At 40.1% G+C, this 121,896-nt stretch overlaps 2 protein-coding genes across 5 annotated transcripts; both read right to left on the bottom strand.

The window, feature by feature from the left end:
• Positions 1 to 53,051: 53,051 nt before the first annotated feature.
• On the bottom strand, positions 53,052 to 60,402 carry PSMG1 (proteasome assembly chaperone 1). Of its 3 annotated transcripts, none has more exons than XM_074903875.1 (7): positions 60,229 to 60,402; positions 59,928 to 60,037; positions 58,419 to 58,570; positions 57,980 to 58,027; positions 55,311 to 55,509; positions 54,265 to 54,401; positions 53,052 to 53,240 (listed from the first exon to the last, which is right to left on the bottom strand). In XM_074903875.1, exons 1-7 carry the CDS (start codon positions 60,348 to 60,350, stop codon positions 53,166 to 53,168), a joined length of 843 nt encoding a protein of 280 aa, XP_074759976.1. In that variant the 5' UTR covers positions 60,351 to 60,402; the 3' UTR covers positions 53,052 to 53,165. The 3 variants fall into 3 exon arrangements, with proteins under 3 accessions (XP_074759976.1, XP_074759969.1, XP_074759983.1); XM_074903868.1 differs by having other exon boundaries at positions 57,980 to 58,042; positions 60,229 to 60,398; XM_074903882.1 differs by lacking the exon at positions 57,980 to 58,027 and having other exon boundaries at positions 60,229 to 60,399.
• A 464-nt stretch (positions 60,403 to 60,866) lies between these two features.
• Positions 60,867 to 121,618, bottom strand: BRWD1 (bromodomain and WD repeat domain containing 1). Of its 2 annotated transcripts, none has more exons than XM_074903902.1 (41): positions 121,403 to 121,618; positions 121,163 to 121,221; positions 120,922 to 120,951; positions 120,682 to 120,741; positions 117,391 to 117,541; positions 116,066 to 116,164; positions 115,352 to 115,512; positions 114,541 to 114,762; positions 113,735 to 113,835; positions 112,149 to 112,219; positions 110,911 to 111,011; positions 109,553 to 109,593; positions 107,905 to 108,003; positions 106,274 to 106,424; positions 105,539 to 105,673; positions 104,041 to 104,169; positions 102,532 to 102,757; positions 101,912 to 102,097; positions 100,965 to 101,148; positions 100,048 to 100,138; positions 98,972 to 99,085; positions 96,828 to 96,913; positions 95,715 to 95,910; positions 94,626 to 94,742; positions 94,419 to 94,526; positions 93,917 to 94,041; positions 93,698 to 93,780; positions 93,192 to 93,303; positions 87,318 to 87,379; positions 83,206 to 83,361; positions 82,807 to 82,927; positions 81,157 to 81,282; positions 80,432 to 80,507; positions 79,151 to 79,195; positions 78,384 to 78,530; positions 77,099 to 77,251; positions 76,674 to 76,843; positions 74,857 to 75,092; positions 73,533 to 73,718; positions 72,069 to 73,043; positions 60,867 to 64,781 (listed from the first exon to the last, which is right to left on the bottom strand). In XM_074903902.1, the coding sequence occupies exons 1-41, from the start codon at positions 121,467 to 121,469 to the stop codon at positions 63,631 to 63,633; spliced, it is 6,909 nt and encodes a 2,302-aa protein (XP_074760003.1). In that variant the 5' UTR covers positions 121,470 to 121,618; the 3' UTR covers positions 60,867 to 63,630. The 2 variants fall into 2 exon arrangements, with proteins under 2 accessions (XP_074760003.1, XP_074759996.1); XM_074903895.1 differs by having other exon boundaries at positions 98,972 to 99,112.
• Between the last annotated feature and the right edge of the window lie 278 nt (positions 121,619 to 121,896).

A 121,896-nucleotide genomic window follows, 5' to 3' on the forward strand; every position in this document is an offset into this window, starting at 1 on the left:
GGCTTGGGAAACTAGCAGAACAAAGCTCAAAAGAAAGTCAGCGGCTGCCTGTAAGTGTGCTGGGCACAAATACTTGGGAAGTAGACCTGTTTACACATCAGGACAATTTCATCATAAGTACATATGGATACACACTAGCCATCATATTTAGACATAATAATGTAAATTAGATTAAATGTTTAAATCATTGGGATAACCAGATTCTGGGAAAGGCTTTCTATTGGATCATGGGGTCAAATAATCTACCTACTCTTAATGTAGAGTTTGACGAGTTAGAAAAGGGAGCATATACTTGAATCAGGTGACTCGGTAAGTCCTTTCTAATCACTTGTCCTATCCTAGTACACTTTCTCAGTGCTATCCATCAATAACATAAGTGGTAAAACATAGAAACGTATGGGTAGCTTTGAAGCTCCAACTTTTTCTCAGGTTTCAAAAGATAACTGAAGGCGACCCTGCATTCTACTCTCTGCCTGCAACGGATTCCAGTCAGAGAGTGTGGATTCAGGTTTCTAAGTATAAAATAGCACACAGAATATGAAAGTGAGATTTCAAAGATGCATCCAAACCACTTATTCTGCAGAAAAAAGAAAAATCTGACTACATCAAGGTCTTTTAAAAACCCAATTGAAAGAACTGGAAGTTCTATTTTGCATGCTTTATCTTTTTCCACAGTAAATTTTGAGCACAACAGATTTTACCTGTTTCCTATTCCCCAATAAGACATCTGCAAGAGGCTCAGAAAAGACAGACATTGCCCATCTGTCCGGTCACTGCGATTCCACTGAGCCCTACGGGTGTACAGTGGTCATAATAAATATATAAACCGTTTGATTTATATAAACCAGTTCAAACCCACCTGGACTGACAAAAGCTGAGGTTCTTGGGCTGGCAGGCTTGGTGGAGAAGAGATTTTTTCCTTGTGCAGCATTCTTTTCTTGATGCCTACAGCACCATACAACATGAGGGAACTGCACAGTTTTTCAAGCCACATGTCTTTCACAGCATTCTATTTAAAACATAATCACAAAACACATGAATTATTATCATTTAACAACTGTGACTTCCTGCCCTAAAAGCTCTTTGTTTATAAGTCATCACCCATCTATTAGTGAATTTTCCAGTAACCCAATGTATTTGAGGACTACCTGGAAGGGCATGACTAATGCCTCCCTGCTCATATTTTTCCACTTTCCTAGTAAATCAGGAATGAGAAGTAACCAGAGCATCTCCATCTGAGCACTGCCCACCTCATGGGCTCCTCTTTTCTACAATATTTTCTGCATACAGTTCTGCTTCTCCACGTCATGGCACACTCTGCCTCTCTGAAGCCTTGCAAAAGTTAAACGGCGAGAGGCCAGCTGGTAGGTTTTGCACTGCCTCTAGCCAAGAGCTGTTTCTGCATGACCAGCTCAGCCACATGACTCTTGTATCCACTTAAGTCCCATTCACATACCTACCCTGGAAATATGCCTCCTGTTACCTACATACTACTCCCATGCAAGCTGTTTCGCCTTCCAGTCATCTCTAGTCATAGGTCTCATTTTTCTCTCCCTCCCCCAAGACATCCTCTCTTTCACCCCAGGCTGAGTCCAGTTCTAACACGTCATCTCAGAATACTTCCCTACACCCATACCGTAGCCTCCAGGCCCACTCTCCTTGGGCTAGCAGCTTGCCAAACTTTTGGCACTCCAGAGCTGCAGCTTTTGAATGGATACGTCAGTGACTTCTTGAAACACATTCTTACTCATGCTCTTCACTCAGCTCTCTTGGAAGCAAGCCCTTCCTTATCTCCACAGATCTTGTTGCTCCAGATCATAGCTGAGAACAATAAACAATTAACAAACTCCGGGGAATACCTTAGGTGTATTTTTGCATTGTGCCTTACATCACATCCCAGCATGCCCACACATATTCGTGTCTCCAAGTTCCAAGCTCAAACCCACACTTTCCCAAAAGATTTAGTTCAAATCCTTTTATTAAAAATTTTTTTGTCTGTGCTCCATCAACATTGCATGCAACCACCACTTTGCCGATCCTGTTGATTTTACACAAAAAACTTTTCTATGTTATGATGAGAGACAGAGCTTATGTGGACAGACAGACAAAGGGATCCATCCCTTTCCAGTTTTTAAACCAGTTTTCCCTGCTTGCTCCAGTGCTTCACAAAGCAGTAACTATGTCCTTGCTGCTTTTCTCCCTCTGAAACACACCTCTGTGTTTCTGCCACTGAAATGAAGAGAAATTTGCCCCAGGTGAGACTAGCTAGGAAGCAAGAGTGAACTGCAGTGATAGTGCCAATAGGAATATTGCCAGAGGTGTAAAGTTGTCTCATCCTTTGTGATCCTCTGCACAGATGGCTTTTGTGCCAGGGACACAACACCTCACCTTTTGCTGAAATACCATGGTGTAGGAAGGGTGGAGAGCAGATTTTTCTTGAACAGTTCTTTAGCTGGCCTGTGAAGGAGACCTGTCTTATTAATACTTTCCTTAAATACTATGCAGTGGCACTGAGAAAACACCTTTTATTCCACACATAGCTTCCTTCAAAGAAAGATGGTTTGTGGAAAGAGGAAATGGCTTTTCTTAGGCTTCCTAACATAGCTGGAAAACACAGGTGAGGTTTTGGGCACGCATCCCTTTTTAAGGCTTCTTTCTCATATAATTGCTTTAGGATGTGTAACGGATGTACAGCACACATAAGGAAAAAAAAAATCGCTTCAACAATATTAGCATGAATGCAGGTTTTCCAGCAGGACCATCCTTTTCACTTCTGTGGCACCCTTGTGTTGAAATTAGGAACTGCTTAATTATAGCCTGCTTGAATGGTGTCATTTGAACTGTGCCAAGGAGAGAGGAGGCAGGCCGTCTGCCCCAGCATGGCCTATGGAGCAAAGGCTAATAGGCATAAAGGGATGGTTTTCCCCATCCGACCGCCTCAACCTCTTTATAGACTTGCTAGATTGAAATAATTAACAAATCATTTTCCGACATGTCTTACTATGCAAACAAAGGAGACTAGAAAGCTTCCAGAGGTGGTTTCTAATGCAAGCAGCAACACAGAATTCATATCTTAGCTTTCTCCTTGAGCATTTCCATCTGAAATATTCTGAAAACAAGTAAATCTACTGAATTAAGTGAAGGAAAGAAACACACTAAAGCCCTTCAAAAAGACTCTGGGAAAACAATGGCACTTGCAGTGACTTTCTTCCAGCACATCAAGGAGGAGAGAACAAAGGTCTGATTTATCAGACGTGTGAAGATCATGCAAACATTTAGGTTGGAAAAGAACTTTAAGATCATCTAGTCAGACCATAAATCTTAATTTGGTGTTATTGTTCATTTATTTCCTACACATACCCACCCAAATAGAAATGAGCCCTTCCTCCAAACAATACTAGGCTGCAGACACTCTGTGGATGTCTCAGCTGATATGTCTCTGCCACGGCAGGCAGGAACATAAAGTACTTTACCGGATTGCTCAACAAGCACTGAGTAACCAGCTATAACCCGTGGCAAATACGTAGGGCTCCTTTTTTAAGCCCCATTTGCATATAGGTGTGAAGAAGTGGCTCTAACTTGTCTCCACGTTTGAAATCTCATTAATTTTTCTGTTGATTCATTCATTCAGTTACCTAGTTAGCATGTAACATACTGCATGCTGAAACTTGACCTCCAAGCATGTTGTGAGCCCAGAGAAGTATTGGTTTGATTAGCATCTCCATAAACGAATTTCCTGTAAGAAGAAAGATTTCTGCAAGATGATTGTAGCGGGAGCTGTTACGTCTGTCACAGCAGTGACGACTGTACAAACTTCGCTATAAATTACCACCCAGCAAAGGCTCCTTTCCAGGTCAGGGCTTCATGTCTGGCCCCGATGGTGCCCGACACAGTAGTATCCTAACCTAAGCTTACTTGATGGGAAACTACAGCCGCAGCACAAGTAAGCATGGATACAACCCTCATTTCATTGTACTACAGCTATGACATTCAGCCTGATGTTTAAAACTAGTGGAAAAGTAAAAGCAACTGAAAACATTAAAAAAATATAGCTACCTCTTAAGTAAATTCCTTGACTTTCTTTTGTGGTTTTGTGATTTACTGTGAAAGTCTTTCCACCAAAATACTTGAATAGTTTTTTTGCAGAAAAATCAGATTAATAGGAAAAAGCATGGCATTGTTTTCCTCACAGCTGGCCTTTGGTTTCTGAGCCACTGAATTTCTCCTCTCTTCACACTGCGATAAAAAAGAAGTTACTATAACTCAGGGATCCCTACATGCTTTCTTGCAGCGTGATTAAAGCTAACTGAAATTACCTTACATTTGCCCAGGCTTGGGGAGGGCACATCGGCATCTAATGCTCAGTAACTAGCTTGGGATGGCGATTCATCTGACCCACTGGAGGCATCAAGTTCATCTGAGCCAATTCCTCCTTCACAGCCAACAGAAGGGAGGAGGAAAACCCAGAGTAATTCACCTTACCCTAAGACAGAGAGCAAAAATAGGCCAGTTGACTCATGCCCAAAACACACCCATTTCTCCTGTTGAGAGTAAAGGGAGCCTTGGGTTATCTGTCAGTGGAGACAGCCATAGCATAGACATATAAAGGTAGGTGAGTCAAATCCCACCCCCTGCATAGGAGTCCTCAGCCTCAGGTGCCTGGTCCAACTCCAGTCTCTGAGCTGGCTGTGAAAAGGACACCGATCCCTTCCCCTCTCACATTTCATAAAAATCAGTCAGAGGGACTTTGTTTCTCGAAGAGAGCATTTCCCTCACCTCCAGGAGTCATGTGGAGAGGAGAGACATTTCCTGCCCAGCTCCTGCTACTCATAACCCAGGCTATCATTGCCCTTTGTCCCTGAAGAAGACCTGTTTCACTGCAGGGTTTGCTGAGGTGCTCTCCAGTGCCTGCCTGCTGGCATGACGTGCTGGAGTCCTGGAGCACCAACTGGTCTTGACACTGGGATTTCAGGTGTACATTCTCGTGGCTGCCAGCTCGTGCCTTCACCTCCCCAAACTGGCCATGAACCATTTGGTGCCCTCACTTGAGTCCACAGGTTTGGTCTTCTCAGCTTTCAGATTGATCAGGACTATTACTCCTAATTGCTATTGCAACTGCTATTAGGGCTAACAGCAACCCTTGTACCCCAGATGAGCCAGCACAGATGCTGACCATCCTCTGGCCCATGTGGCTCGGAGGAAGGCAGGGTGATGGCCTTACTTCCTCCCCCCACCCCCCCCAACTGCCTGTGCCCAACCTTGGTCATGGGGAAGAGGCCTCCAAGGGGCATAATGACCAGAGATGTCCAAGATGGCACCTGGTGGCATGGAGCCACATGGGATCCCCTGCAGCTGGGGGGGCTGGCAGGCTGTCCGCAGCTCTCGGAGGGATGTAGTAACCCAGGGAGGATGCCCACACTCACACAACACACATCCTAGCTTTGCCATCCTGGCGGATGCAGGGGTGCAGGACAAATAGTACACACTTAAGACTATTAATTAATACACACAGTAGGGAAACAAACATTACATGTGTGCATGGAGACATGCATTCACTCAAAAAGCGTGAAGCTCTTCAGTCAAATAGGTGGAACTTCAGCTAAAAGAAAAACAGAGGAAAGTGAAGGGATATCACCCAGCAAGCAAATGTGCCACAATAAGAATTTAGTAAAAAATAGCTGCTGCGTAGATCGGAAATATAAAAATAGTTTGGCTGTTCCATTACCCTTTCCTTTCAGTCATCACTTCTCTGCAACTCTGGGGTTTGTTTGTGTCAGTTGCTATGGGGAGGCTGCGCTGCCAAGCCCTGATGGGGAAAAGCCGTCCCGCTGACTAACCAACCCAGGGCTAACGGCTCTTCAACAACGTTAACTCAGATTTTCTCCCTTTCCCTTTGAACATCGGGCTTAGCATATCTCTTGATGCAATTAGGATCACTGCATCTCCCCTCCTCACAACGTATTTTCTGTCCTTTTAAACGAGCTGTGGTGGCTGGGGAGAAGGCATGTATGCATCAACGAACTGCTGTTGGGATACAGCCTGCAATAAGCACCATCTACCCCATGAAGTAGCTGTCAACACCGCATCACCCCTCACGGGAGGTGAACATACCCATGGAAATACCCTGGGCCAAATTCTGCTGCTTCAGGCAGTGAGCACACTGGTACCCCAACCCCACAGAGACAGCTCTGCCAGGGAAAAGCAGGACAGGGGAACAGCCCCTGTCCCCTCCGCACCCCTCAGGGCAGGCCGGAGGGCATGGCATTTGCTGGTGAAGTGGTGGCACTTCCAGCGCACACCACCCTTTGCAGGAATGCAAGTGCTTCTCGTGTATTCCTGATAACAGTATTGACAAGTATCTGCAGGCAAGGGCTTGCAGCACCCGTTTTTAGCACTCTGGCTCTATTCATAGACTTTCTTGTAGAAAACACCGGCCTCCTTTCTGTGCTACTTCACCTCTGCCCTATACCCTCCCAAACATTCGGTGCCTCAGGTCACCATGCTGGCCAGGTTATGGACCTGGCACCCTGCACAGGTGAACCATCCACCTCTCTGGCTCTGCCGCCTGGTGCTACCGGTCAGCAGGGACGTACTTTATGGAGTGTCTGCAGTCCATCACCTCCTAATAAATGCATTTTGGCACCCCCTGTATTTGCGAGTTTAAACATTCCTGTCTGCAATAAACCTGTCTTGCTCGCCCCACAACTGTCTGAGCGCCGTATTTCCCTTTCCTGCAATGTTCAAATATACTGTTTGGCACCTAAAGGCTTCACATTTTTATAACACCTTCTATGTTTGCAGCACTGTGCAGACATTCATTGCCATCTCCCAACACCCCGGTAAGGTCGGCGAGCAAATATTATTCTCTTTTCTCGGGTGGGAAGACTGAAACAAAGTTTAAAGCGGCTTGTCTTGGACCACATGGCTAAGCCTCCCCAGACATACCAAGTAGCTTGCAAGCCTCCTTTCCCTTTGCGAAAGCTCTGTTTGCACGCAGCCCACGGACTTTCTCACACCTGGAGCCCATCCCTATTGCTGGCAGAAGCATTTGCTCTCCGTGAGCTTGGCTGCCAGGGCAGAGTATCATGTGAGCAGAGCATGAGAAAGAAATGTTTCCTGCTAGGGACTTGGTTTAGGGCTGCTTTTTCACATCCACGACACATGATGTGGAAACACCCAGGTCTTGACAGCAGCCTCGACCTTCCATGCTGGCCAGGCTGCAAGTGCTGGAGCTCAGCTTTTTAAAAAGGCAAGTGTGAAAAATGCAAGAGCGCTTTCCAGAACTCGTGGGTGGTTTAGCTGCCATGCAGGCGCGGACAGTGAGGCTGAGCAACAGGGGTGGGAGGGGGGATTTACAACCTCCCCATCTCCAGTCATGTGCTCCTCCAGCTCTGCTTTAAAGAATTAGATAGTTCTACTCCAAAACGCCAGGTCTTTGCTTTCACACAGAATAGTTGGGGTTTTCCATGTTGAGTTGCCTGCCCATGAATCTTTAATTTTCATTGCCATAAGGATCAGGTACCAGGTAACTCAATGATAGGAGACAAAAACTACAGTTTCTGTCCCGCTTATTCTTACGCACTCACATTTATTTCTGAGCTCTGTGATCTCAACACCAGAGCCTCAAGTGCTGAACACCAAGTATCACCATCCGCTTAGCAGAGCTGTGCTGATAAGGAAGATAGTCACCAAACGGAAGAACAGCTTCAGCAGCTGTAGAAGGAGTGCCTGTGACTTACCCTAACAGCTCACAGGTTGGGGGAAAAAGGACAGCTTCGGGTTTTTTATGTCAGGGTCAGCATTTATACAAGCTGGCAAAAGACTTAAAGCTTCTATTTTGGGCAAACCCCCCTCCCATTGGGCTGGGGCAGGTGAGCAGAGGCCGGCTGGCACGAGGTGTGCCATCCAATGGCACCACAGCTCCTCCAGCAGCACTGCCAAAGTTTTCAGGTCCTGACAGGCCCAGAACTCCAAGTGGTTTACAGCTGGAAAGTCTGAATAGGCTGCACTTCTATGACTTTCTAGGGTTTTTTCGCTTCACGTGGGTTTTGACTTAATAAACTAACTTACACTGAGTTTGTTTTCAATTCAAAAGCTTGGGTTGGATGTATGCTCAATGGACTTTCTTTTTAAGTGCTTCATGAGCAACAGTCGTGTCCTTTCTCACATCACCCTACGGCAGCATCCACCCCTGGGTCAGACACAAGTTTTGGACACGTTGCTGCAGCATTGCCCCAGCTCTGTCCATTCAAACAAAATGGGAGAAAGAGGGGGATGGACCCAAGTGCATTAGAAAGTTTTTCAGTAACTTTTCAGGCATTTTGGTGGTTCAGCAGAGGTTTGGTAGCATATCTATGCCAGCTACAAATTTACCTTCACTGGAGCTTAGTGTTTCAGATTCCAGGGCATATTATCTAGGCTAGGGCACTCTTTCAAGTTATTAGTTTTATAGCCTACTTGTAACTACAGAGAGCGATTTAAATAATTACATCCTTGCCACAAAGATCTTGAAAACCTAGCTGGCTGGGTGAAAGGTGAATGGAAAGGTGTGACAACGCTGCTGGAAAAGTGATCAGCCAGGGAAGTGGGCCAGAAGCAGCTGGGAGACACCCTTGGTGAAGAGCTGCTTGGTGATCTTTGCTGAACAGGCACCTCGCTTCAGCTTGCACTCCCAGCAGACCCCCGAATACCTCCCCACTGGTATCACCAGCAGCCAGGCAGCCGCAGCACTGAACAGGCACATTGATTGTGCTGTCCATGCAGAAACACTTTTTGCACTTGGTTCCTCTCTAGGAGGTGTGCTCGGGGCTTCAAAAGGGGTGGTGAGCGCTCAAGCAGGGCTCGGCCCATCCTAGGGGCTGAAGAGGTCTTCCCCTACTAAGGATGTAACTCTGCAAGAATTAAGCTTGCTACAGAAAACTGCAAGGACAAACAAGCTAAAGATTAAGGTCTGGATGCAAGAAAGTTAGAGAACTACGAGGTGAATGTTGGAAAAAACTGGGATAAATACCAGCTGAACTGGGACAGGGGAGGGCATCAGCCTGCCCTGGCAGCACAAGCAGTGCAGTGGCTGCTGCCCGCAGGCTGTGGGCAGCACGTCGGAGGAGCCCCAGGGAGCCCCGCCATCCCTTTCCCTTCCTCTCGACAGCCTCTCCAGCACTGAGCCACTCCCATTCTGCACCGTTTGGTACCCAAAAAATGCCTGGGGGAGGAGGGAGGGAGCCAGGCTGTAGCCAGCTCCACAAGCACCAGCCAGCTGGGGAGCCCCTGGGCAGGGAGGGTACCAGGAAATAATCCACAGAGAGGAGCGGTTGGCATTACGGCTGCCTGGCCAGCCATGCTGTCCCAGGACAGGAGAGATTTCCTCATCTCTCCTGCAGTGGTAGGGGTGGGCAGGAGCCACCTGCTTGGCCAAGGTCATTATGCCTCCAGGTACCACTGGCACCACGTCTGCCAAGAAAAAAGCATTAGATCCATTCAGTGGAAATGATGAGGGTTTATACTACAAATCTCTGTTTAGAGCAGAGTTAGTCATCTGTTGTGGGTGTGATTCAAGACCAAAGTTAGCTGACCAAATTCCCTATATAGTCAAAAAAGAGACCAAGAAAGACGGGGGTGTGATCCAGAGTGCCTACATTACATGCCTGAAGTAAAACAGCGTCAATACTGCCATTGTATACAGAGTGGTATTTTAGTTTCTGGCTCTACTGAATTTTCTGTGGAATCTGCAAAAGTAAAACAACCTTTTAATACTTCATCAAAGTAGTTTTCCTTTTTTCTGCCACCAGCAGGAGGTATCGCACACGTTTTGCTGGTATGCAGTCACCACCAATAAACAGCACCATTTTGGCTACACTTAACAGGTGTTCTCGAAGGTTTCATGCAGAATCAATCCAAAAAACACGTCAGGAGTGGCATTTCTCTCCACAGCCTCCAAAGCAGGGCTGGCAAGAGTGCTGCAGGGCAGATCACAGAGGAGATTTTCAGAGGCCTTAGAAATCCAGTGCAAATACACAGAAGTGAAAGAAATGGAATGAGGACAGGGGGAAAAGCACAGGAGCCCTGTAAGAGTTCAGGACATGGTAAATCATGGGAATGAGGGAAACTCTGGGCAGTTACAGTCACTACACAGGTGAAGGGAGCCAGAGCCTGGGAGATAATAAGAGTTAGGATTATCATAACACAAACAATGAAATAACCGAACCAAAAATGTATCTGCAGGGACACGGGTCATTTACTGCCAGCTGTCAAGGAACTGCGTAAGAAAGAGTTGCTATCTTTAGTTACTCATCATCTGAGGAGGCAGAGAAAATGATGCAGTGATGCAGCAGACCTGGAAAAGTGTAAACATCATAAAAAGTTCATCATTCAGGGTAGAAAGGGCAGACCAGCTAGCCTAACACTAATATTGCCGAAATAACCAACTATTCCATTTCTGAGCACTCCTAAGGTTATAAAGAGCACAGCTAAAACTCTGCTGCCAGTTATCAGATTTCTGAATTCCCTCATTTCCTCCTCCATATCAATAATTATGCCTTCACATTCTGCTTCAGATTCTGGTTCTTCTTCCCACCACATCACCATTAAGCCCAGTTTCCCCTAACTGAAGATGCTTGCATGTTTATGTCAAACAGCTTATCCAGTGACACCATGATTTTCTATCTTTGGAATAACCAACGACATGTCTATTTCCATACACAATTTTGTGATTCCAAGTGATGCAATCTCCCAGTTAGCATCCATCAATTGTTCTTAAACAGATCCCTGGGACTATTTGTTATTGGCAATTACGTTTTGTTGGTCACATAAAAGTTGTGTGCCATTGTTTTCATTTCCTGACTGGAGGACAAGGCAAGTCATTTCAGTGCTAATATTAACACGGCGTGATTTTCCGTTTGCTTTTGCAAATACTTGTACCTGGCAGCTTTGAAATAATCATTCTTTGAACCACTGTGGCAGTACAGTTCAGTTGACCTAACAATCATGACAGGCGCATGTAAATAGAAGGCAAAAATGGTTAAGCATATTTCCTTAATTATATGCACAAATATGAGTGGATTTTTGTTTAATACTGTTTACCCAGTTCTCCATCACAATTGTTAGCCTGTTTTCCTATATTTGTGTTCTCTTCCTTTGTTCAGCTTCATTTCACGGCCGTTTCCTTTTCTTCCCGTATTCCTAAGATCTCCTTCTCTATTCATTCCGCTACCTAGTGAGCCTTTGTCCTTCCTGAAATGGCTTATTCTTGGCAACACTTAAAGCAAATATTCTCTATTATGAACTCTGTTATTACTTGAAATCTAATCTCCTATTCGGCAAAGTTTGTTTGGGACATGTCTTGCTTTTCCCTCGGGATTTGTTTTGCACACTTTTTAGCAAAACATTTTAAGTAGCTGTGAAAGACCTCAGCCAAAAATTATCTCCAAAATAGAACAGCAGCTACATTAATAAAATCAAAGATTGCAAAGGAAGGAAACTGTTATTAAAAGCAATGCAGCAAATCTGTTACACTGTCCATTCTGCTTTTGCATGGTTTGGAAGCCGGGCAGAAGGGCTGTCTGGGGTGTAACCAAATGATCTACACTGTCACCTGGTTAACTGCTGCACAGCCCGGCTGGGTCTTTACAGTGGACTTGACATCTGCCCTCGGTGTAGCAGCAGCAGCCATGCCACTTTTTTGATGCCTCCGAGCCACTCATCTGATGTGTCCACATCTGTGATCATTTTGTCCTTTTCAGAGGGGTCTATCCTAAATCTGAGACAGGCAATTTTCCTAGGTATTTTCTAGAAAAATTGCAAAGGGGAGTCTTAAGAGTTAAAGATTATTATAGAGGAAATGTCTCTCTTAGAAGAAGAGGTGACTTGCAGAATGAATACCCTTCAGATAAACACCGGTGTGATGAGCTATCAACATGCACTGCCGTTTCTTCCTGGCATGCCCCACCCCAGCAGAATCCAGTTTTCTGCCCATACAACAAGTGAGAGCTTGTGGCATACTCTTCTTCATTCAAATGAGACACTCTCAAAATAAACTTTATGCGCCAAGTAAACCTCTGGTGTCATGCTATCAAAGCAGAAAGATCTGCACACACCCCCGTAAAATTTGCATTGTGAAATATTTGCTGTTGACATGCAGCTAAAGGAACACACATCCACTAAATGGAAGGAAATAAAAATTGAATTACCCAGCAGTATTTATCTCCCTGTTCATTCAGTCATGCTCCTACCCAGTTTTCTACCAATTCATTTACAGTGAAACTCAATGCATATATAAACTGCAACCAGCTCTAGTTGTAGATCTAAATCCGTTTTGGATTTTAGAGCTTGGCAAGGTAGATGTATTAAGATAATAGTCTGGTTTAAGCACAGTTTTCATATGCTCATTGTCACAGTCACATTGAACTAGTGTCTGGGGATACAACATTATCTCTTTATAACTTTTATTATCTCTTGTTATAGCAAATTCAATACCGAGAAATGTATGATAGTGCTCATATTAGAAATCAGGAACTTGAGATAGCAATGCAAAACTCTGATCTCAGTAATACAATAGGCACTTAGAAGATGCAAATTTGCCTTTTATTTCTTCAGGCAGGCGGTCGGCCGATGACTAAGGAGCCAGGCCAGGGCTCACAGTCCCGCACCTTAATTTCCAGTTCAACCACAGCTTCCTGCATGACCTTACTTCAGCCACTTAATTAATCCTGTAGATCTGTTTACAGTTGGCAGAAGGAGAATGCATGCTTTCCCTATCAGAGAGTGATTATGAAGGTAAAATCCTTTAACTGCTGTAAGGAATAAGAAGTTTTCAGGGCTCTGGCGATTCCTTTCACTACTGCATCTGCAGGCGCAGGATAGAGCAATGTGCTTGTGGTCAGGCAAAGACTCTCATTTCAGGGCATGGTTGGATGTGCTGGTTTGGGTGGAGCTGCTGTGGATTTAGGGGTGACCTTACTCCCCAGGTGCTTGCCACTGTTTTCAAAGCTGGGTGGTCGTGCCTATGCGGACACTGAGTTTAAGGAGAGCAGCCTGTAGAGCTTTAGAGCCACAGCTTTAAAATTAACAGTTTAATGATTAGTTAAACTGTTGCGCCATCTATGTTTAGACATGTCTTGTGTTAATACTGTGCTTAATCATCTCTGAAATGGAACAGCAAGGTATCTTTCACCAAAGTTCAAGTTCGGGGCCACAGGCATCCCTGCACCAACCACATCCATGCAGCATGGAGGGGTGATGCCCATGGGGCACCTTCCTTGCACTTTGGTTGTGTTCACATTTGGGCTGGCAAACTTGCAAGTCTACTGATGCTGTGATTGCCATGCAGATGCCTGGACAAACATCAGGGAAGGTCCATGAGGCTCCATGTCTGGCCATCTGCAAGAGAGGAACAATACAGCTTGGTTGACAAAGGTAAAGTTCATAATAAAGATGAGGGAGCTCTGGCTGTAGCTGGCAAGGAGACTCAGCTTGTCATTCCTCAAAACCAAGAGACACTCAAATACATTTTTTTTCTCAAACCACTACCCTTCTCACCACTTGCTTTTTAAAGTGCCGTGGTTTCATGTTCCCTTTTCTAAAGTGTCAGGCATCCCTAATTTTGGAAGTCCAGTTCTCTTCCTTACTGTCCTCCTCACAGATGAACTAGTATCACTGCAGTAAAGCTGAGTCAAAGATAAAGGAACCACTGCTGCAGCACTGTTATCAGCAGAGGTACATGCTGCCCTCCCAATCAGATGACTGGGGAGGGGGAAAGGGTTTCAGCAGAAGCAGTTTGGATATTTCCTTCTTAGGAAGGCTTTCCACTGGAGGGTTTCACCCTAAAAAAAGAGGTGATTCAGCTCATGCTACCTGTCAATGCCTCGTTTTAGATGTGCACAGTCTCTTACAGACATATGCCACCCCAATGCCAAGGTAACCATTTGCAAATACAGTTGCTCCATTTGCACTCAGCAGAGTAGCTCGTTGTCTGAGGCAAGAAAAGGATTCTGCGTACACCCAGCAGTGCTTGTAAATACCATTCATGCAACTAGCTACCATTTTGCCTTCAAATTAGCAGGCTGAGTGTGAACCTGGCTCTGAATTCAGCAATTTTTTTACTTTGCCTCTGATGCTGTGCCTTCAGCACTCTGCCTTCTACACCCCCGCACAGTGATAGCGCCTCTTGGCAGTGCACACGGAGCTCTTGCTTATGACCATGGAAGCCATGTCCCCCTCTCTATCACCCTGCAGTGACACCAGTGCATTTTTGAGAGTAGTGACAAAAAGGAGAACAAAACGCAAATCAAGTTGGCTTCAGCGTGCTTCCTGTTACATACAGTGCAGCCTATTCACCAGTTGGCATCCAACACAGGCACCTCTTACAAGAGAAGGTAAGGGCCAACTGAACCAGACGCCCATCACTCCCCTGCTCCAGGAAGAGCTCTCCGCTCCTCTGTCTCACTCCCCTGGCAAATCTTTGTCTTGATTCCCTGCTACTTTTGCAACCAGCTCAATCTCATTACTTCTCCTTCCTTCTCCATTTCCCAATGGTTAGGACAATCATGTAGACAAAGGAACACCTACTCCCAGATCTCAGCAGTGTCTCTGTTTCACGTGCAACAGCCTCTGGATAAAATCCAGCAGAAATATTTGGGACAGCAAAGAGATCCCTAGACCACATGCGAGCAGAAGCCGCAGCAGCTCCTGTGCAGAGCACTGCCCCACTCCTCCAGCCCCGTGAACGGTTCACACCAGGTGCCTCCAACCTGAGGCAGAAGCCGAACGGACATTTTCAAGATCGCATCTTCAAACTTAGTCCTTAAATGGATCTGGGCTTGTCCTTGTACTTACCTCTCAGCTTCATAGGCTGCTGCCAAAGCAGTGCCCTGCCATTGAGAGCTCAAGCTGTAAACAAGGCAGAGTTTCCAAGGGAGTTTCCCAAAGGTCCAAAAAGCGGTGAGATATCCAACCCTCAGTGCTTTCCGTTGTGTCCATTACTCAAACATGGTGCATTTCAAAGCGTATTTCAAAGAAGTCTATCGTCCTGGAAAGGTACTAAGTTGTTAATTAGATGCTGGTTACAGGGAGCAGGGGGAGTTTGGCAATCCATTAATGACTGCAGAATCACTCAGCAGCAACACATCCAAGGGAGCCTGGGAGATATATGAGCTGTTTATGAAAACTATTTTATTGTGAAAAGTGTTAAAGGCATCCTTTAAACTGTTCCTCCTTGGCAGGTTTTATTAGCAATTCATTTCTGTCACACCTCAGGTCAAGCTACTGAAGATCTTGCAGTGACTTTTTTTTAAAACGTGTTTTCATTTAATTGGTGTCTCAAAGATTGTTTTGGTCATGCCCATGCCCTGTGAGTGGCTGTCTGGGTCCTATTCCAAGTTGGCCTCCACAATGAAGTAACTTAACTGTGTTTCGCTTTGTGTGACTGCCATTACTAAAGGACCACTGCCACACTCTGGCAAACTTTGAAATATATATTTCCCTAAAGTCCCACTGATGTTTTTTTTCCATTCATCAACTCTGCTTCCCAAAGGATTTATGTGGAAACAAAATTTCTCTGTTTTCTTAACCAGATTTATCCCTCTGCCCAATTGTATCAGAGATGCTGCACAATCTGCTCTGCAGGTGACATCAAGATTCATCACCACAAAAGCTGCTGGTAGGAGGGGAGGGCTGGCCATAGCATGACAAACTGAGCACTTACACACAAATACTCTTGCAACAAATCAGCAATGACTAGGAAAGTCATAAGGGGAATGCTGCAACTGCTCTGACTTTCTGAAGGTCTCTGGGCAAGCAGTTGAGAGTCTTCCATGTCCCATCAGCTTCTGAGAAAGTTATGGTGCCATACCACAAGGACAGTTCCAGTTCAAGGGTAGCTTGCTACAGAAATCTCCCGCAGGCTTTCAGCACTCTCTCTGCACAACCGTTCCTGGGAACACGATTAAACTTGTCTTAAAGAAGGAGATGCTAACACAGGTTGGCAAGAAAAACATCACTCAGGCTTCAGGTTCAGCTTGTGCTGACATTTCTCAGGTATTAGAGAAGGTCAAATCCTGCACTGATTACTGGGTCAGATGGATGGGGCCGTGGTTTTTCTTCAGCATCTCAGCTCCATCGTTTTGTTCTTCCCCCATCCGGACATTTTCAGTGACACTCTGGTCTAAAACACAGACCCGAGATGATAATTCTGTTCTCTCTTTTACTACCTTTGGCAAATGGCTTACAATCATGGTTGAGAAGTTTGTTTGAATTGCTTTTGGTACCCTGGAGTGTCCTATTTACATGAGACTATTTTGCTTTATCACTTTTCTAGCAGGACTTTTTCCTTCCCTGAAATTAATGTTCACAACCTTTCATCTTGCTTGTAAGAGTTCCTTGGAGCTGCTTGCTGGGTTCTGTGGTCTGCAGTAAAAGCTTGGCCCATACCTCGTGGAAGTTAACAGGACTGCAATAGATTTTATATCCATTTTGAAATATTGTCACTTTGACATCTACATTAAAACATTTTTAGGTGCATTCTGTAGTAGACCTGGAATTATTTTTCTTTTTCTCAGGCGATTTCTTTGAGGCTGGAGCCACTTCTTTGCCCTGCTTGGGAGACACTTCACCTAATTTTTACAAGAATTTACAAGCTACAGTTCTCCCTTTCTCTGCAGACACTGATCAAACAGCACTGATTAGAGCGGTGCCCCATGTCCTGTTAAACTGCCTTTCAGGTAGAAAACATTTCTTCTTTTGTAGCAGTATGTCAACACTGTTCAATTACTAATGAAGAGGGAAGCTGATGGGAAGAGCAGTTTCAGAAGTTACTGTTGTGCCCCAACATTTCCAGCCCAGCCGAGTCAGAGGCGGAGAGAGACCCCTCATGCCTGTGTCTTCCTGATTCAGTGCAAGATACACCAAACAATGAATGGAACGAGCTCCTTAAAAAAGCTAGGACGTAAGGTTTCTATTAATCACTCCCACAACCTTGCCATTATGAAAGTATATTCCATTTGACTAAAAAGCATCATTCCAGCCTTTCTTCTTTTTCATGTTTCACATGCCAAATCCTTGAGCTCTACTGACTTGCAACTCACCTGCCACAACTCTTTCATAAACACATCACAAAAACTGATGCTGAAGCTGTGAGACGTTTTTTTAAGCTAGGTGATCACATGAAACTTTTGCCTAATAACTGTGGTCAGTTATAGCTGCTGTGATTTTGTCGCTGCTGTTGTTACAACATTTTTATGACAGCAAAAACCTTAATATAGAATCAACCCTTCAAGCATACAGAAGATTTGCTTTTGTATATCTTGTATTGGTTGCCCTGCCTGCAATATATATTAGCAAAGCATTTTAGCCTGTGTGCGCTGCCTGCAACCAGAGGGCTGACCAGGGTACTATGGCAGAACTTTCACATCTAAATGATGCCCAAACCTCTCAGCTTCCACAACCACTTGTTGGAGTCACAGAGCTCACGTGCCTGAACTCTGTGGGTGGGTGCTTTGGAAAACAGGAGCAGATAGGAGGCTTCTTTTCCCCTCTGAATTTAGTAATTTCAAGTGGATACTCAATATTTTTCTGCAGCATATAGATGACAAATGACACTCCTCTGCTGAAGACTGTCATTTTTCCTGCTTGGTTTTTCCTTTTTTTTTTTTTTTTTTTTTCCCCAAGGGTGGAGTGAAAAGCAGCAGGTTCATCTTTTCTGAAGTGTCTAGCCTTCATGTTTTGTTGTACCACGTGTCAGACACTAGAGCTCTTTTAAAGGAGAGGCTCCTGCATGCTTTTTTGCTACATCTTGTTTGTGCCATAATTTCTAGGAGCTCACTCTCCTTTTGTACTGAGGGGCTGTATTCCTTATTTCTTTTAAGAAGAATTTTAGCTGAAAGATTTTCTTTCATTTTTCACCAGTTTGTGTTAATAGGCGGTTTGCGTAATAGGTTACTTGATAATTAGAGCTGCATAATAATTTAAGCAGACAACATATGGAAAGTCCATTTAACTTAGAAATCCCTTTAACCTCAAAAGCCAACAGATCAGGGAGCAGTTTGTGATGCAGCATCAGCGTGACGGGACCCGATTTCCTTCAGTAGCATAGACTGCATTCAGAGCAGTTGGGATGCCAATGAGAGATGTGCATAAAGACCCAAAAAGCTTTGGCCCCTGAAACACTTAGAACCAGGTCCAAGCATCCTAACCTGTTGCACAGGTCCTTGTCACAGAAATGCCTTCATTCACATGGCAACAGCACAGTTTTCTTGGCAGCATCACTTTTATGCTCTGTTTGATGAACTTCACCTGCCACAGTGATGTAAAGCTGAACATCCTTTTCCCGGCTCTCCTTGCTCAGTAGCCTTGACGCATAGCGGGAGAGCGTAGGCACAGCTCTCTGAACAACCGTGGGTGTCAGCTTCCCTCAATAACCATGCCACGTGGCAGGAATAATCTCCTGCTTCTTGAGACATGAAGAGCTGATGTCCTTAGGTCCTTTGCAGAATGCACGTTACTGACACAGCCCAGCTTTCACAGGCTTGGGTTAACTGCGCAACCCTTAGTGCAAGAGCCCTCTGCCCCTGGTGTCACCTACCTGTCCAGCTCCACAGGCGGAGATGGGAGACAGCTGCATCCTACACAGCACGTGCAGTTTTCCCATGTCCTGTGTAGCAACCTGAAGCTGCTTACCCTGTTCCAGCTCTTCCTTAACACCTTCACCTCTCCTCCCATTTCACTCCATTTTACTATGGGATTTCTCGCTCTGCCCTTGAAAGCATCTGAAATCACTTATCAGAGGAAGGTGCTGGAATAAGTGTTCTGACCTGACACATCCTATTGCAACATCATTATTGAATTTAGCAGTCAGTATAACCCGCCTCAGTTCTGTGCTCTGCCTCTGCTGTCCGCTTGCCTGCTGTGATAATTTCTAGTCCTTTTTGTATTTTTATCATTCTTACAGCAACCACTTTTCCTCTAAAGCTCAGAAATCCTCCTGTCTGTCTCTGCAGAAGACACTAAAATGCAAAATAACAAACTGTTGTTATGTGCTATGCTAGGACCATCCTTGGCATTTCCTGAGGCATTTTTGTGTCTGACTTTTAATTTACTATACTGAAAACGGCTTGAAGCAGAAAGCACATTTGTCCTCGCTTCTCACCTTGGCACGAGCCCTTGTGTAAACATGAGGGGCTGTGTGTGGTAGAAGCACAATTTCTCACCTCCTTGTTTTGCAGCATGTGGCTCTCTGTACCCCAATCTCCCCACAGGTACTACCCAGCAGGCAGATGCAAGCCTCAAACTTCATTCAAAGAGACCCCCTTTCTGCCCGAGGGAGATGGCATCCCCATAAAACTGCTCTTTGGAAGGGGTTTGTTTCTGTAGTACTTTTAAAATTTTGATGCTTTGCAATGAGATGCAGTTTCCTGGAGGGCAACGTGACCGCGGGTCCACCTTTCATCCCAACGTGCCTTTGTGCAATGTTTGGAGGAGCCTCCTGCTTTTATTAGTCTGATCTTCATAACTCATCTGCAAAAGAGAGCTCTGAACAGCCAAACTCAATAGAAAATATTCCCCTGGGGAAACAGAAGTATTCTCCAGGCTTTGTGTTTATTTATAGCAGGCAGATGAAATGCATAAATTAAAAGGGTAGGTAGAGGCTCTGAAGAGTTTAAGCGAGGCAGGGTACTCACACGCTACGTACATTTATTAAGGATAGTGGTTTTTTCACAGGGAGCATTACTGCTTCATGTTTGACTTTCACAGTTGTAAACTACATGGTGATGTTTGAAGGCGGTGGGACTCCTGTGAAACCCCTCACTTTGAGTGGTTCCCTCGTACTGGGAGATAGCGGAGAGGAAATCCTGGAACAGACTGAGAGCTGAAAGAAAGCACAGCTGAACATCACAAGATTTAAGGGCTGTGAATAGAGAGTTTGTCTCCAAAAGAGTCACACGGGCCTTTATCCAAAGGAGATAGAGTTGGAGGTGGTGGGGTTGTTTGGACTTTTCATCCTGTTTTGTCAGCACAAAGCTACTCTTCGCCTACAGGCGCCCCCAATGAGCACCTGGGCTGCAGGCTGGAGGCTGATCAATAAATAAGTAATGCCTGTCAATACCGGCGCTCGCCCCTCGCCGCAGCAGCCTGGCGAGAGTGTGCCGAGGAGCCGAGGTCCCAGCGCTGGGAGCCAGCCGTGCTTCCACATGCGGCCCGCGGGTGAAATGGAAACCAGACGGGAACCTCTCCAGCCCCACTGGGCTCGCCTTCCACCCGGTCTGCAATTAATTAAGACTGAAGGGGAGGTTTTGAATAACCCCTTTGTGGAACAAAATACACACAGTCAAAACCCAGCTGACAAACACAACAAAACTGACTTCATGGTTTCTTATGAGAAAACCATTAATGGCTAGAGAAATGAAGAAACACTTTGTTCAAGTCACTGGTGTGAATGCAGCATATTCAGATTACAAAGCAGTCCTGCCCTGCTATAATAAATATCATATAGCTTTATCCATGGGTAACCAGGTATTTAAAAGCCAGGAATAACACATTAGGTTTTAAGTTAGCGTACAGTACCTACTATTACATTTTCACGGAGTTCACTCACAAAGAGTCAGTGCTTCAACAGCAGTCGATGCCTCCAACGCAGCAAGCAACAATGGGGCGGTCACCCAATACCCACCAACTGCCTCTGGCTTGCTTTCAGCTCTTTGCCCATGCCCTCCTCCTGTGTCAGCGCCCAAGTGAGAGAGAGGCTGCGTGCTAAAATGTTTAATAAAGAAAGATCTTGGCATCATGTCACCTTCTTTTCCACAGTGATGTACATTAGAGCCTCCTGATGAACAGCGGCAGGTTGCTCAAACAGTCAGGCAGGAAGAAGTAGGGGAAAAGGACTGTATTTGAGAAAAACATTTACAGTCCCCAGACCTTAGCTGGGGTGCAATTTAACGGTGTGTGTTATGTGGCAGGTCAGAGCAAAGGCTGTAACAGGCTCCTCTCCCTGTACAGGCTGTGAAAGCAGTACTCACTCCCTGTTTTACTGCACTCACTACAAGCCCTTCATGACTTTAGATATACAGAAACGTTAGAAATTTTCTGAAGATGAGATTTTAATTTGAAAGAGACCACTGAAAAGCTAACAGGGTAATTAGCCAGACCAAAGAAGCATATTTCCTAAGGAACACAGACACCCATGGTTTCCACTCTCCTCTCCCTAGTACAGGCTTGGTCTTCAGATCATTTAATATGGATGGTAACAGCTGCCACCCTTGGGCTAGGTGGCACTGTGGCAGGGCCATTACTCCTCCTCTAATGTACAAGATACTTTATTTCAGTGACTTGCCTCCTCAAGCACTTGCTCAAATTACAATTAATGCACAAATTTCCTTGTACTAAGGTTTCTCTTATTTCCTTATAACTTGCCACACCTCCATTCAGAGCTCTCCTCCTTCCCCCGGTAACTTTGGATCTGAGTTTCACACTGTGGCTTTCTGCTTTCATCCATAGGACAAGCAACCCCTTCTTCCAGTCCAGCAACTTCTTTAGGCCCTTCAGGAAATACCAAGGAACAGGTTGCTTCTTTGCACCCCACTTTGACCAAGCCACAGGCTTTTTCTTAAATATCTGCTCTAGCAACCACCACACCCACAGGTGCTGTCTCCTCCCTGGCTCTGACCCCAGCTCCTTTGGGTAGATCATTACATCATCCTCTATTATAACCCACCGAATGCAAGGCCTACTCAGCATCTTACCTCGTGCTGTAATTTCTTGTGTATAGTGTGAGTCAACAGGACACATGTAGCCCTGAGAAAGACCAAAGAAACTGCCACATTTACACACACAAATCTTTAAAAAGTTTCTGAATAGACCTGCCAGCTGGATCACACATTTTATGATCTTCACAAAATAAGCCGAGTGATATTTCTGCCTAAGATTTGTATGTGATACCCGCACATAAAATTTCTTATCAGTCCATCTTCAACACAACAAAAAGGATAAGCTGTGTTTGTTCTGCTCAAACTTCACAGAGCAGAATTTCCCTTTTACCAAGAGAGACCAGCACTGAGCTTTTTTCTCAAAAACCTAGATGGGCAGAGCTAGGATCAGATGGGGAAATGGGGGTACAACTGGAAATTAAACCTCAAGCTTAACTATGTCCTCCAGTAACTATACTCCGAGTCATTTGGACTTTTCTCTATCATAGATTCACTTCATTAAGAAGACAATATCAATGTCTGTTCCAAAGTAAACCTTTTTTTCCACTGAAGGATGCATTGCTTTCTACAGCTCACTGTCCCCACAAACCAGGAGAATGAAACCAAGGAGAGGGACGAATCTAATAAAAATGTGACAGGTAGAAAAAGAGGGGAGAAAAATAAACAGCTCTTTAACTGATAAATCTATCATAAGACACTGTAAACTCTGCAAAAAAATTTTTACTCTCATCAATCATTATGCATAGGCAGCTGTTGGAGACTGACCCAGGATAAAAACAGACTCTAACTTATTCACTTCATGGAGAGAAGTGCTGGATAAGGACTATTTTTTAAAGTCACTGGTTTTGAGGTGATCACCATAAGATGCTTTAACAAAATCACTCTCAGAAAGGAAAAAGGTAAGTAGAAGTTGCCAAAAATGAGAAGCTCTTCTAAAGTCTCAAACACAAGACCATTTCAAATTAGTATTAGTACATGGATATATTGAGGTCATTGCGACAGGCAAAGTTTTAGTCAACAGCTCGTTCTTTCTCTGTGTCATGTTCTTTCTCTGCTCTTATTTTTTTTTAAAGACAAGCCCACACATCGATTTTGTCCAAAGTACCACCAATAGCACATAAATATTGTTTACATTTCTATAAACGGAACAGTTTATTACAGCAATTTCTGTGTGATTGTTGCTCTGCGCAAGAATGTTTTCAATGTCAAAGCAAAAAGGATGCTGAAATCCTGCTTGAAAGCATTTTCTATTGTCCATGGAGTGTGAAAAGAAAAAGCCCATGTTTTTTAGCATTTTAACGATTTGATAGAGTACAAAGCTTAGGTCATTCAAAGCCATGTGAAAGTGTGGGGTCATCAAAGAAAGAGCTCCTGAAAACCCTGCATTAAAAGAGGTCATGAGAGGATTCAGCTGCCTGTGGCAGGCCACTCTTTGGGCCTGGAGGCTCTGTATCATACCAAGCACCCATTCAGGGACCACATTCATTCATCTGACAGTTCATCTTGGATTAATTTTGGATAGCTGTAACAAACTTCTCTGCAACCTCCAGCAGTCTCCAAACCGCAGTGTCAAAACTCAACCAGACAAGCGCTTGAGCCATCTGGCTTTGCAGCTACCCAGATTGAGATGTGGGGACAGGGCTAGGGGCCTCCAGAGATCCCTTCCAAGCCAAATCTTTCCACAATTCAATGAAAACTTTGCGTTTTTTCCATTGAATCCATTAACATTTGACCCCCATTCAATGTGAGTTTCCATTATGCTGAAATCTTTTTTTTTTTTTTTTCTCCAAATTGACCATCAAAAATTGTCTCTTGGTCCTACCTGTAAAAAAGAGGAATACAAGATTTGACAATTATTTAATTTAACTAAACACCTGCTGCCTTATTATAACAGAGAGGGAAGTATTGTGAATTACATGCAACTCTAAAAATAGGAAAGGACTGAAGAAAACCCATAAGAAATCCTCTGTGTCCAATTTCTGAGAAATACAATCATTATCAGGCTAGAAACGTTAGCTGTCTACTAAATGCGACTTGGGTACATACAGGAAAAAACAACTCAGAACATATTCCTCCAAGTATCTAAAGATGAAATTTCCACACCTTTGAGCGCTGAATCATATTATACTTCCATTTACAAAGCTCCTATTCACTTCAGTAGTCAAGTGTGCTCAGGAAGTGCCTATTTAAAAAGAAAGGTGCTTTTGCTAGACAGGCAAACAGCAGGATAAAATGCTATTGTTTTGCAACTTGCCAGTACAACAGAGTGAGGTGGACTGGAGATCATAATGAACATAGCATCGGTGGAAAAAGCAACGGCGAACTTCAGTCTTCAGCCAACATTTTCTGCTTTGGTGTATTGCTTTGAGGGTTTTTTTAAGAGCCTCTGCAACAGAAATACATTCAGAGATTCTTATTTTGACCACCCTTGGTAAGTTAAGCATGCTACACTCATATTTTGCACTTAGATATCACAATAGACCATGTGCTGGTTTCCACCTGTCCATAATCTGTTCAATATTAAATTCATGTCATACATACAATGCTGGAGTGGTGGGCTGAGGCCAACTGGAGGAGTTTCCATAAGGCCAAATGCCGGGGGCTGCCCTTGGGCCACAACAACCCCCAGCAGCGCTACAGGCTTGGGGAGGAGTGGCTGGAGAGCTGCCAGTCAGAGAGGGACCTGGGGGTGTTGATTGACAGCCGGCTGAACAGGAGCCAGCAGTGTGCCCAGGGGGCCAAGAAGGCCAATGGCATCCTGGCTTGTGTCAGCAATAGCGTGGCCAGCAGGGACAGGGAAGGGATCTTACCCCTGTACTCGGCACTGGTGAGGCCGCCCCTCGATTCCTGTGTTCAGTTTTTGGCCCCTCACTACAAAAAGGACATTGAATGACTCGAGTGTGTCCAGAGAAGGGCAACGAAGCTGGTGCAGGGTCTGGAGCACAGGTCGTACGGGGAGCGGCTGAGGGAACTGGGGGTGTTTAGTCTGGAGAAGAGGAGGCTGAGGGGAGACCTCATCGCCCTCTACAGCTACCTGAAAGGAGGTTGCAGAGAGCTGGGGGTGAGTCTCTTTAACCAAGTAATAAGCGATAGGACAAGAGGTAATGGCCTCGAGTTGCGCCAGGGAAGGATTAGACTAGATATTAGGAAGCATTTCTTTCCAGAAGGGGTTGTTAGGTGTTGGAATGGGCTGCCCAGGGAGGTGGTGGAGTCCCCATCCCTGGTGGCGTTTAAGAGTCGGGTCGACATAGCGCTGAGGGATCTGGTGTAGTTGGGAACTGTCAGTGCTACGTTAAGGGTTGGGCTGGATGATCTTCAAGGTCTTTTCCAACCTAGCTGATTCTGTGTGATTCTGTGAAAAGTAAATAATTCAATCTCCCCCACAAGGTGTTAAACATGGGTAAGTTGTTTTTGGTTTTAGCACAACTAATCTCATAGCTTCCTCACTGTTAGGCATTCCAACTCCCTCTGAAGTGATGATAAAAGCACCTCCTTCCAGCAGACACTGCCTCCCGCTTTGCCCTGGCCTGGGTGGGTGGCAGAACATCAATCCTATTTCTGGGGTTTGTTTCATAACCACAGATACTGTAGCAACAGGCTACAAAATGCTTCAGGCACAGATGCAATGGAACAGGTTAGGCACACGGTAGAATATAAGTAAGGGAAAAGGTCTTCGTGCCTGGAAAGCCTCTAGGCTTTTCTCCTATTATCTCTCTTCCTAAAGAAAGGTATTCCTTCTCCTTACCAGTGTCCCTTCACCATGCCTATGGCACTCTTAGGATGACAGGATTATTTGTCATGTCACTATTAAAGCAGGGGGTGCTGGCACCAAGTGATTCACAGAGCAGGGCTCAGCAGCGCAGCGGCTCCAAGGCTGGGCTCCGAGGATGCCCACCCATACCCCCCTGCCCACGCTTCCTCACTGGGAAGAGGGAGCAGAGCATGGGTTTCCTCTGCAACATGCTTGCAGGTCTCTGGATAGAGAATGCCTTCAGTTGCCCTGAGCACCAGCTGCTTAGTAGTCAGGTTTGAAATACTGTATTTTCCAGATTTAAATGAGACAGCAAATCTGGTTTTATAACATGCTCAGGCAGCAGGAATGACATACACTGCTGAAAAGACCCTCTTTAGCAGATTAAACCAACAGGCCAGATAAATGTATGTCTTATTCAATTCAGTTATTCATCTACAATACCAGATGAGAAAATTAATTCATTTACTAAACAGCAGTTTACATCCCTTACAATTTTTGAAAGATTGGGGAAGGAGGGGGCAGGGAAAAGATCAACCTCTACTTATGCAACTCTCTTGTCAGCATATTACTGCCATCTAGCATTAAAACAGAAATGAAAACACTTTTTTACTGAATGTCAGTACAGCAAAGAGGAATCCCAAGGCTCACCAAGGGTTCAAATGCAGTCAGTGAACTCTGTCAGCTCAAGACTACGAACGGAGTCGGGTGATGTCCCGCGTTTGCCTCCATCTGATCACCCACACCAGGAGCGGGCTCAGCAGAGACGCAGCAGAGCAGGACACGGCGACATCCCACTGCAACATGCCAGCCTTGTGCAACTGCTGTCAGATGCTACTGTCACCTTGAGAGCACTGGGAGGACTGATGTCCCCAGGGCTGCCACTGTGGCTGGACTAAAACGGGATGGCCAAGACTCCCCGATTCCCAGGCCAAACCTGCTGCTCCATCACCCCTTAATTACCCATCATGTCTCAACTTTCAATGACCCCACCATTCACCAGACAGCCCTCTGCTAGGATCCGCACTGCATTTCTGAAAGGGGCTGCAGAGACATCAGGTTTCTGCCACCTTTTACAAGCAAATACTGTCTGGGCACTGCATGTTGCATGTACACGTGCTTCCTGCAGACTGAAACACTGAAGCAGGCTGTTTAAATCAGCCACTCCCTAAGTAAAAAAGAGGAAGATCGGAGGGCACTGCAAGAAGATCTGGTTTACACATTCCAGGTCTTCCCTCTTTCTGAGATAAATATTGTGATCCTGGAGAGCTGTGATGTCACAGTTACTGAAACTCTCAAACACTTACCAAGCATTTGGATCAATTTTCTTCCATATTACAAGGAGGAAAAGAGGAGATGTTGCCTTGGCTTTTTTTTTTTTCTCCCAAATCTCAAAGCAACCTTTTAAAATCAGGTAGAATTACTTTCATATTTGTCTTAATTTTTCAACTAAATCTATGTGAATTCTGCTAATCCACACAAAAAAAACAACTCACCCTTCCCAGGTTCCTATAATGGACTAGTTATCCATTTTAAACCCAAATGCACCTGTCTGGAGGTACCTGCTGTCTCTATTTTCAGAGAGAATGATGAATAAAGCCAGTTATTAAGATTTTATTCCTTATTCCACAAACATGGGACCAGTTTCCCTCAAGGAGACAATAATCTTTCCGTTATACATCCCACTGAGCAAATTACAACCTTGACATAAACCAGGAAGACATAAAACTGTCTCATAGAGGGAATGAGATCCTTATGGTCCCCTGTTTGTGGGACAAAGCAACCAATCTGTCTCATTTCATGTTACCTGGAGATTTTGACAGCAGAGCTTTCAATGGAGGGAGATCAACAAATCGTGGTGGATGAACCACCCCATCCTGAAGTCAGTGTCTAAAATAGCTGGAATTAATCACTCTCTGGAAGTTCCCCAGCTCTCTCCATTGACTAGAGGGGCGTTTTCATGTGAGGCATCATCATAAAAAACAGCCTTTTGTTGTGACAGCACAGTCCCATTCAAGACACTACCAAAACACCCATTTACTGACTAGAGGGTTTCACCCCATGTTGTTAGGGAAACTGTGGTTTTATGTCACAGCCGGTCCTGAAGGAGGGCTGGATGGCCACACTGCCGGAGAAACTCCTGCCGGGCTCCAGCGGAAAGAGCTGCTCATCAAGAGGTTCCCCTGCAACCTGATGGCCAAAGAGGCACTTTCCTCATCCTTTTATGGGTATAATCTGCACTTCCCATTGAGGATTTCCTTTCTAGTCAGGCTGTGTGGTGCTCAAACCACCCATGACCTCAGCGGCAGCACGGTCTTTCAGCATGCAGGGAAGAGAGAGAAATGCCAACCAGAAGAGTTGCTCCACTGTTGGGTAGAGACACAGCTTGCACTTGCTGCCTTTTTTCAGGCATACAGGGATAGGGTTGTAGTGAATCAAAAAATCCTTGCAGAAATCCCTATTTCTTCTGGAAAGCAGACACCTCCCTCTGGTAACACAGTGGGAAAAGTCCAGAAAGAGTGGGGTCACAGGTGGGATACTCCAGGTGCCTGAGCTCAGATGGCTCTGTCAGCTGCTTTGCAGAAGCTTGTGCTTTGTATTCAGGAAAAAAAATGAGGGGGGAAAAAAAAAAAAAAAAAAAGGCACATTCAATCAGAAACACCTGTTTCCCACAGGACCACAAAATCCCCAGGGCCATTCTCCCTCACAGAAGCCGTAGCTCATTAGCAGGGACAGCCAGCCTTGCAAAGAGCATTTGAAAACACATTAGCAGATGTAACAGCAGGCTGTTAAAATGTTTAAAAAAACACATCCATAAAGGTGCTGGTTATTCGAGATTGTTCATAAAATATAAAATAACTCCACTCCCAAAGTCCATGAGCTTCACTGAACTTGCTGAACACAATCCCCTGCCTCCTCCAGGTGCACCACACCACACTCTGTGGGGAAAGCAAAACGCGCAGCACACCGCAGCGTGTGGGGAAGCCCAAACCAGTGCCTTTGGCAGCATGTGTGCAGAGGCAGGTAAACAGGAGAGAGAGAAAAAACATCTCATATTCTGCTCCCAGTTTGACCAGGAAGCAACTGGTAGAGGCACTTGTCCCGACCCTTCCCTTTGTTTTTTCTTTTTGTTTGTTTTCTTTGCTTTTTAATGAAACGTGTGGCGGGTATGTCAGCGGAGCTTGGATTGCACCACAACCAAAGCACCAGCACCGTGGAGGGACTTCCCTGGGGCAATTGTCAAACCTGGTGAGGAAGAGCCCCTCCCCAGTGCCGGTGTTGGGGGGACACACTTCCCCAGCTTGCCTCTCTCTGGCAGTTTAGTCCTTCATGCAGTGCAGTGCACAAGGGGCTTCCATCAGGCTGGTAGAGAAAGTGACCCACCTTCATGTCCTCCAGAAACTGTGACCATGCTGACCTCTCCCCTGCCCACAGTGCAGAGTGCCCATAGGAAGCCCTTATTCCTCCTCTGGCTGAACTCCCAAAGCTCCTCAACCCACATCATGGTGGTATTTCCCATTGCCTTGCCCCCAAGATAACAGGTTTCCCCTGGCACGCGTCTGGCCAGCTCTGCTGCCCTGTCTCTACCACCCAGGTCTCTTCCCCAGTGACCCTACACAGCTCATTCAGCCCCCTCACCATGACTGTACCCCCCTTGGGGCTCCCCCAAAGCCTCATTAAGGAAACCACACAGTAGCACAAACCCTTTCCTGGAGTGACCCAGCATCAAACCCCCCTTGCTTGGACACAGCGCCCAGCTTGGATGCTGAAAACTCCCGTAGTTCAATGGCCCATGGAGGCATTGACCCGCAAACAGGCAGTGCCAGTCACTCCCCTTGCAGAGGAAAACCCTGAAAAGGCCACCTCTTAGGGGGGTCTACCTAGGCAGCTAATGAAATATTCAAGGATTTTTTTAAAAATACTTTGAGGAATGACACTGCTCTATATACCTGCCCCCACTTCCATGCCAGGTTTATTTTTGTCTTGAATTATATTATCTGTTGGGGGATCATTCACTCCCAGGAAGACTGTCCTTAAAGGAAAAAAATGTGCATTGAGAGAGACTAGACCAAGACCCACCTGTAAAGGAACAGCATACTCATCACTTTATCAGCTTTCAAAAGCAACGCATGTTTGAGAAAAACAGAAAATAAGATACTTTTTTTTTTTAAGAGTTAGAAGAATTGAGCAACAATTAAGTCAGCCTGGCTAACGCCGTTCTCCAGAAAGCATCAGAAATGATATGAAACCAGAACACAGACAGACTCCCTTTACCGCTAAACCTGCAAACACTTGCACACCAGTAACCTGATTTGTGACAAGTCTCACTTGGAAAGTTTCCATCAAATGCAAAAGATTATGCATGTAAATGATCCAGTGTAAAACAAGTATACTATTAGGTATCACACACTGAAACGTAACACCTGTAATGTGAAGCACTACATCACAGAGTATCCCAACACGATACCCACTGACAGATGAGCTTTCCTGATGGCTGTATGGTCTGAGACACACAGGAATTGTTTTCTGCTGCCTGTTATTATGACAAATATCTTCTCTGTAGGGGAAAGCTTATTAAAGTAAGTTGCCAAGGCAAAGACAGGACATAGCAAACCAAACAGAGCAGCAGAAAAACAGAAGAATGGAAGAAAACCTCAGCTACACAATGAGCAATGGATGCCACAAGCACCACTGGCTTCAGGAGGTCCATGCGAACCCCGCTCCCATCACACCAGTAAGTAATCGACAGCACCCGGGACAGGCCCTCAAAGCACTGGGCCAGCAGGTGAGACACACAGAGGGAGGTCTGCAGCTGGCACAGGACACGGTCATCATCCCTTCGGCAGCTGTAGGGTATGGAGCATGTGGGGCATCTCAGTCCCAGGCCATACGCAAGCCCAGACCCAAAGAGAGCAGGGGATTTGTCTAGTAAGAAGTTGAAAGAGAAAGAAGATGAAAAAAAAGAGATAAACAACTTGCATACAAGATAAAGCAGGCTTTAAATAAAAAAGAGATATATAACTGAATAAGAATTCCGTAGTCAGATTTTAGGAATTACATGAAATTTTGCTATTTGTGTAAATAAAATGAGAGTGGTAGAATAGTTTCCCAAGAAAGGGAATCATGGACTGACCTTGCAGAAGATGGTAAGAGTTTATTTTCTAGATGCAGCCCAATGATAAAGAAAGCAGATATAGTGGAAAGAGTATCACGCTGATTTGGGTCTCTCTCCTCATACTTGCTCACTGGCAAATAAGGAAAATATTACAATTTAGCTCAACACAGGCACTTCACTTTAGACATACGGTGGCAATCTATGAAAAAAAGGGCGAGTGACGCATGTGCTTGTGAACTGCAGAAGAAAGAGCTGTTCAGCAAAACACAGGAGAAGCAGCCACATTACACACCAGCATCGGATGCCAATTCGGTCACCAGATTGGTAAGCACGGAGTGAGAAGTCACACCTGAGCCCTTATACTTTCACCAACAGCCAGAGGCTGTGCTCCTCTACTTAGTGTTGTGTCCTGCACAATGCTCCATGCCAAAAATAAATTTATTTTTTTTCTAAAGTTTGTCCAGCTGTGTACAGCATAAAACTTTCCACGAAGACATTTGGTAGAGAGGAATACTGTAACCTCATTCACATCGTTTAAGGCCTCTGTTGCTTTCCCGTCCAAATAATATGTGTACAACTTTTAAATTGGTTAAAAGGAGTTAAATGGAAAAAAAATAAAGGAAGGAAAAAATCTCACCCTCAAAACACTGGCTGAAACTTTAGCAACCCTGCTAAAATGAAGACATGCATGTCTTTGCTTCAAGCCATTTAAACCTGGGTCCACTGGCTTCTATGGATTACTGTAGCACCCAAATTTTTCCAGAAATGTCAGACAAGTTTACCACAGAAATTAAGCTGTCTACCATCTGTAAGAGATTTGCCCAAGAGTTTCCCTAATGTTTCCCCCCCCCCCCCCCCGAAATACATCTAACTTAATTCTTTCAATATTTTGCCTATCATTCAAGTCCATACACATTAACTATTGTAGAGTTGGCTAGATTTTTGAGGGCAACTTTTCCTTCTAAGGATTAGTTGTGCACTGGTGCACTGAAATTTTATATACAGAGTAACACTCTGAATATGAATTATTTCTTGAGGAACACTGCGCCTATTCTTGGGAATGGAGAAGTAAAAACTTTACTAGGAATTTCAGCCAAGGAGCTGAGATTAACACCCTTTATTCTCCTCCCAAATGGTGAGTTATTTTCAGAATACTAGACCAGGCTCGAGCTTAATGTCTCCATCACACTGTATAAAAGAGCCCTACAAGTAAATATGTGCACTCAGCCAGTGACAATGAAAGACATGGATCTGAATTCTTGAGCATGTTGGAGAAAGTTTTAAGTTTTCTCAGCAACATTTAGTGTACCTCACAGTCCAAGTAAAACAGCGGTTAGGAAAACTGAAGGGTATTCTTTACGTTTCCCCTCCTTCTAGATTGCATATAAACTGGTTGTTCCCAACTGCCTAACACTGGTGGGTGATCTCACTTTTCACTATGGAAACTATATTTTTTATGTAACTCTCTAAAGATAGATTGCTTATGTGACAAATAATCAACCAGTCTACAACACAATATTTCCTCTCCCTGTGCATTTATGTTTTTATTGCAACTTTTCTTCTTCCATCATACACCCAAATACTGAGTCTCCTAAAATAATCTCTGAAAACGTAATCCATTAACAATTAAAAGGCAGGACAGTTGGGGGCACAACCTTGTTCTTGTCACATAGATGTGGCATTCCCTTTGGAGCCTGATTTTGGCAACGTTGAGAACAATTTAATGCTGCTTCCGTGACTCTGCAGAAGCATAAGGTAAGGTCAGGACTTAGAAGAATTGAGAATGAGGATCAGCGTTTTAACAACACCCAATAGATGACTATGTAACTGAGTGGCAATTAAGAAAAGAAACAGCTCAATCCCTCAACCTGGCTTTGGTGTAGGACCTTTGAAATCCTTGAGTGATAAGATCTATCTGTAAAATATAAAATTCTCCTTTGCTGTTGAAAGCACATACTGGATTTTGGGACAGTGATTCTGTGTGGTTAAAAACCATCCATCAGCCTCAGTGATTGTATAGCTGATGCTTCACATTCATAAAACAATGTAACGCTCCTGGTTTCTTCTTTCAGTTTCTTTATTTCTGTTTCTGAATTTCATCTGAATGACAAAGCCCTTTGGACATGTCTGTTTCCTAGGAAAGCACCCAAAACCACAAAAAGAGCTGATCACTGGTGAGCGGTGAGTAGTGATCCATGTGACCAGTCCCACCACACTCGCTGGGAACACCAAGGCAGCAAAACACTACACACAGTCCTCGAGACGGGGCTAAAACCCCAAGCGCCACACAGCAGCACTCACAAACCCTCCCAGCTGAGGGGCTCCTCTTCCTTCTTCATGTCCCCCAGTCCAGCCACATGCCATCAGTACACACTTCTCTGCAAAGCACATCCCATCCTCCTCCTGCTCCAGGGCTGCCATCTCCACTATCCTCCACAGCTGCAAGGTGGGACCCCCCCACCATCCTCCTGTGCTACCCCGAGGGACTTGTCTTCAGGCTGGCTGTGCTTGACTGCCGTGGGCTGGCACAGCCCTGGCCCTGCTAGCCAAGCCCGCCGGCCACCAGGGTCAGGGCAGCCAGACTGCTCTCCCTTCAGAGCCATCACTCATCACGTCTCCGGCAGATTTACTGTCACTGACCCCTCTACCATGAGGTAGCGTCTCTGACTCGCAGGTTGGGTGCCACAGCCATACAGAATGGCAAACGTTAGGGTTTGGGGTTTTCCTTACAGGCTGCATTTCAACGCAGTGAAGAGAGAAGCACGACTGATGTTTATTTTCAACTGGGATGTTGAAAGCCACCCAAACAATACACCGAGTGCTATTCGCCTAAGCCTCTGTATTAGCTGTGTCAAATACACATGCTTCATGCTGTGCCTGTCCACTGCTGCTGTATTTACTCCGAGGGTTGTAGTACAAATTCTGGTGGAAGAACTGACACAGATGCCAAAAAGTTGCATTGATTTAAACCGGTGAAGGGTTTTGATGTTTGCTCTCTCTATATAGAAAGGCAAATTTACAGCACTAAAATGAGATGTCTCTCCACCCCACTTTACACACGTTTCCAAAAATATTGCTGCTAGTCAAAATAGCATATGTTAGGCACTAAAAAATAATAATAATCAACAGTGTGGAACACATTCCTTCCATTCAAATTTTTTTACAGCCCATGGGCCCAGTTCTGCTCACACTAAATAGGACACACACAAAAATACAGCAAAACTATCAGAGGCCATAAGCCCCCAGCAGCCCTGCAGGGGAGCCCAAGCTCTGGAGGTGAGACGTAGCAAGCACCCTCATTCCCCAGGCTTAGCAGCAGGGCTGAAAAAGGAAAAGGTAACCAGGACCGTCACTGAGACGAGGCCCATAACCCAGGGCAGGCAGAGCCATACACCCTCATGCCCCCAGAGCCACCTTATTCCCCCTATCAGGTGTCTCCCCATCCTAGAAATGTGCAAGCAATGCCTGCACTGCTGGCCTCCTCCTTCCCAGGGCAAGGGTGGAGGATTGACAACGCTGGCATAACCTTTTCTGGGGCTGGGAGTCCACACCCTCACTTGGATGCCTACCCCTACCCCTGACAGCAGCCTCAAAGCTGGCGGCCACTCACAAAGCTGCGGTGACTAAAGCATCCCTCTGCTGCATGTGTCCTCTTGGCTCTGCCCTCTCCTCTCTAAACCATGTGGGTGCAGAGAACAAAAGCTCAAGAAACTCCTTAGCAAGCCTCTCTAACATCCAAAAACTTCAGGGATAATATTTCTGAGATCGTTTGCCCATAGCTTTCCACCAGGTCACTGTTAAGAGTATTCAACCCAGACAGCAAGGACTGGATCAGTTCTCACAGATCAGGCTCAGATCCCTGTGGCTGCAGCCCCTCTGCACCCTCTTCTTCCATTCACTCATTTGCTCATTCACTTGTTCGTTAGTGAACACGGGGCTTCTTTTTCTTAGTCACTTTTTACAAGTTACTTCTTAAAAGCATCCCACACCTCCCCAGGGCCCATCACCGGCAGCCACCAGCGCACCACTGGCAGCCTCCCCAGCAGGCCCAGCCGTGCTTCGCTGAAGGTGGATGGCTCTGCTTGGCACCAGAGCTGCACCCACAAGCCCAGAGCTACCTCCTCTGGGGCCCCATCGCAGTCCTGCAGGGATTGGGAAAGTGGCCAGCCAGCCCTCACTCGTTTTCAGGGGCACTGTGGACACCCAGTCTCTGCTGCTCGCTTGGCAGCGGTGTAAATAGCTCCACAGGAGATGGCACATAACAATATGTGGTGTGATACAAGTCTACCAGGATCCCTTGGTGCTGCTTGTCCTTCTCTCCTAACAGCCGAAAATCCTTCAGAAAAAAAAAAAAAAAAAAAAAAAGATCCTGAATAGCACATTTATTAAACTCTGGCTCATACATCACTTCAACTTGTGTAAGGAGGCACTGAGACCAGAAGTCACAGAAACACAACCAAGAGTAAAAGAAAAGTTTTAAAAATATAGGTTCAGTACCATTTTCTCCTTATGATTTCTCCTGTCCTTGCCTCACAGAGCCCCTCTGAGTGAGTTCAGCTCTTCTTCCCCGTCAGGACAGGCTACCAAGCACATCATCTGTGCGGAGACATCCACAGTCACCTTCCTCCTGCTTTGTGGAAGCCATTTGTGTTCTTAAGGATCCCCTACAAATGGTTCCACTGAAGAGGCATGATGAGTAGTACACTTCCAAGATCAGGTTTACCTTCTCCTAGGGGTGCTGAGCCCCTTAGATGCTTTCTGCAGATGCCCAAAAGACCAGAGCGAGCCCTCCCTGGTTTTCCCAAATTTTTCACTCACTTGCAAACGTCAGAAGGAACAATTCAACAACTGTGCAACAGGCTTGCCCGTTTCTTACAGTTTGGTTTCACTAACAGTTAAATGCAACTGTTACATCCTTGTATCCAAGGTCAGACGACCGGAGTCACTTTCCCTCCCTTGCCCTTGTTCATGGTCATATTATTTGTTATTGGCACACAACTTGTGCTTTAGTCCAGCGTGCAAAATACAGATGGGCTACACAAGTGCAGAGTGCCACCTGCCATACCTCAGACCAGACCCTGTATTGCAAGAGTCGCTCCTTCAGCTCTGTGGAGCCACCTGCCTTCATCTCCACCACAGGTCCCAGTTCAGGAAAGCATTCAGACAGCTTATATTAAACAGCAGCCAGGGGAGATGGGGGGGAGAGGGTGGGACCCTAGGGGAGCAAGGAACTGTGGAGTTACCACGAAGGCTGTCCTCTTAAAAACAGAGGGAAACAATCAGGGGAAAAATTAAGATAAACCACCGTGTCTGAGGGTCTGTAGGGAAAAGCAGTGTGTACAGCACAAAGCGTTCGGTCAACAAAAGCTGAAGATCAGCTGCTGATCCTGCCCTTCGCATTAGACCTTCTTCTGGCTTGAAGTGTCCTGGCCAGAAAATCCAACTGCTATGGCTGGCTCTCCCTGACTCTCCTCCGCTCTGTCTGCACTCTGTCATTTTAATGGACTTCTGCTCGCGCTCTCTCTCTATCCCGCATATGAATTTCCCAATTCCCCAGACAGCTATTCTGCCACAGCCTTCAGCAGTCTCTGCTAACAGCCCTGGCCGCCAGGCTAGTCGCTCCAAAATTCTCATCACACCTGGAAAAGCAACAACCAGAAGTCCTGAACTCAAGGCAACCTCTGCAGGTGCCAACACCCCTACCAAACCTAGAAGTACAGCACCCACCAGGGGAAAAGCTAGTGCTGAAAATTACCTTTTGCCACTTCAACTCAGAGTTCATTCTTTGTGCTCATTACAAGATGTGTTCAGCAGGTGCAGGACTGTTTTGCCTGTGTGGTGTGAGGGCAGCGGTTACATCCTCAGGCATCAAGATGCATCTTATTGCAGCAGGGCTGGGCCTCGAGAAGGTTTGCTGATTAGTTTTCTTTTTCTACTCAGTGCACACCTTACACACTTGGAAGACACTAAATAAGCTGTAAGCATTTCCCAGATTTTACTGTTATCCCATTTGTATGTGTATTTTGCTCTGCATCTAAATTTGTGGGACATTTGGGTTAAATATCAAATATAAAACGAACCCATTTAAAAAGGAAAATATAGCTAGAGTCAAGGCAACCTTGAGTGCCCAACCCTAGATCATTTAGTCAAACACAAAGTTCTTACTGATTTCACTGATACTGAAAGGAAGACAGTAACAGTAACTTGAAGTATTTGCTTTCTGTTTCTATAGGATGTGAGTCATTGTAAAACTGACACTCTGCAGAAAGCAAAAAATAACAAAATAATTCTATAAATCAGCCTAATATGCCTCATCCTAACAGGCATGCACAAGCGTGCTTAGGTATATGCTTGCACACAGGCTGGAGGCCGACTATTGGCAGTCTTGTATTATTTTTAGCGTAAAAATGCTGTCACTGAACAGCAGGTTATTTACTTTTTCCCCAAAAAATGAAACCTCTGGCAAAAGCCTATAAATTAAGTAGGTCCTATTTAATTTTCTTTCTATTTTAAATTAATTTTCTACAGGAACTCACCAAATTTATTTTGTGAAATAGTGCAGTTATGCTAACAGTAGTGTTGCTCAAAAGCATAATCTATGAAATCAAAAATCCAACGTGAAGAAAATTGTTGGTAAAAACATCATTCTGCACTTCAGATGGAAAAAAAATATGGCTCCGTTTTTCAAATGCTGCTAAAAATAAAAACCTTGACTCATGGATGTGCATCATAAACCACAGTTTCATTTCACAAAGAAAGTGTCCCGGCAGGGACCCAAAGCTGAACTTAGAGCAGAAGCGCAGGGAGCAAACGCCGGGGCTCCGCTCAGCAGTGTGGTTTCCCTGACGCGGGGCTCCATCGCATTAAATATCACCACTTGGAGAGACGCAGGGGTTTAAAGCAAAGCAGAAAGTACCAGAGCACTTAAAGTAAACTCGTAAGATGTGGCAACACTGCCCTCCTGCTTCCTAGTGATTCCTGCTCTCTTTTCATATTCAACGTGCCTTGGGCCAAGAGATGTCCCCGGCAGCTTATCCCACCGCATAACTGTTGAGGTACTTTGCATTTCTTTCAGTCTATTCAAATCTTGTGCAGGCAGCAGACACATCTCATTAGGGAAAAAGAGGATAATAAAAGTCCAAAACTTAAATTTCATTATTTTCTCAGAGGGAACACACACAGCTATAAAAATGATCCCAAAATCCAGTGTTTGATTTCAGGGTTCAGCTTCAGGCTTTATAACTCAGCTTAATAACTGAATTAACAACACATAATAAAATTATAATTAATGCATCTTAGAACTGAAAATGGTTTATATCTGTTCATTAGGTTAAACACAATGGAAAAGGTTAAAAAAATGGAGGAAATAGATTGTTGGATTGGATTAGACTAATCCTGCTCTTTCTGCATTCAGTGTTTGGGGATGGCAGGGAGGGAAAGATAAAAAACAATACTCTAACAATGGCCAGATTAAAATTTTTAAAAATCAATTCAATTAAAATGCAATTAAAAAGATTAATCCCTGTGACCTGTTCCTATCTGCTTTTATTGAAACAGCTGTGTTCTATAGGCAAACGAAGTAAACACCCTACTGAAGGAAGCAAGGAAAAGAGAGGACACGTCCCACTTACTGCGCAGTCCGAGGACAGGCCCTGCATCCAGGTGCAGCCACTAACAGGCATATCAACAGGATGATTTGGGGCATTAATTTAAGTATTTGATGAAGAAGTTAACTACTGTAAAATAAAACAATAACAGAAGCTGTACCTTTTATTTTTTTAAGCACTTTACATCAGCCTCTGCGTTTTTTCCTTATACGCAGAAAAAAAAAAAAAAAAAGCTGGCATGTGCAAATAAACCAAGAAAACTGGAGGGAAGGAAGGAACAGCTTGCAAGGCAATTGCGAAAAACAAATAACAGCAATAATGAGGAAGGAACAGAAAATGCTTCCTAAAGAAAAGAGGTGGGTCAGGATTTAGAAGAGATTGGAAAAACTCAAAAGGTGCAGGGAAAAAAAAGCTTGAAAAGGCTTATTGAACTCAGGACGTGAACAAGACTGAGTAACAAAACAAGGAAAAAAAAAACCATTTACAAAGAAAAAAAATCAATCTGTTTCCAAGTTCCTGTAGATGAGGCCCTGGGTACCACTGCTGATAAACACCTGAGCCCTTGGTGTTCATGTGCCCCAAACTCCTCCTGGCTTCTGTCCTCCTTGAAGAGCACAAAGCTGGCTTTGTCCTCCCCTCAGTTATCACATAAACTTTCACACTTAAAAGGCAAAGGTTTACCTGGTGAAAACTGGCTGTGTGCTGTATGCCTTAGTAGAGATGTTTCTGCTTCCAAAGGAAAACTGAATAATTAGAAAAAGGAAATGTCGGCACTAGTTGTGCCTACTTCATCACCCCAAAGCCCTTCTGGTTTTCTGATCTGAACCCAAAACATTACTAAAATGTCGATCTCCAAACTGTCCGCTTGAGCACTCTCTCCCCTATCTCCTTTACTCTCCTTCATCATTGACCTGACCAAATATTTTTTTGGTCATGAGCACAGGCAGGAGTCAACACAGCCACGCTCTCTGCTGGTGCAGCCCCCCCGCCCCTACCCAGCACACACCCTCCAGGAGCACCATACAGGCATCACCAACACCTCTCACCCCTGACTCCGTCTCCCCTCTCCCGACAGGACAGCTGTGCGTGCAGCACCGTGTTCTCCCTCCAGAGAGCCTAGGGAAGAGGAGCAGGGTCTGACAGTTTCGCTTGTGTGTTGCTTCCCCCACACTTGCTGGCATTCTGCATTGTCAAACACCACGGCTGAACAGTCCAACAGCTATTTTCACTTGAACATTACTAGTCACTTAATTAGCATTGATCTGCACATTTGCCTCATGCTGGCTATCACCTTCTAGGCTTTCCATACGTGTCAGGTTTTCCTGACATGTGGCATTACTTTGATGCCTGGGAGCTTGACTTTGTTCTGCACTCGAAGGTCACGCAGAGTGCTTTTTCAAAGCGTCCTTCAAGCCAGCTCCCTGACAATGACAAATCTTGGTTTATTGCCTTTCCTAAGGCCTCACAGTGTTTCCTAACAGACATCCTAGTGGTATTCGCAAATCCATCACTCTTGAGGCCAGATGTAAAGTAACCACGGAAAGCTGTATACAGCCATCAAACCATATGAACAGTTTTATAACTACTGGCAACCCACTGAACATTAAATATTGGATTAACATTCAACAGCTCTGCTGGTGCTTCCTGCACTTTGGCAAGCGAGCTCTCCCCACTCTGTTGTACGCTGGCAGAATGGGCTACAACTCTCTTTCAGGAAAAATCTCAAAATGGAGGGCTTTGCTCGTGCTATGCCAGATTTGCAACACGCAGTCAGTGGGAAATAGAGTAGCAGGACCACAGGTTGGGAGATGAGACTGCTGCTGCTTTTTAGCCTCCATGAAATCAGACTGCAACTCCTTACATAGCTGGCCCAGGGAAAAACATGAGTTGTTACCAACCCAAACCTACTCTCTCACATTAATTTTGGTTCACTCTCCTCCTTGCAGTCCTCTGAGAACTGCGATCCCTTTGGTGTCAGAACTGGTTTTCCTGTATGCAAGGTGAGAGTCTGACTTGCGCTTGCTTGACTTCTTCCCCCTGCACACCATAACACGAACACTTCTCCAAGCAGGAGTAACTTGCTGAGAGCTGGTTCCTGGTGTCTGCACTCCACAGATGCAAGCACAAGTCCCAACACTGCCTTGTACTTCCTGCCTGCTTTTAAGCAAGTCGCTTCCTCAGCTCTGCATCCCTTGGGCGCCTTGCATAGGACCAAACCTGTCTCCAGTGCCAGGTGCTGCAAGACTGCATGAACTAACCTGACCCTGTTACATCCAGCTTCCACCTCTGCTAAGTAAGGGCAGGTGAGCTACCATGAACACAGGTGATCCTGCCAGCATGGGTCAGGCACCACAGTCATTACCTGCCAGCTACTAGCACAGATCAGGGCAAAATAAACAGACCCAGCTCAACCTCGCAGGGAGATGCCTGATCCCGGGGGATGCCAGGCACCTCTGCTGGAGAAACTCCTGCTGCCTGTGCACAAGCATTCCTCCTGACATGCTATTTTGCATCCAGGTGCAGGCTACACCGTTTTCAGAGGCAGAAGGAGACTGACTGATGGACTCCAGCACACGGCCCAACAGAACTTGCCAACAGACTCATGACAGGGGTAATCACCATGTTTAAAACACCATTTAAAGAAAGGTAACCTGTCAAATTTGCTTATGTTGTACGGCTCAGCCCCAGAGGACTCCAGCGTATTTCCAACACATCGAACTAATTGTAGTTTACATTCGTTTCACTCTCTATTAGAGGTGCTCTGCTTTCCAGGAAAACTAATTTGATCTGCAGCACTTGGCCAGCCACAGCTTTCTGCACGAAACCTGAGTGCCTCTCTTCACTGAATGGGGCTTTGGATAATAGCGGAAAACGTGCAGCGCGATCTGTGGCATGTCACCCTAAACACTGCTACACGCCGAAAATAGTTTCGGCTTCCTCCGCCTCACGTAGTCTGGAAATAAAACATATGGAGTTAGCACGGCCGCTGATTGGATTTTGATTGTTCTGAAACGCTGCCAAGTTTAAAGTGGAGAGTGCGGCCTGAAAGGAAATACAGTAGACACTAGACAATTTATTTGTTTCTGAGCGGGGACCTGGCTGACGGGCCGCTTCGAAGGTGGCTAACAAGAGCAGCATGTTCCCATATGGAAACCATATGGGGAAATCAGCCAGGATCTAAAAACATGGCACAAGATATGTTATCACGGCAACAGAAAAAGCAGAGCGCTGTAAAATCGGTGCCAATCACAACAGCAAATTGCTGATGGATGGCGCTGATAAATAACTAGAATAGCTAACATACCAGCAGGTTTCAGATAAAATGCTGTAGGAGCTGGAGAGGGAACACGCGCCCAGGGGGTGCGCTGGGGAAGGCGGGAGGCGACGGCCAGCATCGCTCCTCGGCTGCCTCTACAGAGCTCTCCCGGTTCAGCACGGCTGGCGATCCCACAAAACCGAGGGCCCCATAAGCCCTGAAAAAGGGGAAAAAAAAATATATATCTCAAACGGCTGTAACCTTATTAAAGATACCGGAGATCGTTTCGTCTCCTGAGAACAGCCCCATAAAACCTGCCTAAAGTGCAAATATTCACATCCGAGGAAAGCAACCGCGTGCTCCAGCAAGCCTGGGCCTCACTCGGGGCCGAGCTGCAGCCGGTCGCACCGGGCCGGAGCCTCGGGCGGTGCCGGAGCGGCCCGGCCGCACCCCCCCCCCCCCCCCCCCCCCCCCCTCCGCCCCTGCCCGGCGCCGGCATCCAGCGCCGGCACACAGCGCCGCCCCGCGGCCGCCGCGGCACCCATGCCGCCCACAGGCTCCGCCCTCCGGCTTCGCGCCGCCCACAGGCTCCGCCCTCCGGCTTGGCTCCGCCCACAGGCTCCGCCCTCCGGCTTGGCTCCGCCCACAGGCTCCGCCCTCCGGCTTCCCCCCGCCCCCAGGCTCCGCCCTCCGGCTTCCCCCCGCCCCCAGGCTCCGCCCTCCAGCTTCCCCCCGCCCCCAGGCTCCGCCCTCCGGCTTCCCCCTGGAGTCTCCCCCCGGCCGGGCAGCGCCCCCCCGCCTCGCTCCGCCCCCCGGCACTTGGGCCATCTCTGCCCTCCACTCACCCGCAGGGTCCCACCAGGGGGTAGGGGACACCTTTGGAAAGGGAGAAACAAAATAGTACTGGAATGAAATCAAAAGGATGCTCTGAATGTAGGAAAAATATAGCCATCATCTTAACGGAAGAATGAGGAGAAATTAACCCCTTCCCCAACATCTGAGACATTTTAACCTGGAATGCTTTTACACCCTTACTTTTTCTTTTTTGTTTGTTTTTTAAGAAACAAAAAACAAGGCCAAAGTTGTCTGGATTTCAAAAACAAAATTAAAACCAAACACACACCAAAAATGAATACATAATCTCAAAATAAATCAGACTTTTCAGTCAGTTAAAAAGATAAAACTTAAAAATCTTTTTTTTCTTTTCATTTTGTTGAGAAAACAGAATTTTTTCAGGTTTTCATAGAACCAAAATAGGCACTTTTCCAAGGTTATTTTGCTTCAGTCAGTGAAGGAGAAAAGAAGAAATATCCATACCTTTTTCAACTTTGAGGGCAAAAAAGAAGGAAATAATTGAACAGGCCAAAGCATGGTCCATCCAGCAACCTGACAGTCCCCAAGGCTGAAAGGAAGCTGCAGAGAGCTGGGGATGAGCCTCTTTAACCAAGTAATAAGTGATAGGACAAGAGGTAATGGCCTCAAGTTGCGCCAGGGAAGGTTTAGACTAGATATTAGGAAGCATTTCTTTCCAGAAGGGGTTGTTACGTGTTGGAATGGGCTGCCCAGGGAGGTGGTGGAGTCCCCATCCCTGGAGGTGTTTGAGAGTCGGGTCGACATAGCGCTGAGGGATCTGGTGTAGTTGGGAACTGTCAGTGTTAGGTTAACGGTTGGACTGGATGATCTTCAAGGTCCTTTCCAGCCTAGACGATTCTGTGAAGGCTGCACCAGGTACTGCTAGTTAGCTGCTGAAATGTTTCCAGGACAGAAGCGTTCTATGCTCAGTATCCAGAGAGCTAAAGCACAGGACTGTATATAGGTTTATGCCACTATGGTCTTTCAGGAATAAGATCCCCTGCTGTCTCATCTCGTGAGCAACTGATTTTTCATTTCTCAACTTTATGATTTTAAAGACATTAGGAACAGGTTTTTTTAAACCTTTATCCGTGGAAAAAGCATTAACTTTTCCACATTAACTCTTCAAGATTTACAGCTTTCCTTTTTGCTGGTGACAGTTCAGGAACTGCTTCACCAGTTCTGTGTATCTCTACATATTCAGTTCACGTCTTCAGTAATATTCATACCAAAGCAGTGATTCTGTGTTTATTAAATTCATGTATGATTTACGCACAAGGTAGATTGTTCCAAAGCCCCAAGAAATCAATGGCATTTGCACTGATGCTGAGAAAAAAACCCTCTCAGGAAAATAATAAATTTCATTACAGTTTTGACTAGCCCCTATACATTCACTCTTCCCATGTAGGAAGACTCCTGCATACCTCCCTACTGCTAATACCAGAGCTGGAGCTACCTGAAATACAAAGCCCCTAACAACACTGTCCTAACCCCGTGATGTAGTGTTGGCGAACTCTGGGCCCTGACTCTTTGGGTCCAGGCTTGTCTGGATACAGGTGCCTGTGAATAACCTGATCAGAGGGTTTGAGCATGAGTGCCAAATCCAAAATGTTCGAGAAACGTCAAAGGTAGAGGGGATAAGAGAGATGTCCAGAGAAACCCAAATATGTCACACACCCATCAGAGGTGGAATAACTCCTGAATCCTGACTGAACCAGGCAGAAGCCAGGCAGTTCTCAGTCAGGACAGGAACTGGTGCTCCAATCACCCAGATTCCCTTTTTTGTGCTTTCATTTCAAATGACTGGCCTTATCTGCATGCCATTTCCTTGGACCTTTTTTTTTTTTTTTTTTCTTTATAACTGCTGTTTAGGTAGGTTAGCTGGTGCTCTGGAGCCGAGGGGAGTGGGTTATGCACAGTAGGGACTTGAAGCTCATCAGTTGCCATTATAGCTCCCATTCATCAAGTCCTCACAGGCATCTTTAATGCTTAACTATATAGCCAAGAAATTAAAATAGACATCTCAGTCATTGCTTGTGATGATCTACCTGGTTAAATAAACCAGCCTTCAAAAGAAAAATAACAATCACAATGCAAAAGATCAGAAGCTGTAAGTGTCCAAAAGCCTTGAAGTACAATTTCAGCCACTGTAAATTAATGTTTACATATCAAAAGCCTTTAAGTTATTATGTAAGTCCATATATACACCTGTATGTTTACACTCACTATAATTTGGAACAAAAAAGAAGCCTTTGGGATGAGTTTTAGCTTATTTCAGGATAAAACAGGTTATTAAATATTTCAACATCACCTCATGCACCACAAAGCTACAGGATGATGCATTTTTATTCTAATAATGAAAAAAGTATTGCACTAATTTATGATAAAAGAGGAAAAGTTTGCCCCATCCCTGTCTCCAGTTGCAAATGTTTTTTACCTGTGTGACACCCATGATCTGTTCTCCTCCAGAAACAGAGAGGTCACAGCCAGGTTGACACTACACCTGCTGCAAGAAAAGCCAACCAGATGTATCTTTATGAGCCCCAGCAGTAGTGGCACTCATACTTTTCATTCCCTAAGCCAGATTTTCAACAGCAACCCCTAAACACACTAGTCAGTACAGTTTGCCTGATGCTCTTACTTTCTCTGTGAACTCAGAAAATGTAGCAAAACTCCTAGTTTAATTAATCAACAGACTCTAGAGTATTCCACTCTGCTCTTTAAGCAAAACACATCAACTCTGGCCCAAGGCTGAGTACCTGCCTTTTCATTCCTCTTCCTGGATTAGTTCCTTGAGGCTGAAGCAGGTGAGACAACCCAGTTCAACCTGTGCATGGTCTGCTCTTCCAAAAGTTATAGCCAAATTGTCTTTGAACAAAAAAAGCAAACCTCAAGCCCCTACAACCAGTGGTCTCTTGAAAAGTCGATCTTTTTTCCTAACCCTGTTGGGATCTTAAACTGACAACCACCACACCATTTCTGTGACTGTAACACACCCAGTTCAGAGGTGGTGCCCACTGCTTGCTCCTCCGGCTCCACACCATTGGGAACATGAAAGGAGCTGAAGCTGGTCAAAGCGAGGTCCCAGTGAGCACCCTGTCTTACATCAGCCCATGGCAGATGATGAAGGAAAGAGCAGATGCAGCAAGAAAGCCTGCAGCAACACACCCTGGGTCTGCCCTACCAGTCGCTGGCAATCCAGCATTTGTTCTTTGCATTTAACAGCCCTGCATCAACCTTTTCTTTCCAGAATTTGCACTTACTGCCAGTGCTGCCTGCACAAATAAACTCAGCAGCACCACAGGAAAGCCTGGGAGTCTTCCCACAGAGTAACAGAGTCTAGAGGTTGCCCCTATGACTGAGGCTGGAAAACATCTGAAATGCAAGGATGGGAGGGGAGGGAGGAAGATGCCAGCACAGAGTGGGTAAGGTGGGAGGTGGACAAGAGACACAACTGGAGAAGGGAGCATGGAAGGGTGGGGTAAGTGTATAAAGTAATAGTTATCCTAAACTGAAGAAGCTAGAGGTTGTATTTCCTACAAAGTAGTTGAGGTATTGGGCAGGGGCTTGACCTCCCTTTATTGCTGTGTTAGACACGCTGATTTTGCTAAAGTCCTAGCTGCTGGAAACACGTGACTTTGCCACAACCTTAACTTTCATCACAAAGAAAGAAAGGAAAAGTCCAGCCCTCATACTTAAATGGTAAACTCAAAACCTCAGGAAGCAAATAAAACCACCCCAAAACATGCATATTTTTAAAGTGTCATGGTTTCTAAAGCTGATTCAGTTTGCACACTTGGAGCTAACTACGTCAACGGAGATGCAAACATATACATGTTTGCCTGTCAACATCATCTTTATCTTTAAAGTCAGCACTTCACTTTGCTACTAAACAGACTTGTTACCTAGTCATGTCAGACTATATAACATTTGCCTCTTGCCAGCAAGTTTTTCAATTCGGTCTCTCAAGTTCTGACCAAAACAGTAATTTTTCAATCATCAGAGAATGGGTTTGACACTTAAGATTTAGTGTCCCATAATTATGTCTTTAAGGTCAGAGAGAGTTGTAGTGTACTAAAAAAAAACCCACCCAACAAACAGAATAGAGCTAGAAAACTAACAGTTGAGAATGTTGCTGGAACAAAATATTAAAAGGCTTTTTATCTTTTAAACACTCAATTCTGTCCAACTGCAGTAACGACAAACTTTTTTTCATCTCATTTTGAGCACACCTTTAAAACAAACCACAACAATGGATAAAGCTTCCTGCATCCACTTCCTGCATTCTAATTCTTTGAAATAAATATGTTTTGGGTTATTTTTGTAAGGGTAATGTTTAATATCTGTCCCCCAGTGTGTAAATGCGTAGAATACACCAAAGATTTAACATCTGCTACAAATAATTTTACAGAGGATCTCAAGTTCTCTATTTTAAGATTATTAGGATATTGTACAGGTGGCCAAATTATTAAAATATGGTTTAAATTCAACACTCATGCATTTTCATAACATGTATTGGATTTTAAAGTCTGGAAGCCACATGTCAACACTAGAAAAGACAAGGCCGGCTTGCTGGCAGTTCAAACATTAAAGGCCACTTTCAAAACATTACAGACTTGCTATGCAGCACCGCAGGTGTGGCAGAGGGCTGCCCTGCAGGAACACTAAGCAGCACCCCCTAGGTAGAGGTGATTTTGTAAAAAGTTAAGGCAAGCTACTTTCCTTTCAGACAAGTGACCATTTCCATGAGCATTAACTACAGCATTACTTTTCTCTACCCCATACTGATTAAGTCAAGACCTTTACCAAGTGATCCGAATTTTAACATCGAAGTGCAATGCAGAGTGAAAACTGAGGCATACAAACAACTGCTTTTGATTCTCTTTTATTGTTCATAAAATACCATGAAAGCTAAATAAAGGAAAGCTAAATAAACGTGGCATTAAAGAGCCCTACTTACCCTTACTGGGTAAGACTCAGTATTTATTCCTATTTTGAGTGAATTGCTCCTTAATGAATGAACAGGAACCTCTTGCCTGTTGCACTGACATGGTGCAGAGCTCTGGGGACATGGCTGGGGAGTTTGGGTCCCAGCTGGAAGGAAGTAAATGATTCACACCAGCATGTGCAACATGAAAACCCACTTCTGCTGCCTGTGGTTTTACCGGGCTGCTCTGAAGACCACAGAAAGTGGTTTTTAGCACAGGAACTTTTGCACTCTCTTTGGTGGGGGAAGCACTAGCTATGCTGCTGCAAGGGAGAATTGCTGTGCTCACCTCACTCTGTCTCATAGTGTAGAAGTGGATGCCATTATCTCAAGAAGCACCTTACAGCACCACCCGAGCTCCTTGGGTCTGAGATCTCAGGTAACACATCTGCCCTTTTAGTTCCTAAGAGCCAGTGTATGTCTTTGTGCTTCCAGGTGATCCCTGCGAAGCCACGATCCACAATCAGGAAAGGGAACAGCACACATGTGAAGTGGAGCTGGGATCATACTCAGTGAAGGGGGAGCCTCATGCTGCAGCCCACCTGCTGTAAGCCATCCCATTCACAAATGTTTTATTTTTCAACATATAAAATTTTGAGCATATTCAGGGTAACCATATCAAGTACAGGACTCTTACTGCTTTAGATAGAATAACATCAGACACAGCTGAGCCTGAGTCAGAACAGAATCAAAACACATATCAGAACTGAGCTGATACAGAATCTGATCTCCAGCACTGACTTGGGGAAATATTTCCATCCAGATTTTTTTAAAAAGACAATTATTAAATTAATTGAAAAGGTCAGAGAAAAACTAAAATTTACATGAGCCTTAGAACGCAGTGTCACCACAAATGAGCACCACAGAACAAACCAGATCACAATTTTGATTATCTGACCTCTCAGTCACCTTTGTATTGGGATGCTCAGAAAAGCAAACAATAGGATCATTGTCCACTAGGACACCAAATAGAGCATCCGCAGTCAGAGTCAACAAAATCTTCACTGAAAATTATATTAGACAAACCTGTACAATCCAGAATTTCTTTACTTGCCAGACAGGGAGTCAAGATGGGAACTGTGGGGATTCAGACTTGGTTTTATTCATAAGATCTCTGCAACAAGCCTTACAGGAGACAAAGTTCACATTCATAAAGATGGAAAATGTCCTTACCATAACACCTGGGTACAAGGCTATTTATAAAAATTCCACAGATTGAACCATTTGTTTTGTTTTAAAATATCTAATAGGTTTCAATAGTTGTTAAAAGTAAATATTCCTCACATACACTCTCAGAGAGCTCACAGAGAAGTGGAAGAATATAAAGTAAAAACTATAATGGCAGGTGCTGCGGAATCCACTATTGCAGAGCATTACCTCACACTTGGCACTAAAAGGTTATCTCAAATGTGCTTGCTTTCTACTACTTGGAAAAAAAAAACCAACAACCTGACATTCTGGCTTCATGTCGGAAGAGTTTTGCACCAGCACTTTCTAAGTAATGAACAAAAGAACTGCTTGTTTCTGACAGCACCCGCAGGGTTTCTTGAAAGTGTCCTCCAGGGTTTAAGCTCACTGTGCTTATTATTCTGTGCAAAAAATATGTTTTTCAATCCAATTTGGAAGCAAGTTAAACGGAGCAGCACAAAGGCATTCTTTGTGACCTGTGAGAATGTTACTCAGGCCAGAAGGGAATAGCTAACCCACCTTAAAAACTACTTTTATTTCACAACCATCTCAAACCCGAATTTTATAGGATGGTCAGTGCTAAGGTTGTGCACAGTACTACTGTGCTCTTACCTTTCCATCCTGGGTGCCTCTGTTCTCATACAATCTTCCAGCTACAACCTTTCTACCAACAAGTTTTATTATTTTTAAGCCAGGCTGTACATTCACCATACATCTGTTCAGTAATCAAACAGCAGCTTTTAGTGATTGTGACTATTTTGGCCATTCCTCCTTTCGTTAATTCTCTCCGAAGCAGCAGATTGGCTTTAAAGTCTATAGAGCTGATGGAGAAAAGATGGCTTTCATATTTCAGTACACCATGAAAAGAGATCAAAGTCCAAATCAGATCTAACAGAAGAATTCAAATATCAATCCTGAACATAAGAAGTATAATGGTTTTAGCGTATGAAAGCACACTGTAATCCTCTGATTACAACACAGGGGAAGAACACATGGTCTGTTCAGTAGATTCTTAAGAAACTGCCCTTTGAAGGTACATCACTATTCCTACAAAACATTTTCTGCTTCAAAGCAATTACCCAGGCAAGTACATAACAACCATACAAAGAACATTTAAACATTTAGTTATACAATTATTTGAAAGTAAAAAATTTGAGACTATAACCTGCTATTCAACCTTTAACTTTCCTCCACATACATGAGGAACACAGAGGTAGATGAACAAGGTTCAGGGAGCACATTACTGGACAGGAAGCAGGCAGTCACTGAAAGCAACCTTCAGATGTGAGCTCCAACTGCTTTAGGGCCACAAAAGGCTTGGGCTCCAACAGGAACATTCGGGCTCATGCTTTTGTGCACGGTACCAGTGTTTCTACTGATGGCACATAGCAAGGAGAAACTGTACAGGAAGGAGTTATGTCATGTCAAATACAGAAGGAACATAATGGGATAGAGAAGTGCTCAAGAAGCAGAGCAGGGCATCATGTTTTCATGATGGATTTCCAAAAGACTGCAAGAATTTTATTACTGAAGAATCACTGCATTCTATGTGATCACAATAACAACAGGGAAAATGAAAGCAGAATACCACGTATATTGCTGGTTTGGGCATTCAAATGTGGAGGTTTTGTAATGAATTCAAGTAAACCCCACACTTCCTGGCTTGGACATCACCTTCAAACTACGTCTGTACAGTCCTGTATTCATATACCTGTGACCTGAACTGCACTGACACCAACATGTTAGAAGCCAAAATCTAAGGAGCCTCACTAAAGAACTGATTAAGATGGGGTCAGGCATGTTATCTTTGAGTCAGAGCCTTCAAGGAAAGAGAGAACATGTCCGCCTACCACATACATTCTGCAGCATAATAAAGTAGATTAGACTTGAGGAGAGATTGTGTCCTTGGTTTGGAAGGCAACATTCTTCAATGGAAGACAGCTTGGTGTTATCTGAAAAAAAAATGGGTAGCAAGTAGCTTAGATGATTTGAAAACTGAAAAAAGAAATCTCTTCGCCTAATAGTTTATTCTATCTGGTTTCATTATGTGCATTTAGCCCAATACCTTAACAAGTCTTATACAATCACATTTCAGACATGCAGGCAAGAATGCACTTCTTTCCCCAAAGCTTTTGAAGCCATCTGCTACATTTGACAAGAGTTTTAAGTTTATACACTCCTACACATATTAAAAAACCAGCAGATGTTAGAAACAAAGAAAACCTTATTGCAGACTCTTACTAGATACTGGAGAGCATAGAAAAAGAAAACAAACAACTTAGCAATGTTCAAATACGAAAAAATCTTCAGCCAACACTCACATCTTATGAGATACTCAGGCACCATTATTTCTGATGCTTCCAGAACTATTTATTTTAAGGAGAGGAATATGAGCTACTTCATTTATCAAATTATGGAAAAAGACAGAAGGAATTTTAAATTAAAATTAAAATACCTTCTTTCACTGCCCTATAGTACTTACTATGTACTGGAAGAGGTTGACATTTCAAATTTATACAGCACAACCCAGCTAACACTAGTCATCTTACTATACAGTGTGCACATGCCCTGACCTATACAGTTTCACACCAGAGAGCTACTACTGCACAAAGCTTGACCTCATCGGTAATGTGGATCACAGAAATATACCTGAATGCACAGGGTGAAACTAATAGCTCAATAGTATCCATCAGAATAAGCACCACCATCCTACCTAAACATTTCCAGCTACGCAGCTATCACGCCCTTTGAAGCAAGAATAATTAGCCTTTGGAGCATTCTGCCAATGCACCAGCTTTCAGTCTTTCTAATTTTATCTTTCAAGTTGCTAGTGTTTTGTTTGCCACTTCTATTCAAGCTGTTTAAGAGTATTCTCACACTTCATCATAAACTCAGGTAGGAAACTGCATGGGAGATAAAACCAATACTAGAAGCTTGTTTACAGTTCCTGTAAGAGCCTGCATATTTATTATTAGATATTTCTTGTTATATACTTTATTATGAATCAAACATGTTCAGTATGCAAGAAAATGGTGTAGCCAATGTGCAGCTTTTTCAGAGAAACAGAATTCTCAGCTCACATCACACAAACAGGTTTTAAAAGAAATGCTGCAGAGAAACAGACAAAAAGCCCAGAAGGTACCATGTCCTGCACTTCATGCTTCAGAGTTTGTTCCAAAATACAGTACTCCTTAAAGCAATTGAAATCAATGTCTTAACTCATATGCAACTTGATAACCACATCAAGAATATTCTACTACCGTTGAAACTGCAATGTACTTGTGCAGTTAACTTCCAAAACCAGAAGTTGTAGTGGGCCTGCTGAAGCCAGGGGCTACTTGGCTTCAGTGAATGTTGACTAAGCCAATCACTTTCAAACCTGAAGGGATGACAGTTCTGTGAAAGGAATACACTGTTCAAAAATGTCCACTGAGCATTCAGCGCAAATCAAAGTTAAACCTGGTAGAGAATTTTGAAGCTGCTACCCTTTTGTTCCAAAAGGATAAGCTACGGGCACTTTAAACATCTTTGTGCAGTGACAACACCAGCCAATTACCTGGTAGCAAACAAAACACTATCTTTAACACCATTCTTATACAAAATGTTAAATTAAACAGAGGTTACATACAAGAATATTTTAAATATACTGCTGAAATTGTTACAAACTTTCAGGTCATTTTTTGAGACACTTTAATACTTGATCTTTTCCCTAAAAATCACCTACTCTGCATAAGAGGTCTTGTACCATTCCTACTGTTGCCAGCAATTTGGAGTTTTAAAGTGAATAGATTAAATCAGTTTGCCCTGGCAAATCCATCTGAAGCAGCTTGTGAGCCTAGCACCCCCATTTCACTGGGAGAGGTTCCCACCACTGTCAGAGATCTGACAGCAGGAAATGCTCCTGTGCCTCTACAGCTCCTGCTGAAGGTCTGAAGCTGAAACTGCCACAAAGGTGAGCTCTCAGCAAGGCACTGCAAATGGGAGCTGCAGCACCTGAATGTGGGCACCTTTCCCTTCCTGCCAGATGTGCAGGCAGCAGCATCCTGTGATGATCTACTCAGTGAATGCAAGCCACAGCCCCTCCATGCAGTTCAAAACAGCTCCACATTCCTGCTTCCTACTAACCTGTGAAACAAGTTTATTTTCCACCAGAGTAAGTCTTTCAAAAGTATTTACCATACTTTACTTACTATATTTTGGATCAACACATATATTAAAAAATGTGCACACATACATATATATGTATCATTCATACATACACACAAATTGTGTATCTGTATGTAAAAAGGTGCAGAGCACATTTTCTCCATCACAGACACATCGTTAAAGAGGATCAAGTATTAGGAAAACATTTGTCTCAAAATGAAGTAAAAAACAGGTGTTCTCGTAAGATACAGACAGAATTCCTTAACTGTGTTTCCTCTTTTACATACAAAAAGTATACATTAGATAAAACAATCCCTTCAGGAGGAGAAAAAGAAGTGGCTTTTCATACTCAAGATATCTTTCCTAAAATCACTCCAGAGGACAGTCTCCCAAGCCATGCAGAAGAAATACATGTGTCTGTAGTGATGAATTTGAAAGTAACAAAAATGAGTGCAGAAGTAAAAATCTACTGGAATTTATTCCACTTTTAAGGAAACAACTACAATTCCAAAATGTCCTTTACAGAAGAAACCAGAGTTTACAAAAGTGCAGTCTGCGTCAAAAATGTCCTTTTTAGATATAGATATTATTGTGAGTCTCGTTGGTTGTCAGTAACTTCTTCAAAATCTTTGTGCTTTCAGATACATCCTAGGAAAAGGAAGAGATTATCAGCATTAGCTACAGTGCTGGTTACAAAACAAACCAAAAAAAGCTTCACTGTCCTCTATTCCAATTTTTATTACTCTAAGTATCAGTTTGATTAAAGTGTTAACTGTGAGCAAAGCTCAGGTTCAGAGACCTGCTAAGGGCTCCAAATGAATTTGCAGTTCAACCACAAAATGGGATTTGTTAACTTCATTCTTCCTTGCTTGTATATGAGGAAGAGCTTGCATAGTTGCTGTTGTTTTCCACCAGAGTTTAAACATCTACAGAGTAGTCTGTTACACTTATTTAGCAGACCAGTGTAAGCTGTAACAAAAACTAAATTGCAATTCCCACATTTAAAGCTGAAAAAAATACTTCAATACACACAAACCTCTTCTGCCATTTAAATGGAAGTTCAATTGGCAAAACTGAGGAGTGTTTTGAACTGACTACACTTCAATTAAAAACGTTTCAGAAAGAAGCAAAACATTCACCTTAGTAGCTATAATGTCATGATTTCACAACAGTGTTGCACTAATCAAACAGCTAAGAATCATCTTTAGAAATTCTGTCTTTTAATTCCAGAAAGAAGTTATAGGTCAAAATAAATTTCTTAACAAGCTTTCACGTATGGCACATGACAGGCAGATATAGAGCCATCTTGCATATGAATGTAAAAAAACCCCAAACAACCAAACTTAAAAGATTTTAACACGAGAGACCTCCAAAGGAAACTGCAGCTTAAACAACCACAAGAAATCACACCCTGATATACTAATACCACCCCAAGAGCCTGAAAAGTCAAAATGAAGTTTTGAGGGAAGCTGTAGATTCATTATTTCTAAGCAACTTACAGATGTTACAGCAGGTATTGTACCAGAAATCACTGTCCTGTCATTAAAGTCTGTATTTTTCTGCCTTTTCAGGTGAAATCCTCATAGAGGCACATAAACATCAGAATGCAAGAGATGAAAGACAGACAAAAATAGACCAAACCTCCTATTAATTTTTAAATATGGAATTTTACCTTGACTAAACTCTTCAGGGTTTTAGAAGAAAGCAGAGGCTTGAATGCTTCAATTGTAACCGTGTCCAGTTTGATAATGTCAGTGTAACACTGATACAACACTGCAGGAATCTGCCACACTTGACAATAACTCAAAACTAAATACAAGTCAAAAGAAAATGTGTTACATTCAGCAGAGAAGGAATCTCAGTTCTGTGTATAGAAATCACATTTTTTTCTGGCCAGAACTTCAAAAGTATGAAAGTTTATAATTGTCTACTTGGAATCCTGAATGCTAGACCAGCCATCCCTCATTTCCCAGGTACACTAGAAAATAAACCACCAAAAATTAGTAAAATGCAGTTATTATTTCTTCCTGGCAAGTATCTTAACTGGAAACTGTATAATCTTGGTAAACAAAAATAATATGGGCTTCTGTAAAAAAATAAAAATAACCAACCGAAAACCAATCAAACATAAAAACTCAAACCAAATTGTGAATAAGGTAAACTTTTTCTAGAAAAATCACACACTTTTAGCTCCTGCCAGACAAATTTCCTCATGACAATACCACTAATTTGGTACTCTATAATGAAAAGCCTTGCAGTTTTTATTGCATTACGTAATAAAACTGAATCTAACTTTTATACAAGATTCATCAGCAGCACTGTGAAACCTACTTTACCTGTAATATGCAAAAAGGATTTTATAAACCTCAGTCTGGCTGCCCAGATGAAAAGAACTCTCAATAAAACATACTTAGCTCATAAGTAAAATGTCCTAAAACTACAATATACAACAAGCTTTGTAAGGCTATACCGAAGAATTTGCTATTACTTACGTCCCACACATAAGGGGTAAAAGGATTTGCAGGTGGTTTTGAAATTTGTCCCTATTTTATGAGACAACATGTCAAATGTCAAGCTGTTAGGAATTAATTTTCAAAAAGCTAACTTGTTAGCCATTTCACACTATTAAGTAAAAGTTCTAACTGCAATGGGAAGCCCTTCAAAGTGAATTCTGTGTTGCCACCAGCAGACTTGTAAATAACTGGAATTGCAAAATACCAGCAGCAGGAAGATCTCGCACAATGTTTGGTTGTTCCAGCAGTGGGCAGCAGACCTGCTCTTGGAATTCTTTTGTCCTCAAGGCTTTCAGAAATGGAGATGCAAGTGTTAAAGTGGATTCCTGAGTTTTATAATCAGCTACAGGACACGTTGAAAGAATGGTTACTTGCAAGTCCTCCCGTCGCATACGGCCAAAAACCTGAAATAGAAATGCTAACACATAAGCAAAATTTATCTTTTCACAGTAACTGCATAAAACCACAAAGATTCATTTCCATTTCAGTGCAGATGGCAAATGGCAGTTTAATTCAGGTTTGCAGGACTATCTAAAATTTGAATCACGACGTTCAGGTAGAAATTTCACATGCATTGCACTTGGGATGGAGATAAACAACCCAAAAGAACTGTTAACATATTTAGCAAGTCTGCTGATTTTCTTGATAGGCTTTAGGTTTTCAGCACTCTCATTTCACCTGCAAATATATTAAGACTTACTATTTTTACTAATGGTGACAGTAGAACAAAGAAGGACTCCAAACAAAATCAGGCTACTTATGACAAGATGACAGCTTGCTAAACTACAAGACATTCGAAACTGAAATTGTGCTCTCTAGATGTTCTACAGTACTTAAAAAGAATCTTAATTTTAAATACTCAGATTTTATTTAATTATGTTCAAGTTGAATTGAGAAAGAGATCCTTAATTTTTCCATGGTCCTTCTCAAATTCAAAGACAAGAGTTTCAAAAACATTGCACAAAACATACTTTTGGAGCCATTGCATGCCATCACAAAACAGTGGAACGCTGTGCAGCGTCACAAAACACGCTGCACAGCGTTCCACTGTTTTTAAAGAACGTATATCAAAATGAGCAGAGGCATGATAAACCTGCACCTTCCCTTTATACTGTCCTCTTCAGATTTATGATCAATAAGGAAACAGGGAATTTGGTAAACATTACAGAAACTCATCTGTTTCTGTATATGGTTCCAATCACAGAAGGGAAGCTGACTGTTCCCTCACATTAGTGTGTTACCACTGTAATATAAAACTGATACGTAACTTTTCAGAAGCACACGTATTTTCAATTTAATCTGTTGGAAACACTGTCTGGTATGCATTACTGCAAAACTTTAGTCTGTATATTCTCATTTTGCCAGTGATTGCTTACTGTGAAAGCATACAGAAGTAAAAATCTGACTCATGGAGACTGTGAAGATGCTCAGTGAATCAGAATTTATGAAGCATAAAGAACATGTCTAACTCACACTAAAAGCAAAAGATTACCAACCAGCACAATGTTTCTGCTGTACATTTAGAAATACCAATAACCACTAAGTCTAAAAATACTCAAGAACATTTGACTTGGTAACACTGTACATACACTCCTACTGCTCGTGAACACCCACATTTGAAATAACACATACGCACAAACAGCTGTAAGAACACAAATGAGGAAGACAGCAAAACCATGATCACATTTCTTTTGTAATCCCAGTTTAAATGAAGTGCAAGAATGTGTGGAACACAACAAAACCAAAATGTTTTAGGTTTCAGGGTTTCTAAACTTCACAGTAAACCAAAAAGAATTAAACTCAAGAAGCTGAGGAACCACAAAAGGTAGTTTTTCACAAACTTGGGCCTGAAAACCCTGTATCATTCAGTGAAGTCACCCTGGTTTTCCTTCCTCTGTGCCCTCCCATAATCCTTCTGGTTCCCTCACCTCGAGATGCTTGTACGGTTCTCCCTCACAAACAAGTAATCCTTGTCATGTGCTGGCTGGGCCAGCTGGCACGCTAGACTGAGCAGGTATCACTCAGCTCAGACTAAGGACTTGCTCTCAGTGGACACACTGCTTTTTATCTCACTCTTTGTATCTCTAGCCACAGCCTTACACAACTTCAGTGTAACGTAATAAATCTCTGCTTGTTGATCGTATCAGCAGAGGTTTAAAGGAAAGTAGGTTAGCAGACAGGCAGCTAGACAAAATAAGCCACACCTCCTTGTGGCTAAACAGAACCCAAATCTGTAACAAAAATCAATAGCCAGAATATTCCCCCCCACCCCGACTTTATCTTATTAAAATCAACATGATGATTATCTGGAGGGACCTGCATGATGCTGGGGTAAGGCACTTAGCATACTAAGTCTATGAACAAATAGGACAGATACTGCTTTGACGGCACCTCCCTTCAGAGCTCCTCCTTGTGAAAGGAACAGAACACACCCATTAGTAAAGATACCATCCATCATCAGTTTCACAACAGGTTTGGTGATCCTTTGGCATACATACAAATGCAGTTATGTTATTGTTTTTTAAGGAAGGATTCTCCCAGAGCTGAAAGGCAGCTGAAATAAGCCATAGAAAATTTAAGCCAAACAGGAAAAAGGTTGGGCAAGTAGTTAAGAGCAACAAAATTGAAACTCTCCAAAAGATATAACTGCACAAAGTTGGTAAGTTACAGCAGATACAACTGGCAACATCTACAAAGGAATTTCACAGAATCTGCTGACAGTAAATTTGTCCACTTGTTGATTATTTAAGAAAAGAAAGCCACATGCAAAAAACTTACAACGCTGTCCTGTTTAGACTATCAGAGAGGAAGAGGCACTTAGACAAAGATCCCCACCCCTAAGATTTCATTGTTCAAATTGGTTGGTTGTTTTACCTTTTCAAGCCACTGGAACTGTTGATCCTCAGCAACATAGCAGCTACACTGGCACAACAAAACCTTTTAAAAAAAAAAACCAAGATGATGCATAAGCAAGTGGTTTGAAGAGCACAACAGCTCATGGCCATGTGTAAGGATAATGTGACTACAGTCAACAACTTGTTCAACTTCCCTGGGCTTCTTCAACTCTATTTTAACAACATTTTTTCATTCACAACTGATGTGAAGCAATCAGGCTTCTTCTCGGTACTGAACTTCACATGCCAGAACTTCAAATAGTTTTAGCGAGCATAATGACCCTTCAGATTTTTTATGAGAACAATCCAGAATACTGCAGCCTTAATGCTTTGTTTGCTTTGGGCAGGGTAGGGGTGGATGAAGCATGCTCTCTCTCAGAAATATAAAATACAGCGGAATTAAAGCATAAGTCACTTACTGTCGGATCTGATATTAATCGGTAGAACAAACAGAACGAATCTGTCGGGAGGACATTTGTTGTGTTGGATGTTCGACACCACTCATTCCACAACTTCACAACTCCAACTACTTCCCAACATACAGAATCCAGAATAAAGGAAGACAGGAAAGCTGCAAAAAACAATAAATACTGTTAATTTACAAAGAATAAAAATATCTGTTCTACAAATAAATACCTGAATTACACTATTTCTTTGCAATCTCAAAAAAAAAAAAGTAGTAACTTATTTTTATCAACATACATTTATTGACTAAATTCAGCAAAGACCAAGAATGTGAGTAACCTCACTGTATCAAGACCTAAAAGATAAAGAGCAGTTCTACATACAGAGATCCCCAACATCAAAACATGTATTCTTAGAAATTATATCACTACGGTCAACTTTGATTCCTTTAGTGTACACTAAGGATGTAAATATTAAATCTCTAATACTTCTTGACATAGCAGATATAACAGTTTTCTCAAAAAAAAAAAAAATCTCTGAACCAGCAAAGCAAAACTATTATACTGTCTCTAGGAAGCAGAGACAAGAGTACGCATGACTTCCCCTAAGTCAAATGTTCATAAATCAAATTCCTGTCAAAAGATACTGTTAAACAGAACATAGATCTAAAATATCTGTAACGAATTTTCAAGGAAAAATCTGAACAAAGAAAAAAGTTAGCAAAGTTAACTTAGATATTATCTAAATGCCATCTAACATAAGCCTCAAAACAGGGCATTTTGGACAAGTGGGGAATTACAGAATCACTGAATCACATAGGTTGGAAAGGACCTTGAAGATCATCTAGTCCAACCGTTAACCTAGCACTGACAGTTCCCAACTACACCATGTCCTTAAGCCTTAAATCGACTCTACTTCTTAAACACCTCCAGGGACGGGGACTCCACGAATGTGAAAAAAGGACTGACTGATCAAGTAAAACAGGAATAATTCAGTTCATTAGAAATTAAAGAAATTACAGCTCACTGACCCATAATTCTACATCTTTGGCAGATCTCTATTTCAAAACACTAGACTGCACTGAGCAACTTGCTCTTAGAAGAAAACTTTTGCCAACTGTCAATCCAGGAGAGTCAAACAAAAGTCAGAAAAAGGAAAAGGGTGGTTGTCCCAAGTAAAATCCAAAACCAAGACATACTTTGCTTTTACCCTTCAACTGAAAATATGTTTCATGACAGTGTGAGAGAAGGAATAAGCAGCTGTAACAAAAACTGTGTTTTACATGCACAGACTGACTTTGGTTTTCTGTCTCAGGCTTAAAACTCCACTCCCTAAATGAAGAGCTGGACGCTCTTAAGGACCATTCTTACAGCAGAGACCAACGTTAAAACAGTTTATGGCAAAGTGAGCGTGCTGACACACACTTTCGTCCAACCTCCCGCTTTCTCAAATTTCACCAACAGCAAAGAACAACAGCGTTTCAGCCTCTCGGACAGTCTGTTTTTGCAGTCTGCACCACCTACCTGCAGCGTTATGTCCTATCGCTACTATAAACTTAGAGCACACAAACGGCTCATCGGTAGAGCTTTCCGTAGACGCGCCCGACTTCAAGGTCCAGAGGACGTCGATCTCCCTGGCAAAAGAGGCGGAGGGAAATGGAGCAGCACTCCCCCTACCCTACCCTACCCGGCCCACGCCCAGGCCCAGGCCCGGCCGCCCCTGGGGTTCCATCCCGGGGTACGCGGAGGAAGCCGCACCACGGCAGCGAGGAGAGAGGCCTGGGCGCCCCGTCGGGCCGTGCCTCCCCCCACCAAACCCCGCTACCTTTTCTTCTCCAGCTCCCTGCGGATTTCCCGGTCCTCGGGCGTCTCCTCGCGGGCCTCCTCCTCCTCGTCCACGCCGGCGCGGGACGGCGCCACCACCACCTCCCCGAAGAAAGTCGCCATCGCTGCCGCCCCGCCGCCCTCCCCCGCGGGGCAGCGCGCCTGCGCGTCGAGACGCTCTGGGTTCTGCGGCACCACCGAGTTCCGCTCCGCCTGGCGATGCTCTGGCCCCCGCAAACCATAGAGCGAGCCGCCCGGAACGGCCGCTTCTACCGCCGGGCCCCCGCAGAGGCAGGCTGCGCGCCTCCTCCCGGCCTCGCCCCGCCAACCCGCACCCGCCCGCAGCGCAGGCCCCGTCCCTCGGGCGCAGCCTGCGGTGCTGCCGCGAAAGGCCCCGGCGGCGGGGCGGAGGCCGGGGACCCTCCCCCCGCCCGCCCTCGCCTGCCCCTGCCCCCGCCGGCTCGGCAGCCAGGGGCCGGCGGGGCAGGCCCGGCGCCCGGGAGCTTTTCTGCCTGCCTTCAAACGGAACGGCACCGAGACAGGCCCGGCAACCCGGGCAACCCCAGTACCGCAGGGTTAAACATACCACACAGACATGGGCAAATAAGAGCACAGTGACGTTACAGGTTTATGCAGAGCTTTACTTTGGTCCACTTCTACATGTACATCATCAAAGTCTGTAGTATTAAAGAAATTGTTCTTCTACGCTTCTGCCCTGCACTTTTAGTATTTTCCTCTGCTCACGCTGCCCATTAGCCTATTCACCATCACAGATTCAGGTCCTGCTTTAAAACAAAAACACATACACCCCCCAAAAAAAACCCCCACTCAGCTTACAAATGCACCGCATTAAGCAGCTTTAAATAAAGATACTACTTTTACAGGTCATCTACATCACTTTACTTCCCTGAGTACAGCTAAAACAAGTAAAGAATGCTGACTGATTAAAATTACCAGATGAAAGAACTGCTTTCTGCAAGGCTTAGAAGAGCCAGTTCTGTTAAAAGCATGCTCATTTAAGCAAATAATGAAAAAAAATACTCAAACTCTTAGAGGGCAAACCAGTAAAAGTCCCTTTCCAGTTTCATCATTTTCCTTCCTACTGCTCTTTAGAACCTGTCTGCATGTATAAAACCAGAAAATACAAACCAGGATTTTCTTAGCTTAGAAATTAAAGTGTTACGGTCCCTAGGCCAGTAATTCCCTCTCAAATACATAAATACAGAGGCCAGAACTTTCTCTCAGCTTTCAGGGATCACCATGAACATGTAGTGTATGAGTGCCAGTCTGACAGAGAACACAACATCTGAAAAAGGGTGAGAAAGAAAACCATCTTCTTAAATCTAAACCTGAATTAGAAATACAAACCTACCAGCCCAATTCTAGCTGTTTAAACTTAAGATTAATAAAAACTCTGATGTTCTCTGAAGAGCAATTATACCAGTATTTATTCCTATACTGGAGGTTATACTCCATAGAACACTGATCATAAGCAGCTGCTCAACAATGCATTTGGCTTACGGATAATATAAAAATACCAGTTGACTTACTCTCTTTTAACAAAGTTGCCCCCAAAAGGTAAGATACACAAAGCCACCTTGAAGTTTCATCACTAAACACAACTGCATTCATATTTTAGAAACCAACTTAAAGAATTCAGATAAACGTTTATCCTGAATTTACAAAAGTCTACTGTATCGTATTAAGGACTATGCTCTAAATAAAATTCCTGGGGCAAGAATGATATAAACTAGGTTATTTTTGGACTTCATATAGAAGTTTTAAGGGGGAAAAACTGAGTTAGCAGTCTAGACACCAAAATGATACGATAGTAAATACACCTTTTGGCACATATGTCAGCGACATTGTTGGAGAAGTGTTTCTCACTAACTGCTGGTAAGCAGCGTGTGGGATTCCCTTTCCCATCACTTCCGTTCCACTTGTACAAGAAGTTCTGGCATTAATGACTGTGATTATGCAGCTGCACTAACTTTTTTTTTTTTTTTTTACCCAAAAAACCCTTCCAGATGCTACTACCAGTCCAATCTGCTGGAAAACTAATTCACAAACTTGCTATTTCGGTTAAAATGAGCTGGGTTAGGATAAATCTAATATTCTAAAATATCTCCTATTGAACAATGAGATCAGGAATCACTGAAGTCTTACTAAGTGTAGGAAAGGGAACCAGAAGAGCAGAGAGAGGAAACCTATAATGGAGAGTGGGAAAGGAGCGAAGATCACCAAGCGCCTGGCATTGGACCAGAGGCAGCAAAGCTCCAGGGAAAAGCAAGGTAAGAGGTTAGAGGTGCTATGCATTCTCATACTTGATACATGGCCAACCAAGAATTTACACATTTTTCCTGGAGAAATGTTCTCCCGTCTTCTATACAAAATTATTTTTTATCAACAACAGCCACCTCAAACATTTTGAAAACAGGAGATGTACTGCAATAATCAGAAACTGATGAGGTTTAATCAATGAGAAGTCTAACATTAAAGTACTCAAGATTTTAAATATGGAAGAACCACAGAAACGTAGAAAAAGGTCTGGAATGTAAGAATCCTGCACCTCAAGCTTTTCACGCGTAAAGAAAACAGAACAAGTGTTTTGTTTGTTTTTCTATTTTATAAAGAAAACACACAAAAACCCTTAGGCCCAAGAGTTCACCTGCATTTCATATTCTTAAGTTTACAGTATAGAAGTCACATTAATTATGATAGTACTACCTGTCAGCATAAACCCTCTCTTCACCAGCACCAATACGCCTTCTTAATTGGCAAATACGCTTTTTCACTGGTAACTGGTTCTAGTTGCATGTTATCAATAATGGAAGTACAGAACATTTAACATCTGTACTAATACAAGTTGTAAAGTTATTAGCCTACTGACCATTCATTACTCTTTTGATGCAATGCTAGCATCTGCCAGATTTTTATAGTGTATAGGATTATTTATAAGCCTGTTACTATTGTATATGATTTCATACAGCATTAGAGATGTTTGAAATCTGTTCTTGAATGTTGTATGACCTAGGTAGTATTCCATTGCAGCACCCATAACAATAATACTCAACATACTGCTAGTAACCTGTTGCGCAGTGTTTTAACTTTTTTTTTTTTTAACTCTTGTTATATGTAATAAAATACCAGTAAAGACAAAAAATTGCCCCTATAATGAGGCACATTTTGGCATCTGTGCTAAATGCTGCTACATGGGCAGGCAAGTGCAAGTCAAAATATGAAAAGGAGAAAGTCATCATCTAATCACATTCATAACTTTTTCATAGAAAAATATAAATATATTCCCTGAAATGTAGGACAAAGAAGAGCCAGCATCCATCATGAGTTCTAGTGCTATTACCATAAAAAAAAAAAAAAAGTGGGCTGGCTTTTCCTTTTAAGGTTACGTTTCGCAGTCTACATCATCTAAACCTCTGTCATCGTCGTCGTCGTCACAATCATCGTATCTCACAGTCCGCCTACCGCCATTCCGAGTTCTTATCTTAGAACGCCGATTAGCTCTTCTGTATTTGGTGTAATCCAAATCTTCAGAGTCATTTTCTTGGTTAGGTTTCCAACGTTTCCTTCGCTGGGGTCTTCTGGAAGGCTTAGAAGGGTTGGAATTGGTAATTTCTTTTCTAACAATTTCTGATTTCCTTTTCCTCTTTCTTGTTTCTGTGGCATCACTATAGATACTGTTATCAGTTCCGGAGTCTGAATCAGAAGAACAATTGAAACTGGCTTTTGAACTTCCTGCAGTCCCAGGTGCTCCCACATTCTCTGATACTGAGCTTTTTTCATCTTTTTTCCCCCCTGTTTCTGATTCTGCTGTTTCTTTGAAGTCATCCAATAGTTTTGATCTTCTGAAAGAGGCTCTGGATTTTTTATTTGATACTTCTCTTATATTTTTAGTTTGTTGTTTAGGCAAGTCAGAATCTACCTCCTCTTCAGAGTTGCTCGTATGATGGTTGTGGGCTGAAGTTGACTGACTAGAACTTCCCCAGTTTCTCCCGTTTTCCATCTTGTGGTTTTTGGAATTCTCCTCTGAAGAGCTGTATTTGAGATTTTTAAGAGCTACAGCACAGACCATTTTCTGTGCCTGCTTGTGGTTATCATCATTCTGATTTTGAGTCCCTTTTATCTCTGCCTCAGATTCTGTTTTTTCATTCTCAGACTCCCTAATATATTTTCTTTTAGGAGTAGATGATTCAGGGCAGGAAAGTTTTTTTCTGCCAGAAAGCTGTTCTTTCTCATTTTCAAACTTCAAGCAAGCATCTACCTCTGAGCTGCTGATCAGTCTCTTCCTTGATGCTGCAGACACATTGCCATGAAGCTGCCTTCTGTTCTTTTTTACTGTGTAAACACTTTCTGAGCTTGATAATTCTTCCTTTGTATCGCTCATTATCTTAATCTTACTAGCTGCCAAAGTGGCACATCTGCGTGGATTTTTCTTCTCAGTCACATTAGACAGCTTTATGTGTTTCTTGTAGTTAATGATACACGTCCTGCTCCTGAGCACTTTTGCACTTTGTCCAGTCTCCTCAGATGTTGATTCTACAAAATAAAGAATGGAAAGTTTTCAATACTTACATTTCTGAAATAATCAGTTTATTAAGCACAAACACTACCACCTTTAATAAAATACACAAAAGTATTTTTTTTAAAATTTCAACTGTTACATGCAATTTACCTTAAGTCTTTACTAAAAATACAGTCAGCCAGTCCCAGCCACACTTTTAACTCTCAGGATTACTCTCTTCCCTTGAGATAAAGAATGTTACTTTCAAACCCTTTCATTAGCATCACTAGAGTAATTGGCTTAGAAATTACAAATTACCTAATTCAGCAAACAAATGCTTTCATATTACTAATACTTCCATCATTACAAGCTATCACCTTTTTACCAGCATGAACTTCAGAATCAATTATTACACTTTTTAGACCTTTTTATTCTAAAAATCAGATATTTTTAGTAGACACAAGCTCCTGATGGATTTCAGAATTTTAGAATTGTTTCACATACATAGAAAACATTTAAACCATTGAGTTCCTTAGCGCTTTAAACAGTAAGATTGCTTCTAACAGTGAATCTTCCATTCAGTATTTTTAATATAGCACTTGCTTATATGTTGGGTTTTAAAACAAATAATCTAAATAATGTGAACAATGCTACGAAGATCAGTAGTTTAAACTTTTACCTTCTAAATAAAACAGAATTAATCCTAGGTATCAATAAAAATTAAAAGCAAAAGTTCTTGAAATAAATTTATTTGAAGACTTCATAAAAAAAAATAGTGTTCCTGTTTTAGCAGAAATGTGTTTTGCAAAGTTTTCCTGAGACTGTTGTCCATCTCATATTTCTTTGTAGCTGTTCTGAATGAAATGTATAAATGTGCTCCATTAAAGCCCCTATATTATATTAGCCTATTATCTCCTGATAATATTACACTTTGTTCTAGCTTAAACTAATTATTTTTGATGATTCTCTACCTGTATTCAGGAAACTGAGGGAAAAATCATGGCAGCTGCTGTCTATTTGAAGAATGCTAGACAGTTAAGTATTTTCTCAAGTGAAAGTTTAAGAAAACAAGATGAGTTTATAGGGGGCATGCTCTCTCATCTTCCTTTATAGAGGGATGAAACAAAGCTTGTCTGGCTAACTTTGTTTAAACTGTCTGAACTGCTAATGGCTGAATGTCTTCTAAGAATGGTAGCCACCCAGCCATGGGAATACCAGCCCGAGACTTAAAACCGAGTAAGGAGCAGTTCCTTGCTCCTTCTAGCCTGCTTAACACTGCAAACCATTTGTAATCTCTTGTTCCCCAATTCCTCACCTGTGAGGTAAATACAGCACAACATTTTCCCTAAATTCCAAGAAGAATAAAAGCAATGAATGTACTATAGGAAGCTAAAAAAAAAAAAAAAAAAACCAAACAAAAAATGTCCAGCTTGAATACCAGTATCAAAAATCTCTTCAAATAGCAAATCTGGTCATTACTTCAAAGTAAAACCTTTTATGTACTTACTACTCAAGTATATTTCTGTTTTGATGTTTCCACAGGATACTTAATTGACCGTATTTTCTAACAGTTTCCAAAAATTATACATGAACATTACTACTAGTTGTACTGTGTGATTTTATGGCAAAAACATATTTCTGCTGAATACTGCATAATGCTGTATAAAAGGTGGACTCATTCATGGATTAAAAAATGAAGAGCTGAAGTAATTACACACTGTCCTCCAATACTATCAAGGAGACATGTACCCAACACATGGCTGCTGCTTATAGCTGTTGTGAGGTATGTCAGGATCAAAGAGTTTTAACATGGTAAATTACACTTGAAACAGGAAAATACTGTCAGGACATGTGATGAGACATCATAACATAGGGAGTGGTAGCAAACAACAGCACACAGGTTTACTGGTACAAAGAGACATTGTGACCAGTTAGTGAGTGTAGACATGTATAACCCAACCCTAGGATTAAGATTCCCCTACATCTGCTTTGAGCTACACTCGCATTCTAGAAGGGCTGTTTCGAAAGGCAGAAAAGACTGCCCAGCCTTAATGCTGAGGGCTAACTTAATCCCCTTCAGCCATTTGAAGAAATAAACATTTAAAAGAAACTATTCCAAGAAAGGCAGCTAAAAAAAACCCCAAAAGAAAGCACACAATAATGTTAGCCAGTTTTTCCCAGCAACAGGTGTTTAGGTGTTTATAGATGCATGTTTTGAGGAAAAAACCTTTATCATAATAAACGTAATATGCGTATTTTCAAAGTTTCAGCAGCTAATTCAGAATATGGAATGCAAGACTAAAGAATAAAGGAGTCCAGTCTTTCTGCAACATACTACAAAATTATTAAATCTATACTTAGTATACAAATTTGCTCCCAATTTAAGATTTTGTATAAAGCTCATCTTATTTTTTAATTAAAACTTAATGAAACTACACAATGAACATCCTGAATTAAATGCAGCAATGCTATAAACAGATTGCACAGACAGGAAGAGGGAGGACTAAACTCCACTACCCACAAAAACTAGGAAAGCACTTAAAATAAAGGCACCAAGGCCTTGTCCCATCAGGTATACCATTGTGACAAGCTGTCCTTGAATTCACGTCATCAAACTCTAAGCCTCGAAGTCCAGGCTGCAATACTGGGTAGGAATATCTAGCCACAACCTCCAGTCAACTAATCTGCAGGGTGTGCTACAGTTCACAATTTCCCAACCCCTGTTGACCAGCTACACAATTTACATGAAAACTTTGCTTTAGGTTGTTTGTTTTTTGTTTTGTTTTGGTTTTTTTTTTTTTATATACGCAAAAACATGTTATAAATCTATGTTATATAAAAATAATTATATAAAATATATTGCATAAAATGTATAAAGTATATAAAGTATAATATACATTACAGTACTATACCTACTATGTTTTAGATATATAGTATATTTTATATGTATTATATATTAAAAAAATAAGCAAAGTGTTCACATAAATTGCTTAGCTGGTTAACTGCATAGTATATATATAGTTATATATAGACACAGTGTGCATGTATTTAAAAATAGTTATTATATAAATACATGTGGCTATATGTGTGTATTTAAATAAAAGCATGCATATACTCCAGCAGTACCTAACAATCACTTTTAGAAGTACATTTTCCTTTCCTATTTAACTATCAGCTACTTAAGCTTAAGAAAAGAGCAATACATCCATCAGTTTGGCAAACCACAGTAAACTAGGCTGTGCTAACAGCACATCTGTTGTTATATCTATTGACTGTTGAGGAGAAAAACTTAGCTAGAAAGGGCATCTGCTAATTTAAAAATAATTATGTGACTACCTGTAGTAGTATTGTAAATTAGATTAAAGATTACACAAACTGAAATGGAAAATAAATATCATGCTTTACAGTAAACATTGTCCAAAGCTAATTATCAGTTCATATACAGGACAACTAATGTTTCAACAAAACAAACCTGGGAACAACTCACAACGTAAAGAAAACTAAATACCTGAAAGTTACCTGCCCATAAGGAACACTGTATGTGACAACGATATATTCTGCTACACATGCACCTCAACATTTGGGTGGTTCTACAGGGCAGGGGATGTTAAACAGTTTGTATGAAGTATGACTGTTCCATAATAAATGAGTTCAACTTAAAGCAAAAAGAGATTAAAGTAAAAAGAAAAAACAAACAACTGTTTATTTTCTTAGCGATTCTCATTAAAACATTTGGTAATGTTATTATGATCATTAAGCAAATGCAGCCCCTGGCAACTAACTGATAATACATATTGATATTTGCCAATGTCTGGCACCAACTGCACATGGAAACCAATGCTTAATCTGCTTTTATGATTGGCAGTTTTACCTAGTAGATGAACATTGATTACTAAAGAAGCTATGGCCAAAGTAAAAGGATTAGAATTAACAAAAAAAAAAAAAAAAAGTAATCAAAAAAGTTTAAGGGACAAAATGTGAGTAAGAGAAGTTTTGCTCCAAGTTAGAGCTGGAAGACAAATTAACATTTCACCCCCACAGGTACAAAAGGTGCAATACAGCAGAAGCTTCAGTTTAACCAGAGTATTAAAAGAATTGGCAAAGAGAGAAACTAGAGTTTCATCAAGTTTTTAAAACATGACAATAGTAAAAACATCCACATTACATTAAAAGGACAAGCTAAAGAGACCAAAATCTCATTGTTGGCTATCCAATGTGACAGGTTTTACCTATTTCATGGGAAATGTTTACACAAAAAGTGTAAGGAAAGTCTTCCAGTCTCGTTTTCCCCTTAAAAATGAGGTGTTAGACAAGCTTAAGAAGGGAGATGTTACCAAGTGCCTACTCCAAAAGCTACAAATTTACATTAGATAAAGTATTTGTACCAATACCTTCCCTTTTTGCCGTATTAAATGTCTCTTCAAATCTTCTCAAAGTAATGGTAAACAAGTCTCCAAAAAAAAAAAAAAATTCCACGAAGTGTTCTATATTTGACTCAGGAATTTTGACTAAGAAGCATATTCAAGTAAGATTTTCAATTCTATAAAGCTATTAAAAGATTTTTCCAATTAAGTTTTAGAAAGTGACTAAGGCAACACAGCTCTGACAAGTCTAGAGTTCAGCAGCCAATTACAGAACTCTGCAGATCTTTACTGCTGCTTCTCAGGTCCATCTGCCATCCTTTCACGTTCCTGATTTTAAAACATTAAGAAACATTTTCAGTACGTTTAGCAGCTATGAATATTAATATCTTTTTAGTACAAAAGAAATAACTTGTGGAAAACTGTCAAGACAGATTGATCTTAAGAGACAATCATTTTCATCTTGAGACACAATAACTTTCTTCTCCAGATTCTTAAACTACTGCATTATAAACGTGCAGCAAAGCCACTACCTGGGAGGGCACAAAAATCTGCAATAATCTAATTTACAAGGCTGTTAAAAATTTACTCAGTCTGGAAGAAAAAACACATGCTGCCAAAAATAATCCTTTCCCCCACCTTATTTTTTGGCAAGGCAGCGTTCAAGTTGACACTGAACACTGGAAAGGAAGTAACTTGGACACAAAGCTTTTACTCTTTTATACTGCAGTACTGAAGACGGCTGTTTCTTTTATCAATTGCCAAATTAAGTATGCAGGAAGTAACTGAAAATACTGATAGGATTTTTTGCTCCCAAACATGACAGTCTTCAGCTCTGATAGAATGTTATGTGAACCAGAAAGTTTAATTTTGTTTTGTATGCTTGGTGTGGAGACACTCAACCAACCCCTTTGAGCTTGAGTACCTTTTTTGCTTTAATTCCCTTACAGTTTTTTCATAACTATTTGTGGGGCACTAAATTCGTGTAACCCCCCATGTTAAGCCTAAATAATGCAGACTGCTTTGAGAGAGGTGGGTAAAGAAGACTGCAGGGAAAGATTAGTCTTTGCACCATAATAATAAAACAAAAGCTATATGATGAAGCCTTGAAAATAAAAAGAAAAGTTATGTAGAAGTGTGTGCAGCAGTTCACACAATACAATCCTGAACATTGAACATGTTAATTTTCCTTTTTAGGATAACTGCAAGTCATGAGAGCTCCAAAGCCTGAAAAATTTCCTTTACTCACTGTAAAGCATACTGACAACTTGCACTTGAAGAAAGTTAGATACAGGAAAAGCTAGTGATGCAACTGCATCTACTGCCATTTATGGGTATTCTCTCAAGTCAAGTCATGTCTTTTAAGATCGCTTAAGAGCTTTCACATTCTTTTTTGGGGAAAAAAAAAAACACAACACAACAAAACAAACCAACAAAAATCCCAACCACAGTTAAAATTCCTAGAGTTCTTAGAGGTTCATATTCTGGTCTCCGTGATTCAGTGACCGGTTTAGAAGGATTAGACCAAACACCAACCTCTGAACAGTCTTTCACATTCCAAATCAGGATCAATCCTCTAAAAATATGAAGACACATAAAGCACAGAACCTGTTTTAATAAATCTTAGCATCATTCTGATAAGCTTAAAAAACCCTAAAAGCTGTATCTCCAAATCATGTGTCAGCCAGCACACAAACATTTGAAGTGACAGACAAAATCATATAAAAAAAAAAGCAAAGAACTTTTTGAAACAAGTGGAATGGTAAATCTTGCTTTTGCAACTTCAGTTGGCCATTTAATGCTTTACAGAGATCTTCTCATCTAATGTCTTATCAGTCTGATAACGCAGTTAGAGCAGTGACATGACGCTTCAGTTAGATACAACATTGCTTAAGACACCCATGAACCTATGAAACTAAACTGAGCAAGGAATACGAGGGTCACCACTGTATCGGTAACAGCACCCTCCACCCCACCCCCCCCAACCACCCAAACCCCCTGTACGTTAAATCTGGGAGAAGTCAGACATGCATCAGAACACTACCAGTGCAGCATCAAAGTGTGTCTCTGTCTTAAGGACACTACACATCACTGACAAAATAAAATCTGAAAGTCAAATCAAGATACAGGTTCCAGTGTACACCATGGAAGAAAGAATAATTAAAACACCTTTCAATCAAATTCATTTTGAAAGACTATAAATAAAAATAAAGTTACTTCAACTGAAAATAATGGTTGTAAATCTGCTTTAGCACAGAAATTTCAACAGAAACTTAAAATAACCTGAAGTAAGAACTATTACATTACCCACAAACTCAAACTAACAGGACTACAAACCAGAAGGTTGTTACTACTGAAACTGTCAAAACAAGGGGCAGGCCAAAGAAGGAGAATGCACTGCTCCTTTCTGCTACCTGAGCTGTATACCACAGGCCTCATTCACAGCACCCTTTAGAATATTGCTCAGGTTTGTGCCAATAACCTGAAGGCCATCACTTCTCAAATTTAACTGTCACAGCATCCACGCACAGCAATCTTACTTCAGAATAGGTATTTTAGCATTAGTTACTATGTACTACTACACAGATAAGCAAGTGAGAGTTAAATATGGAAAGAACAATTATGATTTAATGGCAAGTCTTTCACAGAGAAAGGTATTGCCTGAATTTCACGAGAACAGCCAGCGTTCAGCCTGAATTCTAAACCCCACAGAACTACACCAAACTGTAACAGTTTTCTCTCAGTGCTGTGTTTGGTAACCTCCCAGTTCCAAACCTGTCTAGACTTCTAGACACTTAAGAGTTCTTCCTCCCCCATTTATAGTTATTTCAGAACAAGAAAAACTATTACACACACTGTATAGTCCAAATCCTCTCAGTCATTATCCAGTTATTAATCTTACATTGTTTCCTTTATCTAGTCAGTATCAAGAATTAAATGCATTAACTTTAAAAATTTTACCTTTTCTAATGATTTTTGTTTTTCCTTTTCTCTTCCTCTTTTTTATTTTTGAAGAAGTTTCACAATAGTTACTGTTATTGGAGTATGTTTCAGATTCTGTATCAGAAGAGTGATTGAAGCTGGCACCAGGTCCAGATTTTGAACTCCTAGCAATTCTAGTTGGCACCAGACTCTCTGAGAGAAAACTCCCATTCTCTCTGTCTTCTGTTTCAGATTCTGCTGTGTCCTCTAAATCGCTCAAAACTTTTGCTTTTTTTAAAGGACCAGCAAGCTGCAGACCAGTTGCTTTTCTGCCATTCCATCTATCCGATTCAGAATCCACTTCATCCTCGGAGTTGCTCACTGCAGGCTTATTACATGCAGATGTTGACTGGTCAGAAACTTTTTGACTGCTCCCATCCTCTGAATTATGGCTTTTGGAGTCCTCCTCTGAAAAGTCTAGGGTGGGACTTTTCACTTTGGGAGATACAGAACGGACTATCCCACGTAACTGTTTATGGCCATTGCTTTGCCAGTTTTTCTGCTTCATCTGTGTGTCTGTCTCAGAATCTGAAGTTCCATTTTCAGATTCACTAACAAATTTTCTTCGTGCAGATGAACCAGGTTGAGAAAGAATCTTCCTCTTGATAAGCTGCTCTTCTATTTCTTTTTCACTTTCAGACTTTAAGCCTACATCATCCTCAGAACCCTCCAGTAACATTCGCCTGGCTGCAGCTGAGGCATTTCGGTGAGGCAGTTTTCTGTTCTTGCACCCAATGCCAATACTTTCTGAGCTTGAAACCTCTTCCTCCACATCACTCATGAGCCTTAACTTATTAGCAGCCACAGCTGCACTTCTGCGTGGAGTTTTTCTATGTCGACCTGTGCTATTACTGAGCGACTCAGATGTCACCACTGAAGTATTTTCAGAGTCACTTCCATATAACTTTTTCCTGACACTTTTTCTTGTATTCCCATTCTCTTGAAGAAGTGTTCCTGTAAAGGAAAAGAGAGATTAGTATCTTAAATATAAAAATAGCAGCTTACATCTTGTGAAATCTGGAACAGATTCAACGCACAAGCATGACAAATTAAATATACTCCTAGTAATAGTTATTTGCTTCTGTTGTCTGCCAAGAGAAATTATTTAGCTATGTCATAAATTTCAGATTAATTCCAGTTTTGTGAAAAATATGACTTCTCTACAAATTACTGCTTTTACTTTCATTAAGATATAAAATGCTGCAAGACATTCCCTCTCACTAGGATCTTGGTTTCTGCCCTCCTCCCCTACGTATCAAAAAAAAAAAAATCTTTTAGAAGTTGAGTGTATTTTGAGAGCTTCAGAACTACCACCAATCAAAAAAGTTAGTATTTTACATATACAACAATTTAAAAAATATTGATTACATTTTTTATATATATACACACATACACACATTTGTGTTATTTGCCGTTCACAAAAAAACCCTGTTAAAATCTTACCTATTTGTTTTCTCTGAGCAGCTTGATTTCTAGTTATCCTACAATTGTTGTTCTTTCTTCTACATATACCATTGTGTAGTGGAGATGACACAAGAGCCACAGAGCTTTCTTTGCTGTCTTCTGAGCTACTTGTAGAAGATGAAGAGGAAGTAGATGAAGAAATCAAAGAACCTTCTATTTCACTTTCTGCTTAAAAAAAAAAAAGTCAATTAGAATTGTAAGCATACAGTTAGCTTCCAGTTAAGAGCTACATTTTACTGACCCAGAAAATCTTCAAAATCTCCCCACAATATTATCTTACAATACACTGTCATGCCTTAAATGACTTACATGTATGAAAATGATAGCTACACAAAATACACGACTCCATATTTATACAGTGTTCAGTAATAGGAAGCTTCTTTAACCTGCATTTAAGTTTCAAGTAAAATAACACAACTGTTTTCAAGTAAGAAAACAGCATGTTAACAATCAACCCAAAACATATTCTGACAGATCTCTTTTATTAGGATCTGCATTCTTATTCTTTGAAAGAAGCTGCATTTTTTTTCAAGGTGAGGTGTAGGGGAAGAAGGAAAAGACAGGAAGCTTTTTATGTCTTGGGGAACTTCTATTATTTGCTAATTTTGGATGGCAATGTTAGTGTAACATACATGGCTGTATAACTGTATTTTAGAGTGTGATTTATCAAGTACACTACATTTCCCTCTCAAGTAAGAGACATCCATTCACTGCAATCATTTTCCTAGAACAGCTACTTGAAATGAAGAAATTCTATTATTAAATTTGGTAAGACTTAAGAGCATCAATGATACAGTTAGTGGGTCAACAATTTCTTATCAAGTTTTACTCAATTTAGTGTTGCTGTGAATCCCCATACAAAAGCTGCAAACCCCCCACCCATTCACTTGACTGCAAAACGGATATACAACCAAGACAGCTCTGCCTCTAAGAAGCAAACTATCCTACTGACAGCTTGCACATAAAGTGGAAATTTTTTCATTAGAAGTTAAATAAACATACTGCGTTCTATGGGATTTAAAAGCAGAAATTGCTATGTTTAGTGCACAGATCTTTTTATAACATTCAATAATGTAGTAAGTGTCCTGAATTCACTAAAATACATAAAATTCTGTATTAGACAAAAAACAAGCTGCATAGAAATCTCGTTTAAAAAAATTCACATTAAAAATGTAAACCTCATTTAACAATTTAGGATGCAATTGGAAATTATGAATATTATAAAGGAAAGGAAACATTAGTGGACAAGTCATAGGTAAGACAAAGATGAAAATCCTCATCTGAAACAGATTCTATTTCTGACCTGATGATAATGCAGAACAATTTGTTAGTGTTGTGGATCTAGCTTTTCCATTCCTTTCAAAGGATGCCAGGCATGCAGAATCAGAGGATTCACCGGAGGAACTATGGTTGTAATTGCTAGCATTCGTTTTATGGCTTGCAACACAGGCGGCTCTACTTGAGGTAGGTTGAGTAAAAGAATCTTCCTGCTCAGATTCAATTTTTGCCTGAGACTTTAATGGTTTCTGCTTCAAATTTCTAGTGAAAGGGGAAAGAAGTAAAAGCAACGCAGGTTGTAAAACTATGAGAAATAACGACCACTATGTATTTTAGCAATACGTGCGATTTTAGATTTTTGGAAGGTTAGTTAGATTTGTGAGCTAACATGGTGTAGGACAATTTTAACTTTGATAAGAATAAGCATTATGTAATTTCATTAAAGTAATAGTCTACACTCCTAGTGAAGTTACACAATAGGAAACATTCTTCTCTGCTCTGAGAAACAAAGAAGGTAATACTGAATGCCTTCTAGACAGCAATATCCTCTTATTGTTTACCAGGAAACTGCAACAGCAGTCTCAATTTCTGTGGAATTCTCAGTCTCTTGTTAATTGCACATAAACCCATACTAAGCACTACGCATACTAGCATTATTCCACAATAAACTGAGTTCCAAGGACACAAAGAAGGTGTATCTTTAGAGAAAGTTTACTGTCTAAAATAAAATGCATGTTTATAGAGAACTTACTGATTTGATTCTTCATGCTATACATGGTAGACTACTACACACAGTCCTGATGTTACTTATTTTCACATTTAGAACTACTAAGGAGGTTTTCAGATATTCATCTGTGTGCACAAGATGCATATGCTCTTTTTGCTATCCAAACACTCTTCTAAATTGTCCCAAACTTCAGCCCCACTGAGCACCACTGACTTGTAAACAAGTCACACACAACTCTTCAGATACGAGAAGTGTCATTTCAAAGGAAAATTTCTGCCTATCCTTATACGACTTTCCTTATTTCTCTGAGAAGAAACAAGAACCCAAAGAATACTCCCAGTAAAGCTTAAAGCTCATTCCCAGGTATTTGTGTAGCGTAATCCAACACATAAATAACAGAATTTGAACATGTAGAAGTAATCCACCGAAATTTGAAGAGAAGAAAGCCAAACATGGCAAATGTATTCTTAAGATCTTTTTTTCCTTAAAACTCATTCCTGTCCTTGCACTGCCAGAGACGAAAGCCTGGACAGTAGCAGAAAGGTATGAGCTCAGTTTCAAGGATGTACCACGTTTTACTTTTGTATTTTGTCTCACTTCATCCCATATTCAAATTAAGAAGACATAAGTTAAGCATGTCAACCAGCAGTTATGTCAATAGCTTGTTTTCCTTCAAAAGATAAAGGCATACCTAACTACTAACAGAATGTTACAGTAAGTGGAAATTTCTATGAATTCCACAGGACTGACTGACTTTTGTATGTGATAAAAACGAGGAATATATTCAGCTTTGTAATTGTTGTCATATACAGAGCAAGTAAATCTTTGTTTCATTCATTATTTCAGTCTGATTATTCATTTCCTGACTGAAATATTTCACAAAAAAGCAAAAGCCCCAACTTCTACTCTTCAGTCCCTTTGCTCTTTCACAACCAGTTTTATACTACAAAAAAACCCCTTTTTTGGGTCTTTCCTACTGCGAGAAGTAATTATAAAAAGTCTCACTGAAATTAGTTAATCATTTAATAAATCAATTGTTTTTTTCTTCATAGACCGAATATGACAGTATGAAGATTAGTCAGCTCTGATATATCTCTACATCTTTGTTAGGTTACCTGAGCATCTTGGTAGGTTGTTGCACTGAGCTTTGATTATGAAATCTTCTAGTATACCTCTGGTTTCTTCTTAGTTTTTCATTCTGTTTCTGACCATTTTTGAAATCTGAAACAATTCTTCTTATTTTCTCTTCAAATAGTGCTGACAATCTCAAGGTCATACTATAAATCTAGGTAAGGAAGTGTCTTATATTAAAAAACCTTTAATCCATGAGTAACATTTCTAAAATTAAAAACTGTAGAAAAAAAAAGCATGGCACTCAATCTTGTGTAACACTAGATAAACAAGAAATGAGCATATTAAATATTTTTGTCATGCCCCACCATCTCTCCAACCAGCAGTTTTAACAAAACTACTGATAAACTAATTCCAAAATACCTGATTTCATTACAACAAGCATAAACACCCCAATATTAACAGCTACCTTTGACTTTTTGTTTGGAGTATAAGATTTTGCATTACTAAATATCAGTCTTATATCTTTGCACAGTTCCATTGGAGTGTCATAATTTCCAGCTTCCAGGGTTTCTTTCACCGTACCAAAGTCCATAGGAGTGTCTATAATATGTCTGTAATCCTAGATAAAACACATGAAAAAAAGTTTCAAAGTATAAAGAAAAAAAAACCTTTTAAATTTTATTTCCATAATTTAAAGGTAGCTAAGATGACCACAGATTATCTTAACCATCAGCTGAAAAGGGAAGCGCCTACCAGAGCAGACAGCAATGCTTTTGCTGAGACTAGTTGATTTAAAGTCTCCATTACATTATCCCATACAAACTCTTGCTCATTTTCACGGTCATCTTCAGAATTTCTGAAGAATCATGATTTGATACAATGTCACATGCTCGCTCAAGCAGATTACCAGTTTCAATTCTCCTGAGGGTCCTCAATAAAAACTACCCACTAACAACAACATGCAAGTCAATGTTTTTACTATTAAAATGAAAAATGAGACTGTTGTAAATCATCATGTAATCCTTTCCCTGATGCATTTTACCTTGGAGAAACAAACTGATCTGGTTAAAAAAACCACAACTAAACCACCACAAACCAAAACACCACTATCTTTCTCTCTTGTTAATGAATTTTAGAGAACCTCAAGATGTTTTTAAAACCTGAAGTGAAACACTGACTCAAGATATGAAGTCCCCAGGAACACCGTTGCATGCTTGTTAGGAATTTATTTTCCTTGAAAGTTTGTTGGGTTTTTAGACAAAAAGAGACAAATGAATTAGCAAGATTACCATGCACAGCTAGGAGAAAGACAAGGAACAAACCAACTTCATATCTCAGGCTCAGTGAACAGGTTTTGTAGACCTGTCCCTCAAGAAACTAGTTTTTAATTAAGAACATACAGCTTTATCTAAAATTATTTCCCTACAAGAGACAGTAAAAAAAGCAAGCAGAAAACGACTGTAAGTGGTTTCAAACCATATTTAAGGTATCAAGATATTTGTAGACACCACCACTATTTTACAAGTGCTTTGTGTCAATATTTTGATGGATGTTATCTTGATGCAGTAGAGCATACAGCTCACAGTTCTAAGCACAGAGCAAAGCAAATTTCTTTCAATGGTTTGGGATGAAAGCCATAAAGAGAACAAATGCTCCAAGAGCTATATGGAGATTTTATTACAGTACCAAATGCTAGAAGAAAAAAAAAAAAGTAATTTTTATATCTTGTAAGGTTAGTAAAAACAACTTACAGGGTACTGATCCAAGTCAACCGGCTGCCTGAAAGGTTCAGAATCTTCACACTGGAAGATTAAATTCACCAGTTCCATACACTGCTTCTTCCAACAGTTTTCATCATAGCCAGTTTTCATGCTTTTTCCTTTTTTTAAGCCCCGGCCCTTGGAAAAAGGTAGAAAAAAGCATTACTGAAATACAGCAAGAAAAATTAACCTGATAATCTGTCCGGAATTATTTCTGTAGCAGAAAAATGCACTTCCAAACATACTGTTTTATAACAAAAAGGGCACTACACTACTAGCAGATTTTTTCTTAATCCTTATTAGTAAACTGACAAATTATAAAACTTTTACTATCTTTCAAGGGTTCTTTTATACTAACTAAGGCACACAGAAATATACCCTCTGATACCAAATTATTCTCAAAAGTTTTGAATAATATCCATCACTCAAAATATTTTTTCCAAGCATCTCAGATGAATAATGCTTTTAATATTTCAATATCATACAAATAACTGAAAACTGTTACGCTGAATAAAACTGGTATTCAACTTGTAAGTTAAGATTTTCCTAGAAAACTAAACAGAACAAGTATAGAAGCATTAAAACAACAAAGACCTACTTAAGCGAAGTTTTTACTTCCTTAATACCACTAGAAAATTTCTGTTCTATGATTGTTATAAAACCTAGCATCACTCCTACAGAATTTCAATAGAGTCCGGTAAACAATTTTTCCTGCCAGACCTCATTTGGGTATATACAGTAAAGATTAGTAAACTCACTTTTCTTCTTCTATATGTTGTTCTTGGAAGACATTTTTCATCATCCTGGACAAAATAAAATAAAATCATCTTAAAAATTACAGATGAAAGATAATGGGTGCTCAAAGTGTCACTAAATTTGATACTGTGGTAAAAATAGATTTTTATTCTAATTTGTCTCAATAAGACAGAAGATGAGCATATAAAAAAATACAACCACAGCATTTGAGAGACTTGGAAAGCAAGATCCTAGATACCACCACTGAAGATTCTCAACTCCAACTCTTGTCCTTGATACAAAGGAAAAACCACCACCAGAAACTGGAATGAGAAGATACCCATCAGCTTTGACCCTCAGTGCTAAAGCTTATCAGTGAATTGAATTACTGATAATAAAGGTTACAGAACTTTCTCATTTTTATTTGTCTCAAGTTTAGGAAAAGACAACCTGTGATCAAGTTACTTTTGGTGAAAAGAAAACCTTAACAATGTGGATGTAATAAGGTGATGCTAAAACAGCAATATAAAGAACCAAAATGACTCAATGTAATTTTTTCCCTACATATTAACCTGCAAGGGAGAACAGCTACTCTGCGACTTTATGAAGCCTTGTCAGTAAATGCCAAATTAGAAATCACAGTGTGGAAGAAACATCAGTTTGGGCAGCTCTGGGTACGTTATTAATAAACGTACAGCACTGCAGATAGCATTTGCTGTATAACAACAATGCATATTTACCTCTATCAGATTTAAGATAAATGCACTTTATTAAATTCTCAGTGAGGCGTGCAAATCTGACGCATGATTCATATTGTGGTATACAGAGAAACTGAGAGCCAAGCATTACTGCAATAGCTATACAACTTGTCAGCTTTTAGCATTTGTGACTAGTATCAATGATAATTTTGACCTTAAAAATAATCAGATGCATAGAATTAAAAATACAGTGAAAGATAGCTATTCATGTACTCTTGTAATATTTCTATTACATTACTGCACATTAATATGCTTCAGAAATAGTGCCACTCACAAAACATGAATTTTTTTCTAGTTGATGGCACTGTTATAGTACAAAATACATGGTTTTATACTTAATACTGACAACTCATCTTAATAAAGCATCTCTTTACATCATTCCCCACATTCATAATATATTCCATGTTTATATTAGCTATGTAAATGTATAAACACATACAAACATATCTCTAAGAATAACTGAGCAATTTTACCAAAAATATTTGAAGGCTGGTAGTATTTTCTTACCATCATACAGTATTGGAATTATCCACAAAAAAAGCTTACCAGATCAGCATCAAGACAATCTTGTTCATCATCTGTTGTGCTACATAGTTCAAATATGTTTGTACAGTCCTGATCACTGTAATGCAATTAAATCTCTGTTACTGGAATAGCAAAAACATAACTATCATTTCCTAGATTAAACAGTCACAACCAAAAGCTACACATAAACCGGAAAACAGTAACTAAGAATTAAATAAAATATAAAAATTGCAAGATGATTATAGTATTAACGAAGTAATGCTATGCCTGAAAACCTGCTATACTGTGCATTCAGAAGCAAGGGGAGGAGGGTGAAATTAGTATGAGGGATTTGGAAAAGACCTTCACACCTGATCTACCTGCAGGAAGACTGCCTACACTAACTTTTTTCAAAATAAACCTCTCAACTGAAGTAAGCCAAGCAAGCTGCAACAGGAACTTCTAGACATGGGCTAGGCAGCACAGAACTTACTTGAGAGGTTGAGCTACTTTCACGTCAAGTGACTATAAATACCAGTGACTGCTATTAAGGGAAAAAGTTAAAATGTCTCTACGCTGAACATTAAGTATTTTCCTCACTAACATAATACGCAAAAAGAATTATGCAATGTCCTGAAGTGCATTAAAAAATAGTAAGAAATCAAAAGAAGTAGAATTCACAACAAAGGGATATTAAGATGCTTATACTCTCCCACCATTTAAGAGCATTAGTATTTAAGCACTATTTAGATTAAAATGCCACTTACTTGATAAACTTTAAGAGCTGGGTAGTGATCTTTTTTGCAGCTCTAGCAATAGCACTTCCAGGTTCATTGAAGGTCCTAGCATTGCTTTCAATGTATCTTACTTCCCAAACCAATGCAGAGATTCTCCTTAAAATTAAAAAATATTGCACCTTTAGTACTAAGCTGGAAAGCTTAAAAACTGCAAAAATTACATCTTAGTAATTTTCTATCCATATTAGATCAAGATATATTCCTTTACGTCTCCTTAGACCAGTCTCAAACTTTTCATTCACGTGAAACACTGAAGTATGTGCATATGTATACATATACAGACACACACACTCAAGGAAGCAAACCCAACAATGCACATCTTTGCTCACTCATTTTCCAACTCATTATTGATAATTCATCTTCAGAAAGTTTGCAAAATTTTAGCACACTTTAGTTTCATTCTTAAAATTCAGTTAATACAACTAGCCAAGTAAGCACTAGCATTTGTTACCATTAAATTAAAAATATCACTGTAATACTGAGAATTGTGGATTTCCTGGATTCTTTAAAAATGCATGCATTTTTAAAAAGCTTATATTTGACCTTATTCAAAAAGGAGGGGGAAAAAGTACTATTTAACCATCACCGTAAATGGTAACATTTATTCTGGAAACATCAGAAGTTGCTTGTTGCAATGCCCTATCAAATGGAACACAAGTTGTGTAGTATCTTGGTAATTCTTAACTAAGGAACACAAGGCACAAGCAATTAAAAAAAGAGAGCAACAAGAAGCTTAGTCTACTTATGTTTTTAAAGACATCTCAGCTATGATGTTCTTTTCTGTCTTCCCTCAAACTCCTTGCCTTGAGGTCAACTGACCAAAGCAGTGCCCTCTATAAAATGATTTGTAGAAACTGCTACAAATTAAAATTGTAGGTTGATAGAAATGAGCTAGCAGAACTATGTAATTTCATTTTTGTAATTAATTTTTCCAATTCCTTATAATTGTGAAGCAGAGATACCTCATGTTTGCAGATTTTCACCTATAGAATTTCAAACTATTTCCCAAGACATTATTTCAGTCTTACGTAGGAGGAAAACAACTATGAATGTCTCTTCACTGTATTTACAGACACACTGAATGCAAGTCCAGATAAAGAACACCCTTAGATTTCTTTCAGATCTATGGACATGCAGCACACCCAGAAAATCATAACAGTATCATCACTTCAGTTTCTTCCCTCTTCTCTACATTACTAAGTGCTTAAGAGCTTAACCCTCTTCAAAGTAAATTAAGTACAGCACTTCAAAATCTGAATTATGTCTTCAGCACTAAAATAACTTCAATTTTTTTAATACTTGCCAATTTTAAATAGCACATTTCTTAAAGAAAGAATGTCAGTGTGTATGAATGTCAGTCTGAAAACAGGGTCAATATAGGCTGAAATCAGTAGTCTTAAGAACTAAGAAACACAATAAAAATTAATATAATGTTGCAGTTATGAAGCATCAGAGTCCTGCTATGAAACACTAGTAATGCTGAATTCAGGCACTGGACTATTGGTTTGCAGAATGTTTGTAAAAATAGTAGTTGCTCTTCCTACTAAAAAAAGTTTCGATCTTCTCACAATGGACAAACTCAGGGCCACATTCCTGCTTGTTTCTACTGCTAGTACTAACCTGTAAAATCGGTTAGCCAGTCTAGTCCGAATAGTGTTCAGGTCTGTTGGGTAAGCAATCACGGTACAGTACTTGGGATATGTACACAGGTCAACTGGACCGGCAAAAGCTGCTGAAATATCTGGTAAGAAACAGCCAGATTAATGAAACTATTTCAAGGCTTGTATGCATATGACAATCAAGACAGATGTTCAATTACCATGTATACTTATTCTTTATAAATTCAATGATGTATAAAAAATAGAAAAATCTCAGTAAAGAACTGCACATAAAAATGTATGAACACTTAATTTACTTTTATCATAGGGTATTTTTAAAGGATGCAACAGATACTGCAGGAACCTGTTTATAAATGTAATGTTAGGAGAAAACTACCTAAATCTTCAATTGTATGCTCACCAAGAGTCAGAAGCTGATCAATACCACTGATAATCCGTTCACATGCTTCATCACGAGACCTCATGCCCCACTCTCCTTCTTGGGGTTTGTATAGTAGCTTCTCCACCTCTTCAAAAGTCACAGAAACACTAGCTCCTAATTCTTCAGGCTGATCAACTGAAGAGTGATAGCAAATAGGAAAGAGTAAGAAGTGAGAACACAAAACAACAAGATAAATTGTGAAGTACTCAACTCATGCTTACTAAATACTCATATGCTCATAACTGACAAGAAAATTCTTGCCTTAAAGCAGAGTTTGATGATAAGACTACATAGAAAAGAAGTACACAAAATGCATAAAATAGCGAAGATATCCTTTACTTGCCTTTTATGCAATTCTTAAATTCCAGAAGACTCTTTCCTATCTTCAGCTAAGCATTAGACTTAAAAACAGGACTTAAACTCAGAAGAGTTGTTTATATGCTTTTGTTTTAAATGCACGCTCTAAACTTTACAGGATCATAACTTAGTTTGAATCAATTTGTGCCCCCAACCTTTAAACACATGCAAGATTGGCAATAAGCTTTGTGACATCCTTCCTGGTATTGACAACTCGTCTTTCAGATGTTTTTAAAAATATTTGTTTTGAACATGGCAGATTAATCATTTCAAAGCAGTAAGAACTACTAGAAATATAAAGCTGTGAGGTACAGTTCTGTGGAGTTATGCTTCCAAAGACTAATGCAATCTGACCAATGCAGTGATTGAGTGGATAATGTATTATCCCCCTCAACTCCACATAGCAGTTTTAGTACATCTGCAGCTTCTGCACTTTGATTTATTTTTGAAAAGCTAAATTCCTCATTTCATTTGAGCACTTGAAAAGGAAGAAGCATGTCAAGGTTCCTGATCAGACACTATGGGCAGGTAAGATCACTTCTTTGTATTGATTAGGACAACTGAAATTAGCATATAAATTATTTTTTTATTAGCAGATAAATTCAACAGTATAAAGTCCGTAGGCTCATAGCTAGAAACTAACAGTAAGACCTTCCATTAGCATCTAAGAGTCTGTCCATTAAAAATGAAAGCAAGAAAGAAGATAGGATCCTTGTTAGCATTACAATAACTATAATCTGTGAATATGCTGCATACAAATTCTAAAATATATTTCAGTTACAACTACTGAGGGAAAAAACCTCAAGCTTTTAGTGGGGGATCTTCTAAGTTTAGAAAAAGACTTTTTTTTTCTTCAGCTCAACAGGGTTAGTCTTAATAACCTAAAATAATTTCTAGTTCTCCATTCATTTTTGCACTGATGGAGCCATAACAGTATTTGTTATCCACTGAAACAATAATAAAGATGAAGCAGTTCTTCAAGAAACAAATGGATTAAATACAAAAGGTACTAGGAAAAGCTGAAGGGGCAGAGCTGACTCACTTAAATGATCATTCTACCTCATCTTCAAGCTGAAATAAACCCTGCAACCAAACTTCCTGGAGACAACTCTTAAGAGAATGCAGCAAATAATGCTTCTGTACTTACAAAGGACTACAAGAACTCAACATGGTATCTGGTACTCCATTTACATGAGTGCTCAAGTGGGATTTTCTCCTGCAGGAGTAACAACTAAAGCAGAATGACAGACTAAACCAAACTGTCCTCAACAAGCATGTAAAGATCTCCACTTTGTTCTTTGCAGCACTGTTATATATGACTTTGAATACTTGTCATAACTCCTGGCATGGTATATATATATAAATATATATATATATAAATATATATTAAAAATATATATATTAAAAATATATATATAAAAAAATAACATGACCAAATGGTCTAATCTTCAGGAGTAAATGGGTCACAAAGATGAACCCACAGGAGGAGGGTTGTAGTGCTTACACTACAAGTAAAGACAGTTAATATACAAAACAACCAGTCCACATCAATAGTGGTTTAGTAAGCAGGCTGCTGAACACTGAACTTTCAGGTCCATATGCACCACCTTTTCCTGGCCTTGACAGCATTGCCCCTGACTAGACAAGAGTTTGACACCGGATACTTTATCTTGATAATCATGAGACAAAACTTACACTTGCAGGACACAAAATGTAGTTAATTAACAAGTTGTGACCTGCTAGTTAGTCTAACTTTAGTGCTGTTCTTCTCCCATATGCCTATCATAACAAACGGAATGACTAAGTATTATTTTGAGAGAAGAGTGGCAATGTGAGGTATAATTTCAATTTGATCTTTAAGACATTCAATTGAAGAAAGGACAAGAAAGCAAAGGAGAAGGGGTTTAGCCCTGTTTTATACTATATTGTTAACATAACAATGCTTTCTATAAATGCACAAAACATTTCTGTAAGAGCTTTACTTCCCTACAGAGTGCCATTTTCTGCCTGGAAAGAAAGGTAGAAAATAAGGAGTTCTGGATTGTCTTCAGACAATTTTTGTTCTTCCTCTAGCCTAGTGTCTGCTTTGGTATGTACCCTTGACCTGTTCAGAGGATGTTCTCAACTCTTTGACCCCGTCCACAAAAGACATACCAGCTTTTAGAGGGGGGGGTGTTGTGTCCCTTCCCAGTCTTCCTATGTTAAACTCGTAGCTCCTTGGATCAATCAAGCCTTAAGCTCTTAACATAGCAAAGTAACAACTTACTAGATCAAACAAAGAAGTTACAATTTTCTTCTTATATAGCCAGTAAATGATGACTTACAGATGTAACACTGTCCAGATTTAGATTAGTGTCTGTAGGATGTCTCTGTCATTACATTGCCAGTGTAGCAATTTCAAAAATTCTAGTTCCTTTATGCAATCAAACGTAAGGGGTTGAGAACACTACTCTTTATATTTCAATCCGCAGGAGGAAGAAGTGATAACTAATACACTGATATTAACAGCAACTTAAACTACAGCATATAGCATTCAGAAGAAATTGTAACAAAATAAATCCAGACTTAAGGTCACATGTAAGGCTGGTGAGCCTCTAACAATAATATGCCTGCCTCTCGGTGACATATATGGGAAGCATTAACCAGTTCATGATGGGTAAGAAAAGCTCCTGTGTGTTAGGAGACAGATGCTGGTGATGAGAAAATGGAATGTTTCAATTAAATCTGTGTGTGTAAAGCCAAAATCCTGTTCATTACTTGATTTCTATAAACTAAAATATATAAAGATTTCCATTTCAAATTGATTTCAGACTGTTTTGCAGAATTTGTCATCACAAGATATGACTGAAGCAGCAGCCAGCTAACACTTCAGATTAAAGTCAGGTGGCTACTGAGAACATCCACATGTGTACAGTATATTCATATTTAAGAAAGAAATATAGCTTAAGCCTTTCTGGTGTCTGGGAAACAAGTTAACTCCTAGCACAGGTTATTAAGAAAATTAGTATCTTTTTGAGAGCTTATTCAGTAACTACTCTCTTAGTATTTCACAAACTTTCTTCCCTCCACCCAGCTGGTACTGACAAGCACTGGAAAACTTAATTGAATAAGACAAACCAGGAATCCAAGTGTTTACAGTTAATTTAGATTTGACTAGCAAACTTTATAAATTGCTGGTTTTAAACTATATATATATATATAAACTTATACACTATAAACTATATGCATAAGGATTTGCTGACTGGAAGTTATTTTATACATATTCTTCCCCCACAGCCTTATACTATAATGTATTACAGCAAACTATTTTTTCTGAAACTTGAGATGGTTTTGAAACTTGACATTTGGAAGTAGCAGGCTTAACTGCATAAGCCAGAGCTACACATTTGAAGTATTTTCTTCAGAATTGCTCTGGATGATGCAAAGGGAAAAATACATGTATATTCAGGTATTTCACCCAATCTGAAGCAGGACTGTCTTTAAGAACTTCCTTGCCTAAATTCACAAAAACACCCTGCTCTAGAGACATTCTCTATAATTTAAAGGATAAATATTACCATATCAGTTCCACCTGTTAAGTAGATATGCACAATGGATATGGTATTCAGATGACTTAGTGGCAAAAGTCGCAAGCAAGAGAAGAATCACCTAAGGTCCACTACATGCACGAAATGAAGGAACTGGAAAGAGGAAGAAACACATTAAATTGTTTCATTAAGCGAGTTTCCACCTACCATTATCAGGAACTGGTTCCATGTCCCATGGGCTAAGCTTTTCAATTTCACCGTTGTCCCATCTGAGTCATCAAGTTAAAAGAATAATAATGGTTATCTTGATTAAGAAGTATTCTCTCCAAGAATACTGAAATTACAGCTATTTTTAGGTATTAATAGAATATACTGTATAAACATGCATATAAACAAAAGCATTAGCTAGCAATCAGCTGTCTCAGTGCAAAAAAGAAACATTCTTTGTAATGAATTTCAAATTAAAATTGTGCTCCTGATTTTGGCTATATGCAACTTAACCAATATAAAAATCCATTTTACAAAGCCTGTATCAAGAAGTTGCAGAAGAAAAATAAGTCATACACTTGGAAAAATGAAGTTAACAACACCAAGGGGAAGATATAAGATAAAACACACAGAGGAGAGGATTTTTTTTGCTAACGCCAACAGTAGTTGTGCAAGTCCATGGAATGTTTCAGAGAAAGAAAGAACAGTAAGTGAGGTATTTGGTACATTAACATTTCATTTTATTAGGCATACTACATTAAGACAAAGGAAATAGTATGTCTAAAATTAAGAAACTAAAGTAAGGACCAAGAGGAAGGAAATGCAGTTGATATCAATAGTGTATATGTATATTCACTCTGATGCTTGACTATTAGGTATGAATATCATTTTGAGATCTCTCCAGATCCTACAAGATTTGGACAGATTTTTACATGTTTTTAACAACACCAAAAAAAAAGAATTTTGGTATTTCAAATATAAGAAATGCCTTACTGGATCAGCTTAATACCCTACTCGTCCAGCTAGACCAGTAATTACCTGTCTTTGAAACTATTATTGGAAGATGCTATTTATGGAGACCATACGATTCTGGTACAATGTCCATTCTGCTCGTACTTCCAGTACTCATGATCACTGTATTCCTCTAGCCATGTTTGTGAATACACCCCAACTTATTCCCTTTAGTGTCTGTTTATTTTTGTTTAAAACCTTTTTGAGCCTGCTAATACTGTTTCCATAGCCTCCTGTGTAAATGTATTTATCAACTTGACTACTTGCAATGTTAAAAAACCCAAACCCATCTAAACAAATCCTCTACAGATTTCAACATGCACCTCTAGTTCTGTCACTACAGAATTTGGTGAATAATTCTCTACTGACCTTGCCTATCACCTTTATGATTTTGTGAACCATCAACATACCCCTTTCACCCTTCTCTTCTATCTGGAGAGTCACATTTTTTAAGTCTTAACCCACATCTGCTTCATACTCTTAATCATTTTAGTTGACCTTCTCTAAAGGAAGGTACCTTTAGATGCTATTACCCAAAGTGCACCAAGACATCAGTACACCACAATTCTGGAAAGCAGTGAACAATACTGTTTTGTCTTTGATATCCTTTCTGATGGTGGCCAAAGTTTTTGTAGCTGCCACTGCACACACAGCTGACATTGAGAACTGTCAATGACTACCTCAGCATTTCTGTCTTCAGCTGAATGTACTAATGAGCTCACTGTCATATAAGCATAAATAAGACATTGTTCCCTCAGGTGTCCTACTTAACATACATCTGCCCTGAAAATTACCTGGCACTTTTTTACCCAGTCAGTTTTATGAGGTCCTTCTGGAAGTCCTCACCTTCACAGTGATAATTGACTACTACCTGAAATGACTTGCAGTATTTACAGACCTTGGATATTTCACTGTGCACGCCCTCCAAGAGGCTTAGAAGGACACTGAGTAAAGTGGTCCCAGCACCAATTCCAGGGGGAGCTCACTACTCCAGCCTGAAATATAATTGTTAAGAACCACTCTTTTGCACCCTATCCTTTAACCAATTTTAAACACAAAGTATTTCCTCCAATCCTGTGTCATCTTAGTTCCTCTTGGAAGAGAAATCCTGTCACAGGTTTCTTAAAAAAATCCAAATATATGCTGTCTACTGTCCACTTTATTCATATGCTTACTAACAAAGTCACAGAACTTTAAAAGGAGTAGAGAGACAGAACTTTCCTGTACAAATGCAGTGTGGTTCTTTCCTGCGGCTGAGTTTATCCTTATGCTCAGTAGTATTATTCTTTATTATAGGTACATACCAGAAACTTGAAATCAAATGTATCAGTCTACAGTTTACCAATTTCCCTCCAGAGCCATTTCTGTTGGCAGGAGTTACAATAGCCATCTGCCAGTACAGGGTCCAACTGTAGGACAGTTTGCAACTTTGCCAGGAGTTTCCTAACAGAGTTCTCTCACTGCCAATGTGAATGCCACCTACTTCTAATAATTTAATAAACAGATATCTGGTGTAATACCTCCTGTGTATTTTTTTCAAACAAACTGAAAACTGAAGTGATAATCCTCATAATATTTTATAACTAAAACTCTACTCAGGCAAGAGCACTTCTCCATGATTTTGCTTTTATATCTCCATATAAATAGACACCCATCGACTTAAGAAAACCTGGATCTATCTACATTCAGCTTATTTGATGTTTCTGGAACTAACAGAGACTGAAGGCTCTGAAGTTTCATATGTTTGGTTCTCCTCCCTAGTTCATGTGCAATACTTCAGAAGTTGTTGGTAGTTACAAATGTATATCCTACTTCATAATATTGTATGACAGACTTTATCAATACAGTTTAGTACAGCTTAAGCCCCATTTAGTTCCACTTGAGCTCCATTCATCCAGGTAACACAACTTAATAATATACAAAGCTGCTTCCACACAAATACCTATTTTTATCTGGCCAATAAAATAACATTCCATTTATACATCTTCAATTTATTTATTATCTATACAGCAGTGATGATGATAATTTCAGATAATTCCTAAGTGTGTGACAACCTGGTTACCAGCAATAAGACTTTCAGTTACATTACATGGCAATTACTCCCCTTCACATCATTCAAATGTGGTTTCCCACACTCTCCACCACTGAGTGTTTTGAAGCCAACTTTCAGAGGTTGTTTCCGGTATAGAAACTCCAATAAAACTCTTTGTCTCAGAAGTGGCAAAAAACAACTGCAAATACTCAAACTCAGTTGGATTAGCAGAATTCTAGCATCTGAAAAAGCATCATAACCCAAATCCTGAGTGGAGAAACGGCATATTGCTGTTTTTCCAAGACAGAGTCACAACCACTTGTGTTTAGGTTGATTTTTCCCATTTAAACAGATGTAAAGTGAAGTGCATTTAAAAATCTTTTTGCATCCAATGTATAAAGCATAGGAATGCAAATTAGGAAGCTACTGCTGCTGAACCACACGCAGATTTCTTGGGGAGACAAGATTCTTGAAGAGAGAACTGTATTACAAAAAGAGCTAAGGACCCAGCCAAGTCACAAAACCAAGCTATACCTGCAAAACACTCCAGACATTTTCGTATATATATCTATATATCTATCTCTCTAAACATATCTATCTCTTAGGAATCTTCTATAAGAGCTGTTTGTGAGTCAAGGTAGAACAGAGTCACACTCTACAAAATCAGCATAAATCTTCAAAGAGCTCTCTTTTGAAAGTGGTCTTTAAAGAGTACTGTATTCCTTACCTATTCAATTATTAAGCTAACTTCAAATCAGATCTAGACTTTTCTCTGTTAAAGGCTCGTGCATTAAAATATTGAAATATCCTTCAGCACTCACAAATAAAAAGGTGTCTAGGAAACTGGCTACAGGCTCTTTTTCATTACTGGAAACTTGATTTTGAACTGGCTAAGAAAACAACCAAACCGCCCATTTAAATGTACCCTTAAGGAACAACTGTGGTCACAACAAAACATATCAAAGATATAACATATGCAAGGTAATATTTTCCCCATGGTGTCATAACGAAGTGTTTGAGCTATCTAACAGATAAAATTTAGTACTCTGAAATCAGATTTAGTTATATTTTCATACTGGTATCTGGATTCAGTAGATTTTTACTCTGTACATCATTTTACAAAACAAGGAAAAATATACTAGCCAGTAACTTGAATATTTTTACCCCTACATTACCTTGCAAGAGATATGTTCCAAGTGTACTGTCCCTCATGCCTGGGACATAAGTAAGATCCAGCACAATTTTAGTTTGTCAAGATCCTCTCTTTAGGTAAGAGAAAAGTCCAAAGGAGAATGAAATGAGGACAAGAAATCAATGTACAGATAGTCTGGATTTCAGTTTTTCATTTGTATGTACTTTCTCATTGTGGGTGATAAAGCAGCTGTCAGAAAGAAAAACCAAGTATTCGCACATACCGGCAGATTCATTATACATGGAGCAGAACTAGCTTTATCACTGTCAGGAACATGAAGGAGTTTATGGTCAGATGATCTGTTGTAGAGACTTAATGTTGATACCACTTATGGCACATCAAGAGTGCCAATTTGCTAACTGTAGCTTAGAAGCAAAAGTGAAAATTCACTTGCCAAAACCATACAGGCAAGAACTTCAATCCGGAAGTTACTTACACCATCCCACTAAGGAAAAATGAACAGGATAGATGACAAGTGAAGTAGATGAAACAAGGAACCAAAATATCTAACACAGTCTTGGCACTCAGAATTTTCTATTAGCTACAAGTACTTCCTTTCTTCAAAATGAGTGACAGGTTCTAAAGCCTCTGAGGGGAAAATAAAAAAAGCCCTCTACAATAAAGCTCTGAATATCAAATATACTGTAAAAGACATGGGAAGAGTCTCTGGTCATGATAGAAATAGGAATATTACATATTTACTGATATTATATGTTGACTGTTCCTTACAGTCCTACTTTGCTAGGGGAATCCAAAGCAAGCAAGATCCCAGAACCATTTCAGACAACTTGGACAGGCAGGACAAGGACAATACTCTGCCTCTGAGCACTGAGGTCCAGAGTTAACTTCGCTCACTTTTCTTCTCCTTTGTGTGAAGGACCTCTTTGTCAATATGAAAGAAGGTGCACAGGAACACCAGTGTCAAACTGTCATGGGGGCATAGTAGGGAGTAATTTTTCAGAATACACCTTGGCAAAGAAGGTATAGGTCCAACTATCTTGTTACCAGTTTGACTTGGGTGTTCATGGCCCTTCCTGTTTAAGTAGTTTTGGGGGTTTTTTTCCTACTTTTAATACCCTTGATTTGACCAATTTGCCATATTTTGAACAATGCGCTTGATGTTCTATGCCTTCATCTTGGCAATATTATCTCCTGACAAGTAGACTGGTCAGAGGGATTTGTGTATTATAGGTAACACAGGGCTACATTGTCTGTCAATTATCTAGCTAAATATCAACCAAAGATGAAATCAAAAGGTGAAATTGCAAGTGGGATCTACACAATAGGGAATATGGTAGAACACCACTAAGCAGCGAAGACTCAAGTTCTGTCTTCACATTCATGTGTCAACTATGAAGACAGAGCAACATTTGGAAACATCCTCTACAGGGGTCTCAAGCGATAGCATGAGATCATCTTATACATGTATTTACTCCTGTAGACTATAACATGAGAGACAGAAGCATGAGAACTTCATACATAAGGATCATGATGTCAGCAACAACAGAAGATATTCAGCATGCCACATCTAAAAGCAATTATTAATGAAGAAGAATAATGTACACTGGAAATTGCATTGCTTGCTTCATGGAAGTGATTCAGCACTAGTCATTACAGAAAATGATTTGCAAATCTGAAAGAGGTCAACAACATTTTACCACGCTACTATTCACTAAAAAATTGCTGCAAGTCATTACATATTCACACTGTGCTACATTAGCAACTTGAAACCATTAAGAAGTGATAATACCAGTAAAATAAATTTGAACAATTTATATATTCTCATACCAATAAGTCAGCTATATAAGAGGCAACCCACACTACTAACATCAGAAGTGTGAAATTTTTTTATACTTACTTAACACTGTAACACTGAAAGTGACTGTCTGGATATTGAGACTGATACGGTTCTTGACCCAACACTGTTCCAAACCACCATGCATCATCAATAATGGATCGGAACCTATCAGCTAGAGCAAAAAAAGGCTGCTTAGATACACTACTAAGAGAAGTTATTTAACTATGCTTCTTCTACATGCAATTAGAAAAACTGATTAATGTATTTCACTTTAAAGTTCTAAAACCCACTGATATTTAATAAAAGATGACATAACTTACTACGTCAAAAAAATACAAGTGAATCAATGTCAGTATGCTTTGAAGACTGTTATCTTAGATCTATGGTAACCTCTCCAAAATGCTTAGTACAGCAGTTAGTAGGTCACATTTCTAATGGGAAAAGGAACCTTACCTACCAAAACACCCCCTGAAGTTACAAGTAGTATCTAGCATATTAGGCAATTAGCCAAGGACAAATTTTTAATTTCCAAATTGTTTAGTTGAATACTTCGAAAACACACTTACAAGCTTGCCAGTTTCTTTGTCGTGCTTCATCATAGAACTGGCGTAATATAAGGAAGTCGATAACATCTGGCATATCATGGTATCTAGATAAAAAACAAACAAACAAACAAACAAACAAACAAACAAACCTTTTCACGTGTGTGCCTTTGGGCTTCAGGAACAAGCCTAGAAAAAAGCCATATTTTTAAGTACTTTCCAGAAAAATGAAGAGGCACATACCTGATGGAAAATGATTTGTCTGTATGCTTTCCAGTGGCATGATCTATAAAGGCAAGCTTGAGGCAACACAATGTGGGAGGACCAACTTCATATCTAATTCCAACAATTTTTACCAACTCCTGATCCTACAGGTAAGAATAAACAGTTTCAGCAAGTATTACCTTCTGGACTATGCACAGAACTATTAATTTAACATTAGTTAACCAAGCACATGAATTGTACCCACATCAAAAAGCCAGAAATACCAAAACTGTATTTGAGATTTCAATGGAAGACAGTCTGTCAGACTTGGCAATCTTAACACAGCTATTTGTATTTGGGCTTCCCACAGGTAACTCTGAAGATACTCTGGTAACTGAAGATACTTTACTCTGTTGTTTCCACAGGGAAACATTATGGGAAATGGCATAAACTCACAAATCAATGTTTTGCAAACAGTGTAATACAACTTCATTCACAGACTACTAGTATTGAACCCACAGTATCTTCAATGCAGACCTACCCTAAGGATTACTTTTCTCCATGGCTCCTTGTGAGGATTCAGTTCATAAATGTTATTTCTTCTAACTGCTTCAATGTAAGCTTCATGTCCTTGCCGAAAATATATTACCTAAAAAACATCCCCCAAAAGTAAATGTTTTCCTATATTTAGTAACTATAGTAATGTTAGTTAACACAAGCATTTAAAGATTTTAATCCATATTCCTACCTCATCACCCATCTGAGGAACAAAAGGGGATCTTCTAAGAGCCGTGTCTGTTATCCAAACAGGAGGATGCCAATCATATGACAATTCCAAGTTTACTGGTTGTGTTGGAGAATTAGCCTTCACATTTAATAAAGAGCAAAATTAGACATAAGAACATATTGCTGACATGACATGAAAACAACTCATTCCGTTTTAATTTGGCAGACAAAAGCTTAACTTATAAAAGACTGATGTACATTTCCAAAAAGCAAAATTCCTCTAAGTCTGTGCTTGACTTGTAACTGTATTTGTAGTACTAATACTAAGCATTCCTTTCCTGTATGAAGATCCGAGTGAGCAAGATTACTATTATGAAGGTCTTAAGAGAAACAACATTCAATAATTTATATGGCAGTCTCAGTGCCCAATTAAAAAAAATAATCTATCAATCTGCAAGAAACTACTTAAAGATGGAAAATTATGGGAAATATTGCACAGTAAATACCCATATTAAAACAGTTCCAAAAATATAATTTTGAGAATACTTGGAAGTAAAATGATGAAGAGAAAAACATACCAAAATTACACCAAGCGTTAAAAAAAAAATCTGTTTGCCCCTTTATGGTAGGAAATGGCAAATAATAACTACTGTAACTTTAAAAACTATAACTAACTTTAAAATTTTGGTAAAAGAGAGTAGTTATTGTAACTTATAAAAAATTAAAAATTCAGCCCAAGTTTAAATGGCCACCATAAATACCGTGACTATATCCCATAAATTTTCAAAAAGATATGTTAAAACCAGACAGTTTTACAGGGTTTTAGTCTAATATTCTGTGTAGGTTATTTAATAATCAAATTTCCCCCTTGATACCAGCAAACTTGAAAACCTTTTTTATTCTAACAGTGAAAATTTTTTCACTTGGAATGCCGAATCTTCCATGCAAATCAGCAGACACCTTGCATTTGGAATGGTTTCACATTAATTAAGGGTAGACTGTATATAGTGATACCAATAACCTTGTCCAATGGCAATAACAATTACTTTAACTGTTTCCAATGAAGAGGTCTAAAAACCTAAAGAGTGAATAGAAGAAATTAACTGTATACCTCCTCCTGCTTTTTTGGTTTGAGCTTTTTTCTTCTTTTCCTCCTTCTTCTCTTTGGAGGAGATGATTTCTCTGCTGATACTTCATCTTCTGAAGTACTGCAGTATCTGATAGCTTGCCGTCGAGAAGTTCGTACAGGAGGTTGTAGATTAATCCCTGCATCAGCGATCCAGTCAGAATATCTACTTGAAGAATCACTGTCCACAGTGGATGGGGTCAGGGAAAATACAAAACACAGAACCAAGTTATCAGTATCTTAGAATGTTAAAACCTTTTAGACAAATATCTGCAGGTATAGATTGCTACTGAAAGCACTATCAGAAGAACTGAAATTACTTTGACCTGTTGTAACAATGTAACAATTATTTAATTTGATGTTTAACACAATTTTTTCAGAACACAGTAATCCAAAGCATGTGTTTTTAAAAAAGGCTGGTTAATTCTTAAATAAAATTACTGATTTTAGAAAGTTGTGCAATTACATTCTGGACTAGTTAAGAGCCCTCTCTGAAAAACACACTAGCCAAACCGAGTTTAATTCTTTAAAGATAGTTACAGAAATTTCACAGGCAGACATTTACTTTTTTTCTCTCTTTTAGCATTTTTTAGTTCTACTACTATAGAGTTCTAGAAACTCCATTAAAAAATCATTTAAAAAGCCATAAAGTGATTAAAAAGTTATAGACAACTTCCGTTCTAAAAAAAAAAAACCTTGCAAAAAGAGTTGCAAATTTTTCCAACCGTTTTTGTAAGAGCAAGCAACTGACCGTTGCTGCATTATTAAAAAAAACAAAAACCAGAAAACCCAAAACCAAACACACACCCCCCCAAAAACCGAGCAGAACAAAACACACTATAGAAAAAAAATAAAATGTTCCAGACTACCTTCTTTCTACTTGCCATCTAGCAAAAAAGCAAAAGGACTTGAAACTACATTAAAAGATAGAAGTGTTTTGATGAAATGTAACCCTAAACAACAATGCAATGTGTCAGTACAGTACCCTACAAAATATTACATACGAAGCACAATAGAACTTCCATACAAATTTTCACTTGCCAAAATTCAAGTAAAACTCATAACAGTAAAAGTTGGGATTTGTTTCTCTGCTCTTACCTAGAACTATTACTGTTGCTTTTCTTGTCACTTCTCCACTCTTCCTCTTCATCAGATGAGCCAGAGCCCTCACTTTCTTCAGCCTCCTGAATTTAAAAATATGCAGGGTCAACCCAAAACTTTCGCATAGTACGTGTTTTATGGGTTTGAAACATAAAATACATTTCCCATTCATGGCTGCATATTAAGTTAGGAAGGAATTTGGTAAAAATAGTTGTTAAAATGGAAATGAAAGTAGTTATTTCTTGTAGTTGATTTCAACTTACTCTATTGACCTCAGCAGCATGCTATTAATGCTTAACATCTGTATATTCACTCACATTTTACTAGCCACACATGGATCCACCTGCTGTAGCCACTCTTCACAAAGCAACATTTCTATTCCCCTACCATAAGACAGTTCTATTTTTTTCCAGTCTAAGAATAAGTTCATATCATTTATCAGAACAAAGTGACTTTGATTCCTTCAAATTCCCAATTCATGATGCTGTAATTAGGTCATGTAAAGTACACAATAATCTAGCTCACTGGAATGCAAAGGAAGAATATAAAGATTGAAAAGGGTACAAATCAAGGAAAAACTATCACATCTCCCATCTGCACACAACATGCAAATATTCTGTAGTATAGGAGCAGCACTTCTATGAATTTTTTTTTTTCCATTAGTTTCACAAGTTAGAATCAGGTGATTTTTCTGATCTTAGCATCAGTGATTGACCAAGTACTAACTGGATATTCATGTGTGTATTTAAATGCAAAACTAAATAGCCAAGATACATCAAAATATATTAAAACCTAAATCATTTCCTGATTGCTGTTCAACAATTTATTTTCATTTATTTAATGTTTTAAATGTGTTTTCCATAACTGAAATAATTATAATGCATTGCTCATGTCTCAAGCTATATGTTAACAAGCAAAAAAACCAACAAAACAAAATTTAACTTGCAATTTCAAGTTCAATACTGTTTGAATGAATCCAACTGATTATTTGTTTGTCATTTTCAGAGTAACAAAGAGTCTTTCCCCTAAGACCTGTTCATACAGTGTACAGAATGGACAATACTAACTCAGTTCTTCTCTTTTATCCTACCACTTGTAGGATTAAAACAAAAACCCCCCAACATTTACATCAAAGTTCAGCTTCTTATTTGTTTTATTATTATTAAATCTAACATCAATTCTTCAAAAATATGTAAGTACATGTAGTATTTACAGGACGCTGCACCTAACTCCTATTTGACCCTTGTGAACTTTGAATTTTTAATGTGCCAGAAGTCCCCTGTGAACTCCCCTTCCACCCTATTCCCAAAATTAGGAAAACCTTAACTTTTCACTAAATTTACAGGATTGTTTTTAAACACAGGAATTCTTTAAGAGACTAGGGTAAGAGAGTCCATTTCCACAGAATACCATTCTTCACCTTACTTACAAAATTACCTTCTCCTGAATGTCCCCCATTTTGTTCACCATTCTTCCTTAACAAAGCAAGTGACTAGTCCAACAAGTCCAACCTTTTCTACTCCTTCCAATCCTTTCCCTTTTCCCAGTTTGAGACTACCCTTGTGTGCAAGACGAAACAACTGTAGTCCAAGCAGTCCTACTGCTGATTTACAGCATTTGATAACACAATAGTCAAAAGCTGCTGCTACCCACAAACTCCTGTTTCACCCCAAGCCAGGACTCAGCCAAGATAAATAGACTCTGTGAAAGAATCACATTACCAGACCATAACAATGCTTTATCAAGAATCTTCAAAATTTCCAGTTTTAGGTGTGTGCACAAATTTTGAAGGTTTTCAAAGAGAAATGACAAAACACATCTCAAATCCAAACTTCCCTTTAAGCTAATCTCAGTATTGTACCTCTGTTTTCTGCCTTGGGCCATGAATTTGGTTTAGAAGATTCTCAGCAAAAATAATTCAGCCATTTATAAAATGACAGGAAAGACTGCCAATATTAAAGCAACAGATACCTAGGTATGAGAAGTGCTAGCAATAATAATGCTTACAGAAACACTTTCCCTGGTAGAAGAGAAGGGGTTTTTGTTTCCTTGTTTGTTGTAAGACAGAAAAGCCACATTTACATGAAACTTCATTATTAAGGAACTCAAGTTCTAAATACAGAACTCAGAAGAGAACTTACCTGCTCTATCAAGCCAAAGCAGTTATCTCTTTCCTCATCAGAAGACTCCAGTTGTTCAATGTTATTCCGTGTGCGGTAACTGGAATACTTCCGTCTATACAGTCTACGCTTTGACTGTATTAATGAAGACTCAGAGTCACTCTAATTTATACAGGAAGTGAAGAAAATAAGTTACATGAAGGTATATATGTTGCAAACTTATGGAGGTGAAAGGGTGGCTAACAGTACTGCTGAACGTAAAAACTGATACAGACTTATCACATCTCAGCTTGATCATGTCAAACTCCTTTTCACAAGAAATAATTTTCTTATTAGTCAATAGTTTTAAATTTGCTGTTCCCAATTTATGATTTAGTGGTTGTTCTAAGAAATTGCTCTTCATAAACTACCGTAACGAGTCCATTCACACTACCTGATAAATACATTCACAGAATCAAGACATTAACTGCCTACAATGTGCAATTCTGAGAGGACCAGGAATCCTCAACTTTCCCCAGTTCAGGGCAATATGCAGTAGAAATCTTGCATCGCATTGTTTTGTACCGCAAGAAACAGCAAATCAGGACACTATCTTATAAAAACATGACAATAACCAATTTTTCTTCTTACTGATCTCTTCCAAAAAATAGGTAGTGAAAAAACATTCAAAACTGAGCAAGTCTGAAATGGTTGCCCCATAAACAAAACATTGTTATCTAAAGTAAAATGATAAGGGAAGAGCAATATAGTCTCTAATTCTTCAAATACAGGACCTCGAACATTCTTACTTGCACCTCAGTGCTTTAGTGTGGTCTTCTAACAGCTGCTTTTGAAACTTTTAACTATAGTAAAACCAGAACGGCCTGAAATCAAGCTTGCCTTTAAAAATTACTACCAAATACCTGAGGAAAGACTGAAAGAAAAAAGAATTCTAGGTATTCATAAAAATAAATCAGACCTTGTCCTGTAATAAGTGGAAGCTTAATCACCAAGAACCTTTGAAGACCATACCTTCAGAAATGTCTGCTTTCATTTTTTAAACCATGACTTGCCCCTAGGCACAAAATGCCCATTTTCCTTTAGAAGCTGCTGCATACCTTTTCCAATTGCTCAAATGACTTTTTCTTCTCTGTTGCATAAAGATCTCTCTCTTCTTCCCCTTTTGCAACTCGATATTCTTCCTGCTTCCTACAAGAAAGTAATGAAAAGCTAATTCTGTATCTGTTTTGACAATGCTGAAAAGTTAAATGATCCTTTCCCTTTAAAGGATCTAGCTAAAAAATCCTAATACCTAATTCCATTACTTTATTAATTTCAGATGTTATTATTGCTCAAACATCTATATGTCCTCTCAATTCCAGATAAAGATGGATATTAAGAAAGTCTTCCTTGCAAATATCAGAATATAATAAAATTTTTCAACCCTATTTTTAATCCACATTTTTCCCTTTGCAATCATTCTACCTCCCAACACCAGAAAAACTCTTTAAAAACTTCAGAGATATGGCAGCACATACAGCTCTACCATTAAAAAGAAACATAGCTATAATTATTAGTTCTCCTTTTCACAGATGCACACTGATAGTACTTTTGAAAGCAGCTATTTTAGCTTTTCAAATGCTCAGTGCTGCTTATCGTTATAACAGATTACCCCCACAGAGTCTCACAAAAGTACAATCTCTCCAAACTCTTTCATGTAAATTAATTTAACCTATACCCCTTTATTTTGGGAAAAGCAAGAATCTAGGCAATCTAGCTGTCCTTTAAGAAGGGTTAAAATATTGAAGTATGGGAAAATCATTCTCTATTAAACTAGAGAAACTTTCATTTATTTTTGTTGAATGGGACTTCACAATTAAAGGTTTTTAAGCACAGCTGACCATAACACTGAACTATTTCAATCTGTACCACAGATCTATTTTAGATTAGGTCCAACAGCACTAGATTTAGAAAAAACAACACTATGTGTTCTCTTTAGTCATATCTGCAGCAGCCCAGTAAGCTGTCTGCAGACCTGAGTACGCTTGGTGGTATTTCTGGTACAACAACTCTTCGTCTCCAAGCCTGGAGGTCTCGCTCAGTAGCCATCTGACTTCGTGGAGCATTCTGATGCATCTGACGCACACCTTCAACTTGCCCACTACGTCGCAGACCGATGTTGGGAGGAGACTGTATGTCAAAACTTGGTCTTCTAAAAGCTAAAATATACAAACAAAAACATTTCCAGACTACACAGAATTGAAACCTTGGGGGTTTTTTACTATAAGAGAAAAAAATTCACTTTATATATTTTTATCTTCATGATTGTTAGAATATGACTAATTATCACCTTCAGGAAATTATCTGTCTTGTAGAAAATACAGTGAGATTACACATATATTTTTAAATTGGTTATTTCTACTACTATTTTCATACTACTACTACTACTACTACTACTATTTTAATACACTGAAAGGAAGTATAATGTGACAGAGGTGTTTTTCTGAACTATTTCAGGCAGCTCCAAGGCTTAACAAGGTTCTAAAAAGCACTTTCTCTGGAGCTGAGCTTACATAATTAAAACTACAAGGACACAGATCAGGAAAGTGTCTGCTTGAAATCTAAAAAGAAGAAAAAGGAGAACCAAGTTTGAATAATGGTAAAATACTTATTTAGCAAACTTTAAAGAAGAAGAAATGTAGCTCCTGTAAATGTTGTTACTCTACAAATTATTAAATATGTAGCACTATAAGAAATACAATTAATGTTCTTCAAAAGGAAAAGCAAAAGGCTTTGTTGTGCAATTTAATCACAGTAGTAGCAGTATTTTAATGAATAAAAAGATTGTAACCAGCTATCAATGTTAAGGGAATCTTCATCTCCAAAACAATGTTAACATTAAAATCTCCTTGAAATATTTCACACAGTGTAATAAAAATGGAGATAGAACAATTACCTAAGAATTTATCAGCAAGTACTAACCTCTTCTAGGTGTTCCTTCCCCATTTTGTGGGCCACTTGAAGCAGATTCTTGATCGGCTCCAGTTCTTTGATCTTGTTGTAGTTGTAATTGTCTAATCATGCCATCAAGAATGCTGGGCTCCAAGCCTTGTTCATCCTGATCAACTGTCTGTTGGCCTATAACTTGTTCAACCACTTCTCCATCACCTTGCAAGTGTAATACAAATAAAATGAATGGGTTCAGTTAACTGTAGCATATCCTTTAATCTCATCATTCAGATCATAGTGAGATATGTTCTACAACTAAACACAATGAGAACCGTTCTTTAAATTATTCTAATTGCTTAGTCCAAATGAGACATTTAAAGAATCTACAAACCAAACACATCTTGTGCACATGTTGGTGCCCATAGAAAATAAAAGATGACATCCATGTGAACAACTGATTTTTTTTCTTGTTTAAAATTGTGTTCACTGTGCAACCTTGCAGCATCTTCACTGAACATAAATACCCAATAGTTACCATGTGAGAAAACGAAGATATTTTAAAGTCGCCTATGTCGTATCTACTCTGTTCCCATTCAGAATTACTACAGTATCTCTAATTTCTGGATGTAGGTCTTTAAAAATACCGTTCTTACTTGTTGCTACATATCCAAGTTGAGGAATCAAATGTTCATCTGCACAATTCTCTCTTCCTGGCACCAATCTTTGATATTTTGTTGGATGAGGGTTTCCATCCACATCTACTAAGAAGGGAGGGGGCATGAGATGTGGAGCCTGTTGAGTTTGCTCATCTAGGACGTAATTGTTAGAGTCTCGAATAAGTGGCCGATAGTCAGTGTGGAAGAACATCTGATCAGGAATCTAGAAAGAAATGAAGTTTTTATGTTACCAAGTTTAAAAAAAAAAAATGCTGAAGAACAAGTGACACTAAAATATCTAAAAATCTCCTTGAAAGTAAAAGAAAGGGCAAGTTCCCAATAAGAAGAGTTATGCATAGCTACAATTAACCTGTATGGGTGTTGCAGTACTCTCATTTTTTATAGTGCTTTTGCAGGCAACAAAATGCTTTCAGAAAAAAATAAACCGAGGTAACTTAAAGCAGACGCACTGGTTAACACTTAGAATTAAAAATATTTTACATCTCATTCTAATTTTTTTCACATAATGAAGACATTTCCTTGGTTTCCATGCAAGGAAATCATTGTCTGAACTTCAATATAAGCTTTCAAAGTAAAGTTCTTTCTTAAATCATGCAGTGTCCACAGAAATTTTTTATGCAACTGAAACAGTGTTAAATCCATGCAGCTGAAGGAAAACGGTTACGCAAGTGTTAGATCACAGTCAGAATCTTTGCTCCTAGGAACGATGAGCAAGATGAAGACAAAAAGTTTCAGTTTCAGCTAAGAAAGTAAAACAAGAAAAAAATAGTTCTTTAAAATGACAAACATGAAATTATCATTGCAACTTTAAAAAAACTGAGGGGGAAGTGAAGAAAAGCATAGGCCAGAACTGCACTTTTGAGAGCTATTTTGAAAAATATATATTTATCAAAACAAAAAAGAAACAGGCTGATATGTTCAAAAAAGCAAAATATTTATCCCACGCACATTTTTCTGACCTTTCAAAATCCACGGTGTTGGATGAATATTTACTTTTGCTTATTTTAATCAAGCTACTACACTGAATTTGAGTTTGACTAAGGCAAGGCCTAAAGAACTGCAAGTCCTAATAAATGAAATAAACCAGCAAATTATTCTTACACACAAACAGTCTGGTTTTGTGTTAATCAGGTAGTATGCAATAAACTCGTGATACATTCCAATCTTTAAACATTAATCTATTTTCAGAAATTAAAGTAATTTTGAGGTCGAGCAATTAACATGCAAATTAGCTGGCTGGAAGATGAAAATGTATTCCAGAAAAGTTCTTGGGAGCTACTCCCAAAGGAATGTTAAAACACTGGTTGTTTTTGCTGTGCCAGGACCATACATACAAGAAAACTCACAGACCTCAAGGAACCCGTTATATTTAGATCCTGTACCCATACAAAACTCTTACATATGACGTTTCAGAGGAGCAAATGTAACTCATCTAATTCCATTTAGAAGCTTCAATAAACAGTTCTAGTAAAAAGCTGAACTTACCTTTTCATAAGGCCTGCTACAGCCAAAACCAAATATCAGTAGATGCCCATGAGAATCTGTACATGCAAAATGCTGCCCATCAGGTGAAAATTTACAGTCAAAAACAGCACCGTGTCCTTGGCCTTCAATCTAGATTGAATGAAAGAAACTCAAGACTATCTGACCAAATTTTTTTTGAGCAAACAATAATGCAGCATCAAAAATTAATTACTGTTAAAAGCACTCATGCACCTCTTAAATACCACCATTAAAGCACAAATAATCTTGTTACTTCAGTTTATTTATTTTCCCCTTGACATGTGAATTTAAGTCCTGAATCACAGTTTAAAAAGATGCACTCAATTTCAAAGGTGCACTAAAGTAAACAGAAACTTACTGTTAAGGAAACAAAAGCTTTTTGAGGCTTTTCAGCTGTTAGTATACTGCTTAAGAGTAAATTGCAGGTAATATATACTGATTTTGTTAAACCACTTTCAAGAAAAGCATGGGGAATCTTAAAGCTAAAGAAAAAAACCCCACTTTTGACTGTAACCAGGAAAAAAAAAAAATTTAAAAAATTAGTATGAATATTGCATCATAACTTAAGTCTTTGAGAAAATAATCTATTTTAAAGTGTTAATCATGAACTGTCAAATGGAGCAAATGTCACGGGAGCTCTCAAGAACTGCACCAATCCACTAATACTTATGGTAATATTATCATTGGTTTTAAGCCAGTTGTGAATACAAATATTTGTCCATAAGACTCTTGACATGATGGTTTAAAACAGGACCCTTTCAATCTTTTAGAAGGCACCTCATCACAATTAAGGAAAACAGTTACTATGAATGGGGTGCAAGATGATCTTTGGTAACAAAAAGCAGAAAAACCCCAGTGTCAGCTATTCACACCCCCTCACAGACCGAGAAGTTCTCATCAACAGATGAAGTCTCGAAGAGCTCAGACACTGACTACGATGAAAAGTCAAGTCCTGCTCTGCTCCCCCACACCTCGCTTTCCTCACACCCAACTGCAAATTCTCAATCAACCTTCCTTGTCTCAGAAGCTTATCAAGACCTCCCTGACCGAATCCAACTTGGAAGCCCTACAGGGAAGCAGCTGCAGAAGGATGTCAGGAATACTTTTGCAGATGATCAGTGAACTGACTCAGCTTAGTAAAAGGTCCAGTGAGAGGCATCTGATTCAAACTAGAGAACGGCAGTGGGCAGCTGGAAGCACATAAGGGAGGTAATCCTGGCCCACCTTTTCTGCCACATTAAACTGTTAAAACTGTCTCCTGGTCACTTTGCACCTACAGTTACAATAACCAAGAAATTAAAAGGCAAAATCTTTAGAGCAAAAACAAACGCATAAATTTTGCTTGTTTGGGGTGGTTTGTTGGGGTTATTTTTTCCCAAAAAGGTGCAGGGGGTGTGCATGTTGGTGCAAATTCCTTCAACTAGTATGTGAACACACTGCTCTGTGTCGAGAAAAAAAACGGGAGTTTCAAAAGTCTTACCATGTTAAAATAATGCTTTGTTTTCGTGCCTTTGGTAATGTCCCATATAAAGATGTTGCCATCATGACCTGCAGACAACATTATCCTGGAATCAAAAGGATGGGTCTCCAAGACAAATACTTCATCCGCATGCCCCTAGAATTTAAAATTGCACATGATGCGCAAACAAGAGGACATAAATCCACATCAATTGGATATTTACAGTAGAGCCTAAAGCACTGCACTATCCTTTCCTCACACTCGGACTTCTGGAAAATTAGACCCCTACAAGCTGCCTCCAAAAATACATGTACTTTTATAAATTCCACATATGTACAGATTCCATATCTGGGCTGGTACCTGTGGCCCATAAGTAGGGGAAAACCCCAGGCAGCCATAAAGACTTTATCATTCTAAATTTAATAATTTTCTAGATTCAAGCAAGAACTCTAGAAATATGAAGCTTTTGCCAAAGGACAGTGAACTACTCAACGGGCAAGTATGTTACTGCACAAAGTTTTATTTATTCTACAGGAGAGGCAACTTCAACACAGCAGCTAGGTGAAAGGAGTGTTCAAATGCAGGAGGAAGCAGCTAGTTGTAGTTAAAAAAAAAATCAACAAGAAACACTACACTTGCTTTATCATTCGTACAGAGCTTTCAAGACAAATCAGATCTAACTATGAACTCAGCATGCACAAGTCACTGCAATTCTTGGCAGACCATCTACTTCAAAAAGCAAGTGAAATTACATACCACCAGGTCATGAAGCAACTGCCCTGTACAGGAATTCCAAACTTTGAGCAGGTGATTATTCACAGCCGTAACGACAAAATTATCATTCTGGTTCCAAGCTATCATGGTTACTTTAGGCTTCATAAATTTGTCTTCTTCTGAACTTGCATCACTATTTTCAAGAGTTGAACAGGCATGAGATATTTCTAATTAGCCCATTTCAATCTCAAAATACAGAAAAATAACCTGTTTTCCCGTGTTAATAATAAGACAAGGAAAGGAAAGTTAAGAATTAAATTTGTTTTGAAATTTTTGTCCATCATCTCAATTCTTTTTGGAGCAACCAACTATAAAGCAAATCTGGATTTCCAGCATATTTATTTCCCAGGACATGATAACCTCCTTCCTATTTGAGATGCAAGGCAAAAAGGCTTTCCTTTCTCATGGAGTCTTGTCTCTTCTACAATTAGTCATAAGATAATTCCTCTAAAAATCTGAACTTTTCACAGTCAAGAGCTTTCCAGCTGTTTCAGAAGCTAACCTCTACATTAACTAAGCATTTTTTTCTGATTCCCAACATAAATATATTAAAGATAGATTGAGGTTAATACAAAACATTATTTCCTCATTTCATTCCTTAAAATACATTTACAGGATACTGTAACACTCCCTCTCAGCATCTCAGTCAACTGAAGGAACAAGCTTTCTTTGAAACACACACAGTAATATCTATATTCCACATCAACTAGTAGCCTCTCTTACAAAGACTCTCAGTTATACACAGCTACAATTGTAGATATTAACCCAGAAAGATGCCACAGTCAAATCTCAAATATTAATATCTCCTCCTTTTCTAGTAAAACCATTTTTTTTTTTTGCCATGGCTGCATCACAAGAAGAGCTTGCAATCATCATCCAATCAACTAGTATACCCAAGGTTTGGTTTTTTGTGTTTGTTCCCCCCCTCATTCGATCCCCTACAAATTAATTTCTGCTTAGTTTCTACAAAAGTTGACTAAGCATTCTGTACTACTGTAAATGATCCATGGTTCAGGTTTGTCTAGTGCCATGTAATATCCTGATCTTCACCTGTAATGACATTATTCAAACTGTGCGCCACTAGCACATTTCATTAATACCCTTCTAAAAAATACAAAAGAATAAATGAAAATAGCAAAATCAGTCCTTGATGAAACCCACCTATTGCCTGTCATGACCTCTCCTGGAAAGAGGTTACCTTCTACCTTATTTTTATTAATCTAGAAGTATTTTTCCTGTGACATGTCAGCTGTCTGACTGAAATCCAGATCGAGAAGATCTATCACATAAATATAAATATAAATATTTATATATAATATAAATATTTTATATATAAATATAAATACATATATTTATAAATATAAATATTTATAAATATTTATATAGCTTTCAGATGTACACTGTGCCAAAATAAATATATTTTTTCAAGCACAGACTAAATTTAGCAAGTTATTACATCACCAGAATACTCATTCCCCCCCCCCAAAGATCACACCACTTGATCACTTAGTATTGCTAAGGCTTGCTCTGGTTTGACTGTAACTAAGCGTGCTTGATGAGTTTTGCGAACTTCGGCTTTACACAACAGATTGAAAAGACAACGCTTTGCATACCCTGGTAATCGATCTGACATATCCAACAGAATACTCCTCCATTCTGCTTGCTCAAAACGCCAGATTCGAGCTGTTCCATCTCTACTGCCACTTATGAACCTTGAAGAAGTTTTAAAAGATAGTTAATTCATCTTCAAAGCAATTTGCTTTAAAATATATTCAGAGTTACACACCACCAAAATTTAAAACATTACAATGGAAGACTGATAGAAGTTGTATCTTCAATTTGTGTGCAAAGAAATTCTTTAGTTACATGTCCATTAACTTTCTTTCCAGAAGCCCAGGAAAGAGTTTTTCTGAATTGAGAAACTGAATAAAGCTGTCAAAACACATGGAACAGAGAAGCAAGTTCCAAAGTTAATTCACAACTTCATCCTCAGCTCCTTCTCAATTACAATACTTGAATGAAGTATTTTAAGTAATCCATCCTGAAACTGTGGAGTATCAGATACTGAAGTAAAAGCAAGAACAGATCAGCATGCAAAACCTGAGATGTTCCCACCCACAACTGTGCATAAAAGAAGAGGCCACCAGTGGTTTATTTTAAGATACCAAGGTGCAAACCACAGCAGTTCAGGGTTCTATTTCATGAACTACTGAATTACCAATGAAGCAGAATGAAAATTCCTAAAGAGAGGAACTGAAACATTAAGACATCCAAAGATAATATCCTTAGTCCACAAATCACAACCCTGAGAAAGACAGTTGACACACCTCCCCCAAAAAAAATTTGCATGCTACGTATATCGTGACTGTGCTTTAATTTGGTACGATTCATTTAGCAATAGTTACAAATCTTAAACATCTTCCACAGAAAGTGTCACCAAGAAAAAGAGCAGAAGTTTTGCCTTTTTGTTTTCTGATACTGCATTGAGAAGTAATCCATGCAGGCAACATGGATGGACCAGTGCAATGTGATGGCCCCAAGTACAACTGTAGAAAAACACATTTAAAAGGGAAGACAACTACAACTTCCAAACTGAATGTAAATTATTAGCGTTCTTAGTCTGTTATCTGGCTTTCAAGAAGAGAAAAAACCACAATAAAGCTGCAACTTATGGTTGCAGATGTAAGTCTACCCTGAAGGGTAAAATTCCCTTCTTCATTAGTGATGGGCCAATCAGAGATCAATTCTGACTCCATTCTGTACAGAAAGTATGGGTGAAATTTTACAAATGGAGTTTACACAACACTTCCCCTGCCCCACAAATCAGCTGTAACATTCTGTTAAATCAATTTCCTTAAAAAAATAATAGTAGGCTAGAAGAAAATGGAAAACATTAAAACTTATTTTTGACCATTTGCATTGCATCTTCCCATTTCGTATTTTGAGACAGTATTGCCTGAAACTGAAAGGAAAGAAGGGGGAAGAGGAGATTTACAAAGCCATGAATACAGTGGTTATGTTAAAAAGTGGTAACATTCCTTCAGGTAAATAAAACCCCAGCCAGTCCGAAGACTGTCCAAAAAAGATTAAGAGAGAGCTGAGAGACAGCTCAAACTTGCTCTCCTGGATTAGTCCAAACTTCCCCTTGAATTCTAAATAAGTTGAATTGCCTTACTGGAAACTTCCAGGTGAGAACCATGATACATTCCTAGTGCCAAAATAATGTATTGTTTGTTCACATTTGAGCATATTTCAACATACCTATCACCACTGTTAGAAAACTGAATGCTGTCAACTTTGTCCTGTAAGAAAAAGCACAGTTTGTTAGAAATCATATTTTTAAACAAACGTACAATTTTGACAACTCTGAGCTTAGTAAAATCTGAAACAAAGAAAAAACTACATAGTTTCTAGCAGTTTCAACTGCAAGGTGAACCTAGTCCAACAAATACTTACCAGAATTCACTAACCATTGATGCATTTAAAATGCAAGTTTTCCAAAAAAAGTCCAAATTAAATATGAAGGATTGACAGATTAAATAACTGTCCATTAATAATTTGGCAGCCAATTAACTCATGTTTGAATATGTATTTCCAATATCCTAAGCCAGCTACCATCAAGAGGAATGTTGTTCCCACTCCTACCTACACATTCCTTAAAGAAATACACAATTTTCATTTTTATCACAATAAAAAATACAGGAAAAGTAGATCGCACACTGAGTTTATCTTCAGAGCTGAAAGTCTTCTCTACATAGAAAATACATATTGATCAAGGCTTATCACTAACACAAATGGTTAAAGTCAGATTCAGTATTAAAGAAAATATATTAAGGCAAAGAAAATGAAGATGACTATTTTAAGAGCTGCCCCTGAAAGAGCTTAAAGGTTCAACCAAATCTAATTTCTCAAATCTGCATATTCTTTGGGCACTGAGTGCTGAAAAAAGTGACTCAACCTTCAGCACATGAATGTAAGCCAAGTTTCCCTTTGATTCATTAGAAGACAGAGTCTGCTAGACTAAGGTACACAAATCAAAAGTTAGAGTATTTTATCTAAGAAGTTCTTTTCCTAACAGGTATCAGTTACATCAAGAAAGCAAGTAAAACACAGAGAGCACATATTACATAAAGCACATGACAAAACAATGCTAAACTAGCAAACTGACTTATTACTTAGGAAGTATAATGCAACTTGCACAGCCACTGAAGACATGAATAAAGGTCAAGATGAACAGAAGTAAAATTCTAGAAACAGTCTTATTTGAAGATTTAACACAAAAGGTGTCAAAACGGCAAATAACTTGAGTAAGAAATCCACATTCTCAGCCTATGTACTTCCTGTATACAGCACATAATACGTGGGTGGCTAGGCACGCTTGCATGGAGAGAAGCAACTGAATAAGTCACACGCTTAAAAATTAGAGAAATGTATGACATCCAGTTGAAGAGACAGAATTCTAAATATCATCTTAATAGGTCCAGTCACGTTGAGATGACTGGCTGAAATTCTGCAGAAGTTCTAAAAATATTCAATAAAAGAACATTGCTACAAACCCACTAACATTAACTTGCAATTTCAATAGTGCCTGAAGTGACTAATTATTAAATCTTACTTACAGCATGACTTTCCAATTCAGCTATTTTCTCAGGTGTTTCAGAGCCAAAAAAATACATCCTGATGACATGGTCAGTACTGCCAGTTGCTAAAAACATACCACCTGTAAAAATCAAGCAATAATTAAGCTGTTGCATAAGAAATTAAAACAGATCACCAACATTTCTCAGATGCCTAATTTAAAAAAAAAATAATCTGAAGAGTGTTATGGTTTTTATGTTCTTCCACTGACATACAGATGTGGAAGGAAATCTCCCTCTTGCTTCAGACAGCTCTCAGCCACAGTAAAAACAAACAGTCATACTCAGTGTCACAAAGTTTTCAAAATATATAACCAGGGGAATGCTGTAACTTCTAACAATAACTAATTGTGCACAGAAGCCTTTGATTATTGGGAATATGGCTAGTCATCATCAGAATTATCTGCATGAGACTTTCACTGTAGCATATGTTTCATTTGTGGCACATGAATTGCTTCAGAACTAGGCAGAAGCATAAGTAAACCAGTATAAGTACACCAGTATTTAGCTGTGGTGGCAGCAGTACTAAGACCTGCCTCTTGGCACTTGTCAAAAACCAAACAAAACTCAATAACCAAACAAAACTTCAAAAAACCCCAAACCAACCCAGGGCTACATCCCAACAATGTTAACAAGCTACACTTTGATTTGTATTTTATTTCTGAAGTTCCAAAGTTTCTTTTAATATTCATGCTGTTTGGTACCAGTAAGCCTTCCCAGAAGTCACCCACATGTTCAGAATGAAAGAAGACTACAAGACAGAAGTGAAGATTTATAGATACATTTGTGTATTCTTAAGAAAGAAGATGGCTATCCCTACGTACAACTGGCACAGAATAAGGAGCTTCTACTATTGACAGTAACTACTTTGACTGCTGTTGACATAATTTTGCAAGTCCCTGACATTATCTAAGGGATTAAACAACAACAACAAAAAAAATCCAGTAAAGTTGGATAAAAAGTAAACAAGCATCAGGTGACTTTTACTTCTGTAAACTCACCAATGGCAAAAGGAAAATAGTATCACACCGTCTTTCACTGTTAGCTAAGGCAAGGCTTATTGCTTAATTATGTCATAGGCTAACAATACACACATATACAGTTATTTACTACACACCTGATGTCTTTGTGTATTTTAAAGCCGTCACAACCAGAGTATTACAATAACTACTTATGAGGAAAGAAATTGCAATGCTAAACTCAATCTGTACATGACTTACCTACGCTGAACGAGGAACAAAGCATCTGAACCCCTGGCCGAGGTTTCTCTGTGAATTTCACTGGCCGATTGCTTAAAAAGAAAAAGACACTTGAACCAGGACACACCATGCAAAACTTCACTTTTATCAACATTTCAAAACACAGAAGTATGTTCCTTCAAACATCTACATAGCAGGTACTTCTTAAATACATAGAGTAACATCTGTAAGTCTTGTGCAGGAGGATGAGCAATAAGGTTTACTTTTCAAAATTAGTGATCAAACATACACAATTGATATTTGAAGCCCACAGAGCTTATGACCTTTTCTGCAAGATGCTGTTACCTAGCAAGGATAACATGACACGCCAAAGAATGTTTATTCTCTCTCATCCTTTGGGAAGTATGATTAACCCCCTCCTTAACATATCCACAAAGCACTGAACTCCTGCCCTCACATTACAAGCCACTAACAGTACATGAAATAAGGCCTACCAAATACCATTACTGCAGAATGCTGTGCAAAATCATAACATTTTACAGAAGTAAAAGTTTTGCAACACTGCACACAGTGATTTAAGACTGGTTTCCTGTTCTTCAAGTCATGTACATGCTCTTGCAGCTGACATGGCCATAATCTCACAGAAAGTTGCTGTTAAGAACTACACTACAGAGAAATCCAGAAAACAGTGCCACTTCTGAGTATAAACCTATAATGCTTATCATTCTACTGCTTTTCTGTTTATCAAAGGAATGTTGACACCTTGAATCTAAGAATGTCTCATGTTTATATGATACACAGTACAGAGATTCAAATCCTAAGAATGCTTTGAGACCTACCAATGCTTAAACCAATTTAAGTCCATGCTTAAACTAATTTAAACAATGTTTACATCTCATACAGTCCTCTAAATTAATTTTAGAAGAATAATTAAGGATTCAGTTTAAACACTCTCCTGTAATTTACAGCCCTAAAAGATTCTTCAGATGAAATTATGCCTTTGATAGTTTTTGCTGCAATTTTACTGCCTTAAGATCACAAGTTTGAATTAAAAAGCAAAATAATAATCTGCTTTCCGAAGTACTGATATTTTTTAACTAGCTGCTGTAATGTAAAACGGATTGGTTTATGCCAACTACCATTACATGGCACAATACTAGATACAGACTGATCACCTCAGATCTCTTCTTCCCAGTAATAATTTGGGGTTTTTTGTACCGATAAACAGCAATCACATACAGAACATTTTAAAACTATCCTGAACATACTCTCCACTCAAGTTCTTTAAGAGACAACCTAAAACTACAGGACTGTTGAAAACTCAACATAAACAAAAAGCTTTATTATACTGTTCCAACGTATTTATATTTGCAGCAGTTCTAGCTCTCCTACATTTCTAGTTGTAGTGTAGTAAGAGTTAATATATTTCCCAATTAATCTCCCAAGACAATGGAATAACATATATTTGTAAAGAATATAGTTAGAGATGGTGCTTTAAAATAATTACATAATAGATTTTCATTATCACAAAAAATCAAAGTGCTAAAAGCACTTGATTTATTTTTATCTAGTATATCATAGAGTTAATCAGCAACTCATTTACATACTTGAATTTCATGGACTCTGTGTCCCATTGCCAAAAACAAACAGTTCCATCTGCACCAGTAGAGACCATGTATCGCATGGAACCTTTCACCATTGGACTAAACTGAAGAGAAGAAAGTAAAATCAGACATGTACAGAAAGAGATATTTAAAAACTGTTTTATGAACTTCTAAAACTGTTAACTAAAACCTTGATTTATTTCAGATTTTTCAATTAAAACTCCTAAAGCAGTTCTTGATAGCTGTCACTTCTAATATTTACAAAATAATATCTCCTATACCCTAAAAAAAGTTTGTGGTCTATGTAACATCAGGTCCTTGCACCTGGACATGAAAAAGTAAGACGTACACTTGGCAAGTTACTACTTCACCTACTAACAGCAACCACAAAGTACTTTTCTTCACAAACAGAAAATAAGGCACTAATTTTCCTTTTCAAGAAGTTCTAACAGAAAGATAGAAGGCTCTACTGGTGTAGAAGCATTCACGTAACTGTGTTTTGCAATTTCAATAAGCAACCAAGAAAACTGGTTATTTCTTACCAATATGATAACTAGCTAATCTTGGGGTGTCCCCTCAATCTAAATCCTACTACTAAAGCAGAAACTTAACTTTTCAAATCAGGTACCACAGCATCATTTTTTTGTCCAAATCAATTCTTGTTTTCTACTATTTGACTAAAACACCTTCAACCTTTCCATACTACGCTATCCAGTGAAACATCTTTCAGTTTCATGGACTAGCTGCTTCTTATAATCCACCTACATCCTTTGTGCTTCAGTATGTAGAAACAATTAAAAACCCCATACCTGTAATGAGGTAATGGACCCTGTGTGTCCATGGAGGACTGCAACTGGTGCACAAGTTCTCAGACACCACACTCTGATCATTTTATCACAGCTTCCAGCTGCAATCATAGTGTTTTCATAATTGACAGCCATGTCTGAAATCTCTGCTGAATGTCCTCGTAATGTGGCAAATAATCTGCCATTATGAGTTGACCAAATCTTTACCAAACAGTCATCTGAGCCCTAGAAAGAAATATTTATTACGCTCAGCAAGGATTTTCAAAGACGTTCCTTTAAAGAACCTGTTTTTCCACAGCGTGGTAAATTACACTTCTATTTAAAACTGTATGCTACTTAAACTGAAAGAAATAAAGTCATTTGACCAACATTAAAAAAACAAAAATGTTAATTTACGGTTCAGGATTACACTGCAATCACCACAGTTCTATACCATAGAATGCAAAAAAACGGGAATAAGTTTGAGAGGATTCCTTATAGCAACAGCATAAGGGTCAATGAAAGTACTGTTCTGTAAAAGCAATCTTTACCCTGCCACTTCATAAGGAGTATAAACATGCTTAACATCAAACTACGCCACTGAATAAAACTCCCATGTCAATGTCAACACCTCACCAGATACTAAGTACAACAATTTCTTGCATGCTTCCAACATTTAGTTATGTCAAATTTTCTACTTAAGCACAGCGACTGAGCTAATCGGCTACATACCGATATCTACCTCCAGAAGTTTTAGCATAACATGTATTTCAAGTTCTCTTCCTTGCATCAATCTAAAACTATATTCAGTTTTGGATGTATTTCATCAACTCACAGTAAATATTCTATGTCCAGTCCTATCGAATGCAACACAATATACAGAAGAAAGATGGCCAAGAATCCGTCTGTGCATCTTGACATGCTGATACATACTTCCTGGAAACGAAGTACTGAACTTTGCATATCCAGTTAATTGTTTTGCTCGATGTACTTCCACTAGAACACAAAGAAATCAAAGATTAAACATACTGATGTTTAAAACAGGTCTATTCTAAAACATTATTTTATTTAACTTCCATTAATATGTTACTTCAGGGCTTACTAAAAGTGACTTTCAGATTTCATGAAGTCAGGTCGTTTTGTATTTCCAATTTTTTCTGTGTATAAAACCAAGACAGTATTTTAATCTTGATCCAATCAAAACTTCAGTCTCTAAACAGAAGTGCTAAATGTTATCTTTATTTTCCCTTAACTTTCTATACCTTAAATCATACAAGAGTCCTATCCAAAGCAGAATGATTTGTATTTTCTGTAAGTTTATCTGCTTGATACAGGGGTTTTATAAAAGAAAAAGATGTCATCTAGAGGCCACTGTCTCTCTAGTGCTGTGAACAGACTTTTGTACCCAGTACATAACTCCAGTGAAGTCATACAGCATTCTCCCGGTAAGCCTCCAGACCCAGTGCTGAGGTGCAGTTTCCAGCGTTCCAGTATCAAGATACACATCATATGCTCACAGCAGCAGTGATTAGTGTTGAGAAGAGCTTACCAAGATTTGGTGGGGTGCCATAGTTCACAGGCATTTCAGGAGGTCTTCCTCTGTGAAGAGCAGCAAATGCAGAGCCCTTCCAAACAGTGTTCCTGCAATCTTTAAAACGAAACAGTTGAAGTTATGTAAGTATGCAAGTATATGTCAAAAACACCAAGAGAGCTGCAGTTCCAAAACACAGTAAAGAACCTATCTGTAAGTGATCTCAAACACAGTATTGAAATAATTGTTCCTATTGAGAAAAAAAACAGGAACATCAAATGCCCCAGAACTTTTCACAAACCGTGTAGCATCAGAGGAGAGAAAAATCCATTTAATATAGTAAAAGGAGGAAAAAAAACCCAGCAAAACCAACCACCAAACTTTGAAATTACTCCTAAATGGTGATGCCCCTGCAGTTCACGTAACACAAAAGCGAACTTTGACTGAATTTTTCCTATTCATTCTCAATGTGAAGCATTTAAGATTGGCATTTTCATAAGTATTTATTCATAAATATTGTAAATATTTATTGAATATGAGTATAAAATTTTTTAGCTAGATGATGTCAAGAGGTCCTTTCCAACCTGACAATTCGGTGACTCTTAAAAAAATAATTTTCAGGATAGAACCGTCACTGTCATCCAGTGTGCACCCTTTAAAGCAGTTAGGACAGATAACTGAAAGCACAATAGCACCCCATAAACTAATCTCACCTCACAGCATCTAGCTAACCAACAGAACTTCATACAAGCATGTGAACACCTCCCTCCCAGAAACATTCAAAGACATCAAGTCTAAAGCTAAAACTGACTCTATCGAAGTATGTGCTTGTGCACTGCCAACCATTCCCTTTAAGTTACACACAGGGACTTTCTTTCTGCACATGTACAGAACTCACAAGTACTTATTCTGATGCCATTTGCATTAACTTTCAGAAAACTGGCCTCACATTTGCACTAAACAGAGCACAAGAGCTACTGCATTCGAAACCAGTGCGGGCCAGCATACTACTGGGAGCGTCGGGAGATGTTAGAGAAGTAGCAACTGTGTCCTGATCATTCATTATATTGCAATAACACTAAAAACTGGCCATGTTCAATAGCCTCAGCACTCAAGAGTAACAATAATTCTTGTGATGCAACTTAAAATCTCTCTTCATAACAATCAGTCTATAGCTGTATCATTAATATGCAGATCACTGATGTTTTGGTTGATTAAACACAGCACAGAAGTAGCGGGGGCCAACTTTAGTGAAAGCTCACGACTTCTAAGTATTCCAAAAGTCTTCACCATACACTTATGAAAATGTATCATACCCATTTCAAATAATGAACAAACCGTACCTTTTGCTGTACGTAACAATGACTGTCTCCCTGCACCAAGTAAGGAATTCACTCTCGAAATGCTGGGTGGTATCTCCTTGTCCAGTATAGGGCCAATACGCTTGCAAATTTGTAACAAATGGTCCGGAGCCACATGTTTGTTGGACAGCACCTGTCAGAAATGTAAGTTTTAAAAATATATATGGTACATCCAGAACAGATGAATCTAAAAGCATCAATATTCATAGGCGTGCTAAACACCGTTTAAATATTTTTAAATTCAGCTCACTAAACAAAATCAATTCTGTTAAGCTCTGATCTAGTAAATTCAGCAAGTACTCTCCAAGAACAGGAGAGATGTAGTAAAAATAACCGCAGTAAAATTACTTACTGCACATCAGTATTTTACTACTGAAAGCCTGCAATATTGACACGTATGGCACCCATTTGTGCGGCACCTTACAATGAGTGTCTTTGCCCCATTCACCCAACTATTTTTATTGAAAGGAAAAAATAAAATTCAAACGCTCATAACAAGATCATGGAGAATTTTGTTGTGATCAAGCACAAGAATTTACGCGAGTAAATAGTACTTAAGTCACACAGTACTTGTTCAGTAAACTTCAAACTAGTAGGTTTGAGTACGATCTCTGTGGAAATAGTTTCCTTGAAGAACCAGTACTACATAGCATAAGACTGCCCTACTTCCTTATGCCAAAAGAATCAAAACAGTCGTCGTCCATTCAGGAAGGATCCCATACTATCTACATCTAACAATCTAAAAAAAATACACCCACACATACACTCAGATGTTTCAGTCAAGAACAGATGTGTGTGGTTTTTGATTATTTTGTTCCCCCTCTTCTTTCTGGGAACGCAGTGAAAAAAAAATCTTTAACTATAAAGTAAATCACAATAACGCAGAAGTTAAATATGCAAAGTAGAGTTTCCACAGACTCGAGTAAAGTAAACCACCAGAATCATAAATTTGAACTATTAGGGAGGTCTGAATCAGCAGGCACAAACAGACCCATGCTTACTCCACTCTCTGATCTGGCCACGTAAAAACCAGTTAGTCCCAGAAGCCACACTGCTACTTCAGCAGCCAGACTATTACCAGCCAAGACATCCAGGAGAGGTAGAGGGCCACACCAACACAGGTATGTGGCCTCTTGCCCATGTAGCTCAAAACGTAGGCAGAACTAGCTCGTGCTTATGGTGCTATTCCCTTAGCCTGCGTTCCCTTAGCTGACTGAACTTCGATAAGGAAAGTCCTGGCAAGGCTGGTCTCACCATCAGACCAGTGGGAAAAAAAATACCACATGTTGTCATGAAAGATCTGTTCAGCAAAAAGTTGTCCAAATGCACACTGAGTATTGTGAACATCGATTTAAGCCACAACCTAATGCTTGTTTTAATAATAAAAACCAAAGCTTGCTATTTTCCTGGGCAGGCAGGGAGGTGGTAATATCAGCAAAATAGTTAACATCACTACACAGCCAAATATATCCAAGCAAATCAGCGCATCAGATCCTTCAGGTTGATTATGAGAAATATACTTGGTAGTCCAAAGATTATAAAATGCACTTTTCCATCACTTCTTTATAAATTTTGTCTCTTGAATCGGTATAGAGCAGTACTAGCCACAACACTCAGGACAGAATGCTCAGCATACTTTATGCCAAGCATTATAAACCATTTTGTTTGCATGCCATCATCAGAAAATATATATTCCAAATGCAATCTGCAATAGAAGCATGCATACAAAACCTTGTCATTCATTTCCTTTTTAAGCAGTTTTACTCAGATTTTGGAAGGAACAGTTATATTAAAGTCTTGCTCCAATTCCATGATGAACAAAGAGAAAAAGAAATAATTGCACTACATGACTGGATTTGTCTGTGGTCTCTGCAAATTCAGAGTTAGACCAGTGGGACAAGAGGTTCCCAAAGCCCCTCAAAAGCAGAAACTAAAACCTTCTGAAGATTAATCTGGAGATTCTGAAACACTATCACCCTGTGGAGAGATTTCTTTTAAATTGTGTAGGAAAAAGAAGCAGCAGCACATACTAAAGAATTAATCTGACAACTGTATATGCATAATAAACAGAGTTAAAAAAAACTGCACCGAAGTCTGAGGAATGGACATGTGACATCTCCTAACACTGCCACTTTTTGTCAGAAGAACTGGGGTCAGAAAAAAACCCCAAACAATCCTTTTTTAACTAAACGCTACTTTCATGTTTGCTGAATTCAAGTCAGAGCTTGAAAGTATTCCTGTTTAGCAAGACTATGCTTTTTAGTGACTTAAAACATCAATTTAAAACCTCATTTGCTCAACTGACCACACTGCCAAGGAGAAGAAATGGAATCCAGTTTATCATTTTAAGCAACACTTAAATAATTAAGAAAATTTAATTCCTTTTCTATGCAAATGCCATTCTGAGATCTTCAAGTGTTGGACAAGGGGATTTAACTATAACAATACACCAACCTACGGGTAAGGGAGAAGTCAGTTAACCTAGAAAGTCTGAATCTTTGGGGGGGGGTGAGGGGGAAAGCAAGAATAAACATCTGTTAGAAGAAAACAAGATACTACAACAAAGCAGGATAAAACCACACCGAGCAGATGCCACCAGGCCATCACTTCGCAAGATTCAACTGCCAAATACACTTTGCCATTTAAGAAGCAGTAAAATAAAACACCAAGAGAAAGGCAGCTTTCCATTCGTAAATGGATACAAGTTCAAACATTCAGAGTAAACATCAGCTGTGGAAGGCATAAAGTACGTGCTGTCGAGAGATCACTCCCATCTAATATTTAGAAAATAAAGCTATGACCAGTAAGTAGTCAGAGATAAAAAGCATACTCCTAGGCACCAGAACTGCCAACCCTTGATTTCTGAACGGCGATTTCATTTCCTAATCTGTTGAAGGGGACTGATGAAGGAAGCCAACCAGAAAATAAATACCGTCAAATCAAAACGCACTTAACAAGCCTGCTCATGAAACTCTGAAATGAAACCTCGCTTCAGATTGGTTCTTCCCTACATGTAGGCAGTGGCATGTACCAATGCACAACGCCAAGCTCCACCTCTGCTATGTAAACAATATCCTCAATTTTAAACACCACTTGTGTTTTTGTTAGTCTAATGTAAAGAAATTAAAGGCCCTTTCCAAAATAACTCCCATGCCTTAACAGAGTCGGAATGAAACTGGAAGGTAAAGCTTTGGGCCTACTTCTAAGGGTGAAGTGTCTAACGTCAATGTTATCATCCTAATTAAAAGTTTTTTAAAAAAAAACAAGTCTCACCAATTCTTCGTAACTTCTATAATGCTCATTTCCTTGCCAATCCAACCTTTTAGGAAGCAACTAAGTGGAGGGGAAAAAAAAAAAAAAGTGGTTAAAGGTGAAGGAGCGACAGATCACATCCAAAACAATGTGTGTTGAGGGGAAAAAGTTGAGACATGGGAGTGGAAGAAACTTGAATGACTTGTAAAGTAAACTTTCGAGTACAGCAAGAGAGATGATTTCATCCGAGCCTACACAGACCTGGTGCTGCTCCAACTCCTGCACCAGCACCTGCAGAGAAAAGGGAAAAAAAAATACGGAGTTAGGGACGAGCACGCCTTCCGCTTCTCAAGCGGCTGCTGCCGCAAACGGGCTCGGGAAGGGGAGGAGGAATGGGGGGACCGGCTGCTCACACCTCCCCTTCAATCCTCCTTGCGGCAGCCACCGGCCAGGGGGTCGGAGCCCGTGCGCCCAGGTGAGTGTGCGGCGCCCCCGTACTCACCTTCAGCGCCCTCCTGCAGGGCCCGGTGGTCAGGAACCGGGCTATGAGGAAGTAGAGCTCTGCAAGAGACATGGGGAGAGACGGGGGATGAGTCCGGGGCTGGCTGGGGCGTGGGGGGGGGAGCCCCCGGAGTGACTGTAATTCATAATCACGCTCAGGAAGATGGCGGCAGGGAGCGGCGGCGGCACCGGCGGTAGCTCTCGCCCTGGCCCGCGGCCGCTCGCGCCCCGGCGGTTTTACCTGATTCAATGAGCGGCAGGGACACGCCGCCGCCGCCGGAGTTGGAGGAGGCCGGGGGCTCAGCCATGGCGGCCCCGGACCGGCGGCTGCCACTCACTCACTCACTCGCTCCCTCGGCACAATCGCTGCTGGCGGCGGCCGCTGCTGCCCGGGCAGGGATTAGGGCTCAGGCAGCGCCTGGCGCGGGTAGGGCCCGGCTCGGCATAGCCCTGTCAGCGCCGCCCCCCCCCGCCGCCGGCCCGCCGCCCCCCTCCCCCTCCCTCTCCCTCCCTCCTCCCCTCCCCTCTCCTCCGCGCGCGGGCGCGAGCCGCCCCCGCCCCCCGCCGGCCGCCTGGCTCGCGCTCGCGCTCCGGCTCCCCTCCCCTCCCCTCCCCCCCCCCCGCGCTGGCTCTAGCGCAGCCTCGTCGGCGCCGCCGCCATCGCCGTCGCGCCACCGGCCACGGCGCCGCAGCCGCTACCACCTGCGCCGGGCACGCCCGCGGGAGGGCGGAGGG

The sequence above is a fragment of the Athene noctua genome, chromosome 1, assembly GCF_965140245.1.
Source record: "Athene noctua chromosome 1, bAthNoc1.hap1.1, whole genome shotgun sequence".
Taxonomy (NCBI): domain Eukaryota; kingdom Metazoa; phylum Chordata; class Aves; order Strigiformes; family Strigidae; genus Athene; species Athene noctua.

Coding starts and splice junctions, on each gene's coding strand:
- PSMG1 (XM_074903868.1), bottom strand. CDS start 60,350: ATGGCGACTTTCTTCGGGGAGGTGGTGGTGGCGCCGTCCCGCGCCGGC. Junction 58,571..59,927: donor GATAGGACATAACGCTGCAG/GTAGGTGGTGCA, acceptor TGTTTTTTGCAG/CTTTCCTGTCTTCCTTTATT. Junction 58,043..58,418: donor GATTAATATCAGATCCGACA/GTAAGTGACTTA, acceptor TTTTTTTAAAAG/GTTTTGTTGTGCCAGTGTAG.
- BRWD1 (XM_074903895.1), bottom strand. CDS start 121,469: ATGGCTGAGCCCCCGGCCTCCTCCAACTCCGGCGGCGGCGGCGTGTCC. Junction 113,836..114,540: donor GGTCCATTACCTCATTACAG/GTATGGGGTTTT, acceptor TCTTCTCTTCAG/TTTAGTCCAATGGTGAAAGG. Junction 96,914..98,971: donor GCTTTGGCTTGATAGAGCAG/GTAAGTTCTCTT, acceptor TTTTAAATTCAG/GAGGCTGAAGAAAGTGAGGG.